The sequence below is a fragment of the Aquarana catesbeiana genome, linkage group LG08 (genome assembly GCF_042186555.1).
Source record: "Aquarana catesbeiana isolate 2022-GZ linkage group LG08, ASM4218655v1, whole genome shotgun sequence".
Taxonomy (NCBI): Eukaryota; Metazoa; Chordata; class Amphibia; order Anura; family Ranidae; genus Aquarana; species Aquarana catesbeiana.
In genome coordinates, this window is record NC_133331.1 from 43,945,502 (window position 1) to 44,089,680 (window position 144,179).

The 144,179-nt window shown below is 44.5% G+C and overlaps 1 protein-coding gene and 1 non-coding gene across 2 annotated transcripts; both read right to left on the reverse strand.

The window, feature by feature from the left end:
* Positions 1-10,485: 10,485 nt before the first annotated feature.
* ALDH18A1 (aldehyde dehydrogenase 18 family member A1) lies at positions 10,486-78,253 on the reverse strand. Its single transcript, XM_073595760.1, is given in 19 exon segments — positions 10,486-11,957; positions 11,960-12,052; positions 15,307-15,402; positions 15,997-16,183; positions 21,083-21,204; positions 23,419-23,614; positions 24,022-24,159; positions 29,046-29,266; positions 37,269-37,368; positions 38,534-38,607; positions 39,412-39,556; positions 42,535-42,659; positions 50,366-50,456; positions 54,144-54,302; positions 63,055-63,159; positions 63,286-63,435; positions 72,981-73,192; positions 75,071-75,171; positions 78,237-78,253. Coding segments are annotated over 18 exon segments (2,397 nt in total). The 5' UTR covers positions 75,168-75,171; positions 78,237-78,253; the 3' UTR covers positions 10,486-11,871.
* Positions 78,254-96,426: 18,173 nt separating this feature from the next.
* On the reverse strand, positions 96,427-96,545 carry LOC141106922 (5S ribosomal RNA). Its single transcript, XR_012235748.1, has one exon. It is a non-coding gene; the product is annotated as a 5S ribosomal RNA (ribosomal RNA).
* Positions 96,546-144,179: the final 47,634 nt, after the last annotated feature.

Sequence of the window (144,179 nt, forward strand, 5' to 3'; positions counted from 1 at the left end):
ATTATGCAGTGTCAGCAAGCAGAGGGAGGGGGGAGGAATCACCCGCAGGAGCTGAGTGGGGATGCTCTCCCTCTTAGACATTGATTTTTTGTAAAAAAAAAATTTTTTTTTTTTATTGGGGGAGCACATGGTGGGGCACAGCATAATGTTGGGGGGGTCAGGGCCCCCTCTGGCCCCCCTAGGGATGCCATTGAGATAGTGTCCTAGTCAGAATCTGAAACAAGGACCCCAGTGCTGCAAGGCTAACCCCTAAGCCTCTGTGCTGCCCATATGCGGCCTCTGTTCTCTAAGGCCCACCCCCACTGAGCGGGGTACATCAGTTATGTCCACTTAAAGCACCTCCAGAAGAAATCCAAACTTATCCTAAACTACAATCTATATAACACTCCAACACACACCCAAAGAATAACGCACACCTCCACAACATATACAAACTTATCCTAATCTACAATATATAACACTCCTATAATAAAACACGCCCAAATAACAATAAAGAGGGGCACAGTGGTCCCCAAATTAGCAACACAATGGAGCTAAATACTCCATTCACACTTAGGTCTCATTCACACAGAGGGTATGAATCCGTACCCCATGAGAGGGCCATGTTTACCGGAATGGGGATGCACAGGTGTTCCCAGCATCCCATGTAGGCAGTCCTATTGCTGTCAACTGGGATGCAGCGGCTGTACCCAATGTGACATCTGTGTAGGTGCCGGTGCATGGCCCAGACCGCACCCAGGATGCGTCTGTGCAACTGCACCCGCATGGATGTCCTTTTTGGGGTTAACACAGCCCCCACACAGGGTACAGATTCATACACCCCGTGTGAATGAGGCCTTGGACTTCTCCATAAAGGACCTCACTGGCGGAATTCTCATTTCTCCAGCCTAAAGAAAGCCGGAAAGACTCCTCCTGCCTCTGAAGAGAAAGAGTTCCAACCTCCCCTCATAGCCGGTCCAAAACACGCCTCAAAAACACACCGCCTTCAACCTTCCCTTATAGCCGGTCCAACACACGCCTCAAAAACATACCGGCCTCCAACCTCCCTCATAGCCGGTCCAACACATGCCTCAAAAACATACCGGTCTCCAACCTCTTCTTATAGCCGGTCCAACATACGCCTCAAAAGCCTACTGGCCTCCAAACCTCACAACATAATCAATTACTTAATGTAGAACGACAATACATCAATCAAACATAATCTCCTGTAAAAAAAAGTGCCTGAGACATTGGTGGTAAACAGCCTGCTATGCCCGGGGGGAACCGAACCAAGTCTTCCAAAAACTGCCTCATATCCAAGAGTTGCCAAATGTACACATTTAGCTTTAAGGTTAATCAAAAATATCACATTCTAAAGGGAAAAGTAGAACAAGATGGAGGGGGAGTATGGAAGAGGGAGAGAGGGAGGAAAGGAGGGGGGAGGAAAGGAGGGGGGAGGGAGGATGGAGGAAAGAAGGGGATGAGGGTTGGGGGAACCCCCACACCCCTTCCTTTCCCCCAACCTCCCCTCTCCTTTCCTCCCTGTCTCCCTCTTCCATACTCCCCTTTGTTCTACTTTTCCCTTTAGAATGTAATATTTTTGATTAACCTTATAGCTTCTGCTGAAGCTGCAGAAAGGGAAATAGAAGGCTGATGGGAAGACCCTCCAGTTACTGAAGTGGCAGCCACCACCAGTGTAGGAACCTGTGTTGGTATAGCCATACCTGGTCCCTGGGAAAGTTTCTAGGACTTTTTGTTGCTTCTTCTTCTATGAACAGCCAATTGTCTTGTTTGTCCAACTATATTGATAGCTGGTGATTCAGAAGCTGCATAAAGGGCTGATGGGAGGACCCTCCGGTTACTAGAGTGGCAGCCGCCACCAGTGCAGGAACCTGTGTTGGTACAGCCGTACCTGATCCCTGGGAGGGTTCATCAGACTTTTTGTTGAGTCTTCTTCTAGGAACAGCCAATTGTCTTGCTTGTCCAAATGTAGATATCAACCTTTAAGGTTAATAAAAAATATAACATTCTAAAGGCAACGGTAGAACAAGGGGGGGGGGGGGGGGGGGGGGGGGGGGGAGTATGGAAGAGGGAGAGAAGGAGGAAAGGAGGTGGGGAAAGGGAGGTTGAAGGAAAGAAGGGGCTGAGGGTTGGGGGGAACCCCCACACCCCTTCCTTTCCCCCAACCCCCCCCTCCCCCCCTCCTTTCCTCCCTCTCCCTCTTCCATACTCCCCCTCCCCTTTATTCTACTTTTCCCTTCAGAATGTGATATTTTTGATTAACCTTAAAGCTTCTGCTGAAGCTGCAGAAAGGGAAATAGTAGGCTGATGGGAAGACCCTCGGGTTGCTGAAGTGGCAGCCGCCACCAGTGTAGGAACCTTTGTTGGTACAGCCATACCTGGTCCCTGGGAAAGTTTCTCAGACTTTTTGTTGCATCTTCTTCTAGGAACAGCCAATTGTCCTGTTTGTCCAACTATATTGATATTGATTCAAAAGCTACAGAAAGGGAAATAGAGGGCTGATGGAGAGACCCTACAGTTACTGGAGTGGCAGCCGCCACCAGTGTAGGAACCTGTGTTGGTACAACCGTACCTGGTCCCTGGGAAGGTTCCTCAGACTTTTTGTTGAGTCTTCTTCTAGGAATAGCCAATTGTCTTGCTTGTCCAAATATAGATATTACCTTTTAAGGTTAATCAAAAATATCACATTCTAAAGGGAAAGGTAGAACAAGGGGGAGGGAGAGTATGGAAGAGGGAGAGAGGGAGGAAAGAAGGGGGGAAGGGAGGTTGGAGGAAAGAAGGGGGTGAGGGTTGGGGGGAACACCCACACCCCTTCGTTTCCCCAAACCTCCCCTCCTCTTTCCTCCCTCTCTCCCTCTTCCATACTCCCCCTCCCCTTTGTTCTACTTTTCCCTTTAGAATGTGATGTTTTTGATGAACCTTCAAACTTAACCTTAAAGCTTCTGCTGAAGCTGCAGAAAGGGAAATAGAAGGCTGATGGGAAGACCCTCCAGTTACTGAAGTGGCAGCTGCCACCAGTGTAGGAACCTGTGTTGGTACAGCCGTACCTGGTCCCTGGGAGGGTTCCTCAAACTTTTTGTTGAGTCTTCTTCTAGGAACAGCCAATTGTATTGTTTGTCCAGCTACATTGATAGTTGATGATTCAGAAGCTCCAAAAACTAAAATGGAGGGCTGATGGGAGGACCCTCCAGTTATTGGAGTGGTGGCCGCCACTAGTGTAGGGACCTGTGTTGGTACAGCCGTACCTGGTCCCTGGGAGGGTTCCTCAGACTTTTTGTTGAGTCTTCTTCTAGGAACAGCCAATTTTCATGTCTGTCCATCTACATTGATAGTTGGTGATTCAGAAGCTCTAAAAACGAAAATGGAGGGCTGTTGGGAAGACTCTCCAGTTACTGGAGTGGCAGCCGCCACCAGTGTAGGGATCTGTGTTGGTACAGCAGTACTTAGTCCCTGGGAGGGTTCCTCAGACTTTTTGTTGAGTCTTTTAGGAACAACCAATTTGCTTTTCTGTCCAGCTACATTAATAGTTGGCGATTCAGAATCTCCAAAAACGAAAATGGAGGGCTGATCGGAAGTACCTCCAGTTACTGGAGTGGCAGCCTCCACCAGTGTAGGAACCTGTGTTGGTACAGCATACCTGGTCCCTGGGAGGGTTCCTCAGACTTTTTGAGTATTCTTCTAGGAACAGCCAATTGTCTTATTTGTCCATCTACATTGATAGTTGGTGATTTAGAAGCTCTAAAAACGAAAATGGAGGGCTGTTGGGAAGACTCTCCAGTTACTGGAGTGGCAGCCGCCACCAGTGTAGGGATCTGTGTTGGTACAGCAGTACTTAGTCCCTGGGAGGGTTCCTCAGACTTTTTGTTGAGTCTTCTAGGAACAACCAATTTTCTTTTCTGTCCAGCTACATTAATAGTTGGCGATTCAGAATCTCCAAAAACGAAAATGGAGGGCTGATCGGAAGTACCTCCAGTTACTGGAGTGGCAGCCTCCACCAGTGTAGGAACCTGTGTTGGTACAGCATACCTGGTCCCTGGGAGGGTTCCTCAGACTTTTTGAGTATTCTTCTAGGAACAGCCAATTGTCTTATTTGTCCAGCTACATTGATAGTTGATGATTCAGACGCTCCAAAAATGAAAATGGAGGGCTGATGGAAAGACCCTCCAGTTGCTAGAGTGGCAGCCCCCACCAGTGTAGGGACCTGTGTTGGTACAGCCATACCTGGTCCCTAGGAGGGTTCCTCAGGCTTTTTGTTGAGTATTCTTCTAGGAAAAAGCCAATTATCTTCTGTGTCCAACTACATTGATAGTTGGAGATTTCGAAGCTCCAAAAACAAAAATGGAGGGCTGATGGGAGGACCCTCTGCTTATTGGAGTGGCAACCGCCACCAGTGAAGGAACCTGTGTTGGTACAGCCGTACCTGTTCCCTGGGAGGGTTTCTCAGACTTTTTGTTGAGTCTTCTTCTAGGAACAGCCAATTGTCTTGTCTGTCCAGCTACATTGATAGTTGGTGATTCAAAAGCTCCAAAAACGAAAATGGAGGGCTGACGGGAAGACCCTCCGGTTACTGGAGTGGCAGCCGCCACCAGTGTAGGGATCTGTGTTGCTACAGCCGTACCTAGTCCCTGGGAGGGTTCCTCAGACTTTTTGTTGAGTCTTCTTCTAGGAACAGCCAATTGTCTTGTTTGTTCAGCTACATTGATGGTGATTCAGAAGCTCCATAAACAAAGATGGATTCCTGGTGGGAAGACCCTCCGGTTACTGGAGTGGCAGCCGCCACCAGTGTAGGGACCTGTGTTGGTACAGCCGTACCTGGTCCCTGGGAGGGTTCCTCAAACTTTTTGTTGAGTCTTCTTCTAGGAACAGCCAATTGTATTGTTTAAAAAATATATAAATGTGTCTGCGCTAAATCACAAACAATTAAAAATGACAATTAGTGCTTTGCACAAATAACTACAAAAAGTGCAACGTGCAAAATTATTTCAGAATCAAAATCAAATGTGTCTGTGCTGAATAATAAACAATCAGAAATGACAATTAATGCTTTACACACATAACTACAAAAGTGCAACGTGCAAAATTAATTCAAAATCAAGGTGCCAAACCAGGAATGAAAATGCAACCATTCCTTGAATAAAATAAAAAAGTCCTTAAAGTTCATAAAAAATTCAAATACAAAGTGCTCAAAAATGTGTCCATAAGCAGTGAAGTCCATCCATCCTGCTCATCCGACAAGTGTATCACCATATAGCATGCCTTAGTGTTCTCCAGTGACCCCCAAAAGCACATGCGCTCACCTTGAAGTGTGTGACACAGTAATTAAACTCTGTCAAAACACGCTTTGGAGCCACTCCTGGGCTCTATGGGATCAACGGTGTAGGTCTCCAATGCTCTCAAATAACGTCATAAATCATATGCAAATGAAAAGAGACTCCATAGCGCAACATTGCAACATAGCAAAGGATTTTTATTTAAAATTTAAAATAAACTCTCCCCTCTTGGGGGTACTCACATGGTGTGGGTGCGTTAGTGCACCATTCTATTCAGGTACTAGCATATAAAAAGCCGATCGCTTGGTATAGCGTGCGGTGCAGTGTATTCATCCAACTCTCTCTCCTTGCTGACAGCTCCGTCCTGGCCAGGTTTAATTACTGTGTCACACACTTCAAGGTGAGCGCATGTGCTTTTGGGGGTCACTGGAGAACACTAAGGCATGCTATATGGTGATACACTTGTCGGATGAGCAGGAAGGATGGACCCCAAACACACCTCCAAGACGACCACTGCCTTGGGGTCTTTATCATGTTGGAATACTGGCCTGCGGCCTAGTCTCCAAAGGGAGGAGATCATGCTCGGCATCAGTATGTCACAGTACATGTTGGCATTCATGGTTCCCTCAATGAACTGTCGCTCCCCAGTGCCGGCAGCACTTATGCAGCCCCAGACCATGACACCTCCACCACCATGGTTGACTGTAGGCAAGACACACTTGTCTTTGTACTGACCTGGTTGCCCCCACACACCCTTGACACCATCTGAACCAAATAAGTTTATCTTGTTCTCATCAGACCACAGGACATGGTTCCAGTAATCCATGCCCTTAGTCTGCTTGTCGTCAGGAAACTGTTTGTGGGCTTTCTTGTGCATCATCTATAGAAGAGGCTTAGCAATGCAGACCAATTTGATGCAGTGTGCGGTGTATGGTCTGAGCACTGACAGGCTGACCCCCCCACTCCTTCAACCTCTGCAGCATTGGGGGGGGGGGGGGATGGGATGGGATGACGTTTGATAAATACAATAGCATGGAATTTTGTGGTTGAACATTTTCAAGGACTGTTTTTTATTTTTTTGGGGGGGGGTTCACATTTTTTTTAATGCACGGTGTTGAACCCCGTGTGTTATCTTCATAGGTCTTTCACAAATGTGGCACACAAATGACAACAAGGTTGTTTACCTTTTTAGCTGACATCTCATGTATAGGCCCCTATGTTCTCTAGAACAAGTTTACATACATGTTGCCAATAGCAACCAGAGGTTGAGTGAAGAAATTAGAGTGTTTGCTATGGGATTATGGGAGAATACAGATACTGAATCTACTCTTTGCCTGGCTGTCAGTCTGATCCATTGCTTGTTGTCCATTCTCCACCAATGATTGGGAAGAAGTTCTAAATGAACATGCAGTGATGCAGAAAAGTATGGAAGCCAGAGCCAGCCAGGAGTATAGCATTTTCAGAAGGCGACCAGCAATGGCAGCCTACATATTTCTCTCAGTATGGGTTCCCTTGTAACCATTTGGGGGAATCCTAGTGGTCCCCAAAAACATTCATCTCTGGTAAGAGACTCTGCAATCCAAGATGGCCGCTGGCTGTGTACAATAGATGCTTATTTATGCTTATTTATTGCTATGGGAGAGATTCTGCTCACTTCCTGCCCATCTCCACTATGGGGACCCCAGACAGTGATAAAGATCTAAACCACTCCCACTCTACTATTGTGACCAGATTCTGGGATTAAACTATGAAAACAAATACATTTATTATGCATTATGATTGTATCCTTTCATTGAAATCCACTTCCCCAAATGTGACATATATCGATCGATTATTCCTACTAAAGCAGATCAATCGAAAAATAAATTGATCATTTATCAAAGTGATTATCGCCACCATTAGGGTTTAAGCTCTTCAGCTCTGGAAGGTTTTACCCCCCTTCATGACCAGGCCATGTTTTGCAATACGGCACTGCGTTACTTTAACTGACAATTGCACGGTCGTGCGACGCTGTACACAAATATATTTGATGTCATTTTTTTTCCCACAAATAAAACTTTCTTTTGGTGGGATTTGATCACCTCTGCGGTTTTTACTTTTTGCGCTTTAAACAAAAATAGGCGATAATTTTTGAAAATTTTCTGCTATAAAACATCTCAAAAAAAAAGTTAAAAAAATTGAATTTCTAAATCAATTTATTGCAATATGTATTTTGCTACATATTTTTGTTAAAAACATTCCTAATAAGTGTACATTGATTGGTTTGGGCAAAAGTTATCCCGTCTACAAACTATGGGATAGACATTGCGGCTGACAAATCAGACACTTTTGATACTTTTTTGGGGACGGGTGACACCAATACAGTGATCAGTGCTAAAAATATGCACTGTCACTATACTAATGACACTGGCTGAGAAGAGGTTAATATCAGGGGTGATCAATTGGTTAAATGTGTGTCTAGGAGGTGCTTGCTAATTGTGGGGGAGGTGCTGTGGGAAGACAGAGATCCGTGTTCCTGCTTAGTAGAAACACAGGATATTTGTCTTCTCTACGAGCAGAATGGCAATCTGTTTACATAGATCGCTGTTCCACCTCTAATAGAAATGATCGGCGGGTCCCGGCGGACATCATGTACGCTGGAAAGCCGGAAGTACAGCATCACATACTTTTTTTTTTTTGGGTAGAGGGGGGCAGGATTAGAACCCTTGTCAGTTTTTTTTTGCAGTCTGTGTCCCCAGTAGGGAGAGTCACCCTCTCTATTTGTCCTGTTTATCATTATAGCAAGTGAAGGTAAAAGAAAATCCCAAATGTATGGTTGTCACCAGAAAAGTAAGAGAGGGGAAATCTTCCAATGGGGACACTAGTTGTGGTGACCTGGGGGCCCCCAGGGGCTTCTCTTCATTTGGAGGGATTTCCTCTCACTTCCTGTTTGGTTATGGGACCGGACGTGAAGGGGGATCTCTGCAATGGGACACAGATGGCTAAAGATAAACTGACAGGTTATGACCCTCCCTCATTTTTACTATTGCACCCACGATGAGCAGATTGTGGGTGCAATGCCGGGCTCCTGCAGACTGTCAGTGTAAGCTGTCTGCTCATAAATCTTACACCCTTATTATGGATGGAACACTATGAAAAGGTGAAGTTCTCCTTTAAGAAGTTTGCAGAGAAAGGATCCTTCTTTGCAGGAGAGATGTAGAGTGTCACATCTGTATAAGCAGTCCAAAGAGTCCCCCTTTAATTCCAAGCTGATGGCTGCAGTAGCAGGTTTTGGTTAGTTGGCGACCGATTTCAAAGTGAAAGTGATGGGTTGGCTCCATATCTGCCAATCATTCGACAGAGCCGGCAGCGTGGTGCCCTCTCCCCCCTCATCCTGTGGTTCCTGGGTTTTCTTGCTCTTACTGGAGCCCAGGAACACAACCGCTGTTTAGCGGAGGGAGATCGCTGTGAGACCAAGGCAAATCCACGCCTTCACCTCACATGCAAACAATGAACCCGGAAGTGATATCACTACTGGGTTCAGATACACCATTTTCTGGTCAGTACAGCCAGCAGACACATCTAACCAAGCCCGTCTGCGATTGGTTAGATGGGGTGAAGGGCAGGAAAGACACTGAGGTCTCCATAAAGAGTTCCCTGTCACCTGCGCTTTATTATCCCCTTATGATAGCAATCATTTAAAAAATAAAATTACATTGATTAAAAAAATAAAAAAACGAAATTGCTGTAACCCCCGCAACTCCTGAGCAAACACAAGCCCAGGGTTCTCGCGCATGTAAACCGCGGTCGCACCACACGCATGTGGCATATCGCCGCATCAGAGTGAGAAGAATTCTAGAACAAAAGCTTCGTGTTATCTCCAGCTGTCACGTGACCCGGCTCTCTCCCATATCCAGCTGTCACGTGACCCGGCTCTCTCCCATATCCAGCTGTCACGTGACCCGGCTCTCTCCCATATCCAGCTGTCACGTGACCCGGCTCTCTCCCATATCCAGCTGTCACGTGACCCGGCTCTCTCCCATATCCAGCTGTCACGTGACCCGGCTCTCTCCCATATCCAGCTGTCACGTGACCCGGCTCTCTCCCATATCATCAGTCCCTCCCACCGGCGCTCATCAGTCCCTCCCACCGGCGCTCATCAGTCCCTCCCACCGGCGCTCATCAGTCCCTCCCACCGGCGCTCATCAGTCCCTCCCACCGGCCCTCATCAGTCCCTCCCACCGGCGCTCATCAGTCCCTCCCACCAGCGCTCAATGCCGCCTGCCTCCTCAGCACGGCTCTGAGCTGAGATTATCTCTCAGTTAAGTGTGAAGCCAACAAGTTCACACTTCCCGCAGAGCACACACAGGAGGAGAGGATGGAGGGGGGAGGGAGGATGGGAGGCAATATTCGATAGAACACTGGCTCTGAGCTGTACGAGAGAGACACTCATCTCAGAGCCGTGCGACTAGCAACCCTGCTGGGGCCCCCCAGACAGTGGCAGAATGCCAGGGCCCGATCACAAGTGCGACTGTTGTGACCCTGGTAGTTACGCCACTGCACACAGTAAAAATCAGTAATACAGTGATGAGTACAGAGCAGTAAAACAAAATTTTTTTTTTACATTTGAGTGCAGTAATATACTCATGTTTACTCGTTTAACGTTTATTCGAGTATAAGTGAGTATATTACAATACTGGCAACGAAGAAGAAAATTTTTTGCTCGCCTATACAAAACATTACTCTGGTCTTTACACACAGTTTTTGGCCTCTATTACACGGACATCACAAGTTTCTGAATAAAAATCAGTAAATGATGAAACCCGTGTGCAAGGGGCCTTAGTATCTACGTCAGTTGTAAATAACTGAATGTAGGCATCAGTAACCAGTCAGTCCAATTTGGATGCCAGATGACACATTTAGGGAACAAGTTTTTCCACTGGCAGTAGAAAAAGCTAAAAATGATGCCCAGGTGTATTTTGCATTACTGGTCTGGCTCCTGTAGTGTGCGCAGTATTTATGAAGGTGTATAAAGCAAACAAAGCACGTGTAGCCTAACCGTGAATCAGGTACCCCATAGCTGCATACAAATGCTTACATTTGAGCAAAGAAAACACAGCAAACAAGATTTAGAAACTCAAAAAATATGAAAATAGTTTAATTGAAAACAATGAAATGGTATTTTCAAGTGTATTAAGAAGACAATTTCATAAAGTAGGATAATAGCCCATCTTCATTTATTTGGACTTTCGACCTATGGATCTAGACCTGGAAATCCATTCTCTAAGCTTCCTGAGAACAGATCGTTCTGTGCTATGCGGCTTAGAACAACTACGTTTGAATCAAACTTGAGCAAAGCAGCTAGTTTGAAGGCTGGGACCTAGGTGTCTCACTATGGGGAAAGGTGAGGATCATGTCAGGCAGCCCTCAAGAGATGAAATCCAATACTCAGAGCCCTTCTCTGTCCTTAACATGGGGTAGGGGCATTTGAAAGTTCATCTCCAGTACTGGAGATGATTTGAATGAAGCGAGGAAAGGTTAGAACAAACAAGGGAAACAGGAAGGTACACATACATTTTTAACCCTTCCCATTCTACAGATCTTACTATTTCAATGTTGATTGCAATTGGATAGATTTTCTGTCACTTTTTGACACTCTCACAAGGAGAGAAAGTGAGCAGAATTCTTTCCCATTATTAAAAAACATAAGCTCTGGGCAGATTGGTCCTTTAAAAATACAAAATCATCTTCCACCTTCAAGGTAAAGGTACCATGTCCTACCATGTCTCCAACCTACCCTATTAATACTTGCCTTACTAGCGCTCACCTGCAGCTTCTTGCTCCATCACAGACGGCACTAAGATCCCTAGTGTCGCTTAATGTCAGATACTAGGGAGAGCAGTGACATCGCTCCCTCTGTTATGGGACAGTACTAAGGTCTAGTGACTAGTAGCTATTAGACTCAGGCACTGACACATAGGAGGTCCTCACATACTTTCCCATACCTTAGAACACTGTGTATTGCTGCCTACTGCAATGGAGGAAGAAGTGGCAGTTGTTGGAAAGGCGAGTATTAGTGGTTAGAAAGGCCCATTTGCAAAGATGCTGTACTTGTCCCTGAATTGGCAAGGTGACAATATTCTACTGCCTACATGGTACTGTATTTCATCTATAGCTGGGGCATTGCTGCTTGCTCACAAGGCTTCAAATGCAGTATAATGGCTGCCTTCTGCCATTTTTCAAAACAAAAAAAGAAAAGGGTTGGAGGCGGCAGAGGAATTTAAAGGATTAAAAAGGAGAGCTGAAATCTCCAGAGGCTTCAGTACTACTGTAAAATTCTGAGTCGAGTTATGCTCGGTCACTCTTGTAATAACCGTATTCTAAGTGCCATTTCATTTATCAAGCCAACATCTTGATTGTGCTGCAATCAAAGCTTAAAATTACGAGCAAAGTCCCTAGCCAGCCACAATCTCCAGTGTGCACAAGTGACAGTTGGTGGGGGCATGCTCTCTTTGCTATATTCTAGGGTGCACAATCTTTATCTCCGTGTAGGAACTGATCAGCGATTCCTGACTCTAGAGGAGGCCTGTACTGGTAGAGCGGAGAGGTAAAAGTCTGGGATTTAGCTGGCGGTTCTCTGTGGCACTGGGATATTTTCATGCAGGTACTTCATGCTGCCGTGTTCAGAAAAGTCGGACACAACGTGATTCTCCCCCGCAGTAACCATTTTGTGGTGAGCAATCCCTCTATACCAACAGGCCCCCGGGCATGGATCCGGGCTGTGCTGATACCGACTTCTGCTCCTAAAAGGAAAATGAGAAGAAAAAAAAAAATATGATTGAAAGAATATGGCAGGACAACAACTAGAGAAAGGTTAAAAGAGCAACACCAGGCAAATACATAAGTTCACAAAATTTTAAATCCAGATACAGGAGTTCCTGCTTTGTGAACGGATGTAAATGGGTTAACAGTGTTCATTGGTAAATGTGAGGCTTTTAACCAGTTGAGCTCCGAAAGGTTTTACCCCCTTCATGACCAGGGCATTTTTTGCTATTTAGCACTGTGCTACTATTACCTGGCAATTGTGCGGTCATGCAACACTTTACACAAATTAAACGTATGTCTCCCCCCCCCCCCCCCCCACACACAAAAAGAGCTTTCTTTTGGTGGTATTTCATCACCACTGTTTTTTTTGTTTTTCCGATATGAGTGGAAAAAAAACCCAGAAAATTAAAAAAAAAAAAGAAACTTCTATTCTCTACTTTCGGTTATAAAACATATCCAATAAAATCAAATTTCTTCATAAATTTGGAGCTGCTACATGTCTTTGGTGTAGTAAAAAAAAAAAAAAAATCAAAATAAGTGATTATTAATTTAAGTTTAAATTAATTATACAGATTTAAAAATTTAATCAATCCTGATGCACTGACGGCCTATCTCATTTCGTGAGGCCCTTAAAATGCCAGGACAGTACAAATACCTGACTAAATGACCTCTTTAAAAAGCAGACAGTCCAAAGAATTTAGTAAGAGGCATGGCGAGTTTTTTTGAAGTTGTAATTTTTGGACATAATTTTTTAGAAAATTAAGAAATTAAATATTTTTCACAATTTTTTTTTCTCTACATACTGTAGAGAAAGGGATATACTAACTGGTGACGGTAAGATAAGTTGTCTTTAAATCATTTTTTAAACTTTCTTTTTTAAATCCTTTCATCGGAGTAATTCAGTGACACTGTACTGCTCTTGGGGGGGGGGCGCTGGTGAAATCAGCGATTTTCTTTTTTTACACTGTGTTTGCCGTTACAGTGATAAAAACTGTAAAAGCAAATCGTTTGCACTGTCATGAATGGGTTTGCATTTATGACAACTTGCTTTCTGTTGACATGCTGTGATTTGCTACAGCTAATCACATGGTACAGGGTGGGTGCTGTGATTGGCCCAGGTACCATGTAATAGCTGTGGGCCAATCACAGCATCACTAAAGAAAGCACAGCTGTTATGAATGAAACTCGATCATAACAGTTGTGTATACATTTTGATCATGTGATCGCTAGTGTCTGGGTACCAGGAATCGTAATCCGCTGTGTCTAGTGAACACAGCAGTACGGGAGCAGTGCGCAAGTGCCAAGCAATGTATATATACACACGTTACTGAGCCTGCCCATGCCGGCCTCCCACAGCAAGTACTTTAGAGTGTCTTAAAGCAGTTAAAACACTATACAACCTTCATCACTGGTAGACCCAAAATCAGCACCTACAGTACCATCGCAGAATTATGTGCATTACTATAGTACACGTCACCTTTAACCACTTGCCAACCAGATCACGTACATTTACTGCGGCAGGTTGGTTCTCCTGCGCAAACCGACCTACCTGTACGTCGGTCCGTGCAAGGAGGACAGAGGGTGCGAGCGTGCCCGCCATCGGAGAGTGCCTGTGGGTCCCGCGATCTCTGTGTACAGAGGCAGAACGAGGAACTGCCTATGTAAACAAGGCGATTCCCGTTCTGCCTAATGACATGTCAGAGATCTTCTATTCCCTGTGATCGGGAAACAGTGATCCCATCCCCCCAACAGTTAGAACACACCCTGGGAACACACTTAACCCCTTGAGGGCCCCCAACCCCTTCCATGCGTTTTTTTTGACAAAAATATGTAAAAGAATATATATCGGCCTAAACTGATGAATACATTTGTATTTATATATATATATATTTTGGGATATGTATTATAGCAGAAAGTAAAAAAAAAAAAAAAAAAAAATGGTTGCTTTTTTTCAAAATTGTCAGTCTTTTCTTGTTTATAGCACAAAAAATAAAAACCGCAGAGGTGATCAAATAGCACCAAAAGAAAGCTATATGTGTGGGAAAAAATTTTGTTTGGGTACAGCGTCGCACGACCGCGCAATTGTCAGTTAAAGCAAAGCAGTGCTGTATCACAAAAAATGGCCTGGTCATTAACCGCTTGCCGACCAACCGCAGTCGTTACATGGTGGCAGGTCGGCTCTCCTGCACAAATCGTCAAAGCTGTACGATGGCTCGCGCAGGCGTGATAGCGAGCATGTTGCGGGAGCATGCCCGCGAGTCGGACGGACTCAATGTCCGCCGGCGACCCGTGATCGCCTATTACAGAGGCAGCTTACCTTTGTAAACTAGGCGATTCCCCGTTATGACAGGTGACATGACAGGGATCTACTGTTCCCAGTGAATGGGAGCAGTGATCTCTGTCATGTTCCAGTCAGTCCCATCCCCCTACAGTTAGAACACACCTAGGGAACACATTTAACCCCTTGATCGCCCCCTAGTGTTAACCCCTTCCCTGCCAGTGACATAAACACAGTAATCAGTGGCTATTTATAGCACTGATTGCTGTATAATTGTCAATGGTCCCAAAAAAGTGTCCGATCTGTCTGCTGCAATGTCGCAGTCCTGCTAAAAATCCCTTTTCTCTGCCATTACTAGTAAAAAAATAAAAAAAATAAAAATGCCATAAATCTATTCCCTATATTGTAGACGTTATAACTTTTGCGCAAACCAATCCAGAAGCTGCGCTTGTTGGATTGGGGACAGGTGAATAAAAAGACTGGGCGAAGGCTAATCAAAGTCTAACTGCACTAAAAGTTGTAGTAACACATATCAGCCTTCTCAATCTTTTTACCACAGAAGAACATTTGAAATAACATTCAGGTCTCAGGGAACCCTGCTACGCCCATTGGGGGTCATTAGGTTATCAGTCGGAAGAATGCCTCCCTTGCCATGGTGGTCATAATGCCACCTTTGCAGCCAGCTAAAAAGATCATTGGCCTCATGCTATTGACTCTGCCAAGTGGTGATGGACCTGGAACCATGAAGACACCATCAAATGGGTGGTCAATTTACCACAGTTCCAGAAACCCCCTTTCCACTGCTAGAGGAACCCTAGGATTCAACAAAATCCTGGTTTGGAATGGCTACTGCATATGTATGCTCAAAACGGGGCTATACATATAAACATTTACTAATATGTGATTATAAATCTCACAAGACAAAAAAGTGTAGCATTAAATAATTCATGTTACCTAGTCCAAATCGATAACCGTCTGAAAATCTAGTGCTGGCGTTCCAGAACACACAAGCGCTGTCTACATGTTGGAGAAAGTATTCCGCTACGGACTCTGCAAAGGAAAATTCAAAATGTTACGAGAGACTGAAGAAACCTTAAATAACAGCATGTCTTAAGAAGAGGCAACCAAACCAAAAACCTTACTACTATTGGATGGGGCAAACCAAAAACCTTACTACTATTGGATGGGGCTCCACCAAGCGGCCCTAAGTTACAAATATTAAGAAACAATATGGCTTCTTCTTGGCTTCATATTTACAAGAGTCTGGAGTTCACTGATCACCGCTGGAATCACTTTTATCTTATAGCCGACTAACCAAGTGTGTCCCCCCCCCCCCCCCCCCCCCGTATTTAACTGTAAAGTAATGATGTACATTTACAGTTAGGCAGTCAGCAAGTGGTTTAATACTGCTTTAAGGTTGACAGCACTGAGCCCTATCTGCAGGAGCTTAGGAAATTGATGTAAAAGCCCTGTAAGTCCTTTCACCCCCCTAGCAGGATGCAGGAAGACTCTAGCTTGCCAGCTGAATGTATCATAAAAAAAAAAAAATTAGATATTATAAATATATAACTATATAACATGAAAAATTCTAGAAGCTTTATATGGAGTAGATGTGGATACAGCACTCGTAGGACAAGAACTCACCATTCTCTGTAACAATGGCATCTGTGTGGGAGCTGCCATATTTGTGGATATGCTCAATTGCATCTTCAACACCATCAACCACCTCAATACAGCATTCCAGATCTCCATATTCTGTCCTCAGGGACTTCACCTCTGAGGGGCTAAAGGTTAAATAAGAGGCAAACTTGGGGCCAGCATGGATCTTTACCTGGGAAGGGAAAGAGAGTTTTGACATTTTCATTAGACAAGCAAATAAGGGAATTATCCGTGTTATTCCTCCATCGTAAACACTATATAAGCTTGTCACAAGTCATTCTTTCAATCCTTTTCCCAAATCATTAAAAATAAAAAACTCGACTGGATATTTTGCACAATCATTTCAGCTTTCTTTGTGCCGGCTTATATAAAATCAGTGCGCACTAGGGATGAGCTTAGAGTTCGAGTCAAACTCATGTTCGACTCGAACATCGGCTGTTCGCCAGTTCGCCGAACAGCGAACAATTTGAGGTGTTCACGGCAAATTCGAATGCCGCGGAACACCCTTTAAAAGTCTATAGGAGAAATCAAAAGTGATGATTTTAAAGGCTTATATGCATGGTATTGTCTATAAAAGTGTTTGGGGACCTGGGTCCTGCCCCATGGGACATGGATCAATGCAAAAAAAAGTTTTAAAAACGGACGTTTTTCGGGAGCAGTGATTTTAATAATGCTTAAAGTGAAACAATAAAAGTGTAATATCCCTTTAAATTTCGTACCTGGGGGGTGTCTATAGTATGCCTGTAAAGGGGCGCATGTTTCCCATGTTTAGAACAGTCTGACAGCAAAATGACATTTCAAAGGAAAAAAAGTCATTTAAAACTACTCGCGGCTATTAATGAATTGCCAGTTCGACAATACACATAAAAGTTACCGTACTTATCGGCGTATAACACGCACCCCAAGTTTAGGAGGGAATTTTAAGGAAAAAAAACTTTTAGGAGGGAGGTTTAAGGAAAAAAAAACTTACATTAAAATGCCCATCAATGCAGCCTTATTTGTCCATCTGCAGCCTTTTCAGTGTCAGTGCAGCCTTGCCCCAGTGCAGCTGTTAGTGCAGGTTTGCCCGTGCAGCTTTGCCCCAGTCCAGCCATGGGTAGATTCAAATATGGCGCCGAGACTGCAGGGCTTCGTCGGAGCCGAGATACACATGCCCGAGTGTTCTCGGCTTTTTTCGGCGCCGCCGTCACGCCCAGTCCCGCCCTTGGACCTGTGTTATGTCCATCATAGGGCAGGACTGGGCGTGACGGCGGCGCTGAAAAAAGCCGAGAACACTCGGGTATGTGTATCCCGGCTCCGAAGTATCCCTGCAGTCTCGGCACCATATTTGAATCTACCCACGGCTGTGTATGTCGGCGGCGACCGTGGCAATTGCCGTGATCGCTCCGATGACACAAAATCGGCGGGGATCGGCCTATAACACGCACCCACGATTTTCCCCTGATTTTCAGGGGAAAAAAGTGCATGTTATATGCCAATAAATACGGTAATTGATAAAAATGGCATGGGATTTCCCCACAGGGGAACCCTGAACCAAAATTAAAAAAAAAAAAAAAAAAAAAAAAAAAAAAAAAAATATGACGTGGGGGGTCCCCCTAAATTCCATACCAGGCCCTTCAGGTCTGGTATGGATTTTAAGGGGAACCCCACGCCAAAATTAAAAAAAAAAAAAAACGGCGTGGGGTCCCCCAAAAATCCATACCAGACCCTTATCCGAGCACGCAACCTGGCAGGCCGCAGGAAAAGAGGGGGGACAAGAGAGTGCCCCCCCCCCTCCTGAACCGTACCAGGCCATGTTGATGGGGACAAGGGCCTCATCCCCACAACCCTTGCCCGGTGGTTATGGGAGTCTGCGGGCGGGGGGCTTATCGGAATCTGGAAGCCCCCCTTTAACAAGGGGACCCCCAGATCCCGGCCCTCCCCCCTGTGTGAAATGGTAAGGGGGTACAAAAGTACCCTACCATTTCACAAAAAAACTGTCGTCAAAAATGTTAAAAATGACAAGAGACAGTTTTTGACAATTCCTTTATTTAAATGCTTTTTCTTTCTTCTATCTCCCTTCGGTTTCTTCCTCCATCTTCTTCTTCTGGGCCGCTCCGCATCCATGATGGCATGGAGGGAGGCTCCCGCTGTGTGACGCTTCTCTCTTCATCTTTGTCTTCATCTTCTTGTCTTCATCTTGTCTTCATCTTCTTGTCTTCATCTTCTTGTCTTCATCTTCTTGTCTTCATCTTCTTGTCTTCATCTTCTTGTCTTCATCTTCTTGTCTTCATCTTCTTGTCTTCATCTTCTTGTCTTCATCTTCTTGTCTTCATCTTCTTTTTTGGGCCGCTCCGCATCCATGATGGCATGGAGGGAGGCTCCCGCTGTGTGACGCTTCTCTTCTGACGGTTCTTAAATAACGGGGGGGGGGGGGCACTCGGTGACCCCGCCCCCATCTGATGCACAGGGACTTGACGGGAACTTCCCAGTGACGTTAGAAGGGGGCGGGGTCAAGTAACGGGTGACCCCGCCCCCTCTGATGTCATGGGGAAAGTCCCCGTCAAGTCCCCGTGCGTCCTTATTTAAGAACCATCAGAAGAGGAGAAGCATCACACAGCGGGAGCCTTCCTCCATGCCATCATGGATGCGGAGCGGCCCGAAAAGAAGATGAAGACAAGAAGATGAAGAAAAAGATGAAGAGAGAAGCGTCAAACAGCGAGAGCCTCCCTCCATGCCATCATGGATGCGGAGCGGCCCGAGGAGAAGAAGATAAGAAGACGCCGGGGAGGAGATGCCTGACGAGAACACCGGAGGAAGAACCAGAAGAAGAAGAAGAAGATGGAGGAAGAAACCGAAGGAAGATAGAAGAAAGAAGAAGCATTTAAATAAAGGAATTGTCAAAAACGGTCTCGTCATTTTTAACAGTTTTTTTTGTGAAATGGTAGGGGTACTTTTGTACCCCCTTACCATTTCACACAGGGGGGAGGGCCGGGATTTGGGGGTCCCCTTGTTAAAGGGGGCTTCCAGATTCTGATAAGCCCCCCGCAGACCCCCACAACCACCGGGCAAGGGTTGTGGGGATGAGGCCCTTGTCCCATCAACATGGGGACAAGGTGTTTTGGGGGGCTACCCCAAAGCACCCTCCCAAAGTTGAGGGCATGTGGGCTGGTACGGTTCAGGAGGGGGGGGGGTGTTCTCTCGTCCCCCCCCCTCTTTTCCTGCGGCCTGCCAGGTTGCGTGCTCAGATAAGGGTCTGGTATGGATTTTTGGGGGGACCCCGCGTCTTTTTTTTTTAATTTTGGCGCGGGGTTCCCCTTAAAATCCATACCAGACCTGAAGGGTCTGGTATAGATTTTAAGGAGGGACCCCACACCATTTTTTTTTTAAATTTTGGTTCGGGGTTCCCCTGTGGGGAATTCCCATGCCGTTTTTATCAATGAACTTTGTGTATTGTCGGACCGGCAATTCATTAATAGCCGTGAGTAGTTTTAAATGACTTTTTTTCGCCCCTTTACAGGCATACTATAGACACCCCCAGGTATGAAATGTAAAGGGATATTACACTTTTATTGTTTCACTTTAAGCATTTTTAAAATCACTGCTCCCGAAAAAACGGACGTTTTTAATACTTTTTTTTTGCATTGATCCATGTCCCCTGGGGCAGGACCCAGGTCCCCAAACACTTTTTATGACAATAACTTGCACATAAGCCTTTAAAATTAGCACTTTTGATTATTCATGTTCGTGTCCCATACACTTTAACGGTGTTCGAACAAATTTTTTTCCTGTTCGCAAGTTCTGGTGCGAATCGAACAGGGGGGTGTTCGGCTCATCCCTAGTGCCCACATAGATAACATACAAATTGACAAAACCTGGAGGAAAAGATGCAAAGATAAAATTTTTATTAAAATAGTAGCGAATAGAATAAAAAGTTTTTGGATTGCCATTTAAAAAAAAAAAAAAGCCTTATATAACAGAACAAACCCCACTATTTAGAGGTATATTAAAAATTGTTTTTTTTTTTTGGTAAAAAAAAATCCCAATAAGTGTATATTGATTGGTTTGCGCAAAAGTTATAGCTTCTGGGATAAATATATGGACTTATCTTTTTAATTGTTTTTACCAGTAATGGCGATGATCAGCGTTTTTTAGCGGGACTGTGACATTGCGGGGGACAAATCTGACACTAAGCGACACTTTTTTGGGACCAGTAACACCAATATAGTGATCAGTGCTAAAAAAAAAAAGCACTGTCACTGTATATATTGGCACTGGCAGGGAAGGGGTTAACATCCGGGGCACTCAAAGGGTTAAGTGTGTGCTCCTAGGGAGTACTTTCTAACTGTGGGGGGAATGCAGTGACTGGAGGAAAACAGAGATCCATGTTCCTGCTTAGCAGAAACACAAGATCTCCATTTTCCTCCCTCACAGAATGGCGGTCTGCCTTGTTTATATAGGCAGACTGCTGTTCTGCCTCTCCTGTGAATGAGTGGTGGGTCCCGCCGGCCATTGTGGGCGCCGGATTGGCTCCCGCTGTGTCCAATCACAGCGGGAACGGGGCTCCGGCGGCACGTGTGCCCCAGACCTGAGGAGAGGAATCACGTACAGGTATGGGATTTTGCTCTTAAGGGCCGTCCTGACGCAGTATATGTACCTATGCTATATATACGGTGATGTATGCAATATTTTTGTAAGCACCCGTCAGTAGTAAATGGATTGTCTCAACCCCCTAACTGCCGCTTTTGCTGGACAGCTTGGTCAGTTAAAAATATTAAATTTTTGTTTTTGGGTTTAATTTCACTTTAAAGCAGATTATTATAGGATTTTTTGAACTTCCCCTGAAATCCTTTTCTTGTCATATTTCCTGGGAAACACAGAAGACCAACGGGGTATAAATAAGTCCTGTCTACAGGAAGTTGAACACTAAAAGGGAAAAAAAAAAAAAAGGATTCATACTGGATCTCCTCTCTATCAGGCTTTCTAGTCTTTTTGGTTTTCTAAGCATCCATTATTTAATGGGAGAAACTTAACAGCATCTCCTCCTCCATACCCCTGAATCTCCATTTTTGTCACAGACGGCACACTTTACCTGCTCCACTCTTAACATGTCAATGATCTGGTCAAACAGTGGAGTCCTCAGGATATCTCTGTGAATCAACAGGGTCTCCATGGCATTGCAAGCAGCTGGGTATTCACACTTTGAATCTCTCACTAGGGCACAATGATAACAAAAGGTAATGACATTACTACTATATATCACAACAATTAAAATCAATGGGGTGTTAATCTTGTTACACCAAGCATGAAATGTACTATGGAACAGCAATAAGACAAACACATTTTTATAAAAGACAGACATGCGTCCTGAAGATTTGAGAGTCTGCAAAGGAATATCTTGTAGAAAAAAAACATGGAATGTAGAACCAACAAGATCAGACAGAGGTTCAAGTGGTTCTAAAGGTTCAAGGTTTTTTTTTACCTTAATGCATTCTATGCATTAAGGTGAAAAAGCTTCTGGGTGCAGCCCCCCCCCCCCCCCCCCCCCTCCAGGCCCCCCTTATACTTATCTGAGCCTGATCTCCATCCAGCGATGGGAATGAGAGCAGCAGCTCTCCCGGGTCTCTCTCCCTCCTCATTGGTTCATACAGCAGCGGGAGCCATTAGCTCCTGCTGCTGACAATCACAGTCAGTGAGCCAATCAGGAGACAGTGAGGGGTGGAGGCGGGCCGAGCTTGCGTGAATGGCTTGCTTTTGGGGGCACATGGCGGGGGGAGGAGCCAGGATCGCCGGCAGTGCAACAGAAGAGAGTCGGTACTGCTCTGTGCAAAACTACTGCACAGAGCAGGCAAGTATAACAGTTTTTTTTTTTTTTTTATTTACGTCCTTTAGAATTACTAAACCTCAATACAATGGTTTCACCATGTTATAAAGATATAATATTAGCAGTAAACATTAAGAAAAAGAATCATGGACCAGCAAAAAGGAGAAGTTGGTTCTATGTTCCTAAAGATGACATCAGAAGATTGGCAGAAAGACTTTAGAAAAAGAAGTAACAGGGCACTTGGTGGCAATGTGGCCCTTAGAGTCCTTTTACATTTTTGATTTTTACACTATTAAGTGCACAATAAATTTATTTTTTTCTTCTCTTTCTCTTCTTTTATCCATTTTTCTCCCACACACACACTATAAAGGGATAAGTAATTATCACAGATTTCATATAAGGTTTATTTTAACGTTTGGAGTTCATGTTCAGGAAGACTCTTGATCAGGGGATTTTTTTTTTTTTTTCGATTTTTATGTTGGGTTTGGTGACTCAAGTTAAGATTCACCAATCACTCACTGGGTGTACTGTCACTTAAGACTCGGTGTGGACTCCCTTATTATTTAATATTATAAAAATCTCACCTTCTCCACTGAAATAAGGGTGTAATGACTGAATGTCGAACTGAGGGATACTAGGAACCTGAATAGTCAGGGAGGCTGGGTTCCTTAACCGGGGATGTGTCGGAGTGAACACAACCTTTTATAATATGTAAATTTGTATGTATATACTATATAAAGTTTGTATGTTAGGTAGGGAAGTGATTTTCTTCTTTTTCTCTTATTTTTAATTTATTTATTTTTGGTTGCGTTTTGTTTATTTTTGTTCTTTTTTTTTCTTAAATAGAATACTTTGAGATGTTTATATAGAATCTTTGATACTATGCAAATGTCATATATGGACATGTTTTGGTCTTTGATTGTTATGCTGAGTCTCAATAAAATAAAAATGTAATAATAAAAAAAAAAAAAAAAAAAAAAAAAAAATAAAAAGTAACAGAACCAGAATGGCAAATGTTGCCAACAATGCCAATATTCCTAAATGGCACAAGGTTAAAGGAGTAGTACAGCCAAAGCTTGTTTGGCTGTACTTCTCCTGTGGATCACAGGAGTGCAGTTCTTCCTGTGACCTGCTGTCAGCAGACATCACAGAGCCAGTCACGACTCAGGAAAGGTTGTGACTATATGGTCGGGATCCGCCCACATGCCTGGACCGGCACCCGGCTCAGCCTCTAAGCTAGTCGCTAAGAGCCTAAGCCGGTTGTTCCCGCCCCCTCCACAGCCCAGTGCTCCAGTGAGCACAGGGGGGCAGAGCAGAGAGCCGGTGACTGACAGCCACCAGCTCTCTGCTCAAGCCCTGCTGATTGCTTGGTTCTCAGCGTTAGAGCCAGCAGGGGACCCATGCTGCACCCACCTAGGCAAGTATGATTCCAAGAAACAAAAAACAAAAAAAAAAAAAACAAGACACTTCTCTTTGAAGAATATAAACAGTACTGTGCACAACACTAGTGTAGTGTGCTGGATACCTGTTGGGTCCTGGAAATGTCAGATTTAGATCTCTAAATTTTACTTCACCCAGAAGAGTAGTTGCAACACTTCACTTACCGATTCTTGTAACCTTCTCCACACTGGCCTCGCTGTCTACATAGACGTGACATATCCCCTCACTGTGCCCCATGACAGGGATTCCTTTAGCTGCTTTCTGGATGTCTCTGACCAGCTGAGAGGAGCCCCGGGGAATGATCAGGTCAATCAGCTTGTTTAATCGGCACAAATCTTCAACCTCTTCTCTGGTGTTCACCTAGAAGTTTAAAGACACATAACTAGCCAATCTTGAGACAGATATACACTGTCTTTATAACATACTGCTAAAGGTTACCAGAAGATGCCCATCAAATTGGGGGCTCCAAATTATTGGCAATCTAGGTCTAAAATAACCAAATCTGTCCATTAATCATGTTGTGTATGGACGCTCTTACCATAACACAAAACCATTACATGTAATATTTTTGTCTGTATACAACAGTACAATCTGTGGTTTGATGGTCATGGTCTACAGGAAGCCTTTATGTTCACATTTTCTAGAATACAAATAGCGCCCAATGTTATTTTATCTACTCTTCAGTCTTCTCTTTCTAGCATTTCTATAAATATACAAACAACCTTTCCCAGTTATCCAGTGGGTACTTATGGGAGCCCAGTACATACCAGTTGGACTGCATCCTTGACTCCATGGAGTGAGAGAGCCTCCTGGGTGAGACGGTACAAAGTCTGGTTGCTGTTAGAAGCCTCTTTTCCTCCTTTTAACAAAAGGCCATTACCACTGGCAATAGCCAATGCTGAAACCTGGCATGGAGAGCAAAACAAAGTGATTATCTACTGACAGCAGGGCATATTAGAAAGAAATATAACATGACACTTTAATCTTTCTAAACTGAGAGCAATAATCTGCCTTGGGATAAAATGGCAGAACTGAGACGATCCCACAGAAGCCAACGCTTCCAGTCTGCATTTTAACATGCTCCCTCCCGTACCTGTCAAGGTGTCACTACAGGAAGAGAGCTCACCTTGATAGCAGTCTTTAAGGCAGTATAGAACAGTGCATGAATATGTACTATGGTGGCACCCCAAGTGGCAATGTTTAACAGAGCGGTGTGGACACCCTCTATGGGCAAGTATGATACAGTAATATAATCTACACCTGAAACTTTAGGGGGATGAAATAGAAAAAGATTTGCCTGCAACTGCATAGATTAGTACAATGGATATAAAAAGTCTACACACCCCTGTTTAAATGTCAGGTCTCTGTGATGTAAAAAAAACTAGACAAAGATAAATATTGTCAGAACTTTTTCCACCTTTAATCTGACCTATAAACTGTACAACTCAATTGAAAAAACAAGCTGAAATATTTTTTTGGGGGGGGGGTGCACACCCTCTTATAACTGGGGATGTAGCGGTGTTCAGCATTAAGCAATCACGTTCAAATTCGTTAAATAGGAGTCAGTACTAGATATGTGCACAGCCAAAAAATTTGTTCATTTTCGTTTCATTAGTTTATTATTTTTTTTGTTTTTCGGGTCATTCGTTATGATCGCGATTCGTAAATTCGTTCATTCGTAAATTCCTAAATTCGAACATTCGTTCATTCGTACATTTGTACATTTATAAATTAGAAAATTCTGAAATTTGTAAATTCAAAGTTTTAAAATCCAAAAACCCGAAAATTCAAAAATCTGAAATAGTAACTATTAAATTATAGGTATTGTAATTTCCTTTCAAATTTGACTGTCAGTGAACGTAACAAATACGAATTTAACCAAAGTTACGAATTATCCAAAACCAATGCTGCATCTAAACAAATGGAACGGAACAAATTAATAATAAATAATAATAATAAAACGTTATTATTTATTATTATTAATTCATTACGTTTCATTACGTTTTTTCGGATCATTCATAACTTCGGATAAATTTGTATGTGTTACGTTCACTAACAGCCAAATTTGAAAGGAAATTACAATATCTATAATTTAAAAGTTACTAGTAATTACTAACAGTTAAGTTATTATTAGTTAACTATTATTTCAGATTTCCGAATTTACAAATTTACGAATTCACTAATTCACTAATGTACGAATGCCCAAATTTACGAATGTCCAATTTTATCAAATTTTCGGAAAAAATTTGTTAAACGGGTTTTTGTTAAATCGGATATTCTCGAATTAACGAATTTGTCGAAATTCGTTAAAAAACGAATTCGGAACGAAACGAATTGCACATGCCTAGTCAGTACACACCAGCCATCATTTAAAGTGCCTCTGATTAACCCCAAATAAAATTCAGCTGTTCTAGTAGGTCTTTCCTGACAATTTCTTAGTCCCATCCTACAGCAAAAGCCATGGTCCACAGAGAGCGTCCAAAGAAGGATCTCATTGTTAAAAGGTATCAGTCAGAAGGGTACAAAAGAATTTCCAAGGCATTAGATATACCATGGAACACAGTGAAGACAGTCATCAAGTGAAGAAAATATGGCACAAGTGTGACATTACCAAGAACTGGACGTCCCTCCAACATTGATGAAAAGACGAGAAGAAAACTGGTCAAAGAGGCTACCAAGTGGCCTACAAAGGAGCTGCAGGAATATCTGGCAAGTACTGGCTGTGTGGTACATGTGACAACAATCTCCCTTATTCTTCATATATCTGGACTATGGGGTAGAGTGGCAAGACAGAAGTCTTTTCTCACTAAGAAAACATGCAAGCCCGGCAAAAACACATCTCAAGTCTCCCAAAAGCATGTGGAAAAATGTGTTATGGTCTGATGAAACCAAGATTGAATTTTCTGGCCATAATTCCAAAAGATATGTTTGGATCAAAGACAAACACTGCACATCACCAAAAGAAAACCATACCCACCGCAAAGCATAGTGGTAGCAAAATCATGCTTTGGGGCTGTTTTTCTTCAGCTGGAACAGGGGCCTTAATCAAGGTAGAGGGAATTATTAACAGTTCCAAATACCAGTCAATATTGGCACAAAACCTTCAGGCTTCTGCTAGAAAGCTGAACAAGGAGAAACTTCATCTTTCAGCATGACAATGGCCCAAAGCATACATCCAAATCAACAAAGGAATGGCTTCACCAGAAGACGACTAAAGTTTTTGGAATGGCCCAGCCAAAACCCAGACTTGAATCTGAATGAAAATCTGTGGGGTGATCTGAAGAGGGCTGTGCACAGGAGATGCCCTCACAATCTGACAGATTTGAAGTGTTTTTGCAAAGAAGAGTGGGCAAATATTGCTAAGTCAAGATGTGCCATGCTGATAGACTCATAACCAAAAAGATTAAGTTCTGTAATAAAATCAAAAGGTGCTTCAACAAAGTATTAGTTTAAGGGTGTGCACACTTATGCAACCATGTTATTTTATTTTTACTTCCCTCCACCTAAAAGATTTCAGTTTGTTGTTCAACTGAGTTGTACAGTTTATAGGTCACATTAAAAGGTGGAAAAAGTTCTGAAATGATTAATCTTTGTCTCAATTTTTTACTTTACAGAAATCTGACATTTTAACAGGGGTGTGTGGACATTTTATATCAACTGTACATGTATCCTGACAAGATCTTGCTCTGGATGATAAACAGCAGGTCAGAGGGTATATCTTAAAAGCATTATAAAACTTCCTATTTCCCCCTTGTGATTTTTTACCACCATAAGATGTGCATTGATAATGTTTTATGATGCCATTTCATGCCCTGTATGTACATCCTATAGTAGAGTAAATCTTCACATTCCTGTGTCAAAAGTTTGTTTGGGTTTAAACATGAGGCATGCCGCATGGCATTGCACAGGTTAATGTGTGGCCTCTAACATGAGAACAGACACTTCATGTGAGGAAACCAAATATCCCACAATCCCTGGGTCTCTCAATCTAGCACTGGTGCAGGTGAGAGATATACAGTATTTAGATCTGACACAGACACAAACAGGCAGAGCAATTACCTGAGAGTTCACCATGCAGGGTTTCATATCATTTGCATTTGTGGTGCAACACAGAGGAAATGGCGAGTCATACATAGGACATTGAGTGATCCTGAATGAGACATTACCTGCCCCACTAACTATGGGCTTTGCTGGGTGAATCTTTGTAGGGAAGGTAATTGCTGGATCAGGAGAATTACAGTTTTTAGAGTAAACAAATGAATGAATGTGGACTCTTATCTTGCACTCCTTCCATGTGTGCTTGTTTTTTTTTTTTTTCTGGTAACCCGCTGGGTACCAATGGGGGGTAGCCCTGTCTGTTGTGAGCATTTGTCTTCTCACTACTTTGTATGAGCATCAAAGTCCCAGAGCCCTTTGGATGATTTTTTTTCTTCACTGGGGCCTAAAGCCAACAAGGACAGGCTAGCTACAGGAATACATGGACATAGGGCAATCGATCAGCCATAGCACTACAAACGGCAGCCACAGCATGAGAGTTCATCATTATAAGGTAAGGCAAACAAACAGCACAGAGAGTATAACTACACTATTACCTAGTTAAAACAACCAAAACTTTTGAAAGTGTACAATACCTTTAAAGCCGTACATAGCTGCTTAAAATGTATTGAAACAGTAAATTAAACCTTTAGATTTGAATACATTGTCAACCTGTTTGGTCTTATAATCCAACATCCCCTCCCATTGTAGTTGGTCAGAAGGAGAATTAGGACCCCACCTTCCAAAATGCAGATAACTTCCAAGTACCCTTAAAGAATGATGCTGAACCTGTATCTACTGATGCCTTTGACTGGGTGTAATATGCATGTATGGAATCTGGTGGTTCTCACAGTTTCAAAAACAGAATGAAGGCGATGCAAGTGTAAAACAGGGAAGCAGCAAAAAGTTTGTGGGAGGTAGATGTAGTAATATTTAAAGCTGAATTACAGGAATTCAGCTCCTTCGGTAGAAAAGAAGGTAAACTATGCGTTAAGGCCAATGAGGTGCATGACATCTCCTGGATGTATCTCTATTATTTACACCTGACAGGTTTATAGTACTCCTGCAAGACAGCCATTGGTGTAGTTGCAGGAGCCCAACGCTGGGCCTTTTGGCCTCTACGCCTTCAACAGTAAAGTCGCTGCAGCTGCAATGCTCGCCCCTCCTCCTGCCCAATCACAGAAGCCTTGGTATTGAACACATTCACAAAATACAAAGGCTTCTGTAAATAGACCGCAGACGGGAGAGGCGGGCATAGCTGTTCTGTGTGGTTGTCTCTTTGGTAGAGCAATAAACTTATTAGATGTAAGTACTAGAGATAAGCCCAGGTGGTGTCCTGCACCACATTGGACTTAAAACATAGGGGTTACAGTGCACTGCAAGTGCACTTGCTCCAGAGCTTAGTAAATGAGGTAAAACTTGGCTTTTCAAAGAATACCCCATCACATGCAAGGAAAATAAAAAAAACAGTATTTTTCATTTGTACATGATTGGATGATCAAAACCAGCAAAGCTTCCCTTCAGATCTAGAGCAAATGCGTTTAAAGTGCACAGTATATTTGCCTTTAGTAAAACAACCTCCCCATGTGGCTTCACTTTTCACAAAGTGGCTGAATTCCTGCAATTCAGCTTTCAAAGTACAGCTGAAACTCAAACCCTTAAAAAGTGATAACGGTGCTCAATGCTAACTAAAGTTTCTGAAGTACTCCATTAGCCCATTTAACCACATTATATTAATTTAATAAACTACAAATACCTGTGGAAGACAGTCTGGTCGAGACTCGAAAATAACCAGCAGGACTCCGATTGGTACCGTCACTTGCTCTAACTCCAGATCGTTGGCGATTCGTGTTCGACGAATGACATGCCCTACACTGTCTTGGGAGGAGGCAGCTATCTGCCGGAGTCCAATGGCAAGACTGTTTAACTTGGCTGTGGACAAGCTCAACCGTTTCAAGAGTGGAGGGGCCAGTCTTCCTGAAAAATATAAAAGAAAAAACACTTAGGCTATAGACCTCAAGGGGAATTTTGTGCCGAGTAAAGAATACCTTTATGACAATCTGACAGCCGATAACCCTAGACTCACTTGTTATAAAAAGAGATGCAAGTTCCTTTTGTACTATAGCTGTGGCCAAAAGTTTTGAGAATGACACAAATATTCATTTTCAAAGTCTGCTGCCTCAGTTTTTATGATGGTAATTTGCACATACTCCAGAATGTTGATCAGATGAATTGCAAAGCCCCTCTTTGCCATGAAAATGAACTTGATCCTCCCAAAAAAATTCCACTGCATTTCAGTCCTGCCACAAATGGACCAGCTGACACGTGTCCGTGATTCTCTTGTTAAACACAGGTGTCAGTGTTAACGAGGACCAGACTGGAAAAAAACGGAGTAAGGCTGCTTTCACACTGAGGCGCTTTAGAGGCGCTATAGTGCTAAAAATAGCACCTGCATAGCGCCTGTAAAGAGCCTCTCCTTTTACTTCAGTGTGAAAGAATAAGTGCTTTCACACTGGAGCAGTGCGCTTGCAGGACGGTAAAAAAATTCCTGCAAGCAGCATCTTTGCAGCACTGTAGGAGCGGTGTACACGCCGCTCCTAAAGCACCCCTGCCCTAAAGCGCTAGCAGGGGTTAAAAGCTTCTATGGAATAGACAGAATAGAGAAAAACTGGAGAAACACCAATATGAAAAGAGAGGTGTCAAGGAATGAAACCCATTGGATATTCAAAATGGACACGATGAGGCCAATGGGGTTGAAGGTGGAACTCGACATCAACTACTACCTGGAAGATTATTAATATCAATTTTTGTATTTTTTAATTTTATTTTTATTTATATTTATTTTCATTTTCATTTTTTCATTTTTTATATTTCATGAATTTTATTTTATTTAATTTTTCTATTTTATTTTTTTCTACATATAATTTAATTTATGGATATAATTGGTTTACATATAAATATTGATCTGGGGATGTTACAAGGATAGATAGGGGTTTATAAACATTTTTTGGGAAAAGTAAAAAAGGTATACTTAAGTAAATGGATATAGCAAACAACAGTCTGGTTTTGCTGTTCCATATTACCTATAAGGCATTCCTTGCCGCGGAACGGGAAAAATGTTTAATATGTTTGAAATGATTAAAATGTATAAAATGTTTAGCAAATTGTAAAAGCCTCTCCAGCAGATATAGATGGGTCAATTTTTTCGGAATATAAATACATTCAAATATATAATTCAAGAAGAATAAAATAAGGAAAAGTAGTGACAAAGTGACAATAAAGAGAAGGGGGTATGTGTATCCAGGAAACATAAAGTGGGCAAGGCCCTTAGTTAAAATGACGATATAAGGAAAGAAGTTACAGAAGAAACGAAAAGGGAAAAACCCTTAGTTAAGATGGCGGAACACCCACTTCCGGCCACACGCAATATAAATAGAACACACACCAATCATACGGCAGCTTCCTGATGACGCATATTATGATGCGAAACGCGTAGAGGCTGCTGGGAGATTTTTTGCATCAGGTGATCGGATATGTCCGTGGCTGGTGAGGACGCGAACGGGAACGAGGGGTGAAGCGCAAGCTGAACGCGGAGGTCGCATATTACACACAGGCGAACCATGCAATAGTTCAACACCCGTCCCTAACTGCTGGATTAGCTTCGTGCCGGCTCGAGGGCACTTTTAAATGTGAGTGTACACTTTTCTTTGGATTTGAAAAATAAATAGTTTTAAACGCATTGCGCAATGATCGTTTTGTCCATATACTTTCATATGAGGAACACTAAAGTCCAAGCATAGCCGGTGAGGAGTGTTACTTAGGTGGAGTGGTTATCCCATGAATGAACCAAAGGCGCATCACTTAAGAAGCATCTGGTGAGTGGCCAATCTAAAAGGTGGTGGTGTGTCACTTAGTCACATATGAATATTGAAGGAACACAGGAGCACGTCAATCACAACAATTGATAGAAGATTTTAAAGCATTTTTTTGGGGACTTTGTGATATATATTGCATATGTTAGCTGATTTATGCTTGGATTTATGAATTTGGTGAATTGTACACATCTATATGATATAATTTATGGGAGATTGTTCAGGTTAAGTTTTTTCACACAATAACAGGAAGGGTATGTGAATACTGTGAGTGGTGTAGATATGGGAGTAGCGCATTCACACACACTAATTAGCATTTCCAGCCCATTCTAATGAAGGTTTTTTTTTTTAATGCAGCAACTCTGAAATTAATCTCTAAGGATATTTGAGGGATAAGTGGTTTTGCGCCGGTGACACACACATACTAAGGGGTTAAAAGCTCCCCGATAGCGGGCAAACAGCGCCGCTAAAACAGTAAAGCGCCGCGGCGCTTTGCCACCGGTGTCCCCACACCCCAGTGTGAAAGCAGCCTTAGACTTAACAGTAATTCTGTTTCCAGGAGTCTTCCAGGACAGCCCTTGAGAGATGGAGCTCCTCCCCCGCACAGGAAACACATTGCCTCCAGCTCTTTAAAAAGCCGTCCCTCAGGCATCTGGTCAGTTTTATCCAAGAACCGATGAACGGAGCTGAAATACAGTTAAACCGTACATACAAATTCATTTAATACATTCAAAGGGTGGGAATGTACTGTCCTGGAAGACTTCTGGAAACAGAGTTACTGGTAAGTCTAACTCCAGTTTTCCCCCCGGTCATCTTCCAGGACAGCCCTTGAGAGGATGAACAAGTACTCACCAATATTTTAGGGGGGGGGGACCACTGCTTGGATGACTTTCCTCCCAAATGCTTGATCTTGATCACCCAAAACGTCCAATCGATAGTGTCGAATGAACATAAAAATAAAAATAAAATATTGATGCCCTCTAATCCACTATTCAATCAATAACGATCTATGAAAAATCATGCTAAGTCATGCTAAAAATAAAATTTGTGAAGATATGTGTGAAAGTACTAAGATGAATATGGAACATATATGTGTGGATACACTGCACACATGCATAAAAATGTGCTGACCACAGTAAAAGTGCTAAAATTGCAGTGTGCTTCAAAAATATAATATAAAACGTGCAAATAAACTACTGACAATGCGCTCAAAATTGCATTAAAAAATTGTGTAAAAAAATTGTGATAAAACTAGGTGGATAAGTGTTTAAATGATGAAATTAAACCCGTGATAATTGCTATAAAACCATAGCAGTGCTGGGAAAAATAATTAATACATTGATGCCGGTATTATTAAATTAAGAGATGTAAAAGTTAATATATATATATATATATATATATATATATATATATATATATATATATATATATATATATATATATATATATATACACATATATATACACACACACACAAGTGCTTTTTGGAGTGCGATTTAAAACATAGATACTAGAATACATAAAATTAAGTGGATGATCCCCACAGCAGTTCGTTTCTCAATGCACTGGGATGATTAATTTCCTGAAATGTTTTCACAATATTGGATGTTTCCATCGTAGTCGTAACCATAAATACTCAGTGCCGATGATTATAAAAGAGAAACAAAAAGACAGGATCATTGCGCAATGTAACAAGATAAGGTCCACAAGCAAAAGACAGCACAGTGTTACACTCACGAGCTCCCCATAGAGTTAAAGCATGTAGATGGGCAGATAAGCAGGTCTCAGTTTAGCCGTTGGACGAAGCTTAGCTGACAATCCGCTGCTGCTTGTTACAATGTAATACAATACAGACAGCGTCCTTGGCTCCTCCCACGCGTTGCGTCACTGACACGTGACTTTCTCAATTGACAGAGCCTGTAGTTCGCTGACTCTGCGAGCAGACGTCATAGTGATAAGAAAAAACGTTTTAAGGGTAATCAGTCTTAAAGATGCCTTTAAAAAAGGTTCAAAAGGCTCCTTAAAGCGGGGTTCCAGCCGCAAAAAAAAAATGTTTAAGTCAGCAGCTACAAACACTGTAGCTGCTGACTTTAAATAAGTAGACTTACCTGTCCTGGGTGCCCGTGATGTCGGCCGCCCGAGGCCGACCCGTCCCTCGGCTCCCGGCACCGCCACCCTAACTAAGGGAAACTAGCAATGGAGCCTTGCGGCTTCACTGCCAGTTTCCTACTGCACACGCGCGAGTGAGCGGCTTGGCGTTCTGTGAATGGCCCCGTGGTTTTCTGGGAACACACACAATTCCCAGAAGGCAACGGGGCCGCTCACCGAGGAGCAGGACACGCCGCGGAATAGGAAGAGGCAGATTAGGAAGACTGCCTAGCAACAAGGGTTTGAGTTAAGTAATTTTTTTTTTTTTTTTTTTTTTTTAGTTTTTGCAGATTTTTGGTGCAATTTTTTTTTTTTAGGGTGGCCCTCCACTTTAATGACTGCTTTTAACATGATAGAGAAGTCCCACTTCAGAATTTTACGACATGGCACTGGTCATAGTCTAGAGACTGCCGTACAAAATCTTTATGAGCGGGTCCTGTTGTAGGGAACGCTGCAAGTAGACTGATAGGGCTGCAATCTATACCTTAACTGTGCTTAAGGATAGGTTTTTATCAATGTCTTCCTGAAGGAACTCTAGAATTATTGGAGAATCATATTCTCTTTTTCCGTTCTCTGTTAGCCAGAGGTTAAATTTCCTCCAGACTTTCAGGTATATGGCTCTTGTAACTGGTTTACGACTTTGTAGCAGAGTTTTTATCACTCGGTTTGATAGACCCTTAAACTTCAGGATCTCTGTTTCAGATACCATGCCGCTAAGTTTAGCATGGCTGGATTGGGATGCAGTACTGGGCCCTGGGATAGCAGGTTCCGACTGAAAGGTAACATCCAAGGTGTTCGATCCGCTAATGATAACAGAAGTGAAAACCATGCCCTCTTTGGCAAAAAAGGGGCTATTAGGATAAGGGATGTCTGTTCTGTCCCGAATTTGGAGAGGACTCTTGGGATCAGATATAGAGGTGGGAAGGCGTAACATAGCCCGAAAGTCCACGCACTCTGGAGGGCATCAACTGCCACTGGCTGATCTCTTGGGATCAGTGAGAAAAAAACCTTGTAGTTTGGCGTTTGCTTTGTTGGCAAATAAGTCGATCTCTGGAAGGGCCCACTTGGAAACTATTTCCACGAACACTGTTGGGTCTAGTCTAGGACTAGGGATGAGCTCCGGCGTGTTCGCATGGCGCACGTGCCGAGCCCGCCAGGAAGTCGGCACGGCGCAGCGCTAATCACAAGCAGTGAGACATTTCCCGATGTGCGGCTGCAGAGATCGGGAAATGTCTCCCTGCCTGTGATTAGCGCTGCGCCGTGCCGACTTCCTGGCGGGCTCGGCACGTGCGCCATGCGAACACGCCGGAGCTCATCCTTATCTAGGACCATTCTTCTTGTGCGATTAACTGTCTGCTCAAAAAAATGGCTAGGTTGTTCTGCACTCCTTCGAGATGGATTGCCGAAAGAGATTCCAGATTTTCCTCTGTCCAGGAGAATATTTCCTGTGCTATACTCATCAAGATGGGACTTATGGTCCCTCCTTGTTTGTTTAGGTACGCTACCGAGGTTGTATTGTCCGATCTGACCTGTATAAGTTGGCCTCTGAGCTGACTTTGGAATGCCGAGATTCCTCTGGCTACAGCTTTGAATTCCTTGTAGGACGAGTGTTTCTCCTCTAGTTGAGTCCAAGTACCCTGCGCCCATTGCCCCTCTAAATGGGCCCCCATCCCTGGCTGCTGGTATCTGTAGTCAATATATGTGCAATCGGGAAGATCCACAGCAGTCCCTCTTGTAGAATGATTTGGTTTCTACACCACCAAAGGGCTTGCTTTGTTTTTTCTGGGAGGTACACCTTGTCCTCTAAGTCTTTTCCCCACAAATGTTGTCGGAGGAAGGACTGGGGTAGTCTTTGGTGAAACCTGGCTGTTGCACAACAGTGGAGGACATGGAGGACCATCATAAGTCCTAAAACCTGACATTATTGCTCTTATTGTAACTGGGAGACTTGTCTGTATTTGTGCTATCCGTTGTCCCATGTGATCAACCTTTTCTAGTGGGAGTATTATTTTTTGTTCTTTTGAACTGATCGTGTAAACTGCGAACAGGATTTCTTGTGAAGGAAAGAGATTTGATTTCTCCCTGTTGATAATCCATCCTAGCTGGGACAACCACTGTTGTGCAACTATTAGATCTTTTAGTAGTTTCTCTTTTGTTGGTGCTATGAACAGCAAGTCGTCTAAGTATGGAATAATTGTTATGGCTTGCAGTCTTAGTGGTGCCAGGGCTTCTGCCAGGATCTTGGTAAAGATCCTCGGAGATGAGGAGAGGCCGAAGGGTAAGGCTCAGGTTTGAAAGTGATATACCTTTTTCCCTATGGGTATTGCTATGCGGAGAAATTTTTGGGAGCTTTCCCAGATGGAAATGTGCAGATAGGAGTCCTTTAGGTCTATTTTTGCCATGAAACAATCTTTTTGGAGCAGATTCCTGACAGAGTAGATTGACTCCATTCGGAATTTTTTGTACCGTATGACTGTGCTCAATGGCTTTAGGTTGAAGATCAGGCGATATTTACCTGAAGGTTTCTGCACCAAAAACGTGTGCGAGTAAAAACCCTTTCCTTATTCCTGTTTGGAGACTGGTATTAGGACTTTTTAGTCTACTAATTCCCCTATGATGTGTGGTAATGCCTGAGCTTTTGCTGAGTCCCCGGATAATTGAGTAATCAATACTCTTGAGGGAAGTCTTTGGTTGAACTCTAATGCCACGTACACACGATCGGACTTTCTGGCATACTTGGTCCGGCACACTTACCGACGGACTTTGTCCGCCAGGTGCGCCAGACTTTAAAACGGACGGACTTGCCCACACACGACCGGACTTTCCGGCGGGCTAAGTCCGCCCGTCTTTCCGACGGACTTTCAGAATGAACGGACTTGCCCACACATGGACAAGTCCGTTCATTTTGAACGTGACTCAGGTGCGATGGGACTAGAAAAGGAAGTGAATCTTGCCGCTTTTATCGGAGAGATTGACACCTTGCGAGCCCCGTCGCGGGTCATACCAGGCCCTTAGGTCTAGTATGGATTATAAAGGGAAGCCCCTACGCCGAAAAAACGGTGTGGGGTGCCCCCCAAAATCCATACCACACCGGGTGATGTTGATCACGCCCCCTAAAACATCACAGTCCCAGCATGCCCAGGGACTGTGACATCATAAGGGGGTGGGGTCTCTGCCTATATAAGTCACAATGGAGCCCTCAGAGAGCAGTCCAGCCGGAGAGTCAACATCTGGAGAAGAGAAGAGGGAAGAAGACAAGAAGCCCTGAAGTCCGGGCCTCCGCTGGCAAGAGAGCGGCCTGAAGACAGCGGTTTAATAAATTATTTTAAAAACCTGTGTAGTGTGTTTTATTATTGACACTTTTTCCCTAGGTGAATGGGTAGGGGTTCCATGTACCCCATACTCATTCACATAGGGTGGGGGGCCGGGATCTGGGAGCCCTCTTATTATAGGGGGCTCCCGGATTCCAATAAGCCCCCCGCCCGACAACTTTGGATGCTCATTTTCCTTTTTTTTTTGGTCACATCTGTTCTTATCAAGTCTTTTCTTTTTTGACCTATGTATGGACATTTTTTACACTGTATCAAAGGTTTACCCGATTAATGTATGAATGTCACTTTTATTTTATTTTCATTTTGTCACATTATTATTATCACTTTTCATATCCTATTGTATTCTCACTACGAGCGCACTTGTTTCTATATTTATGCTTTTTGCCAGACATTTGTTGTTTTTTTGTTGCAGCTGTAGTGCTTAATAGCATTTGCTCTTTAGCGCGGTTTACACCCCTTTTATTATCCATTATTTTGATGTATACAAAGGCAGTACATTGGACTGGGAATGACAGTTGACTTCCCGGGTAAGGTATAAACTCATCCCTAGTTACAAATGCAATCTACCTAGCTAAGAGATATTATTCTATGAATTGGAGGGCAATCATAACTTTATGAGTACTTTACCTTTATCCTCCGCTTCCTCCATGTCCTTCTTATTAGCAGCCAGAATCTCATCTCTGTGATCGGTCAGTAAATCGGCCAGACGATAAATGACTTCTGCTCTCTGTCATGGAAACACAACGTTATATGGAGCTGAAGGATACCTCTGATAAAGGAACATTCACTGATCATCTAATGAATTACAAAGGATTCGCTGACCTGATGCGAGAACATTTTATATCCACATCACACGGACACCAATGATTGGGCACTATTCCTCCCATTGGTATAAATGATGGGGCACTATTCCTCACCTACACTAATGATGGGGCACTAGTCCTCTCACCTACACCAATGATGGGGCACTAGTCCTCTCACCTACACCAATGATGGGGCACTAGTCCTCCCACCTACACCAATGATGGGGCACTAGTCCTCCCACCTACACCAATGATGGGGCACTAGTCCTCCCACCTACACCAATGATGGGGCACTAGTCCTCCCACCTACACCAATGATGGGGCACTAGTCCTCCCACCTACACCAATGATGGGGCACTAGTCCTCCCACCTACACCAAAGATGAGGCACTATTCCTCTCACCTACACCAATGATGGGGCACTATTCCTATCACCTACACCAATGATGGGGCAACTATTCCTCCCACTGACACCTTGGATGGGTCACTATTCCTCCCACTGACCCCAATGATGGGGCACTATTCCTCTCACCTACACCAATGATGGGTCACTATTCCTCCCACTGACCCCAATGATGGGGCACTATTCCTCTCACCTACACCAATGATGGGTCACTATTCCTCCCACTGAACCCAATGATGGAGCACTATTCCTCTCACCTACACCAATGATGGGTCACTATTCCTCCCACTGAACCCAATGATGGGGCACTATTCCTCTCACCTTCACCAATGATCGGGCACTATTGCTCCCACTGATATAAATGATCGGGCACTATTCCTCCCACTGACACCTTGGATGGGTCACTATTCCTCCCACTGACCCCAATGATGGGGCATTATTCCCTCACACTGATATAAATAATGGGGGACTATTCCTCCCACTGACACCAATGATGGGGCCTATATATGCCAAATCGCATGACAATTGGCCCCAATATGAACAGGGCTAAAGGTACAGCTATATTCTGTGCCGAGAGAATAATGCAGACTACTCTTGATACCTCCTTTCAAACCTGGTGGTTGCCTAACAGTTTGAGTAATCTTTGGGTTATGAAAAGGAACAATTATATGAAAGGGTCCCACATACCTGCTCTGGTTGCAGGGTAGCCAAGCTCCTGCCACCAGCCCGAGCCATCTCTGCCTGCTGCTCCACAGTAGGTCCTAGAAAATACAACAGTAAACACTGGTTATAAAATGACCCTCACCTGTGTTTTGCTACTTACTGTTATTTGGATCTGGAATTAAAGTGCCGATGGATTGCTTCTGCGGGAGGGGACGTGATCTCCCTCTGGCGTCAGCCGGGGAGGTCACATGGCCACTCGGCTCCACCCGCAGAAGCTCTGTCTCATAGCTGTAAAGCGGCCGTGAGTCACGTGACCGGCCTGAAGACAGCTGAAAAACGGTATTTACAATGCTCGTTTTTTAAAATGCTTCTCACCGTGTGGTATGCCAGCCTCTAATAGAGGGGCCGGCAGTGACAATTTTCGTTTTTTTTTTTTTTTTTTCCTTCAATAATAGCGGAGAAAGACAGAGAGAAGGAGCTGAGAGGCAGGAAGGAGGGGGTGAGGTTGAGAGAGGAGAACTGAGAGCGTATGACGGGACGGACGTACCCTGACCACGGTGGTCATGGCTCACCAGCCATGATTTTTGTGGTCAGTGCAGAGAGGGCATACAGGAAGTAGCAGATTCAGAGAGTTTTTTTTTACAGTTTAGAGCGGGGCAGATTACACAGCACAAGCACTATGTTGTTTAATATGCTTTAAGGGACCAGGATATTAATTTTTTTGGGGGGGGTTAAACGCTTTAAGAACAAACTTTCAGACTATCTTGTTTGTAACCCGGGGACTGCCTGTAATTCAGCTTGTTGCAGGCTTACAAGTTGAGCTGTTTTTTTTTCTTTTATTTATAGGACTGAAGCCTTGATCTTTTGAGCCCCAATTATAATCATTACGTTTTTCAACTCACCAGCTGGTTTTACTTCGGAAAAGAAAGTGCCAACTTTCTTCCCTTCCACGATGTCTGCGATCACATGACCAGATATTTTAGGATGAGTGCCATTGGCTATCACCACCGAGGTGCCACCTTGAAGAGCCCACAAAGCAGCTTTGACCTAGAGAAAGGTTACAGTTCAACTTGTATATAAAAATGAACAGGTAAGCAGGTGAAATTAAAAAAGTTATTACTTTGATTTGTCTTTTATTCCTTAAAGCGGAGTTCCACCCAAAAGTGGAACTTTTGCCTTAAGGGCTCATGACCCCCTGACATGCCACATTTGGCATGTCATTTTTTTTTTTTGGTGGGGGGGGTACCTAGTTTTGACAGGTACCCAGCTCCCACTTCTGCTCAGTGCGCCGCAGCCCCCCCCCCCCCCCCCCGAGTAGAAGTTGTCCTCTCCCCTTCCCTCCCTGCAATAGTCTGGGACACGTCACAGGTCCCAGAAGATTGCCCGGCTATTCAGAAGACGCAGAACGACTCGCACATACGCAGTGCACACCTGGCTGTAAAGCTGGAAGCTGTCACAGCTGGGTGTTCACACTAGTGATGCCAACACCAGGAAAAAGAGTGGGGAGAGATCCGAGGCTTTGGCGGCCGCATCGCTGGACCGTGGGACAGGCGAGTGTGTGTTCATTAACCACTTACCCACTGGGCACTTAAACCCCTTCCTAACCAGACCAATTTTCAGCTTTTAGTGCTCTCACATTTTGAATGACAATTACTCAGTCATGCAAAACTGTACCTATATGAAATTTTTGTCCTTTTTTCACACAAATAGAGCTTTCTTTTGGTGGTATTTAATCACCGCTGGGTTTTTTATTTTTTGCGCTATAAAAGAAAAAAGAAGACAGAAAATTCTGTAAAAAAATGCATTTTTCTTTGTTTCTGTTATAAAATTTTGCAAATTAGTAATTTTTCTTTATATATTTTGGCCAAAATTTATACCGCTATACATCTTTGGTAAAAATAACCCAAATCGGTGTATATTATTTGGTCTTTGTGAAAGTTAGAGAGTCCACAAGCTATGGTGCCAATCTCGGAAAATTGATCACACCTGAAGTACTGACGGCCCATCTCATTTCTTGAGACCCTAACAAGCCAGGAAAGTAAAAATACCCCCCAAATGACCCCTTTTTGGAAAGTAGACATTCCAAGGTATTTAGTAAGAGGCATGGTGAGTTTTTTGAAGTTGTAATTTTTTTCCCACAATTCTTTGCAAAATCAAAAATAATTTTTTTTTTTTGTTGTTCACAAAATTGTTATATTAGATTATTTCTCACACACAGCATATGCATACCACAAATTACACCCCAAAGCACATTCTACTACATCTACTATATGGCGATACCACGTGTGAGACTTTTACACAGCGTGGCCACATACAGAGGCCCAACATGCAGGGAGCACCATCAGGTGTTCTTGGAGCATAAATTACACATGTAATTTCTTGACCACCTCTTACACTTTTGAAGGCCCTGGAGCACCAGGACAATGGAAACTCCCCAAAAATGACCCCATTTTGGAAAGAAAACAACCCAATGTATAATCTTTGAGGCATATCGAGCCTTTTGAACATGTCATTTTTTTCTACAAGTTTTTGGAAAAAGTGTAAAGAAAATGAACGCATTTTTTTCTTTTACACAACGTTGTCCATTTACACAATTTTCTAACACATAGCATGTACATACCAAAAATTACACCCCAAAATAGATTCTCCTACTCCACCTGAGTACAGCGATACCACATGTGTAAGACTTTTCCACAGCGTGGCCACATAGAGATGACCAACATGCAGGGAGCACCATCAAGTGTTCTAGGAACAAGTTTTAAATCTAAGTTGACTACCTATTACACTTTTGCGAGGCACTGTAGTGGCATGGATAACTGATGTGGCATGGATGAGCATGAATGGGGATGGATGAGCATGAATGAGTATGGCTGAGTATGGCCAGGTACGGATGAGTATTGCTGGTTATAGATGGGATGGCTGGGTACGACTGGGTACGGCTGAGTATGGCTGGGTACGGCTGAGTATTGCTGGGTATAGCTAATTATGGATGGGGTGGATGGGATGGCTGAGCATGGATGGATGAGTATTACCGAGGATGGATGGATGGCTGAGCATGGATGGATGGATGAGTATGCTGAGTATGGATGACTGAGCATGGATGGATGGATGAGTATGCTGAGTATGGATGACTGAGCATGGATGGATGAGTATGAGTATGCTGAGTATGGATGGGTGTGCGCCCCAGGGGGCGCGCAAGAGCAAGATTCTGGGAGGACGTTATAGTACGCCCTCCCAGAGTTATCCGACCGTGCTGCAGCCGTCATTCGGCTATAGCGCGGTCGGCAAGTGGTTAAGGAGTCATCACATACACTTTTTGTAGCTGCTGACTTTTAATAAACACAGAAATGGCTGGAACTCCTTTTTAAGGAGCATGTATTATACATACTGATATACCGTATTAATCGGCATATAACACGCACAGGCGTATAACATGCACCTTCATTTTAGGGGGGAAATTTCATGGAAAAAAGTTAAATTTTAAATAAAGAACTTTGAAGCAAAAGAAGGGTCAGTGCCCATCAATGCAGCCTCACCATTGCCCATCTGCAGCCTGATCAATGTACATCTGCAGCCTCACAATTGCCCATCAATGCAGCCTGATCAATGCCCATCTGCAGCCTCAACTCAGATTACTGCTGCCTCGGAGGGGACAGGGCGGGGGGTGGGACGAGCACCGTCAGATTACATACAGCGAGAATCTCCTGTTTAATCGGCGGCCTCTTTAATACAAAGTCCCGCTTCTATGATAGACAGAACAGTGGTCCAATGCCAGCCCAGGAGACGGGACTTCCTATTACAGAGGCCACTGAGTAAGCAGGAGATGCTCGCTGTATGCAATATGACGTCGCTCGTCCCGCCCCCCTCCCCGTTCCCTCCTAGGCAGCCCAAATTGCAGTATCGGCGTATAACACGCACACACTATTTGCACTCGATTTTCAGGGTGAAAAAGTGCATGTTATACGCCAATACAGTACCTTCTTTTCAATAAAACTGATATAAAGCAACAATTAGATAGGCCATACCTTGGCCTCCATGCCTCCCATACCGACTCTTGATTTAGTCCCAAACGTCACAGACTGTTGATCTCCTGGGTAAAATATGTCGATGAGTTTGGCATCATCTGACCCAGGAGGGCTGTCAAAAAGACCTACAAACAGAAAGTAAAGCCAATCATTTATCATGCAATGTGTTCCACTATAGTTATCCTAAAAGGTAGCTGCCATGTGAGAAAGACTGGGGCTGCCACTGCTAATTCCTAAAAATCTTAGTTGCTTGGCTGATATTTTGACCCTCTGGCATCAATGATTGTTGTCCCAAGTATACAGATCATCCACTTTTCTTGTTGCATGTTTGTTACTAGTCTACAACTCAGAAAGTGCAGTCCTTGAGATGACCAAACAACCAAAATTTTAATAGGAAGTCAGCAGAGTTAGCCTACATATTTCTCTTTTATATAGCACACTTGTACAGTCCAGAGGTAGACACTATCAAAGGTGGGAGGGACACTGATTGAACATTTAAAGCAAAACTCTAGAATTTATTTTTTTTTTGCAAACTTACATTAGAGGAGGATAGAAGGGACAGCATATGTCACAATCTCCACTTTCACAATGTCACAATACCCCCACTTGCTGTCACTAGAGGCAGAGGAGTGGGCGGCGGCTGCAGGAGTGGTAACATGTTACATGTTCCACCACCTAAAAACAGGTGGAACTTGAAACATGTTCCCAAAGGTGAACTTATCCTTTAAACTTTACCTAGCACATGCAGACCACAAGTAGTATGAGTTTTCTGAAATGGAAACCCCAATTGCAGTTATAATTATATTCAGATAAGAAACAAGAAGAATATTCCATCCCTCACCTTTGATTTTTCTCATAGCTACGCTCGTAAATGATCATCCTCATTACCCATTTGACCATTGAACAAACATTTAAAAAATTCCCTAGGGGGCGTAACCTAGCGTGGGATTTGATCAGATGTGTTCCTGTGCAGCTCCGGTCTCTCCTTCTACCATCCTGCCCCATCCTGATCGACCATCTACTGAAAATCTACTAATTTACGTCTACCCGGGTAAGAACGTTTTCTGCATCCTAGGGAGGCGTTTTGGTGGATGGGAAAGTGGCGGGGGAAGAAGCAACCTCCGGCCACGAGCATCACCACCCACTCCTGCCAATATGACCGCCGCAAAACACTCCCCATGGGCCTAGCGCATCACCAGCCTCCACTCCTGATCTCTTTGGGGACAGCCAGGACGCTTTCCCGCCACCTTCTCCAGAGATCCCAGACCCCCCAGCCGTGTCCCTGCAAGCGACCCCGGGTGAGGATATCACAGATGATGGCAAGAGGCCTACACTGTCAGAGGCCCTCGCCATCATTAAGGTAAACCACACAGACCTTATGGGGAAGGTGGACGGCCTAAAGATTGACTTGACGATCCTGCGGCAGGACATGCAAAAAATACGTGGCCGGGTTACTGAGACTAAGCAACGCATTAGTGACCTAGAGGACACCCACCATTAACCCCATCCTGCCCAAACTTAATACCTATGGGGGGAAGATTGCAACCCTAGAAGATAAGGTGGACAACCTTGAGAACCGTCTTCGCAGGAATAACCTGCGTCTGGTTGGTCTCCCGGAGTGGGTGTAGAGATCTAACCCTGTAGCCTTCCTGGAAAGCTGGCTTGAACAAGGATATGGCTGCAATTAACTCTCCCCCTCCTTCGTGATTGAGAGGGCCCACCAAGCCCCTGGGCGTTCCCTCCCTGAGGGACACCCTCCACGTACGATGGTGAATCGTCTCCTTAATTACAGGGATTGTGACTCCATTTTGGGGGCAGCAAGGAAGAAAGGAAGTCTCCGGATCAACAATGCTGTGGTGTCCCCGTTTCCTGACTACTCTGAGACAGTCCGCAGCCGAAGAGCCAGTTAACAATGTGTCAAGCAGAAACTCCGGGAGCAGGATATCCAATACTCCATGCTGTTCTCTGCTACCCTCCGGGTTCAATTCTTCCAATCCCAGCAAGATGCCCTATCTTGGTGGGATCACTACCTCACCCCCCTAAGCCACCTGTCTGATGGATGTCCGCACACTAAGCTGGAAAAGCTGAATTATCTTTCTCCTTACCCTTTTGTTATCCGCTACCGAAGCTCTGTTAAGCAAAAGTTTGGTCGACCATATACATCTCCTGCGGGAGAGTAACTAGCCCTCAGTTAGTAATGTCTACCCTATGTCCATGGTAAATATTCGTTCGCGGAATGTCCGCGGACTGAATTCTAAATTTAAAAAAGAGCATCTGTCTTTGAGGCCCTGTAGCAACATAAACCGCATGTCCTGTGTCTCCAGGAGACTCATCTCATAGGTTCTAAGATTTTGGCTCTGAAAAAACATTGGGTGGCTCATAATTACCACCCTATCTATTCTAACTATACCTGCGGGGTTGCGATTCTAATTCGTAAAGGGTTACCATTTTCATGCCACCAAATTCTGGACCCTAAGGGGCAGTAAATTATCTTACACGTGACTATATATGGAATTCCCTTCCAGTTGGCCACGGTATACCTGCCCCTTCCGGACACGGCTGCAGTGTTCTCTGAACTTAATGTACATTTTGCCTCATTGCCTAGCTGTCCTATGCTCATTCTTTGGGATTTTAACTCTGTGTTGCAGCCTAGATTAGATAGGTTGAAGCCTCTACAAACTGAATCTAAATTGTTTTGTGTGTGGTGCAATACCTATGGATATATAGATCTATGGCGCTGGAAGTATCCCAGAGACAGGGTGTTCTCCTGCCAGTCCAGATCTTATGCTGCCCTCTCCAGAATAGACTATGCACTGGCTATGGGTGACCTTTTTCCTTGTGTCCAGTCCATAGCATATCTGTCCCAGACGGTGTCTGATTACGCCATAATACCGGTGGGTTTGACTTTGGGCCACAGACCCTCGTTTCGGGCTTGGAGACTCAGCCCTCTCTGGATCTCCACGCCAGAAATAGTAGAGTCCATTCCGATTGACATGGCCAATTACTGGTCCTCCAACAGTGACTCTGCAGCCGGGGGCCCTGTCTGGGATGCCTTTAAGGCGGTGGCCAGGGGTTCCTATATCGCACGTATTAAATGTTATAGATCCGTTGGGCAGGCCACGCAAGAGGCTCTCCAAAAAGTACTGAATGAGGCATGCTCCCATCACACGAGTAGCCCTTCCTCTGAGACTTGTGGAATGCTGACAGACGCTCATCGGGCGCTGCAGCTTCATATGGTGGATTTGACTAGGAAACAATTGTACCTCTCTGCTCGTATCCATGAGCATAGGGGGGAAAAAACGGTAGGCAGCTTGCGTATCTCACCCACACGGACATTCAGGACAGTTCGATTGCTGAAATTCAACTTCCAGACGGGTAAACTACCTCTGACGCATTGACTGTCAACCAAATCTTTGCAGAATTCTATAGCAGGCTCTATGAAGATACGACTGTACCTTCAGAGCAAGCCTTTATGAGTTTCTTTGAATCACCTGACTTTCCAGCACTTAGTACCCCCCAGCAACTCCTCTTAGATAAACCTATCACGTTGGAGGAAGCAACTACGGCCATACGCCTATTACCAACCAGTAAAACTCCTGGCCTAGATGGCCTCCCCTTAGAATGGTACCAGGCACACAGAGGACCTGGCTCCCAGGCTCCTTAAGACATTCCAGGACTCTCTTAAGCAGGGGAAACTTCCCGACTATGAATGAAGCATTTTGTTTGCAACCTATCCTTACCAGGTTTGGGTATGACATGTGGGTCCTATCGTCCCATATCTCTCCTAAATAATGATGCAAAAATACTAGCAAAGATTCTCTCTCTTAGAATTATTTTTCTATCTCTCATACCGCCGGACCAATCCGGTTTTATGACTGGCAGGAGCACCTTTGATAACATTCGTAGGCTATTCTTGCATGTCCATAGTGCATCACATGCGAAATGTTGTTGCTTGGCCCTATCCTTAAACGTGTTAAAAGCCTTCGACACTGCGAGTTGGTCCTTCCTATGGGAAGCTATGGCACGGATGGGTTTTGGCTCGCACTTTGTCCAGTGGGTTTGGCTATTATATGCAGACCCGAGGGCCAGAGTCCGCACCAACAAAGATTTTTCCGGGTCATTTTCCCTGCAGAGGGGTACCAGGCAGGGGTGCCCTCTTTCTCCACTTCTGTTCACACTGGCCATTGAGCCCCTGGCGGTGCAGCAGATGTCAGAGATAGGGGGCATCCGCTCTGGTCCAATAGAGGAGATCTCTCACTACGCTGACGATGCCCTTCTATACTTAGACGGTAGAGGGAGCTCATTTACTAAACTGCTGAACATAGTGGAGGAATTGGGTGCGGTTTCAGGGCTTCTGGTGGGTTGGGAAAAATCTCAGGCATTTCCCATAGGCCTGAGATAAAGGAGGTTTCCCTACTGAATATCTACAAAGGTCACGTCTCCAATTAACGTCATCCTTTAAATACCTAGGCATCCAAATACATGGCGATCTCTCTAAATACGAAGAACTCAACATCACTCCTATAGTCAAACAGATGATGGAAAGGTTTCATACCTGGATGTCACTTCCCCTCAATCCAATTGGCCGCATAAATATATTTAAAATTATTTTCTTACCAAAATTTCTGTATTGTTTTCGAGCTGCCCCAGTTTTTCTCCCTAAAAAACTTTTTGCTAAAGTAGATGCCACCCTTTCTTCCTTTGTCTGGAATGGTTGCCAGCCTCGTATAGCCAGGTCCTCACTACAGGCGGCTAAGGCCGCGGGAGGCCTGGCCTGTCCAAATTTTTTTATTGCTTCCCAACTCGCCTACGTCCATACCTGGTTACACTCTAACCCCCAAACTCCCTCCACAGTGCTCTTGTTGACCCTCTTTGGACCCTCTACCTCTCTCAGGGACGAGCTACATAGGTCAAGGAGATCTGGGGGTTCCATGGAGGGAGGGGGGAAAAATTCTGACAGTCCTCTTTGGGTATCTCGCCACAGACCCCATTTGTGGCAGAATCCTAATCTCCCTGAGCTCCTTGGTCACCCAGACTCACCATGGTGGGGTCGATTTGGAATTGCTCATCTCTCCCATATAGTTGAGGAGAATACCTTACTATATCTCTCCCATATAGTTGAGGATAATACCTTACTACCCTTTGACACACTCAGACATAAATACGGTCTTGACAAATTATTTTTTAAACATCTTTTACAATGGCATGCCATTCAGACACAATTTGGGTTGTTGACCATTGAGCTCATGGAATCCTCTATAGAGGACCTCCTATAGTTTCTGGAGATTGCCAAGTTGGTGACGACATTCTATGGTCGCCTCCAGTTGGTGGGGGCAGATCCTTTCCAGAACTCTCATCACAAATGGCTGCTGTCAATGCCTGAGCTTTCTGAAGAGGACTGGGAAGAGGCAACTGAGATATGCTTTCAGGATATAATCAGCACTGCTGACCTATTGATCCAATTTAAGTTCATACATCACCTGCACTACACACCAGCCAGGCTGGTTCAGAAGGGATTGGATCAGGATATTGCATGTTCTAGATGTGATATGATTGCTGCTGATTTTTTTCATGTGTTTTGGATCTGTTCTGGACTCTCGACCTTTTGGAAGGATATATTTGCTTTCTTTGACCACAAGCTTCATTACCGATACCTCATACCCCAGAGGTTGGACTTTTAGGAACTCCTAATGATCATGTTCTTCGAACACACGCCAGGACTTTGTTATGCATACTGTTATTTTATGCACGTAAAACCATCTCATTGCATTGGAAGGACGTGGCCCCTCTTTCGGCCCAGGCCTTCTTCCGTAACGTTCATGGGGTACTCCCCAAATTTAAAATGATATATAAAAAGGTACGGCATGCCTAAGAAATTCACTAAAATGGACACCATGGCTAGATGAGTATTTCTGGGGGGGATGTCCTTTCTTCACAACTCAATCAGCGAGTCTTCCACTAATGTAACTCAGCAACAGTGGTCTGAAGGTTGCCTACTCACTAACCAGGGATTGTTCTGTGTGGAACTTTCTGCTACATAGGGGGACCTTGAAAATCTGCTGTTGATATGGGGTCATGTGTGGTGTGGGTTTGAATGTGTGTCTGTATGAATGTTGTTGGGGTCTTTCTGTTCCTTCACGGACTACCGGCTCGTTGTACATGATTACATAATGATTACATGACTTGGTATAGTCATAAGCACATTACGTGAATGTAATGTAAGTCTGTTTCCGTTGTATTTTTTGCTGTAAAACCAAAAACAAAACACCTTTCGAAAAAAAGAAAATGCCCATTTTTGAATGAAATTCTAACTATATGGTCAGCTTTAGAGCTACTTTCAGCCATGACAGATCAGCTTCTAATTTACTCCCGTCTAAAACCAACAAGTCTCTCACATAAGAGTCCATTTTAAAATCCACATTTAGTCCTCATGCACACAGGGCGTTAGAAAAAACGAGCTGCAAAGCCACTACCAACGCCAGGAAAAACCGGCTGTAAAAACGTGCTTTTAGTAGTTTTTTGCAGTGGCATTAATGCATGTTTAGTCACACTAGCTTTTAGCAGTGTTTCTCTGCCTCTACTCAAAATCAATGGTTCCCTATGAGACCCCAATGATTTGAATAGAAGTCACATCCAAACTGTACCTTTTACTCATTCACATATGGTGGGGCCCGGGATGTGGTGGCCACCTCCTTAAAGGGGGCTTCCAGATTTCGTTAAGCCCCCTTACCCGCAGACCCCCACAACCACCGCCCAGGGTTGTGGGGAAGAGGCCCTTGTCCCCATCAACATGGGAAAAGGTGCTTTGAGGTGGGGGGGGGGGGGGGGGGGGGGTCGCAGTGCCCCCCCGCCCCAAAGCACCCCCCCATGTTGAGGGCGTGTGGCCTGGTATGGTCCAGTGTGTGTGTGTGTGGGGGGGGGGGGGTGCAACCTACCAGGGCTGCATGCTTGGATAAGGGTCTGGTATGGATTTTGGGAGGTTTACACTGCTGCTGGTAAACGGACATTTAGGAGCAGTTGGGCGTATTTTTCAGCTGCCCCTAAACTCTCCTCTATGTTATCTTATCAGTACATGTACACAGGGTAGTTTACAGTCGTTTCTAGGCAGCTGAGTTTAGAGGCATTTTTTGGAACGCAAAAAAAATGCACTCAGAAGCTGAGTTTAGAGGCATTTCAAGCGCCAAAGGCTGCTAAGAGCGGTAACTCGCATTTAGCCACGCTTCGTTTACAGGCGTTTTTCATTTTTGGCTATTTGGAAAAATATATATATTTTTTTAACGCTTCTACACGCAAACGCGGCAAAGCGCCACTAGACGCAGCACATAAACGCAGCAAAACAGACATTTTAAACGTTGGTTACTATCTGTCAAGTTAAACCGTTCAGGTGAGGTTGTAAAAAAGTCCTGTGTACATGAAGCCTTACGCTGGTCTTCAGAAGCCCTGTTTTTTTTTTTACAGCTTGAAAAGCCCCTATGCCACTTACAGCTCTTAAAAGCCTGTGTGTGCATGAGGCCATAGAATAACATGGAGAGGTGTTTTTAAGCTGCAAAAAAAAAACAAAAACATCTGACTCTGCTAAAAGCAGCTGTAAAAAAAAACACCCTGTGCACATGAGGCCTTAATTAAAAAGATAAAAATAATTACATAATTGCATTTATGCGTCATTGCCTGGTTTTTCATCCTTGCCCCAGAAAGTTTATGACCCGATTCTAAGAAAACCTAGAAAGTGTATAATAAGCAAAGCTCTAGGCACACCCAACAACATAGAGAGAAAGCAGTTGAACTAGTTCAGTCCTAATTGCTGGCACAGAGGACGATCATTTATCACTACCTTCCACATCAGAAAGAACGATGATCAAGTCCGCCTTCATCTCAACAGCCAGCCGAGCTGCCAAGCTGTCATTATCCTTTATGCTGATCACCTGTGGAGATAAGTCAGGTCAGGAGAAGAGAATGTCTTACACCATAGTTCTAGATGAAAGAAGAGATCTGGATTCTAATGATTAGTATATAACAAGAAAAATACAGCAGACAAGTAAGCAAGCGAGCGAGCAGCATGCTATGTAGTGCAGGAAGACTCAGTGATGTCACATTGGTTGCAATGTCCAGGTCTAGCTGGTAAAATGACCCCAATATACATACATAAGACCTTGTCACCACACGGAGCCTTGGAAAGCAAAAATATAAATCTTAAGGTTTAATTAATAAAAATTGAAGTGAAACAACTTCTTTATTATATTCAGTTCCCCAGGGGACAAAGTGCATGTAGTACTTTGTTCCATACTCCTATGTGCTGTAGTAGGCTAGTTGCAAGGTTGGACAGATGCCACCACTACCTCCACAGTTGTTCCACTATGCAGCTAACAAGCAGGGGGCTGCTTTGACTCCAGGAACTTGCCTGGATGGCGATGGCTAAAATGTTCGAGGCAAGCGAGCAAGTGTTAGGAAATGGAAAAAAAAAAAAAGTTGTCTCTCAAAGAAGCCGTCTCCTTACTAGCTGTGTGTTCGGTTGGCTGTGGGGGACAGAGGGGTGCCCTGCCCGACATCGCAGTTCGATCTTATAGACAGCACCAAAGAAGGTGGGATTAAATACTACATGTACGTTGTCCAGAGCAGATTATTAATAATAAAATCAAGGAAAAAAAACAACAATTAAAAAGGGAAGTAAATTGGGCATGCACAATTTAAAGGGGTTGAGAAACTATAAAGATCAGCGTGTTTTTTAAATTTTGGGGTTTTCATCAGCTAGAGAGGAACAGAAAGTCTGAATATAATCAAATACAGAAATTACTCTACAGATAAGATAGAGTAATGGATGAAATTATTGAAAGTAGACATACTTTTCTTGAACTGCTTAAAGCCTAACTCCAGGTTTTGGGATATTTTAAAATTATTTGAGCCAAGCTGGTCCAAACAAACTTTTCAATTACTAAGAAATGTCCCCATGTCAGCACTGTATAAACTGTATGGAGCATCAGGCATTCCCTTAGACACTCCTAAACCTTGTGGACGGCCTTCCCAGAAGAGTTGAAGCTGTTATAGCGGTAAAGGGTGGACCAACTCAATATTGAACCCTATGAAATGGGATGCAAATTAAAGTTCGTGTGTGTATAAAGGCAGGCGTCCCAATACCCTTTGGTAATATAGTTTATGTGCAAATTGGATGCGGTTCACACATGTCTGGGGCACCTGCAGTGCGAATTCCAAAAGGGTCCTGTGTGTTTTTTGTGTCTGGTTCAGTTGCGAATTCAGGCAAAAATGCAGACCTGAATCGCACCTGAACCGGTGAACAGGAACCCCAGGCTGGAAACTTCAGCACAAAGTTAGTTCCCATCTGTGTATTGCAGCGTGCTAAAACAGAAATGTGTTGTGCATGCTGCTTAGGTGCATTTCTAAATGAATAGCACTGTGTTTCATACGTTATCATGCATTGCGATTTAACTGCAACACTAGTGTGAACAGGCCCATACACACTGTTACTTTTCCCCCACTGAACGATTAACCCAAGATGATTCCACGCTGGTGAGCTGCTAATGGTGGTGTGCACAGCAAATGGCGTGTCACTTTCATGGAAGAAGCAGCGATTGAGAAGTGGATGATAATAAGGGGTAGGTGGATTTTCTTTAACCCTTTCGTGCCTATTTCTGACATTTGTTGTGTTGCATACAAGTTAAAATCCGTATTTTTTGCTAGAAAATTACTTATTACTCACAAACATTTATATATATATATATATATATATATATATATATATATATATATATATATATATATATATATATATATATATATATATATATATATATATATTTTATTTAGCAGAGACCCTAGAGAATAAAAAAGCGATTTTAGCAATATTTTATGTCACACTGTATTTGCGCAGCGGTCTTTCAAACGCAATTTATTTGGGAAAAAAGACACTTTCGTGAAACGAAAAAAAACAAAAAAAAAAAACTGTAAAGTTAGCCCAATTTTTTTGTCTAATGTAAAAGATGATGTTACGCCGAGTAAATAGATACCCAACATGTCATGCTTTAAAATTGCGCACGTTCGTGGAATGGCGATAAAGTACGATACCTAAAAATCTTCATAGGCGATGCTTTAAAAAAAAAATGTAAAGATTACCAGGTTAGAGTTAGAGGTCTTTTGCTAAAATGATTGCTCTCACTTTGACGATTGTGGCGATACCTCACATGTGCGATTAGAACACCGTTTACATTCGCGGACATGACTTACGTATGCGTTTTCTTTGCTGCGCGAACACGCTGGGACGGGGGCGCTTTAAACATTTTTTCCCCCCTTATTTTTATTATTTTTTTACACTGTCTCTTTAAAAAAAAAAAATTCGGATCACTTTTATTGCTGTTACAAGGAATGTAAACATCCCTTGTGACAGTAATAGGTGGTGACAGGTACTTTTTATGGAGGGACCTGGGGTCTAGATTGTCTAAAAGACCCCAAATCCCTCCTTTACACTTAAAAGTATTCAGATCACCAAAATCGACAATTCTGAATACTGTCATTCTTTTAAAATCTGCTTCATTGGCAGCCGAGTAAACTGGAAGTGACGTCGCTTCCAGGATTTTACATCGGAGACCCAATCAGAGCTGAATACGTCTTCGTTTGGGTCTCAGCCTAGGCGGAGGACACGCCGGCTGGTGGCTCGGTTCTCCCGGTGGGATTGGAGGCCTGGGAAGAGCGGCGGGTCGTCCCCTCCTGCGGTTGCTATGATTAAAAAGCCAACCGCTGGCTCTAAAAAAAAAAAATGGTACCGGGTGATGTCTGCAGCTGCAGGCATTACCCTGGTTTAACCCCTTCAAGCCATGAACGCAAATTTGCATACGATCGGCGCAAAGGGGTTAATTTGGAGTTTATTTCGAATTGCTTTATATTACTCATTTGTATAGTGCAGCGTTAAATCATCATGTGTTAATCGTAAGTGAGGGAGTGTGTGGAACACTGTTAGATTTTGGCAGTAGCATGTTGATATCCCTCTCTCTATATCTATCTATCTATCTATCTCTCTATCTCTCTATCTATCTCTCTATCGATCTAAATAGAGAGAGATCATAGATATAGATATAGATATAGATATAGATATATATATATATTTTTTTTTATTATAGTTTATTTTTCTATATTGATTTTTTTTGTTGTGATCACAAAGGCGTACGTAGGGGTATTTATTATTTGCTTTATTGTTCCCCCAATGATATCTTTGTGTGTTCCCATATTTGTAGGAAAGAATGTCACACCATAGTAGCCATTCTCAACCAAGATTCTGTAGAACCCTAGGGGGTTCCTCAAGCTGTGGCTGGCTGACTGATCTCCCATCTGATGGCGCCTGCATAATTTCGGGGCCAGTACCACTTGACTTTTTTTAGCTGTTTGTAGGGTTTGCTGACCCTAAAAAATTATTTTAAGGGTTCCTCTGGGATAAAAAGGTTGAGAAAGGTTGCACTATAAAATGGAACACATGCCAAACCTTAGCACTGCTCCCTGCAGTAATACATCACCCGTCTTCTCTGGCACCCATGCAGAATCTAGCCATGCACAAATGCTAAAAGAGCTCTGCATGCAGCTTGAGCCCACAGGTATACTTCACCCACATTTACCCCCTGGAGATCACTGTTGGGTTCAGGAGGAGGAACTACAGCGTCATTCGTGTTAATGATCGGCACTATGTTCATTCGCAGCAGCTCATGCAAAGTGCCGTTTAAATTCCGTCTCTTCTGCTCATCATGGAAATCCAAATTTGTGACCAGAATCTAGAAGAGAAAAAAAAAAAAAAAAAAAAGCTTAAACCCAACACAAATTCCACCACTGTAGCAAATAGTACTCACATTCAATTCAATAGTAAATATAAAGTCTGGATTCCATGGGTTACAGAAACTTTTTTTTTGAAGCAGTCACCCATACACCACTTGTATTGTGCCGGGTCTTGTCACCAAGCCTAGTCTGTAAACATTGGCACACAGTCCGATCAATGTCCTCCTGCCGGGTAATGAGGTCTTTTCAGGTGAACCGAACTGGACAGAATGGCAAAATAAATCTCACATATTTCAGATACCATATGACTAATCTGTCTGTGAGCGATAAAGGCAGTAAAAGAAAGATCTGGTTTATGGTGCGGAAACTTGGCTGTTCTCCAGCATTGGTAAGGTCTTCGAATAGCAAATGTGCATACAGAGCACAATAGCTGCAATACAACTGACTGCAATGAGCTCTAAATTATAATGTCACCGTCAAAAGATGACTGTGGGAACAGACTACAAGAGACTGGGAGATTCAGGTGGGCACTCCCAATCTAGGGCAGTCTTCAGTTTTCAGGACAGGGATAGGCAACCGCGATAATGTGAAAGATGTTATGCTGAGTAAATAGATACCTAGCATGTCATGCGTTAAAATTGCACACACTTGTGGAATGGCGCCAAAATTTGGTACTTAATCTCCACAGGCAACATTTTAAAAATGGTTACAGGTTACCAGTTTAGAGTTACAGAGGAGGTCTTGGGCTAGAATTGTTGCTCTTGCTCTAACGCACGCGACGATACCTCAGATGTGTGATTTGAACGCCGTTTAAATATGTAGGCGCGACTTACGTATGCGTTCACTTCTGTGTGCGAGCAAGTGAGGACGGGGACGCGTAAATGTATTTTTTTTTTTATTGTTTATTTTACCTTTATTTTTTTATTTGTACATTTTCTCTTAAAATTTTTTTTTGGATCACTTTTTTTTTCCCAATTACAAGGAATGTATACATCCCTAGTAATGGGAATGGTGCGCGACAGGTCCTCTTTCTGGAGAGATGTGGGGTCTTATAAGACCCCACATCTCTCCTCCAGGCTGAAAAGAGATCAAAAAAAAAAAAAAAAAAAAAAAAGAAGAACTGTCTCGGCCTGATTACCCGGCTAGGCTTTGTTTACACCCGTCGGCCTGGACTTGACTTCATAACGTCGCGCTCTTGCCTCTTTGAGTCGGAGATGAGTGGGGACCATCTGGTCACCAGAAATCTCTATGATCAACGTCCGGCAGAGACCGATTTGTTCTCCGGCAAACTGATCAAACGGGCGAGCCCGGAGAAGCACCGGAGCGGCGGGGGAGATGTCTCCTCCCGTCGTCAGTAAGAACGATCAAGCGGCTGAACTGCCACTATGATTGTTCTTAAGGTGCACAGAATCGCCGGCCGAAAAAAATTATATCTGAACAATGCTTGTAGCGGCAAGCATCATTTAGATATCCCCACTCAAAGTCCAGGACGTCACATGATGTCCTTGGACTGGAAGTGGTTAAGGTTGTGCTTGCAGCTACATAGTGTAACTAGAATGTATCTGAGCACCACAAACCAAAAAAAAACGCAATTTGATTAATTTTTACTAATCAAAGTAAACTACCCCATCCATCCATGTCTCCATGCTTTATTTTGCAGCAAAATTACAAAAAATAAATATATGAATGATTTTAAGAATGATTCTATTTACGGTATCTAAGGCAGAATAAGCTTACTCCATCAATAGCACCTAATGTCATTGCTAACCCTCTTATAACACCTCAGACTAGACCTGAACAGATGAATTTGAACCCAGTTATACATTCTACACCTTACAACTCCTCCTATTATCAAGCCCCTCCACTCCAACAATTTATGGGGGGGGGGGCAGGGGAAGAGGCACACAGGGCGTTAATGGCTTTAGAGGTGGATTTCACCATAGACAACCGCACACCTATAATAGGGGTGCCTACGCATAATAGATTTGACCCCTTAATCCAACAGGGAGAGGGAGGAGGGGCTTTGGCGGATACCGAGGGAACAGATTGTTCAGGAAAGGGCCGTCAGGTCCAGTAGCCCCCCCATCCCCCTACCAGCAGGGATGGTGGAAACCTCAATACGAGGAGAGAACATACCAAAATCCACCAGAACCCCAGGAAGGGAAGGAGAGGGTGTAGGGCAGGTAGGAGGATCCAATTTAAACAAAAAAAGGTGGAGGGAGATAGATTAGAAGGAATATATAATCTCAGTAAAGTGGAATTAACGCATAAGGAGATGAATATTCTGCACTCTGGACTTAAACGTGCTCCTAAAAAAAAAAAGCTTTAAAAAAGTTTGATATATATGGATATACACAAGTATATCCGTAAGATTAATTTAAAGAAATATATTTTTAAACAGTGGGCTTAAAAATACTAATACGGCTAATATGAATTTGATAGGAATATATAGCGGTTTAAAAAATAAATTTGTTCATCCCTTCCAATACTGCAAATCAACATGTGGACGTTTTTAAAAACCTAATTTTGAAAGATCTGCAAGAAGTGGTACCAAAGAAAAATATAAATCCCCGCCATATCCAAGAAGGTATAGAGCAACTTAAGGATAGAAATAACATTATAGTCCGGCCGGCAGATAAAGGCGGAGGTGTGTTCATTTTGGATAAGAGCTTCTATGACACTCAGCTTGGTAAAATGCTATCAGATGAGAGTACATATGTTAAATTGAGTTCTGACCCCACCTTTGCCTATCAGAAGGATCTCCAAAGATTGGTAGACCTTGGATTTGATAAAAAAAGGTTTTGTACAAAAAAGAAAATTAATTCTTAGCACCTCGTTTTTGTAGAATTCCAACAATCTACACATTACCTAAGGTGCATAAAGACCCTAAGAATCCACCAGCACGCTCGATCGTGAATAGCATAGGGTCAATCACACTGAGACTCGGACAGTACCTGGATACCTTTTTACAGGCTAGTGTTCTACAGACGAAAGCTTAAAAGGACACAAAAAACCTTTTACAGTTTATTAGTGAAATAGACTTGTCAGGTAAACCGGATGTTTTTTTGGTCACAGCCGACGTGTCTTCATTATACACCATCAACCAACATGACGATGCCTTGCTATCGTTGAATTGGGCTCTGAGCCAAAAGAGATGATATCCCATTTGAACAGAAGGCATTTTTGAGACTTGCACTAGACTTTTGCCTTTCTCATAACTACTTTTGGTATAACCATCAATTCTACTCACAGAAGAGAAGAGTTGTGATGGGGCAAAGTTTGCCCCCAGTCTAGCAAACCTTTTTATGGGTTGAGTGGGAAGATAAATCGGTATTTGCCAAAAAGAGAGATTGTCTCCTCTTTTACAAGAGGTACATCGACGATCTCTTGTTTATTTGGGAGGGAAACGAAAGTTCATTGCATGATTTTATGCTAGAACTTAACTCTAATAACAACAATATAAAACTGGACTACGAATTTATTAGGGAACAAATCCATTTTTTGGATGTTAACATCTTGAGACAAGGGAATGTGCTGACCACCACAGTTTATTTCAAACCTACGGATATGAATAGTTACCTTCCACTTAGCAGTGGACATCACCCCCATTGGCTAAGGAATATTCCGAAAGGCCAGATAATGCGGGTAAAAAGAAATTGCACCACAGATAACGACTTCCAGCTACAATCTAAAGTAATTAGTGATAGGTTCCTTTAGAAAGGCTATAAAGAGCAGGATCTGAACAAGGATTATATATGAGGTTGGTTGTATTCCACGTGAAACATGCTTAAGAGACAAAGAACGTTTGGGTGACTCAAGGCAGGAGTGGGGATTTATCTCCAATTTCCATATACAATACAGAGAAAATTTTCAAATGTCACTGGCATATTCTGTGCATGGATAAAGTCCTCAATCAAGCTCTTCCATCGAATCCCACTTTCGTCTATAGAAAGGCACCCAATTTTGGGGACAGGGTGGTTAAAACAGTGCTAGATTCACCTGTGAGACCTGTTATGTTTTGGGATCATGTGGGTTTCTTTGCTTGTAGGAGATGTCAAACTTGTTCTAAGGTCAATCACCCTATTAAAAACTTTGAGGATTTCAGAATTTATAATTTGTGGCACCATTCATGTGGTGTACGTTCTACAGTGACCATGTAATTTGATGTATGTGGGCCGTACGAAAAGAACCCTAAAAAAAATGTATTTCGGAACACATGCATAACACAGAGATTGGGTTTAAATATCACAGCGTTTCCATGCATTTTAAGAACCATCATAACCAAGATCTATCTGGTCTAAAGCTTTGGGGGGTTGATAAGGTTCACCCAAATTGGAGAGGTTCTAACCTAATACGGGAAATATCTAAGAGTGAAACGCGCTAGATATTTTTGATGAACACACTTATGCCCAGTGGCTTGAATGTAGAGCTGGACGTTAATTGTTTCATCAGTATTTATTGAGACAGTATATGGGCAAGGCCCTTATTTATATTTTTATCTTAATTTATACTTTATTCTAATATTAATGGTATTTGGTACTACTCGTTTCCCCAATATTCAAAAAGAGAAAAATGAGGCAGCTGGGGAGATAGGTTAGCCGTTGATCTTATTCCATGTCGGCTGGAGCACAATTGCTGATTAATTTATATTTTAATGTGAAATGTCTCCCTTAGTTTTTCTTTGACGATTGACCATTTAACTATGTAGGAGATGCCAACTACCGTATAATGGTGTATGCTAAGGGGGGGGCGGCTATATAATGTGAAGTCAAGTGTGGAGCTCATTGGCTCCTATATATACACATTTTATATGCATTTTTTAGTTTATGTTTAAAATCAGTATGAATTTATTCTATTGCGGTAGTCATTGATTTTGGTCGTTGCCCAATGGGTCACATGTATTTGGTATACAATGTATATGATTGTATTATGCAATCATGTATAATTTCCGTTATAGGTAAAAGAGAATGCATTTTATATGTAGGTATTATATTATCATGAGTTAATACTGTTGGAACGACTGCTATGGTTAAGTTATACAGGTGATCAATCTGCGGGCATTAGTACGTGTGTGGAGCTGCCTTCCCACCATTCTGAGATCTGGGCCCCCAAAAGTCTGTGCTAGCCGATCATGTTACCTCTGCTGCCGGAGCGACACTTCAGCTTAGAGAGGAGACCATATAACGTGAGGGGTTAAATATTCCCATCCAAGCTCTAGTATATAAGGGTACGTTACGCTGTATAGCCACACCCTCAGATGTCGTGAATGACGAAACGCGCCAGGGTGTAGCCATACGACGAATAGTAGTGACATCAACACGTCGTTCAGGTACACGGTAGTGACTGCCGCTGGAGAGACAGGCTTGGTGGGGTCCCCAATCGTTCTTGCTGACTACATGTAAGTGCAAGTCCTAAATGGGGGAGCGTTTGAGTTTTGAATCTAAATAAAGAGGTTTAAATGGGATTACACTATGGTGTTTCCTCCTTTTTTCTTTGAATGACTTCCTGATTGAGAGATCCAGCTGTCTGGTATCAATGGAACTCGGAGAGGAAATATCCCTGGAGAGATTGCTCATATAATACTCCGATATTTATGCGCAGTGTTCAAGAGTTTACTGGTAAGAGTTTTCTATGGGGGGGGGGGGGGGGGGATCTGCACCCCCCACTTCTCTGCACGTGTGGAGGTGTTGGTGACAGCAGCCTTTTTTCACTGAATCGAAGTATTATTGGACTTTCTTACTATTTTCAGTGTGATTTACAAAGCACCCCTCTGCAACACATTATGGACTAAAACTAAAAATAAATGTGTATATGTATGCACTTCTGAGTAGCACACTGAAAATTATAGTGTGTATAGCGCTGTCTGGGTCTGCTGGACTTTGTTTTGTTTTACCTGTTTTATTGCCCTTTGGGCTGGTTATATGGTAGCAGCTGTGGCCTTAATTGGCCCCTTTTTTTATACCCAGATTGGGTGTGTATATTCAAATTTCACCGTCACATGAGCGCTTGTCTACTAGGAACGAGCCGTCTTCTTTTTTGTTTGATATTTACTAATATTATCAGCATAAGGATTCAAAAAAGATAGTGATGATTGAGAGAGTGAAGTCCCACTTTAATACTAATGTAGAACTCATTTTCCAGCTCTAAGACTGGAAGGTTCGGCTTTCATGCCGTGCAGAGATTATGTGTAGCCCACCCCACCAGCTTTGTATTCTGTGCCAAGAACGCACATAATTCTGTGACTGGATGAGGGAAGATCCTAACACTATCCAACCCTCATCTCTTCTTGTCCATTCACAGAACTGTTCACAGAATACAAGGATTTTTTTCTTAAATGAATGAGGGCAAAGGAGGGGTGGCTACGCAGTTTGATCCCTGAACCGAACTATGAATTTAAGGGTTAGTTTTTAAAAGCCCTGCACTAATAAATTTCTGTACCAGGCTCCTAATATATAAATAAAAACGAGAAATATGTAACATGAAAAACATAAAAAGCGCATCAAAAACAGCAATGGTAAAATCAGCACATTGCCTAGACACTGTAGATAATTATTCAAAAGGGACAAGCAGCCAAATAAATTTTACATCACAAATCTGGGCACCATCTAATATGATTAGTGAAATGGTAAAATCCAAAGGATTCATTTGACAAATAAAATATTTTAATAAATTACCATTTGGGAAAATTTAACCTGGCTTTAGGAAGAACATAACATGGCAGATACATAGTATCTGCAAAGAGCCACCTATGTCTATCAAAGCCACTAGTTGGAAACTCCTTCTATGTCCACAGAAATACCACAAACATGGGGTGTCTCTAAAGTGGTTCTAAAGCCTTAAGGTTTTTTTTTTTTATCTTAACGCATTCTCTGCATTAAAGTGTTACTAAACCCACAACAGTATAATCAGTCTGTATATGCAGTAAAGCATGCTTGTTATACTCACTGTGGAACCTAAGGGGTTATTCATTTGCATTGTGTAAAAAGGCTATTTTAACCTGTCTTCTCTGATCCTCCCCTTCTTCCATTGTCTCCAAAAAAATAACCTGATATTTACAGAGCCAGGAGATGGGCTGCACATGCTCAGTTTGGTGCGTATTGCTAGTTTTTTTTTCTTGGGAGTGCATGTGATCAGCACAGGGCCAATCAGCACTGTCCAGGCAGAGGATCAAGGAGAATGAAAACTTCTCCTACATGCTTTACTAGGAACTGATAGAAGTCACAAGACTGCTATACATAATGAGAAAAGGTATTTATCAGTTCATATTTACTAAAAGAATTGCATTTCCATGTTCTGTGTACTGTGGGAGACCAGATATAGGGCCCTTACACACTACTCTGTAGTAAAATCGGGGTAAAAACGCATATATGTGTTTTTATTAGGGTTGTCCTGATACCACTTTAAGACCGAGTACAAGTACCGATAATTTTTTTCAAGTACTCGCCATTACCGATACTTTTTTTTTAAATGTCATGCGACAGTTTGACTAATGGTGGTGGCTGGTACCAATAGGCAGCAACGACAGGTGGCTGGCACCAATAGGCGGCACCGACAAGTGGCTGGCACTAAAATGCAGGAATAAATGACATGAGGAAAGGATTTATTTCGAAATGCTATGCTGCAACGCCCATCTTGGTACACCCTGCACTCGTCCGAAGTAGGCAGCAGCTGACATCTTGTTACACCCAGCCCGAACTTTATGGGCTGGGTGTAACAAGATGTCCGCTGCTGGCTTACTGCAGGGTGTACCAAGATGGGCGTCAGGATGTTCAGCCGCTGACGGAGACCGAATAGGACGGCTCCGATCCCGATGCGGCTGCGCCCTGCACCCCTGCCAGCTTACCTAGCTAGTTCCACTGCAGTTGAGGACTTGCTCTACACTCCACTGAGTCCTCCCGCCCTCTCCGCCCACCGACCAGGTATCGGATAAGGCATTGGGAGCATTCGTGCGAGTACAAGTACTTGCGCTAAAGCTCGGTATCGGGACAACCCCAATTTTTATCACGTTTTTGCTGCGTTTCATATTTCCTGTGCGTTTCTGGTGCATTTTTGGGTTACCTGCAAGTGTGAAAAACAGACAGGTTTTACATCGATTTTGGTGCGGTTTTCAACACCGCACCAAAAAATGCAGCATGCAGTGGTTTGAAAAGTCCCATAGGATTTAAAGGGAAACTTTTTTTGCGTTTTTCTTGCAGAGTAAACACACAGGAAAAACATATCAATGTGAAAGGGGCCATAGTGAATGCAGGTTCTGGGTTTAATAACAATTTAAGGTAAAAAAAACAAAAAAAAAAACCTTCTTTGACTGGGATCCCCCCCTAGCCCCTTCAGTATACACGCCTGAGTCCAATCTCGATCCAGCGATGTGCACAAGAACAGGGTCTCCCCTCTCTCCCACCTCATAGGACAGATTGATATCAGTGGGAGAAATTGGCTCCTGCTCCTGTCAATCAAAATCTGTGATGAGGGTTAAGAGGACGAGGCTGAGCCTCACTGTCTGTCTATGGACACAGGCACAGCAGGCCTCAGGAGCATCTGAAGAGGCTTCCTATGGAGGTGATCACTGAAGAGGAAGAGCGCCAACGGGGGACCCGAGAAGAGGAGGATCAGGGCTGCTCTGTGCAAAACCACATCACAAAGCAGGAAAGGATTACAGGTTGGCTATTTGAATTTAAAAAAAATTAATAAAAAAAAGACAGCGTTCCAATCACATTAATTTTCTGCATTACAATAGAATTTGGCATGTCTTACCTGAGCTGCACAGATGCTGTATTGGGTAAACATAGCTTCATAAAGAGCCATCAGCCCGCTCTGTCCAGCCGCTGCACAAGCTCGTGCCTCCAGTACTGGGACTTGCTAAAAAGGACAGAGGAGATGTCCAGTAAGGTACAACACCCATCAAGTGCATCAACACAGAAAAAGTTCCAGCACTAAAGTTGCAACATATAAATACAAAAGCTCCAACACATCACACAATCTTACCATCTCTTTCAGCTGATTCTGCCCGGAATGCAATGCTTGCCTCACACTCTGGGACAAGAGGATCTCATGGCGAAGACGCTGTTTTCCAAACGCCACAGCTCCGCTGGTGACGATCATCATCTCTCGGCCTTGGTTTTGCAGCACAGACACCTGCAATTATATGGCAATCCTATCAGTGATATCCTTATTTTATAGGATAACTCCACTTTCGGGGGGGGGGGGGAACGCAAATAAAGAAAAAATAATATAACGCATATACCGTATTTTTCGCACCATAACACGCAGTCCCCCCCCCCCCCCCAAAAATGGGGGAAGTGTCCCTGCGTCTTATGGAGCGTATACTGACCAGGCACCGCCCGACCCCCCCGTCGCCGCATCAGAATATCGGCGCTCGGCTTCTCTGTGGAGGAGAGAGGACAGGATGTGAGGCAGGTCCTTGCAGGGGCATACCAAGTAGGAGCGGGAGGAGGCGGTCTGCCCCGGGTGCCAAAACATGGGGGGAGTGTCAGTGGCGTTGCTATGGTGGTGCGCTCTGCACCCAGGTCAGTTGATACCCGCCAGATGTGACACCATCCCACGGCGGCAAGAGCCCTGGCTGTTTTTTTTTTTTCAGCCGGAACACCCCCGGCGCCATGGTCTGGTCCAGTCTCCTGCTCCTTCCACCGGCAGCTGCTCCTGCAAACTACCGTATGTCCCCAGTCCTCCTTCCTAGCTGCTGCCCGGGTGTATCTGAGGCTGAGAGCCAGCCAGAGGGGGTTGTGGATTGTAATGGCAGTGTCCTCCACTGCCTGTGGTGAGCTGGTGATAAGGGGGTGGGAGGTGTGGACTGGCACGGTATCCACTGCCCAGTCACCTGATCCATTGTGATAGAAGAGGCTGAAGGGGTATTTGTGTCTGCCCTGTCACCCTGAGCTAACCTGGGAAGGGGGGAGTTTGCTGTGTCCACCACAACCACGGTATATAGTGTAGCTGAGCTGATTTGATAAGGGGGTGGTATTACTGTGTCTCCACCACCCACCAATGATAGTACAATATTAAATATTTTAGGACACCATTTGGTTCAGAATATTTTTTTTTCTTGTTTTCCTCCTCTAAAACCTTAGGTGCGTCTTATGGTGCAAAATATACAGTAATTACGACACTGATCATATTGTAATTAATTATTCAGGATTTATATAGCGCCAACAGTTTACTCAGCGCTTTATTGAATTGAATAATTGAATGTTATTAAAAATGACCTTTCCTTTTCAATCTGCAGCCACTGTAATTTTCTGATAATGCATTGCAATATGGCTACCTGGAGTTGTTCTGTACACAGAGTGTGTACTGACCACTCCCCAGAAACATTTCCTGCTTGTGTGATTGGCTCACCAATTTTCCCAGAAGTCTGCCTAAGATACAAGTCAGATTTCAGGCATCCCCTGCAACAAAAATATCATTTTTGCAGAGATACTTTCAATAGGAACACGTCTAAAAGGGATGCAGGCCCAGCAGATTTCCTCATTAGTGCCCTGCAGCTCCACACCTGACAGTTAATTATAAAACCACTCCCATTAGACCCCCTCAGTACAGAGGCACAGACAAACAGAATAACAAAAGGTAGGAATCTGCAACAAAGCTTGTTATCCTTGCAATGTACAAAGATCACCCAGAAGGGAATGTGTTTTTCTCAACAAAAGTGGAGTTATGCTTTAATGTTTATATCCAGGCAAACCCCCCTCCCCTTTTTTTTTCTTAGTTTTCGAACCAGTTTTGGATCCTGAGGCTCTGTGGCATCAGTTTCCCCAAAACAGAAGCGAGGGAAAATCTGCAACAGCACTGACAAATAAAAAAGCTGCTCACTTGGCACCTCCACCAATCAGAAAACATATTTTCCTTACAATACAAGGAGTTCTCTGCTTGGATAGCGTGGAGAGGAGGGGCAGGAGATGTCACGATCCCCTCTCCTTCAACACCTTGTATCGGAAAGGATACAAAACATTTTCTGAATTGAGGAGGTGCCAAGTGTACAAGTCCTCAATGCACAAGATGTGAAGTCGCTGAAGCGCCACCCAGAAGATCAAAAATCGCACTGTATGTGGCTGACTACACATGAAAGTTTAAGCATCCCCGTAGCCCACCGGACATTACATATGAATCATTACAGGCCCATTCTAACTTTAAATAATCATTTTCTCAGACGTTCTATTTTACCCGGGGGAGGGGGGGCAAATAAAACAAATTACCTACAGGTATGGCAATTACATTTATTGTATATTCATGTATTTATTAAAGTGGTTGTAAACCTCAGACATCAAATATGACCAAAGCATATCCCTCTACAATGTGTACTTGTCTCAATCCAGAGCACTAAGTGTCATTTCTGTCTGAAGCTTCATTCCTCTGCTATCAGCATAAATAACTTCTGACAAGTTTTCCTGACACCAAGAGAAAAATGGTGACGGGATGGGACCTCCAGCTGATTGACAGCTTCAGCTCTGTTACTGTGTGAAGAGGGGGGGGGGGGGCGTTTCTTCTCTCCAATCAGCTCTCACTGAGCTCTGTGGAGTGTAATTTCATCTCTCCGCCCCTTTTTTTCTAAACTCTCAGACAAGCTTTATAAATTCTGCACTTTTACTTGTAAAACATCTGAATATGAAATGTTCAGATGTTTTCTAAAGAGATGCTCCGTCTGTTTCCAGTGATACACCAAAATTTGGAACGCTGCTCTGTGCCAAAATCTTGCAACGATTTTACCTTTCTTATGGTGAGTTTTTCATAGGTCACGTGACTCAAAAAAATGCATAAAAAAACCTCAACATAAGTGCAATTTTGATGTGTTCTTGCTGCATTTTCAATTCATTTCAATGGGAAGGTGCGTTTTTGGTGTGGTTTGCCAAATATGCACCAAAAATGCAGCAAGCAGGATTTTTAACACCGCTTCAAAAAAAGGTGGAGATAATGGCTGACAATAAGTTCATATTCATGATATTAATTAAAAATTTTGGTTCAGAAATTTTCATTTCGGTGCACCACTAGTAATTACAGTCACACCACAGTTAGATCTATTTATTTCAGGTACTTATATAGCGCCATCAATTTACGCAGCTCTTTTACATATACATTGTACATTCACATCAGTCTCTGCTCTCAAGGAGCTTACAATCTAAGGTCCCTAACTCACATTCACATACTAGGGTCAATTTAGACAGGAGCCAATTAATCTACCAGCATGTCTTTGGAGTGTGGAGGAAACCCACGCAGGCGCAGGGAGAACATGCAAACCCCAGGCAGGTAGTGCCATGGTTGGGATTTGAATACAGATCTGTGGTCCATAGTAAAAGTAGGCACAGTTATCTACAAACTGATATCCCATCTACTTCCAATGTATTCATGGAAGGAGATACTCTGAATATGTGATAAAATATACACACTTGGTTAAGTGGAAACACTGAAGGCACACTCTGGATCTGATCAGCAATTCTCCAACCATTTCACCCAAATCCAGTCATCAGTGTCAGAGGTAACAACCAGCAATTTTAAAACAGTTTAGGGAACTAATAAGTGTGATCCAGATACCATATATACGGAACAAAGGCCACCGGACACAGTTTTTACCACTTTGTTGATGACTTTATGGACATAATAATTGTTCTTGTTATTTCAGCAAGTTGGCAAAAAAAAAAAAAGTTTAAAGTTCACAAATAACTGAATGTGAACTGGAGATGGAATTGCAGACTTGCTTTGCAAAGCTGCAGGTTCGAAGGCTGTCATCCCCTTCTGGCCTTTACTACCAAATGAGTTGCTGACCTGGAACAAGAATGCAGCCAGGGAAGTCAGAAAAGTCTAATGCCGCGTACACACGGCCGGACTTTTCATCTACAAAAGTCAAACGGACGCCGACGGACTAAAGCTGGCTGACAATCCGATCGTGTGTGGGCTTCCCCGGACTTTCAGCGGACTTTTCCAGCCTCAAATCTGACGGACTTTAGATTTGAAACATGCTTCAAATCTTTACGTCGTAACTACGCCGGACCCAGAAATCCGCTCGTCTGTAGGCTAGTCCGACGGACAAAAACCCACGCTAGGGCAGCTATTGGCTACTGGCTATCAACTTCCTTGTTTTAGTCCGGTGTACGTCATCACGTACGAATCCGTTGGACTGTTGTGTGATCGTATGTAGGCAAGTCCGCTCGTGAGAAAGTCTGCCGCAAGTCCGCCAAAAGTCTGTCGGACTTTTGTAGATGAAAAGTCCGACCGTGTGTACGCGGCATAAAACATCCTGTCCTGCGTGCTTCTTACAGCTCAGTCACCCACTATGTCAGGGGCAGGCAGGGTCACTGATTTTGGGGGGGGGGGGGGGGGGAAGACCACCAGTCCTCTTGTAGAGGGCCCGAGCACAAAGGGAGGGGAGTTAGTGATTGATGACAATTGCAGAACTCTTCACCCAGCAGCTGAAAGCTGGTCTCTCCCCTCTCCCTAATGCCAGCTTTTATCTGCTGAGAAAGAAAGTTGTCCCTCACCAATCCTCTCCCTGTGCGGCCCCCCTCCCAGCACTGGCTCTAATGCCAACTCTGCTCGTGAGTTTGTTATTACTGTAACTTTGTTGCTATCCCTCCGTCTCTCCGATCCCGGAGCTCCAACTGCCTTGCTTGTATATTTTTTTATCATCTTCATTTTTATCTTTTAGATTTAGCAGGAATTCTGTGAGTTATGTTGTATTTGTGTCTGATAATAATGATATTATGTATTTTTAGCGAAATATAGCTTTAATAGAGCTTTAGTAGAAGGTTCTTTACTGTAAGAGCGGCAAGGATGTGGAATTCCCTTCCACAGGCGGTGGTCTCAGCGGGGAGCATTGATAGTTTCAAGAAACTATTAGATAAGCACCTGAACGACCGCAACATACAGGGATATACAATGTAATACTGACACATAATCACACACATAGGTTGGACTTGATGGATTTGTGTCTTTTTTCAACCTCCCCTAGTATGTAATATTTTCTTGGGGGGGGGGTCTGTAGTCTGTACTGGTCCCGCTATATCATTGTCCTCCCTGTACAGGCTAAGCTCAGTCATGCTTATTTCCTTCTACCAAGCCGTCTTATTGATCCTGTAATGTGAAGGTAAGGCCGGCCATACACTATACAATTCTCTTGTACAACTTTCCTTTAAAATTTAGCAAAACCATAAAGTATGAGGTCACACCTAAACACTTCAATTTGTATGCAATCAGGTAGGCCCTTGCACTACATAATATGGCCAGCTTTAACCGCTTGCTGACCAGCCGCTGCAGTTATACTGTGGCAGGTTGGCACGGCTGCGCAAATCGCCGTAGCTATACGTTGGCTCTTTAAGACGCTAGAGCAGGCGCACGTCCCCGGAGCCGATGAATGATTCCGGCAGGTGCGATGTCCGCCGGGCACCCGCGATCGCTCCTCACAGAACGAGAACCGGGATCTGTGTGTGTAAACACACAAATCCCGGTTCTGTCAGGGGAGTAGAGACAGATTGTATGTTCCTACTTAGTAGGAACAACGATCTCTCTCCTCCCCCAGTCAGACACGCACCTAGGGAACACAGTTAACTCCTTGATCGCCCCCTAGTGTTAACCCCTTCCCTGCCAGTCACATTTATACAGTAATCAGTGGCTATTTTTAGCAATGATTACTGTATGAATGTCAATGGTCCCAAAAAAAAGTGTCAAAGGTGTCTGATCTGTCTACCGCAATGTCGCAGTCCCGATAAAAAAAAAAAAAAAAAAAATTGCAGATCGCTGCCATTACTAGTAAAAATATAAAATAATAAAAATGCTATAAATCTATCCCCTATTTAGTAGACGCTATAACTTTTGTGCAAACCAATCAATATACGTTTATTGTGATTTTTTTTTTTACCAACAATATGCAGAAGAATACATATTGGCCTAAACTGAGGAAGAGATTTGTTTTTTTTACATTTTTGTTGGATATTATAGCAAAAAGTACAAAATATTGTGTTTTTTTTTCAAAATTGTCAGTTTTTTTGTTGTTTATAGCGCAAAAATTAAAAACCGCAGAGGTGATCAAATACCACCAAAAGAAAGCTCTATTTGTGGGAAAAAAATTCTAATTTTGTTTGGGTACAACGTCGCAAGACCGCGCAATTGTTAGTTAAAAGCGACGCAGTGCAGTATCGCAAAAAAAAAAATTGCCTTGTCAGAAAGGGGGCAAATCCTTCCGGGGCTGAAGTGGTTAATGACCACACAATGAAGGCAGGGCCAAGCTAGACTTTTTCAAGACCACCAAGATCTTAGATCAGATTACCGGACATTATATATATATATATATTGACGTTAAAAGCCAAGTTCATCTTTTAAAGAAAATGGGCAATGCGGAAATGATCCCCAGTAGGTTAAATTACATGTAGGTTTGAAAAATATTGCTTTAAGTGGTTCTAAACCCTTACATATACCCAGTGAAGGGAATATCTCAGGGGATACACAGAGATAAAACAAATTCTCCTGCATAAATTGTACCTGTTTATCTGCAGTCTTCTTTTCTCTACATCCGTTCAGAATTTATAAAGCTTGTCTGAGTGTTCAGAAATCAGGGGGCGGAGAGATGAAATTACACTCTGCAGAACTCAGTGAGGAGAGTTCTGAGAGCTGATAGGATGGAAGGGGCACACCCCCCTCCACACAGCACACAGAAACAGAGCGGAGGAGGTCAATCAGCTGGAAATCCCTCCTGTCACCATTTTTTTTCTTGGTGTCAGGAAAACTTGTCAGAAATGATTCATGCTGATAGCAGAGGAACGAAGCAGCAGGCAGAGAAGACATTTAGGCCTGGTTCACACCTATGCATTTTTTAGTGCGCTTTCAGTTTTGCAGAAAAACTCTACAGTTCACATCTGTGCATTTTTTGGAAAGGGACTTTTTTTCTGGTTCCATAGACTTCAGTGGATCAAAAGCGTGCATTGAAAAACGCAAAATGCACCTGGAATATGCAAACTGCAACCTGCATAGGTGTGAATCAGGTCTAAGTGGTCTTAATTGAGCCAAGTGCACACTATAGAGGGATATGCTTTGATCATATTTCATGTCTGAGGTTTACAACCACTTTAATGTAATGGTCATAGCTGTAGGCCTTTAGCGGCACCCCTGAAATCTGGCTGAAAAACTCCAATATTGTAGGCATTCCCTTCGTCCTGCCTACTTCTCAGGACACTTTGTATATTAAAAGTATAACTAAGAGCAAGTTTTTTTTTATGTTTTGTTTTGGAGGGGAGAGGGATTAGAACACTTGTCAGGTTTTTATTGCTGTGACCCCAATTGGGGAGATTCCCCCTCTCTCTTAGTCTTGTTTACTATTATCATTGAAAGTACAAGAAAATCCCAAATTTTGGGTTGTCCCCAGAAAAGAAATTGAGGGGAAATCTTCCAATGGGGGACACTAGTTCTGGTGACCTGGGGGGTCCCCAAGGAATTCCCTTAATTTGCAGGGATTTCCCCTCTCACTTCCTGTTTGGTTATTGGACAGGAAGTGCAGGGAAATCTCTGCAATGGGACACAAATGGAGAAAAAAAAAAATCTGACAGGGGTTGTAACCCTTCCTTATTCTAAAGTAAAAAAAAAAAAAAAAAAAGTTTTACCTATAGTTCCATTTTAACCTCTTGCCAGCCGCCCGTCGTCGTTTGACGGTGGCAGAATGGTTCCCCTGCGCAAATCGCCGTAGCTGTACGGCGGCCGCTGTAAGGGGTATAGGGGGTGCGCGTCACTGAGGAGTCAATGCGTGTGCCTGGCGGACACAATATCTGCCGGGCACCCGCGATCGCGCCGGACAGAGTCAGTGTGTGAGTGTGTTTGCGCGCGTAAACACACATACATCTCCATTCTGGCAGAGGAGAGGAGACAGATCATGTGTTCCTAGTGTATAGGAACAACGATCAGTCTCCTCCCCCAGGTAGTCGCCCCCCCCCCCAGTTAGAACAAACTGAGGGAACACATTTAACAACTTGATCGCCCGCTAGTGTTAACCCCTTCCCTGCCAGTGACATTTACACAGTAATCAGTGGTTATTTTTAGCTCTTATCGCTGTATAAATGACAATGGTCCCAAAAAAGTGCCAAAAGTGTCCGATCTGTCCGCCGCAATCCCAATTAAAAAAAAAAAAAAATTTATCGCAGATCGCCGCCATTATTAGTTAAATAAATAAAAATGGCAAAAATATATCCCCCATTTTGTAGACACTATAACTTTTGCGCAAACCAATAAATATACACTTATTGCGATTTTTTTTAACCAAAAATATGTAGAATAAATATTGGCCTAAACTGAGGAAGAAATTTGTTTCTGTTTTTTTAATTTTGGGATATATATTATAGGAAATAGTGTTTTTTTTTTTTCAAATATGTCGATATTTCTTTGTTTATAGCGCAAAAAATAAAAAGCACAGAGGTGATCAAACGCCACCAAAAGAAAGCTCTATTTGTGGGAAAAAGAATGCACGACCGCGCAATTGTCAGTTAAAGCAATGCAGTGCCGTATCGCAAAAAATGGCCTGGTCAGGAAGGGGGTAAATCCTTCCGGGGCTGAAGTGGTTAAGCACATGCCCTCAGCAATCACACAAGTGCGCACTCTCTCATGCTCATAAGCCATGCATGCGCAGTGCTCTCACTCTCCCCTGTTGTAGTAAAGCCCCATTCACACTAGGCGTAGTGGAAACGTGCATTCTCGCCCGCATTTATTTTATATGGTTCATGCAACGTGTATAAGGCAGCTTGCCGTACGTGTGCCAAAAAAAGCTCCTGCAACTTTTCGAGCTGCGAGCTTCACGCAGTTATCTTGCAACAAAATCACAAAATGCGCATCTGCTAGCTCAGTTTGGAGTTCCACTAAGAATTGTGCCACAAGCGCAATTTGCATTTTTTTTTCACGCGGATTTGAATGGGTCCTAGTGCTGACCTCAGCTGCTGTGGCTACAGGGGAGGGAGAGCGCTCTGAGCATGTGCAGCTTTCGAAGGGAGAGCGCTCTGAGCATGTGCAGCTTTCGAAGGGAGAGCGCTCTGAGCATGTGCAGCTTTCGAAGGGAGAGCGCTCTGAGCATGTGCAGCTTTCGAAGGGAGAGCGCTCTGAGCATGTGTAGCTGTCTTTTTCAGCAGATAAAAGCTGGCATTAGAGAGAGGGGAGAGACCAGCTTTCAGCTGCTGGGTGAAGAGTTCTGCAAGTGTTGTCAATCACTAACCCCCCCCCCCCCGTGTGGTCCCCCCTTCCTTTCAGTCATGCCAGGGGCATGCACTTGAATTATACTGTGTCCTAGTAAATAGACAGGATAGGGGAATGGTCTCAATAGAGGAGTTTTTCAACCAGGCTTCTGGGGTGCCATAAATGACCTACAGGTATAGCAATTACATAGAGCAGCATTTTTTAATCCTGCACAATGTATTTTAACCTACTTGATTGCATTAGCAATTTTCTTCAAAAAGGTGAACCTAGCCTGTATATGTAAACCCCATAACTAAAATCTCATAACATTTAACATGTAAGAATTTCAAACATTTTATATCTTTTTAAAAATTGCAGCATCCAATAAAATAATATCTGGTGATCCTGCCATGAAGGATCAGGCATTTGTTATACACTGTCACCCTGTATGTACCAATAAGCCTGCACTGTATTGCACCCAAATATACATTCCATGGGTTGCGGCGTTTGGGAAAGGTCCAAGTACTCACCTGCTCTACAATGGATGCCAACCTTCCAAGAGCCAACCCACACTCATCCCCTCGAGTCACCACCGCGCTCCCCAGCTTCACCACAATGCGCTTGGCATGTTTCAGCTCACTGCGGTGCGCAAACGGTTTTCCGTGTGAGCGGATAAGAGGCATGGTCATGTAGGGAACGTTGCTCCAGTGCCGGGAGCTCTGCCGGTGAACAGCTGGAGCAACTAATTTAGAAAGACAAGAAAGGACAAAATTAAGACCAGGGTGGATAAAAATCAATGATTTTTTTTTTTTTTTTTAAGAAATCGCTTTCATTTTAGGATACATTAATAATTTAGTTTATTCAGCTTGAAATGGAGCTTAGTTATGTAGCGTGAGGCTGTATATTCTGCAATATTTACATTTTTTGTAAACTCATTCAATGAATCCAAGCTGAGATAACATGGACTGCATTGATGCATTCACACAATGTCACAGTAACCATGAGATAAACCAAAGTTCAGGAATATTCCTTTATCCCATTGTTTTGCAAATCTATGTACACTACAAACTGTATGATTAAATCGGTACTGATTATTCTGTTTTACTAACCTGACAGCTGATTATTCTAAATAGGAAACCTTCATTTTGTTTCACTTTTATCGCTGAGCTCTCACACAGAAGCGAATGTACGTTGCACCCGCATATGAAAATGATGTTCAAACCCCACGTGAGGTATCACCACGATTGTTAGATGGAGAACAATGATTCTAGCCCTAGACCTCCTCTGTAACTCTAAACAGGTAACCTGTAGAAATGTTTAAATGTCGCCTATGGAGATTAAGGGTAAAAGTTTGTTGCCATTCCACGAGCGGGCACAATTGACCTGGCTAACCCAGCAAAATGTGTCAATCAACTTTATAAAATCAGCCTCCAGGCCAATTTATAAAAACTGCCACAAAAGAGAAGCTGATACCCTTCCTAACTGACCAGAGGTCATCTGTTAGCCACTCGCTGACCAGCCACAGTACATATACCGCGGCAGGTCAGCTCTGTTGTGCAAAACTATGTACCTGTACGTCACTTTGTGCAATAGACGGTGGGGGCGCGCACGCTGATAGACCAGAGGGGGAGTCAATCAGCGGGTCCGGTAAACGCGATATCCGCCAGCCACCCGCGATCGCTCCCCAGAGAGGCAGGACGGCGATCTGCCTATGTAAACAAAGCACATTGCTGTTCTGTCAGGAGAGGACACAGATCTTCCGTTCCTGCTAAGCATGAACACGGATCGGTGTTCCCCCCGGTCAGTCCATCCCCCACACAGTTAGCAAGCACACCCTAGGGCCCTCCCCTTAACCCTTTGATTGCCCCTGGTGTTAACCCCTTCCCTGCCAGTACAGTAAAAGTGCATATTTTTAGCACTGATCACTGTAATAATGTCAATGGTTCCCAAAAAAAAGCGTCAGTTAGGTGTCCAATTTGTCCACCGCAATGTCGCAGACAAAACCGTTGATCGTCGCCATTACTGGTAACAATAAAATAAAAATGCCATAAAAACCATCCCATAGTTTTGTAGACGCGATAACTTTTGCGCAAACCAATCAACCTATGCTTACTGGGATTATTTTTACTAAAAATATGTAGCAGAATACATATTGGTCTAAACTGATGAAGAAATTTGATTTCATATTTTTTTTATTGGATGTGTTTTATAGCAGAAAGTAAAAAAAAGTTTTTTTTATTCAAAATTCTGGGTCTTATTTTTGTTTCTAGTGCAAAAAATAAAAAAACTGCAGAGGTGATCAAATACCACCAAAAGAAAGATCTATTTGTGGGAAAAAAATGGACATCAATTTTATTTGGGAACAACATCGCACGACCGCGCAATTATCAGTTAAAGTAACGCAGTGCCGTATCGCAAAAATGGCCTGGTCACTAAGAGGGTAAAACCTGGTTGCTATGGACAACGGTTTATTATTGTTATAGTTATCACCAAGCAGCCCCAGGTTGTCAGAGTGTGACAACTCAACAAACTGGTTGTCAGGGGCAACCGGGCCCATCATACCTCAACACCAAACAAACCCACAACCCCAGACATATGAATAGTGTATATGGGTACATACATTTTGGATGACATGATGCAGCAGTGATCTGGACCCGGGACAGGAGACATCGGGCATTGGTACCCCGAGGAGCGCTCAGAGCCGCCCGGCACAACATCCTGCTGGAGACAAGAAGAAGACGGGTATGTCAGAATGACTATAAAAAAAAGAGACAAAGCTGCAGATGATGGGGAAAATTTTTAGACACACCCTACAAGGCTGGAATCGGCCTGCCAATCCAACAACAGGAGCTCTAAGTGTAATCAAATCCGGGCACGCCCCATAGACCGACAGTTCTTAAAGACATACTTCCACTTCTCCAAAAAAAACAAAACACCTGTCTATGCAGATATAGAGCGTCTGAAGGTAAAACAAACTGCAGCTTTGACCAATGTTGAAGAATTCCCTTGCTATAGGTGTAGATTATTTAAGTACTTCACGAAGCCTGACTGAAAAACTCCCAGAGATTGCATCTCCCCATCCTGCCTGGTTGCTAGGAGACTCCCCACTGTCAGGCTGGGTTCACACATATGCAAATTGGATGTGGTTTTCCCTGCATCCAATTCGAATGACATGCGAGTGTGACTAGCTCTCAATGGAGCCGGTTCACACATGTCTGGGGCAGCCGCGGTTTGGATTAAAAAAGGGGCCGGTTCAGGTGCGAATTCAGGAAAAAACTCAGACCTGAACCGGTGAACAGACACACACCAGACCCGAGGCATGAACCTGCACACATGTAAACCCGGCCTTATTGTTCCCCTCCACCATCACAGGAGTGAGCTCCTTCTCTGAACCAAACCCCCTCACATACTCTCTCACTCCCCCGATACAGTAGTTCTGAGTTTAGCATTTGAGTGCTGCCATTTGTGATGGTGGAGGTAATCAGTAACAGCTGGAAGTCTCTTAGCAACGTCCTAGCAACAAGGCAGGACAGGGAGATGCATCTATGGGAGTTTTTCAGTCAGTTTTCATGAAGTACATTTAATGACCCACATCTATAGAAAGAAAATTATTCAACTTTGGTCAGACCTGCACAGTTTGTTTTTACCTGCAGATGCCCGGGCAGGTTTTGATAAAAGGTGAACTATGCTTAATTACAGTTAAAGTGGTAGTAAAGTCCACGTTGTGATTTTTACCTACAGGTATAAGGCTTGTGAAGTGGAAGGAAAATTTTTTTTTACAAATAAACTATCTGAAAAGTGTGGAGTGCATTTGTATTCACCCCCCTTTACTCTGATACCCCGAACTAAAATCTAGTGGAACCAGAAGTCACCTAATTAGTAAATAGAGTCCACCTGTGTGTAATGTAATCTCAGTATAAATACAGCTGTTCTGTGAAGGCCTCATAGGTTTGTTAGAGAACCTTAGTGAACAAACAGCATCATGAAGGCCAAGAAACACACCAGACAGGTCAGGGATAAAGTTGTGGAGAAGTTTAAAGCAGGGTTAAGTTATAAAAAAATATCCCAAGCTTTGAACATCTCACAGAGCACTGTTCAATCCATCATCCGAAAATGGAAAGAGTATGGCACAACTACAAACCTACCAAGACATGGCCGTCCACCTAAACTGACAGGCCGGGCAAAGAAAGCATTCATCAGAGAAGCAGCCAAGACACCCATGATAACTCTGGAGGAGCTGCAGAGATCCACAGCTCAGGTGGGAGAATCTGTCCACAGGACAACTATTAGTCGTGCACTCCACAAATCTGACCTGTATGGAAGAGTGGCAAGAAGAAAGTCATTGTTGAAAGAAAGTCATAAGAAGTCCTGTTTGCAGTTTATGAGAAGCCATGTGGAGGACACAGCAAACATGTGGAAGAAGGTGCTCTGGTCAGATGAGACCAAAATTGTACTTTTTGGCCTAAAAGTAAAACGCTATGTGTGGCGGAAAACTAACACTGCACATCACCCTGAACAGACCCCCACTGTGAAACATGGTGGTGGCAGCATCATGTTGTCGGGATGCTTTTCATTACCAGAGACAGGGAAGCTGACAAGAGTTGATGAGAAGATGGATGGAGCCAAATACAGGGCAATCTTAGAAGAAAACCTTTTAGTGTCTGCATAAGACTTGAGACTGGGGTGGAGGTTCACCTTCCAGCAGGACAACGACCCTAAACATACAGGCAGAGCTACAATGGAATGGTTTAGATCAAAGCATATTCATGGGTTAGAATGGCCCAGTCAAAGTCCAGACCTAAATCCAATTGAGAATCTGTGGCAAAACGTAAAAATTGCTGTTCATAGACGCTCTCCATCCAATCTGACAGAGCTTGAGCTATTTTACAAAGAAGAATGGGCAAAAATGTCAGTCTCTAGATGTACAAAGCTGGTAGAGACATCCCCAAAAAGACTTGTAGCTGTAATTGCAGAGAAAGGAGGTTCTACAAAGTATTGACTCAGGGGGGCTGAATACAAATGTACACCACACTTTTCACTTATTTATTTGTATAAAATGTTGAACAATTTATCATTTTCCTTCCACTTCACAATTATGTGACACTTTGTGTTGGTCTGTCAAATAAAATACATTTACATGTTTGGTTGTAACATGACAAAATGTGGAAAATTTCAAGGGGTATGAATACTTTTTCAAGGCACTGTAGTCACATCACTTCTTGTAGAAGTAACATAGGCTCAAACCTTCATCCTCTGCACTAAAAATGAGGACTATATTGCTATTATGGTTTCCTGTATAGAGAGATTTCCACTTACCTTTAGGACTAGTAGTAGGAAAAAATAGAATAAAACCATAAAAAACAAAACAAAAACACAAAAAACTGACAAATCTCCAATAAAACAGCCCAGGAGTCGATCTTTAGCTCCAGTATTATAAAGTTCCTTCTACTGTGCAGAAAGGCAACAATGTTCCAGCGCACCTTCTACTACATCATTCTACATTCACAGCTACAATGTAACAATTGAAGTATGAAGATGGACATCAAAAACAAATAGGAGAAATTATTGAGGATCTGGAGAATACAAATCAAGTCAAATAAAAGCCTAGCTGGAAAAATATTGACATCAAATACAAAAGCAAATCCATTCCTACAACAGGAGGTTTTAAAAAGTTTGCAAACAAAAAAAAGTTTATTTCTCAAAACACAAAAACAAAAATAAATTTCATCCTAATAAGTCAGATTTCTCCATCTGCTGCACTGCCCGATAGAAGACCCACGTCTTACCCTCCTCTGGTGTACAGGATTCCTCTCTGTAGATGGATCATTAATAATCCTCATATAATTCCTCCCTGAGGCACTGACGGGGGCCGGCTGAGGACTGCATGTGTTACTCACAAACCAATCAAATCCTCCGCACCAAACAACACACACAACAGATGATGAAACCTTGTGAGTGATTGCAATAGAATATGCCATATTTTCATAGGAATTATAGTCCTATTATCACAGTTCTCATCATTTTGCAAAGTACATTCAATGACAAATTTGATTATTAAATGATTATTTCACACTCTGCATTTGTCATCCACATTCTATCTTTTTATGGAGGATGATGATGTGGCACTATTCAATCAGGTTTATCTAGTTACTTATAAAGCTTCGAAAAAAAGTAACAATAAGATATGGTAATACGAACAATAGGATATTTAAAACCAGAAAGACTCCCAATGACAGGAATAGGAGTCTAGGACTGCCACGTTGTCCGTGAACAGGGCTGACAGCAGACATACAGAAATACTCAACAGAGAAAAAGCATCAGATTTCAAAGTGTCCCTTCAATGACAGAGGTAGACATGACCTTCCATGTAACACCTAATCATTACTCTAATAAAAGCAAGACAACATAAGGCTACAATGCCCATCAGCGTACCTAATCAATATTGTAATAACAAACCAATACAACATAAGACTACCATGCCCATCAATGTACCTAATCAATATTGTAACAAACCAATACAACATAGGGTACATTGATGGCCATGGTAGCCTTATGTTGTATTGGTTTATTACAATATTGATAAGGTACATTGATGGGCATGGTAGCCTTATCAATATTGTAACAAACCAATACAACATAAGGCTACCATGTCCATCAATGTACCTAATCGATAATGTAATAACAAACCAATACAACATAAGGCTACCTTGCCCATCAATGGACCTTATCAATATTGTAACAAACCAATACAACATAAGGCTACCATGCCCATCAATGTACCTAATCAATATTGTAATAACAAACCAATACAACATAAGGCTACCTTGCCCATCAATGGACCTTATCAATATTGTAACAAACCAATACAACATAAGGCTACCATGCCCATCAATGTACCTAATCAATATTGTAATAACAAACCAATACAACATAAGGCTACCATGCCCATCAATGTACATAATATTGTAATAACAAACCAATATAACGCCCCCGTCAATGTACCTAATCAATATTGTAATAACAAATCAATACAACATAAGGCTACCATGCCCATCAATGGACCTCATCAATATTGTAACAAACCAATACAACATAAGGCTACCATGCCCATCAATGTACCAAATCAATATTGTAATAACAAACCAATATAACTCCCACGTCAATGTACCTAATCAATATTGTAATAACAAATCAATACAACATAAGGCTACCATGCCCATCAATATACCTTATCAATATTGTAACAAACCAATACAACATAAGGCTACCATGCCTATCAATGTACCTAATCAATATTGTAATAACAAACCAATATAATGCCCCTGTCAATGTACAGTACCTAATCAATATTGTAAAAACAAACCAATACAACATAAGGCTACCATGTCCATCAATGTACCTAATCAATATTGTAATAAACCAATACAACGCCCATCAATGTACCTAATCAATATTGTAATAACAAACCAATATAACATAAGGCTACAATGCCCACTGAGGTACAACCTAATCAATACTCCAATAGCAAGGCAATACAAAAAAAAGCTACGATGACCATCAATATACCCAATTATACAGGATTTATATAGCACCTACAGTTTGCTTTACAAAATTATTATTCTAATAAAGCAACATGTAAAGCTATGATGCCCACTTGATATACCCAATTATTATTCTAAATAAAGCAATGATGCCCATTAATGTATTGTTTTGTTATTAGAGTATTGATTGAGCACATCAATGGGCATCATTGCTTTATTAGAAAAATAAACGGGTATATTGATTGGGCATCATAGCTTTACATGTTGTATTGATTAGGTTGTACCTCAGTGGGTATTGTAGCCTTATGTTGTATTGGTTTGTTATTAGAGAAATGATCGGGTACATTGATAATTGTAGATTTGTGTTGTACCCGGCCCGCGTCATTCAGTGTTCTGTGCATATGAAAACTACAAGTACTGTCAGCTTTTGTGGCTGTTGAGCACTCTTGGTAGTTCATTGAGCTTCCTGTCATTCAGTACCTGCCTTCCTGTATCAGAGGAATGAGCGGACATCTGTACAGACAGTCTGCAGGACCGTGGCACTACACCCACAATCTGCTGATCGCTAGTGCAATGCTTTACAGGCTCCAAACTAAATAAATAATAAATGCATATATTTTTTTTTTGTAAAGGTGAACATATCCTTTAAAGTGATTGAAAAGTCTCTTTTTTTCTCTAACAATAACAAACATGTTATACTTACCTGCTCTATGCAGTTGGTTTTGCACAGAGCAGCCCTGGCCCCTCCCTCCTGTCGAGTGTCCCCACAACAAGCAGCTTGCTATGGGGGCACCTGAGCCGAGTCACAGCTCCCTGTGTCCATTCCGACAGGGAGCCACAATTTGGCCCTGTCCCCTCTCTCTCCTGATTGGCCCATTGACTTTGACAGCAGCGGGAGCCAATGGTACAGCTGCTGTGTCTCAGCCAATCATGAAGAGAGTCCTGGATGGCCGAGGAACACGTGGACATCGCTGGAGAGAGATTGGGCTCAGGTAAGTATTAGGGGGGCTGCTACACACAGAAGGTTTTTTTTCATCTTAATGCATAGAATGTATTAAGATAAAAAAACCTTCTGCCTTTACACAACGCCTATAAGTAGATTGCACACAGATTGTCATATTGTAATGTGTGTGCTGATCTTTATAGACATCGAGATTGTACCCAGCACTGTCCCCGTGTAGCAGTCAGTGTACAATTAGTAAAAAGTTGATAACAAGGAAAGGAGGTTCCCAGCAGAGGAGAAATACAGAGGGGGGGGATTTACTAAAACTGGAGAGAGCAAAATCTGGTGCCGCTGTGCATGGAGGCCAATCAGTTCTAACTTCATCTTGTTCAATAAAGCTTTGACAATAAAACCTGGAAGCAGACTGGCTTCTATGCAGAGCTGCACCAGATTTTGCACTCTCCAGTTTTAGTAAATCAACCCCAGTCAGTGTATCTTGTAATAGAACTTTGCCAGTCAACCAACAGTAAGTAGATTGAAAAGAGAAGTGTGCAATCATACTTGCCTAGGTGAATTCTGCATCCGTCACCTGCTGGCTCTAAGACTGAGAACTGAGCGATCAAACACCGCTAATCACTCCGTTCTCAGTGCTCCATGAGCTGAGAGCTGGTGACCGTCAGTCAAACCGTCTGCCTAGAGTTCAGTTTTACCCAAGCTTGGGGGTAACCTGGGTCTATGCTCAAACAGGTTCAAAGAAGACTGATTGAACGCTCGGTCATTTTCTGCCACCGGCCTTCCATCTTTCTCATACATACAGGTATTCTATCCACGCATTTATCATGCTCTTGCATTGGCCTGAATGGATACATAAAAGCAAAGTACAAACTGACTTATCTCTTTGGCTGTGTACATAATCCCTCAACCCGGTGAGCCTGGACACAGGTCACCACACATCACATGAAACTGTCCATCCTACATATCTGGAGACGTAGCTCCAGCCCAATACAACCAACTACCAATAACGATCCAACCCAACCCAAGATCCAACCCCCCCCCCAACCGTGATCCAGCCAACCACACCACTCCCCCTCCTTTCCCTACCATGATCCAAAACCACACCCCCCCTCCAAACTGGGATCCAACCACCACCACCACCCCCCCCCCAACTGTGATCCAACCACCCCCCAAACCCAACTGTGATCCAACCACACCACCCCCCTCCTTTCTCAACCATGATCCAAAACGACCACCCCCTCAACCATGATCCAACCACGCCGCCACCCCCCTCAACTGTGATCCAACCATGATCCAAAACCACCACCACCCCCATCTCTCAACCTTGATCGAACCACACCACTCTCCCCCCTCCAGTATCAACCATGATCCAACCCCCCCCCCCCCCACCACAAACCATGATCCACCCACCCCCCCCAAACCCAACTGTGATCCAACCATATCACCCCCTCCTTTCCCAACCATGATCCAAAATGACCACCCCCTCAACCGTGATCCAACCACGCCGCCACCCCCAAACGTGATCCAAACCCCCCCAAACTGTGACCAACCACCACCACCCCCCCCCCCCAACCAACCATGATCCAAAACCACCACCACCCCCAACCATGATCCAACCGCCCCCCAACCCCAACTGTGATCCAACCACACCACCGCCCCCAACCATGATCCAACCGCCCCCCAACCATGATCCAACCGCCCCCCAACCCCAACTGCGATCCAACCACACCACCGCCCCCAACCATAATCCAACCGCCCCCTAACCCCAACCGCGATCCAACCACACCACCGCCCCCAACCGCGATCCAACCACACCACCGCCCCCAACCGCGATCCAACCACACCACCGCCCCCAACCGCGATCCAACCACACCACCGCCCCCAACCGCGATCCAACCACACCACCGCCCCCAACCGCGATCCAACCACACCACCGCCCCCAACCGTGATCCAACCACACCACCCTCCTCCTTTTCCAACCATGATCCAAAACGACCACCCCCTCAACCGTGATCCAACCACACCGCCACCCCCCTCAATTGTGATCCAAAACCACCCCCCCTTGATTGAACCATACCACCCTCCCCCTCCAGTACCAACCATGATCCAAAACCACCCCCCCAACCCAACTGTGATCCAACCACATCATCCCAGCCATGATCCAAAACAACCACCCCCTCAACCGTGATCCAACTGCGCCGCCACCCCCAAATGTGATCCAAAACTACCACCACCCCCCTCTCAACCTTGATCCAACCACACCGCCCTCCCCCTCCAGTACCAACCAAAACCACCACACCCCCCCAAACTGTGATCAAACTAAGGATGAGCTTCGGCGTGTTTGCATGCTGCACTTGCCGAGCCCGCCAGGAAGTCGGCACGGTGCAGCGCTAATTACAAGCAGCGAGACATTTCCCGATGTGCGGCTGCAGATATCGGGAAATGTCTCACTGCCTGTGATTAGCGCTGCGCCGTGCCGTCTTCCTGGCGGGCTCTGCACGTGCAGCATGCGAACACGCAGAAGCTCATCCTTAGATCAAACCACCCCCCAACCATGATCCAAAACCACCCCCCAAACCCAACTGTGATCCGACCATGATCCAAAACGACCGCCCCCCCCAACCTTGATTGAGCCACACCACCCTCCCCCTCCAGTACCAACATGATCCAACCCCCCCCAAACCATGATCAAAACCACAACCAGGGGCGGACTGACCATGCGGGCATGCCACTAAGGGGCCCCATCAGGGTTGGCAGCCTCAATAAAACCAGGGACAGTATGTAAAAATCTGTGTTTTTTTAAAAATCCCAAGATTATAGCTGCCCCGCCTCTCCGGTACCTTTTCAGTGTGTGTATATGTGTATATTGTGTGTGTATATTGTGTGGCCCCATAACTTATTGCCTGGGGCCCCCATGAGTTGTCAGTCCACCCCTGACCACAACCCCCCTCCATGATCCAACCAGCCCCCCTCTCAATCATCCATCTACTCCCCCAATCATCATCCAACCCCCCCCCCCCCATGGCTCCATCCCAACCATAATCTAATCATCTCCCAAACATGATTCTACCAATCACTAATTATAATCCTAACACCCCCAACAATGATGTGCCCCCCTCCTAACCATCCCCCCACCCCGATCCTCCCCCACATCAGGGTACCACTTGATGGACTTGCACACACTTTGCTGTCCCCTGGAGGAGATCCTGTGATTGGCCCGTGTACTGTACATCGTGTACATGCCATCCTCTGCTGATAGGAGGATATTAACCAATGACAATACATCCGCTCCTCTCCCACCTGTACAGTCCGGGGGGATCCCGCGCCGACCAGATCACACCAAACACTGTCCGGACCGGGGATGATCAGTGCGCGTGCGCAGGGGGTGACACGAGCATGTGCGGAAGAACCGAGCCACGCGTCTCACACGCTGTGCACTGAGCATGCGCGGGTCACCTGGCAGGGGAAAGCGCGCTCCCGTCTGAGTTGTAGAGGATTGAGATCAACGTGCACGGCGCTGATGATTGTATATTGGTGTGTGTACACATTGTACGATCTGTAGACGTTATAATACATGTCAGTACTGGGCTGAGAGATGAAAACCCTCCAAATGATTATATAATGCAGTTCACCAATCCTTATCACTTCAATACTTCACCCCCCTTCATGACCGGGCCTGCGGGCCATGTTCTGCGATACGGCGCTGCGTTACTTTAACTGACAATTGCGCGGTCGTGCGACACTGTACACAAATAAAATTGATGTCATTTTTCCACACAAATAGAGCTTTCTTTTGGATGTATTTTATCACCTCTGCGGTTTTTATTTTTTTGCGCTATAAACAAAAAAGACAACATTTTGAAAAAGGAAAAAAAAAAAAAAAGTACTTTCTGCTATAAAATATCTGATAAAAAATTTAAAAAAAAAATAGAATTTCCTGATAAATTTAGACCAATATGTGGTTCCAATAAGTGTATATTGATTGGTTTGCACAAACGTTATAGCGTCTACAAAGTATGGGATAAATATTAGAGTTTTTATTTGTTTATTTATACAAGTAATGGCAGCAATCAGTGACTTATACTGCGATATTGCGGCGGACAGTCGGAAACTAAGGCGGCATTCACACTTCAGCGTTTCGAATCGCAGGCAGATTTGCCACGAAGCGGCTCGAGATTTGAAAGCGCTGATGTGTAAATGACAAATCGAGGGACTCGCAATTTAGATGCCGTTCATTTGAATGGCACGGTGCGGGTCTGCCGCGATTGTCGCACAATAAATCTCGCTGCAATCGCTGGAAGCATGTCACCCGAAAGTAGCTCCTGAACTTTTTTTGGGCGACATGCAAATCTGCCCCCCATTCAAAAGTGTGAATGCAGCCTAACCAGGGCCGGCCCTACCATGGGACCCGATGGAGCCACGGTTCCCGGCGGCACATTCAGGGGGGCGGCAAATTGCCGCTGTGGACCCCACTGTGAGGATCTGCCCAGAAAGGTCCCCCATCAGATACTGTCCGCCCTGTACTGCGCAGGCGCAGACGCCGAAAGTCTCCGAACATGAACAGCTGTTCATAAACTCTACACGGCGCCTGCGCTTCAGAGTACATTGTGCCACACGCTCCCATTGTTGATGTTCGGAGACTTTCGGCGTCTCCTTTGTCCTCCGTACAGGGCGGACACTATCCGATGGGGGACCTTTTTCAGCAGAACACTGGGCTCCTCACAGTGGGATCAGCAGCAGTGGCACATGACAATCCACAATGTGTGGCAGGTGACGTGGCAAGCGACAATCCGGTACGTGTGGCAGGTGACGTGGCAAGCGACAATCCGGTACGTGTGGCAGGTGACGTGGCAAGCGACAATCCGGTACGTGTGGCAGGTGACGTGGCAAGCGACAATCCGGTACGTGTGGCAGGTGACGTGGCAAGCGACTATCCGGTACATGTGGCAAGTGACAGTCCGCAATGTGTGGCGGGTGGCGTCGTGGCAATCCGCAATTTTTTTTGGGGGGGGGGGGCGGGGCAGCATTTCATTCTTGGTACCAGGCAGCACAATGTCTTGGGCTGGCACTGAGCCTAACTGACAATTTTGACATTTTTTGGGAATCAGTGACACCAATACAGTGATCAGTGCTAAAAATATGCACTGTCACTGTACTGGGAAGGGGGTTAAACATCTAGGGCGGTCAAAGGGTTAACTGTGTGCCTAACCAGTGTTTTATGTGTACACTGTGTTCTGCTTTTACTAAGCAAAGTGATGGATTTTATTCCCTCCTTTGCAGGGAAAGAAAAACCATCCATTCCCCCGTCAGAATGGAGCTCTGCCTTGTTTACATAGTTGGAGCCAGTGTTAATTTCGACGACTAAAATGACTAAAACATTTTATTTGACTAAATGAATACTCTATCTGGGGACCCTGATGTAAGGGGGGGCTCTCTGGGGACCCTGATGTAAGGAAGGGGCTCTCTGGGGACCCTGATGTTATGAGGGGGCTCTGGGGACCCTGGTGTAAAGCAGGAGGATCTTTGGGGACCCTGATGTAAGTAGGGAGACTCTCTGGGGACCCGGATGTAAGGGGGGCTCTCTGGTGACCCTGACGTAAGGGGGGCTCTCTGGGACCCTGATGTAAGGAGGGGCACTCTGGGGACCCTGATGTAAGGGGGGCTCTCTGGGGACCCTATTGTAAGGGGGGCTCTCTGGGGACCCTATTGTAAGGGGGGCTCTCTGGGGACCCTATTGTAAGGGGGGCTCTCTGGGGACCTGATGCAATGAGAGGGGCTCTGGGGACCCTGATATAAGTGGGGGATCTCTGGGGACCCTGATGTAAGTGTGTCTCTCTAGGGACCCTGATGCAATGAGGGGGCCTCTGGGGACCCTGATGTAAGGGGGGATCCGCACTTTGATATGTAAGATTTATATTATATATATATATATATATATATATATATATATATATATATATATATATATATATATATATATATATATATTACATACACACACACACATGTATATTATATACATGTGTATGCCCGCCCAAGCGGTATGACCTTCTTTACTTCACTGCTATGGGCTCTATCCCAAAATCTTTTGCAGACTTAGCAATGCCCCTGGTGGGGGCCCTTCATGGTTTCTTGCACCAGGGCCCTGAAGATTCTAGTTTTGTCTCTGGTCCAAAGTGGCAATATTTTGTGTGTCCACCATTATTTTCCAGCACTGCCTTAACCCTCTTGGGCATGGAGGTCACCAGAGCTTCACAGGTTGCCACTGGAGTCCTCTACCACTCCTCCATGATGACATCACAATGCTGGTTGATGTTAGAGACCTTGCACTCCTCCACCTCCCATTTGAGGATGCCCCACAGATGCTCCATAGGGTTTAGGTCTGGAAACATGCTTGGCCAGTCCATCACCTTTTCCTCAGCTTCTTTAGCAAGGCAGTAGTCATCTTGGAGGTGTGTTTGGGGTCGTTATGTTGGAATACTGCCCTGCGGCCCAGTCTCCAAAGGGAGGGGATCATGCTCTGCTTCAGTATGTCACAGTACATGTTGGCATTCATGGTTCCCACAGTGAACTGTAGCCCCCCAGTGCCGACAGCACTCATGCAGCCCCAGACCACGACACTCCCACCACCATGCTTGACTGTAGGCAAGACACACTTGTCTTTGTACTCCTCACCTGGTTGCCGCCACACACACTTGACACCATCTGAACCAAATAAGTTTATCTTGGTCTCATCAGACCACATGACATGGTTCCAGTAATCCATGTCCTTAGTCTGCTTGTGTTCAGCAAACTGTTTGCAGACTTTCTTGTGCATCATCTTTAGAAGAGGCTTCCTTCTGGGACGACAGCCATTCGGACCATATTGATGCAGTGTGCGGCGTATGGTCTGAGCACTGACAGGCTGACCCCTCTGCAGCAATGCTGGCAGCACTCATACGTCTATTTCCCAAAGACAACCTCTGGATATGACGCTGACCACGTGCACGTAACTTCTTTGGTCGACCATGGCGAGGCCTGTTCTTAATGGAACCTGTCCTGTTAAACTGCTGTATGGTCTTGGCCACCGTGCTGCAGCTCAGTTTCAGGTTCTTGGTACTCTTCTTATATCCTAGGCCATCTTTATGTAGAGTAACAATTCTTTTTTTCAGATCCTCAGAGAGTTCTTTGCCATGAGATGCCATGTTGAACTTCCAGTGACCAGTATGAGAGAGTGAGAGCGATAACACCAAATTTAATACACCTGCTCCCCATTCACTCCTGAGACCTTGTAACACTAACGAGTCACATGACACCGGGGGGGAAAATGGCTAATTGGGCCCAATTTGGACATTTTCACTTAGGGGTGTACTCACTTTTGTTGCCAGCAGATTAGACATTAATGGCTGTGTGTTGAGTTATTTTGAAGGGACAGCAAATTTACACTGTTAAGCAAGGTGTACACTCACTACTTTACATTGTAGCAAAGTGTCATTTCTTCAGTGTCGTCACATGAAAAGATAGAATAGAATATTTACAAAAATGTGAGGGGTGTACTCACTTTTGTGAGATACTGTATGTGATTCTGCACAGGAGGGCCACCCTGTAGCAGTAAATCTTTTTTTAAATGTTTGTTCTTAGTTTCTGTTATAAAATTTCTTTAACAAATTTAGGCCAAAATGTATTCAGCTCCATTTCTTTGGTGAAAATAACCCAAATCAGTGTATATTATTTAGTCTGTAGAAAGTTATAGAGTCCACAAACTATGATTGAGAGATATATATATATATGAAGGATGTACCATTTCTTGAGACTCGAAAACATCAAGACAAAACAAATATCCCCCAAATGTCCCCCTTTTTGGAAAGTAGACAGTTGAAGGTATTTAGTAAGAATCATGGTGAGTTATTTGAAGTTGTAATTGTTTGTCCTCCTGCTCAGCTGTCATTTTAGAACAGGCTGGGCAGGAAATGGTTCAAGTGTTCAAGGGAATCTCTTGTGCCTGCAAGGTCACCAGAACTAGTGTCCCCATTGGAAGATTTCCCTTCTAGTACCTTTCTGGGTACAACCCAAAATGTGGCCTTTTCTTTTAATTAACTTTTAATGATAATGGTAAACAGGACAAATAGGGTGAATCTCCCTATTAAGAGCACAGACTACAATAAGAACTGACTGATGTTCTTATCCACCTCCCCTCTATCTAAAAATAAAAAAAACTGTTTAGTTATACTTTAAAGTATTTTTTTATTATTTTTTTTTTTTTAGTTTTGGATAGACTGGAGATGGATTAGAAGGCTTGTCAGTTTTTATTGCTGTCTGTGCCCCTATTAGGGATATTCACTCTCTCTATTTGTCCTGTTTACCATTATCATAGAACAGTGTTTCTCAACTCCAGTCCCCAAGGCGCCCCAACAGGTCATGTTTTCAGGATTTCCCTCAGATGAAACGGCTATGGTAATTACTAAGGCAGTGAAACTGATCAAATCACTTGTGCAAAATAATGGTAAGCCTGAAAACATGACCTGTTGGAGCTCCTTGAGGACTGGAGTTGAGAAAAACTATCATAGAACATAAAAGAACATCCCAAACTTTGGGTTGTCCCTGGGAAAGTAATAGAGCGGAAATCTTCCAATGCTGACACTAGTTCTAGTGACCTGGGGGTTTCCATGAGATTCCCTTAATTTGCAGGGATTTCCTCTCATTTCCTGTTTGGCTATGGGACAGGAAGTGAAGGTAAATCACCCAAATGAGACAAAGAGGGCAAAAAAAAAAAGAGGTAAGTATACTATCTTTTTTTTTATTTTAATAAAAAATCTAGACTTTATCACTTTAAAGCCTCACTCCAATTTTAAGGAAACACTAAAGATGCCCCCATCAGAGACTTACCATCTGTGCCAAATTACACGTTTTCTGCAGTCCCTAAACAAGGATCAGGTTGACATAACCACCAGGACCCTATTCAAGAATAGGTGTATATGCAGCACTGACTCACGGGGAGGGATTACAAAGTTATACACCCTGATCAATAGCCAAGGTAACATCCCTTTTTATCAAACAGCATGGGAATCGGACCTGGGTGAGACAATTGAAGAGGAGATGTGGATAAAGTGGTTGACCATGGTGCATAAAAGCATACTTAATACTTCCCTTGTGGAAGCAAATTACAAAGTGTTATTGTGCTGGTACATCCCTACAAGGTTGGCAAAACTATATCCTGGTACCTCGCCCCTTTGTTTTCAGGGATGCGGGCAGGAGGGCAATATGTTTCTGGTGGTCTTGTCTGAAGGTCCAATGTTTCTGGATCAGAGTGTTCAGTCTTGTCTATTCAGTGATGGGACTGAATATACCCAGAGGCGCCAAAACAGTGCTGTTCACTGACCTGTTGGAGGAGATCCCCAGACATCTTCGAACGCTCATATTTTTTATTTTCCAGCAGCCAAAATAACTAGAGTGCAAGCATGGAAAACGCCCGTGACCAATGTAACATTGGTGAAACATAAAATATCCTGGATTATGGTTAATGAAAAACTGACCAGTATCCATGAAGATAAACAAGCTAAGTTTGAAAAAGTATGGAACCCTTGGATTGCATACCTCCAAGCCCCCTAGATGCTGGATCACCTTGAGGATGGAGGCCCAGGCTGAGGGGACCAACCCCATCTTTTCTTTTCTTTTCTTTTCTTTTCTTTTCGTTTTTTTCTTTCTTTCTTTCTTTCTTTCCATCTAATGATTCTTTGTAAGTTTGCTGATTGGGGACCATGAAGCCTCCCTAACCCTCATACTTCCTCAGGAGTGAGGTCATGTGATATGAGGCATTGGGTTTACTTCATGACAATGATGTACCCCTAACTCCTCATGTACTTGGCTATAAGTGACCTACAGTTTATTGAAATGTTCTTTCACGATTACAGTGCCTTGAAAAATAATTCATACCCCTTGACATTTTCCACATTTTGTAACGTTACAACCAAAATTGTAAATATTTCTATTGGGATTTTATGTGATAGACCAACACAAAGTGGCACATAATTGTGAAGTGGAAGAAAAATTATAAATGGTTTTCAATTTTATTTACAAATAAATATGTGAAAAGTGTGGCGTGCATTTGTATTCAGCCCTCCTGAGTCAATACTTTGTAGAACCTCCTTTCGTTGCAATTAAAGCTGCAAGTCTTTTTGGGGATGTCTCTACCAGCTTTATACATCTAGAGATTGACATTTTTGCCCATTCTTCTTTGCAAAATAGCTCAAGCTCTGTCAGATTGGATGGAGAGCGTCTGTGAACAGCAATTTTCAAGTCTTGCCACAGATTCGCAATTGGATTTAGGTCTGGACTTCAACTAGGCCATTCTAACACATGAATATACTTTGATCTAAACCATTCCATTGTAGCTCTGGCTGTATGTTTATGGTCGTTGTCCTGCTGGAAGGTGAACCTCCACCCCAGTCTCAAGTCTTTTGCAGACTCTAACGGGTTTTCTTCTAAGATTGCCCTGTATTTGGCTCTGTCCATCTTCCCATCAACTCTGACCAGCTTCCCTGTTCCTGCTGAAGAAAAGCCTCCCCACAATATGATGCTGCCACCACCATGTTTCACGGTGGGGATGGTGTGTTCAGGGTGATGTGCAGTGTTAGTTTTCTGCCTCACATAGCATTTTACTTATAGGTCAAAAAGTTACATTTTGGTCTCATCTGACAAGAGGACCTTCTTCCACATGTTTGCTGTGTCCCCCAGATGGCTTCTCGCAAACTGGACTTCTTATCTTACGAATAGTTGTCCTGTGGACAGATTCTCCCACCTGAGCTGTGGATCTCTGCAGCTCCTCTTTCTTGTGTAGTCCAGAATGGATCTTGAAGGTACCATCAAAGTCGTAAAGTATTCATGCTTACAAGATTCGGTGGACACACGTACCATATAGCACATGGGTCAAACAGGCAGTCTTGAGGCATTGACCTCAAACAGAATCTCATGCCAATGGAACAATGGTAAAAAAAGATTACACCCGATGAGAGATAGATCACATCATATGGTATGCATGAAAAACAGATAATCCGCACATAGTGTGATACTGTATGATGTTTAAAGGTAAGAAGGTGGGGGGGGGTTACACTTACAGCAAATCCAATAAAATAGGACATAGGCTCCTGGAATCGTTGCTTATATCCTATTTAATCTACAAGCTTGTTTTATTGGATTTGCTGTGAGTGTAAACCACCCCTTTTTTACCATTAAACGTCATACAGTATAACACTATGTGCGGATTATCTGTTTTTCATGCATACCATATGATGTGATCCATCGCATGCTTTGGAGCCTAACATACCCTGTCTCTCATCTGATAGAATCCCTTTTACCATTGTTCCATTGGCGTGAAATCTTGTTTGAGGTCATTCCCTCAAGACTGCCTGTTTGACACTTTGGAATCCTTTTATGTTTTGTTTGTGTTTATATTAATTTATTCATCTTTGGATTCACATGCTGTTCACTTGTTCACTTTAGCGCCACACTTTTGTTTCCTTTACAGATATATATATATTGTACATTCTCATCAGTCTCTGCCCTCAAGGATCTTACAATCTAAGGTCCCTAACTCACATTCATACACACACATACTAGGGCCAATTTACCTATCAGCATGTCTTTGGAGCGTGGGAGAAAACCAATACAGGAACAAGGAGAACATGCAAACTCTGTGCAGGCGATGCCGTGGTTGGGATTCAAACCAACAACCCCAGTCCTGTTAGACAGCAGTGCTAACCACTGTATTGTCCCATTTGATAAATGTTTATTTTTATTATGGGGTGAAAGCTGTTCCCATTTCTGTGATACTAAAAACATTCTCTTTGCCTACTATCCAGGTCTCATTCACATAACAAAGAATGCCATAGATTTTGCAAATCACATTGACAGATATTCCTCCTTCTGTTTGTAAAATAACAGATTTACATGCTGCAGTACAAACTGTGGTCCCATTGCTACTCTTGTCTGCTGCAACCCTGGCTAAAAGAAGAACAATAGTGGTTCTGGATGAGCTCTGTTATTTAGGTCTGGGTTCTGCAGACAGGTCCAGTTCTCACAAGTACCACATACAGGCTGAGATACAGTACTCTGTTGAGAATGGAATCGCCTGCTAATTATATTTTTTCCACTAGATGGCAGCATAGTAATAATTTTTTTTAATCATTTTCCACTTTGTTAGAAATTGTTTAGATTGTTAGAAAAAGTTACAATAGGTGTTCATAGACCTGAAGAATCTTTCAGTATATACAACCATCATACATTCATTATTTGGACTAAAAACCATATAAACATACACCAACTAATTGTATACTACATGCAAAAAAATAAACACAAGAGAGTCTATAATGCACTGTAAGAACGTTAATATATTATACAAAATACACAAACAATAACCATGCAAATCATTCCTAATTGCCCCTGAGCCAACTATGCATGCACCCCCGGACTTATATCATAGAGCCTTTTATTCCATATCGCAAAAGTTGTTTTGAAAGCTGTTTAGGGCTTGCTGGTTATCATCAGTGCAGTGGGTGGAAATAATATGGGGATCATTATGAGAAGTGTTTTCTGACCTACCTATTATTTGGGGGTCTGGTGATTCTTGTCCTAGCATTAGGTTGTTATTGTTCCGTAATGTGCTTGTAGGCAGGTACAGTCTATGTTCTTCAAGTGGCGCTCAACCTCAGTGGAAGTGCAGAGGGAGAGGAAGTCAAGCAGAACATAATTCCTCTATGGTTTTCTGGGTCATTGGGGAAGCCCTCCGATGTGACTCTAGTGGCCATCTTGAGTCAGGCGGAGTCTATTTGGGACCCTGGCACACATTTTGCATGTGTGTAGTGTAGGGAAAGGTCACCCAACTGTTAGGGACAGTATTAGTGGTGGGGAAAGGTTCTAGGGAAGTAGGGAAAGAGCAGAGACATGCTTTCCCTCCTAGACGTCTCCTTGTTTAGGCACAGACAGGCCAGACCACATTCCATCCTTCGAGACGGAGCACCTGAGACCTGCTGTTACACTTTACTGCTGCATAATTCTGTGAGTGCGCCCGGTCGGTGTGACTTCCTGCCAGGTAGTTATGTTTTTTTTAACTTCACTTTCAATGCAGTTCTGTTACTGCATCCGGACTCTGAGTGTTTACTGCCGAGCTGCACCCCCCACATGCTGACATCTAGTGGCGGCTTTGGGCCACTCCAACTTCTTTACAATGTGCTTTTGGTATCTTTCTCTGCCCCCCCTCCTGTTTAAGTGCTAGTTAGTTTAGTCCTAGCTAGATCCTCCCCACTTATTCCATGTTCCCTCAGGGTTAGTTATTCTCAGAGACAGGGCTCGGGAAAGTCATTGTCTTCTTACACTTCAAAAGACATGAAAAACATTCTCTGTACTGCAAATAGCTGCAGTAAAATTGTGTTGGATTCGACTTCAGAGTTAACCACCTCCCGTCCGCCATATAGACTAATGACAATGGTGGGTTGGCTGTCTTGTTCTGGGACAAAATTATATGACGTCGTCCCAGCCTCACCGCAGGCGCGCAGCAACAGCATTTCTTAGAGAAGTAGGAGAGACTAGACGTATACAGTGAGCTTCAAATGATGAGAGGGAAAGAGAGGGAGGGGAGTGAATAACCTGGAAGGTGCTTTGGGGGGATAAAAGGAATCCCACTCCACCTCCCTTGCGTCCATTAGGCCTAGGGGAGTAAGTCCAGTGAAGGCCACCCTGGGAGAGGGAAGCAGGAGAAGGGGTGTCAGATTCGTGGAGCCAGGTTTCGGTGAGAGCAAGTAGATTAAAGGAATTAGTGACAAAGAGATCATGAACAGCGGTGAGTTTGTTGCAGACAGAGCGGGCGTTCCGGAGGGCGCAGGAGAGAGGGAGGCTGACGTTGAGAAGAAGAGGAACGGAGACTAAATTGCATAGATTGGGACTATTGTCAGAGGGTGTAGGGTGATGGCGATGGGTGTGTTGGGTACAGTTAAATAAGGGAGGCCCAGGGTTTGGTGAAATATCTCCAGCGGTTAGGAGAAGCAGAAAAGTAAGGGAGGTAATATGAGAATACGATTTGTATGAGGGGACATGCTTCAGTATCTTGGGGTGTGCTTAGTGGGCTTAGAGTTAGAAAGAGGTGATGAGTGCAGAAATAGGGGGAGGGGAGAAGTGAGGGTGATATGTACAGATTGTGGGGTGGAGCAGAGGGGTGAAGAAAAGAGAGTTTGAGGAGAGAGGCTGCAATTGTGAAGAGGAGAAGAGGTAAAGAGAGCATGCTTCTGAGAGGAAGGTGAGATCATTTGGAAATGAGGTCACCCGCAGTCTGTTGTAGTTTGCTTTGTGCAAATCGCTGAAGTGCAAGAGAGGAAGTGCCACTTATTTAAAGAACCCCACTTCTTTGGAAGAACCCCTGTATGTGCAGCCCCCTGTATGTGTTCCCCCGTAAAGAAGGCCTTGTTTTTATACTGCATATAAAAAATAAAAGCTCGCCCATGGGACTTTAAATGAGGTATCCATGATGATCACAAGTAAATGAATATGATAGTATAAAAAATATCAAATTTATTAGGATCATTAACATCCAATACAGGTCATACATATAGATGGCAATTCAAAAGAACAGCAGCATAACATAATAGTCCTAAAAACATAGCCCAAGAAACATACATCAAAGTATTATAAATACAGATACACTTAATACATCTCTAACCCGTTTTATTGGACACTTCTGCACCCCTTGCTCTAGAGTATACTGTATCATACTCTCTGCTACATCTGTTTCTATTGATTCACATATATACATTTTTACTTATATACTCTATTACAGTGAGTACGCTCTGCAAGGATCCTGGGTGACATTTGGGTCCAACTCTCTCTTCCTCCTTTCCATTTTTTTGCTATGCCTGCCCTACGCCTGACCTTGATCTTCCATGCTTTGGCCTTCGTCCCTTCAGCTCCAGTGGGAGAGGCTTTCCGTTCGCCCCTGCCGGAGGTCGGCCCCTGGGGCCAATTACCTGACAAGTAAGTATGGGATCACTAGTTCTGGCTTCAGACTTTTGTCCAATCATAACCCATACTCCAATCTACTTTTTTACTTATTGTTACAGACGTCAGATATACACATCAGCCCCTGATGATGCGAGGAGAGCTCGCGAAACGCGTCGGGTTAGAGATGTATTATGTGTATCTGTATTTATAATACTTTGATGTATGCTTCTTGGGCTATGTTTTTAGGACTATCATGTTATGCTGCTGTTCTTTTGAATTGCCATCTATATGTATGACCTGTATTGGATGTTAATGATCCTGTCATGGTTATGCAATAGAGTTTGTCGATCAGCATACCTGTCTCCATGTGTTCATCTCTAGAGACCAGCTGACCCTCACCTGACTGCTTTTGTAACCTCTCCTCTAAGCATGGCCCCACCCCAGGCCCTATCAGGGAACCCTATATTAACCTGTGCACTGCAAGCCAGCAGTGCTGATCAACCATTGTGTGTTAGCCTACTGCACCTGGTATTCCCAGGTGGTCTCCCATCCAGGTACTAACCAGGCCCGACCCTGCTTAGCCTCCGAGATCAGATGAGATCGGGTGCTTTCAGGGAGAGGTGGCCGTAGGCAGGAGGAGGAACAGGAGGAGGAACAGGAGGAACCCCAAGTCAAGATCTGTCCAGCAGTCCAGTCAACATGTGGAGAATGGAGCCGTAACCAAGGAAGACCTAATATGATAGGAGACGAAGCCTTAGGTAAGACAAGGAAGGATATCCACTCCTGGTGGAGTGTCCCTACCGACATCCTAACAGGGAGGGTCTGGAAGCGGATAGGGCCCCCTGGGAGAACAGTGCCATCAATCACCAAGACCAGAGTTCTGCGCCTAGTGCGTTCTTCGGGAGATAACTTGGTCCGGCCCAGCTGCATAGGTTCCTCAGCAGGCAGGAGGTGCTCCTCGGAATGAAGAGAAGGGACTGGGAACTCAGGCTGCCTAAAGAACGGGGAGTGCTGGCGTCTTTTTTCCAGGGCCCTCTCCTGAAAGCGAATATCGATCTGGTTACACAAGGTGATGACACCATCCAGATCAGCAGGGAGAGAGCTTCCTGCCAATTCATCCTTCACTCTATCAGAGAGGCCATGTAAAAAGGTTGCAACTAGGGCCTCATTATTTCAACTCAGCTCAGCAGTCAAAGTACGAAAATGAAGAGCATACTGTCCCACAGAAGGGGACTCTTGACGGAGACGTAAAAGGGCGCTGGCCGCTGAGGAGACATGACCCGGTTCCTCGAAGATATTCCGAAAAAGTTTCAAGAAATCAGACAGGCTAGAAACCACTGGATCATTTAGATCCCACAGAGGCCCAGCCCAGGCTAACGCCTCGCCGGACAGGAGGGATATAATATAGGCTACCTTTGCCCGATCGGACAGGAAGTTTTGGGGCTGAAGCTCAAAATGAATTGTGCACTGGCTAAGGAACCCCCTGCAGGCCTTGGAGTCCCCAGAGAAACAGGCCAGAGCTGGCAGATGTAATGAATGTGTGGCTGCGACTGGTGCGATAGGTGCAGCAGCAGATAGCGGTTGAGGTTGTTGAACCGGGGATCCTAATGTGGCCTGAACCTGTTCAAAACGGGATGCCAAATCCTGAAGGAATCGCATCACCTGGGTCTGATGCGATTCCTGGGTCTCAAGTCTGCGACTTAAGCCCTGCAACGGATCATCTGCGGATAGCGGCACATCAGCCAGGTCCATGGCTGATCAAACTGTCAGGTCACCTGTATCCACGTGACAGATGCACACCGTTGGGATCAGGAGTGCACCACAAGGTAGTGGACCCTACAGCTGACTGCTGCGGATTGAACCCTGGGAGGTTCAGGAAGCAGGTCTACTGGATCACTGACAAGATCCCACTGGGAGCTAGAGCATAGATTCCCCAGGGCGCGGAGTTTAAGAGCCAGCAGGTGTTCACCAGAGCCTTTAATGGTAAGGATGGACTACGCTGCAGTCTGGCTCCAGGTCGTGGCCCCCAGGGTCTCACTGCTCACGCTCACGGTAGACTACAGGAGAAGAGGAAGGAGGCAGCAGGGAAAGTAAGGGACAAGCCAAGGTCGAGGCCACAAGCAGACAAGGACAACAGAGTACACGCCAAGGTTCAGGGTCACAGGCAAACAGGGATGGTCGGGAACACGCCAAAGGTCAGGGTCACAAGCAGACAGGAATAGTTAAGAACAGGCCAAAGCCGGTAACAGGAATCAGATGTAGAAAACACAGCAAGTACACACAGAGGCTAACACACAATGGTTGATCAGCACTGCTGGCTTGCAGTGCACAGGTTAATATAGGGTTCCCTGATAGGGCCTGGGGTGGGGCCATGCTTAGAGGAGAGGTTACAAAAGCAGTCAGGTGAGGGTCAGCTGGTCTCTAGAGATGAACACATGGAGACAGGTATGCTGATCGACAAACTCTATTGCATAACCATGACAGATCCTAATAAACTTTGATATTTTTTATACTATCATATTCATTTACTTGTGATCATCATGGATACCTCATTTAAAGTCCCATGGGCGAGCTTTTATTTTTTATGTGCAATATAGGGATGGAGGTGTCTCATGTCAAGGAGCAGTTTTCAGCCTTTTTCTTTTTTCTATTGAATATAGGTGGAAGACACCAATTATGCCCTGAGTCTGTTGCTGCTCCTAGATCCTGTTAATATATACATATTTTTGATTTCCAGTACGTCAGGTTAATAGTCACTCTCAGATAAGTCCCTTCTTGCTTGCGGATTTGGCCCCTTTGGGTCCGCCCCTCGGTTGGGGGAGGCAGTTCATTTCCCCGGAAGCTGCGATGCACTAAATGGGGATATCATTCCCCTGCTGTCTCCGCTCCCCTAATTTAGGAGGGGCGGAGCCACTCAGTGCATCGGCGCCATGCTTTGTGCACAGTGATAGACTTCCGCTATCAGCGGTGTCCCCCTTCCTGGCGCACATTGTCATCCCAGGCGATGGGCGGGGATCTCCGCTGCTCTCTGCTGTAATCCGGCGGGCGCGCGGTGGGTCCTCTCCCTCCTTGCCAGTTGCATGACGTTAGGGGCGGAGGCCTTGGCGGATATCCGGGTATTTAGGCGGGGGTTTTGTGGCAAACTTTTTCTTTCCTTCCTGCTGGATCCTTACACATTGACAAGAGAGCACCTTGGTAAGCATTTTTTTCCCCACTATACCTTGTTATATATTATTTTTTCATTGCACCTACCAGTCACGTACAATGTGGAGTGTCAATTACATATACTCTCACTCCCTTATCTACTTACTTCTTTCACTTTTTACCACTTTTTTCTGCTGTTTAATCTTTCCTTGACTATCCTCATTTATCCTTTTTTTTTTTTTTTTCCTCCCTTTCTTCTTTTTTCCTCTTTTTTTTTCTCCTTTTGCACATCACTTTTCACCTCTCTTTCTATCACACTCCTCTTATTCACTCTACACTGTTTTCCCCTATGTCTTGCATGATATTCTTGTATCCTATGTACCTCTGCATAACACCCTGATACTTTTATAACAATTTGATACCAATTATTTAAGCTATATACACATATTGTGGCAGAGCAAGGCTCTGTCACTATGAAAATGGGGTTAAAGTGGACACAGAGTCTGCATATTGTCTGAGTGCAGAGCTACAGAGTGTAGGTTTGAGGTGGAGAGAACTGCTCTGGCAGTTTTCTCCAGGTTTTGCTAGTTCCTTATGGGGCTCTGTAGTTTGGAGATCCTTCAGAGTCTTGGGTGGGACGGGATCTCCAACCCTGTGTCCGGGTCTTGTGGACAGCCAGCAGGGTGTGTGCCCAGGTGCACACAGCCCATATAACGAGGGACTGGTGAGAGCAGAAAGGGTGGAGGAAGGTGAAGTTGGAGCAGTGGCTGCTAGTAAGTGTCTCTGTGTGAGAACAGATGCTGTGTGCGCTGAAGGGCTTCAAAGCTATGTGCGTCCAAGGAGCCAGATGCTGTGTGCGTTGAAGGGCTTCAAAGCTGTGTGCGTCCAGGGAGCCAGAAGCTGTGTGCATTGAAGGGCTTCAAAGCTGTGTGCGTCCAAGGAGCCAGATGCTGTGTGCGTTGAAGGGCTTCAAAGCTGTGTGCGTCCAGGGAGCCAGAAGCTGTGTGCATTGAAGGGCTGTAAAGCTGTGTGCGTCAAAGGAGCCAGAAGCTGTGTGCATTGAAGCTCTTGAAACTGTGTGTGACCAAGGAGCCTAAGACTGTGTGCATCCAAGCAGCTTGTTTGAGGGGCCTGTTCCCTATAGCAGCAATACTGCTGAAGAGTAGCCAGGTGGGCTAGCATTTTCATTTGGATTTTCTATTGTATTTACTTGCTGAAGCTTGGACCCCTGCGTGGGATTCCTGGATGGACTTTTGTTTTGTTTTTTTTCCTTTAATAAACATGGGCTACCAGGCCCTTAACTATAAATGCCTCTCTGATGTGGACTCACTGCACTAAAACGCATCTATCCACTTGAGCTGAACAATCCCCAATGTCACAAGTGGTGCTCGAATGCGGGCATGTAGACGGTTGAATCTAGGTCCTTGCTCCATGGTGAGTCGCATCAGGAACTACTGCTAGCTGTGTGTGGCAGCCAGGCGAACAGCATTGCACAGAAGTTTGATGGACTGTGTTGCATGCAGGTTGTGTACCTGTGAAAGGAGAATCGCATATTTTTTCTCTCTGTGTTGCATGCAGGTTGTGTACCTGTGAAAGGAGAATCACATATTTTTTTTCTCTTTGCTGTGAAGTGTGTTGCAAGTTGCTGTGTGTGTAAGACAGCAAGCATGGGGCGTTCAAAACAGAAAAAGGAAGCAATCCTTGCTGAAGCAAGGGAAAGGGTTCTATGGCTAGAGGGTATTTCACCACATGCCCCAGCCACGCCAGAGAATTTTTCCAAGTGTGAAATTTCTGTGACCTGGGGTAAATTAATCATGTCATCCCCAGTTAAAAAGGAAGTGAAAGAAGTTTCCCCTGGCAACAGGAAGCCAGGTGGACAACAGCGTGTGAAAAAGAGGAATATGGTCATCTGTGGAAGCAATGTCCAGGCCAACAGGGATGTCGGGGATCCAAGGAGTCTGTCTGCTGATGGTCATGACCAGTGGTATCCCTTGGCAACAGAGAGCCAGTCATCAAGGAGATTCCAAGAAAGTAAAGTTCAGCTACCAGTACCGTGCTTGGAATGTGGTCAAGTGGGGCATGGAATTTTTACTTGCCCAAGGTTCTGGAACAACGCTGAAGAGTCTGGAAAGGCTGCAGTGTCGTCCTGTGGCCACCCAGAGGAAGTAGCTGGTATGGATGCAGCTGAGAGACAGCGCACTCAAGTGAAGGGTATGATGCCAGCCACTGAAAATGGTAAGACTGTTTCAGTTTGTGGGACTGAACCTAGTGACATGGGAGTGTGTCCAGCGGGAAGATCCGCAGTGCAAATGGACATAGACTTGCTGCAGTGTGCTAACCGGAGTAGTGGAGAGGCACATGGTGAAGACCAGCTGACAGCAAGGTTAAAGACTCAAATGAACATGGGGACTATGCATGTGCCTGCTATAATCCAGCAGAGTGCTGGAGAGGTTAAACTAGGGGTGACCAAAACTGTTCTTGTGCCATGTTCCCTAGTGACAGGTGCTGCAGAGTTGCCCAGGGAAACTTCAGAGGAGCTTGCAGTGATGGAGCAGAGAGTTTCCCAGGTCAGCTATGGAGCTGCCCAAGGAGGAAAGAGTTCCCCTTTAAAGATAGAGGGTGATGTGAGGAGAGGCTCACAGGCTGTGGTTGGTAATAGACAATCCACAAAAGTAGCAGTTATGTCTATACGTAATGAAAATTATGATGGTTATGCTGACAAATATGTTACTGTTGGGAAATGTGATGGTATTGGTGATAATGACATTGAAAAATGTGTTCCCTTTAATGTCATGTCTGAAAATGTTGGAAATGTGTTCACTGCCAATGATGGGAGTAGGATATCTCCCATGACAACCAGAAGCGCAGGCTTGTCCATGGGAGTCTCGTGGGGTCTCCATGTGTTGGAGCCAGAGGTTTTCCAGGATGGCTGTGGTGCTACTCTGGTGAAACAAAGGAAGACTGAGTCACACAGTGAGAGTGTGCAGGCGCAGCCCCACAACCCTAAGTGTAACCCTGGTGTCAAGGGGTAATTCAGCCAGCAAAAGCTGAAAGTGCAGAGCTGTGTGTGTCAGTAGCGCCCCCAGAGCAGGTAGGGCAAAAGCATGTATTACAGCCTGCCTTGTCAGATGTGTGCACCCAAAGGGATATGTATAGAAATGACACAGGTGATGTTTTGGCTAGTGAATCCCAGGTTCCTGTGGGGCCTTCTAGAGTAGGTGATGGAACCACAATAGACTGGGATAATTGGTATGAGAATGCAATCGCAATATTAAATAATGTGGTGGACATAACACCTGCTATGCCCAATGGAGGGATCGCAGATCGGCTGGTGCTCAAGGACACGTTTGTCCCTGCGAAGGTTAATGCCCTCCAGTCTGAAGGAACTGTTCAGGGTGCTGGCAAAGCAGATGTGTTGTCCACAGCCCCACAGCTCAAGTGTGAAGGTGACAATGTGACTTATAATGACCTGCAGTGGCTCACTGACACTGGTACAGAAGGGAAAAGTGTGAGACATGTGTCTGACAGCGCTCCAGGGGAGCAACAGGCTGTGATGAGGGGTACCTCCAAGGAGTTGGAGGTCTCTTCAAATGTCTCAACCTCACAAGCTGCAGTGGATGAGCCCCTCCATGTCTTGGACAGGGAAAAAGACCTTAGAAAGGTCTGGTATTTAGACATTGGATGTTTAGAGATGACAAAAACCTTACTTGAAATGCTGGAGTTGGTAAAAATGCACTCACTGTACACTTGGGTGTCTCCACCACAGTCGGACCAGGTGGTGCTGTGTAGTACCCATGGGTGGAGCCAGGTGGTACAGGCTGTGCTGGGAAGCCTTGATCGAGAATGGTATTGGTGGGACCAATGCTTATTAACAGTGTGGCAGATAGTCTTGAGGTTCTCTGAGAGGGTGCTCCCAGTTACTGAGTGGTATGGAAGGTGCCCAGGAGAACTGTTGGAGACATCAAAGGTCTCTCCGGCTGGTGTAGTGACTATAAACATCTCTGCTGGTGTGGTCCGAGGTGCGGCTGAGCAGTGGTCAATAGAGGGCGTGGATACTGTTTCACCCGCTAAACCTCATGAGAAGGTAGGGCCCAAAATAGACGCAGCACTAGCAGAGATGCTTTCTATCACTCAGAAAGTGGTACAACTTAAAGTACCCGGAGACACTGTAAAGGAAAGTGCTAATGTTGGTTGCTGCAACAATGTAATGTGTACATCAGAAAGGAGTAGTTTGTGCTTGGATCAGTGTCATTTGTTAGATCAGTTACCCATGGAGTGTTGGACAACAGGTGAGGTGAAGCTGTGCTATGGACCCGTGGGGTGTAATCACTTGCCTGTGTTTTGTCCCTCCTCAGGTCTGGTCCTAACAACAAGTACTGAGATAGATGGCACTGATTGTGTTCGACAGGATGTCATTGAAATGTATGATCTGCTAATGTTTGGTGCTGTTAAAAGTGACGTGGTTGCCGTGGGTAACCAGAGAGAGGTTTTTGAACCTGAAAGACCTGTGGTGAAAGATAAAACTGACGTCTGTAAGCTGAAAGGTAGGATCAGGGAAGGCAGAGTTCCCCCAAGAGAGGAGAGTATGCTCAGGAACCCCAAGAGAAGAGAGGGAAGGCAGAGTATACGGAATTATAGGACCCTGTTAAGATCCAAGGTGGGACGTACCTGGAAGCACACCCGAAAAAAGGGTTGGGCCTACGTGGCTGATGGCCAGCACAGAAGTGTCCCAACTGCTATGGTGGGTGCAGGTGTTTCTCCCTCCGGATCGAAACAAGAGGGGGGGGTATGTGGCAGAGCAAGGCTCTGTCACTATGAAAATGGGGTTAAAGTGGACACAGAGTCTGCATATTGTCTGAGTGCAGAGCTACAGAGTGTAGGTTTGAGGTGGAGAGAACTGCTCTGGCAGTTTTCTCCAGGTTTTGCTAGTTCCTTATGGGGCTCTGTAGTTTGGAGATCCTTCAGAGTCTTGGGTGGGACGGGATCTCCAACCCTGTGTCCGGGTCTTGTGGACAGCCAGCAGGGTGTGTGCCCAGGTGCACACAGCCCATATAACGAGGGACTGGTGAGAGCAGAAAGTGTGGAGGAAGGTGAAGTTGGAGCAGTGGCTGCTAGTAAGTGTCTCTGTGTGAGAACAGATGCTGTGTGCGCTGAAGGGCTTCAAAGCTATGTGCGTCCAAGGAGCCAGATGCTGTGTGCGTTGAAGGGCTTCAAAGCTGTGTGCGTCCAGGGAGCCAGAAGCTGTGTGCATTGAAGGGCTTCAAAGCTGTGTGCGTCCAAGGAGCCAGATGCTGTGTGCGTTGAAGGGCTTCAAAGCTGTGTGCGTCCAGGGAGCCAGAAGCTGTGTGCATTGAAGGGCTGTAAAGCTGTGTGCGTCAAAGGAGCCAGAAGCTGTGTGCATTGAAGCTCTTGAAACTGTGTGTGACCAAGGAGCCTAAGACTGTGTGCATCCAAGCAGCTTGTTTGAGGGGCCTGTTCCCTATAGCAGCAATACTGCTGAAGAGTAGCCAGGTGGGCTAGCATTTTCATTTGGATTTTCTATTGTATTTACTTGCTGAAGCTTGGACCCCTGCGTGGGATTCCTGGATGGACTTTTGTTTTGTTTTTTTTCCTTTAATAAACGTGGGCTACCAGGCCCTTAACTATAAATGCCTCTCTGATGTGGACTCACTGCACTAAAACGCATCTATCCACTTGAGCTGAACAATCCCCAATGTCACAATATATACATCTACAATTCTCTCAAAGTGAGTATACCATATAAAGATTCATGAGTAACTTGGGATACCATAACCATTGCTACATTAACTACTCATATACATATATTCATACATGTTTCCATAGTGAATACACCCTGCATGACCTAGGGGTAACATTTAGGTCTTCCATTTCCTTCTTTTTTCTTTTTCTTCCTTTTTCTTTCTTCTTTCCCTTCTTTTTCTCCTTTTTTTTTTTTTGTCTTTCTTCAGTTTTGTTGGACACTTCTGCACCCCTTGCTCTAGAGTATACTGTATCATACTCTCTGCTACATCTGTTTCTATTGATTCACATATATACATTTTTACTTATATACTCTATTACAGTGAGTACGCTCTGCAAGGATCCTGGGTGACATTTGGGTCCAACTCTCTCTTCCTCCTTTCCATTTTTTTGCCATGCCTGCCCTACGCCTGACCTTGATCTTCCATGCTTTGGCCTTCGTCCCTTCAGCTCCCGTGGGAGAGGCTTTCCGTTCGCCCCTGCCGGAGGTCGGCCCCTGGGGCCAATTACCTGACAAGTAAGTATGGGATCACTAGTTCTGGCTTCAGACTTTTGTCCAATCGTAACCCATACTCCAATCTACTTTTTTACTTATTGTTACAGACATCAGATATACACATCAGCCCCTGATGATGCGAGGCGAGCTCGCGAAACGCGTCGGGTTAGAGATGTATTATGTGTATCTGTATTTATAATACTTTGATGTATGTTTCTTGGGCTATGTTTTTAGGACTATCATGTTATGCTGCTGTTCTTTTGAATTGCCATCTATATGTATGACCTGTATTGGATGTTAATGATCCTAATAAACTTTGATATTTTTTATACTATCATATTCATTTACTTGTGATCATCATGGATACCTCATTTAAAGTCCCATGGGCGAGCTTTTATTTATTTTTTATGTGCAATATAGGGATGGAGGTGTCTCATGTCAAGGAGCAGTTTTCAGCCTTTTTCTTTTTTCTATTGTTTTTATACTGTGTTGGGTGTGGGTTGAATCTGGCAATTAATCAATCAGGAGGTAATATTAGGCACACAGCTAGCAGAGCAAATCTTTTCACATCACATTCAAACTGCAAGTACCCTGCAGTACTTCCTTCCACTCCAGCCATATGCTCCCTCAATGCCATTTACATCTTTGCCTATTCTTCCTCCAGGTTTGGCATCTTTGGGCTAAGTTGCTAGACCAGCCTGGGATGACAAAACTCCTGCTCATGCGCACCGGGTAGGGTTGCCACCCTTTCTTCAAGCCAAACCCGAACACTTTAGCGGCACACAGCAATTTTTTTAATAGTATAAACTATACATATATTTTGCAATTAAATAACATTTCTAATCATATGAAGTTAGTCACAAGAGTCCCCGAATCCACAGAGTTCCCCCTTCACATCTGAATCCACCAAGTTTTGTACTCATTCAGAGGCAGGAGAGAGAAGGGGGGAGACTTCAGTCACAAACAGGGATGGATGGTGAGCTCACTCACCCCTTGGCAGTCAGCACCTCTCATCCAGATGTATCTGAGGCTGCTGGACTTCAAATTTCCGGCCCCCACTTTCCTTTTCTGAGGCACAGCGCCAGGGATTGGAGTGTGGGCAGACACAGAGGGGTAGGGGAGGGAGGAAGAGGAGCATATCGAACCTCTCTCCTCTCCCATCTGTATGTGGGGGGGTAGGGGGTTGTTAGTGCTGGCTTTGGGCAGTGTGAAAGAGAGAGAGTACCAGACACTCTCAGCTTAGACAACTGCAGCCAGCAACCCTGCTGGGAGGCCATAGTCCAGTCTGAATAATGTGTCCGGGTTTCAGACAGTTTGAAACCCGGACACATGATTCCAAACCCGAACTGTCCGGGTGAATCCCGGACAGGTGGCAACCCTAGCACCAGGGCTTGATAAAGTTGCACACTGGGCTGCACATGCGTGGCTTAGTATATAGTGCTAAGAAGATGGCTTGCAGATGAGCATTCTCTCTTGCAGGAAGGATATAGTGAGCCTTTTCTGTAATAAAAAAACTTGCTCACAAGTTTTTTTTTCCAAATAAAATTCAACTTGAACTAGTCATGAAGTGTTCTTGAATCATCGTGGTGATAACTTTGCGCTCTCACACCTCCGTATAGTATTGTAAGGCGACAGTGTTTCTCTTTTCTCTCCGGCTGAACACTTCAAATTCATGTGTAAGGCTGTCAAGCTGCCAGCAAGTTTCCTGGCCTTCTGCTTGTATCTACCCTGCAGACACCCACGGGAGGGAACAGATTAGGTTTATCTCTATCACACCGGGCTCCCCGTCTTCTCTTCCCACATGCTGCACACAGGAGGGGATCCCGTGACGTTTTTTTTTTTTTTTTTTTTGCAGCCACACAGATGGATTCCTTTTCTGGCGCTTTGCCGCACGTCCCCGCCAGAATCAGAACTCCTTTAATGGAGTTGTCGCCGGCTTTTTTTGCATATCATCAGCGAGCAGCATTGCTTTTTACGCATTTGTGAATGAAGTGGAACAGACCGCGCTACTCCTGTTGTGATCTGTGACAAGGCAGCAGCCTGGAGTATTCATGATGATGTCTCATTCCCTCTGACTGCCATCATTCCACATTTGTCTTCTGAAATGTGAGCGTCATCCTCATAGGAGGCCTGCTGTGGGGTCAATTGAGAGATGACGCGGTACTAACATTGCCGACAAATTCATGAACACCTGTCATGAAAGAAATGTGAGCAATGCCTTCTGTGAGCCTCTGCTGTAAATGCCAGTTTTCTGGCTTCAGTACCTTCTGAGTGACAGACCCAGAACAAGCAGGCTGACAGTAAAGTCAGTGAGGTCAGAGAACCTGATTTCATGCCATAAGTCAAAAGGTGCATAGCCAGACAACTAGCATTTTCAGCAGCGGACCTTACCCATGCCCCGCCGCCCTCCCGATCCATGTACCCAGCCCCTTTCAGGACGCCGGGCACATGAATTCCTATGGTGGAGGTGGTGTTTTTTGAAGCACTGATTTGAGCCAGAGGCTCTAATAGGCTTCAAAATAGGGTGGGATCGGGGCCGCAGAGTATTGCTTCTGGAGCCCACCCAGGTGTGTTGCAACAGCGAATGAATATTCGCTGTTGCAACACTGATCCTCCTCTCGGCCAATCGGGAAGCGGGTCTGATACCCGTCACCCGGTTGGATCTGATACCCATCTCCTATTGGACACCTAGGAGGAGGGGAGGAGATGCATGGCGGAAGCGAGAAGGAGAAGAGCTGCTGGCTGATGCATGGATGCTCGATCCCCGCCGCTCCTCGTGACCCCGATCCCCGCCGGTGCTTGGTGCCCCGATCCCCACTGCTGATTGGTGCCCCAATCCCCGCCGTTGCTTGGCACCCTGAGCCCCGCCGCTCCTCGTGAGCCCGATCCCCGCCGCTGCTTGGTGCCCTGATTCCCACTGCTGATTGGTACCCCGATCCCCGCCGCTGCTTGGTGCCCCAATCCTTGCCGCTCCTCGTGAGCCCGTTCCCCGCCGTTGCTTGGTGCCCCGATTCCTGCCGCTACTTGGTGCCCCGATCCCCGCCGCTGCTTGGTGCCCAGATCTCCGCCGCTCCTCGTGAGCGCGATCCCCTCCGTTGCTTGGTGCCCTGATCCCACGCCGCTGATTGGTAACCCGATCCCCACCGCTGATTGGTGCCCCGATCCCTGCCGCTGATTGGTGCCCTTATCCCCGCCGCTTCTCGGATGCCCGATCCCCGCCGCTGCTTGGTGCCCAGATCCCCGCCGCTCCTCGGATGCCTGCCGATGCCCGATTCCGGCCACTGCTTGGTGCCCTGCCGGTGGTTGTTTTGCCGCCCCCTCCCCCCAAACAAAAAACAGCCACCACAGATTTTCAGCTTGGCCATTCAGTTTAAAATAGAACTGAAAAAAAAAAAAATAATGTAAAGGTAAAAATATGTGTATAGATAAAAAAGAAAACAAAAAAAACAAATGTTTTCCCTTTTTTTAAGTGATTACATAGGGGTTGATTTACTAAAGGCTAAAGCCTTATCATTGGAGGAGAGCAGGCTGAGTTCACAGCACAGCTAGAGAACGGACCAGACCGTGCTCTCCTGCCTAGTGTGATTCGTTTTTAATAGGAAAGGAGAGGGACTGGAGGGAACACCAGTGATTTCACACAAAGGAAGCAATACAAAGAGAACAGGATACTCTTTCATACAAGTACATGGTACAGCAGCCACATATCAGGAATTTGAAACGTTGGGTTGACATATTCTTTAACCACTTAAGGACCGCCTAACGCCGATTTACGTCGGCAAGGCGGCACGGGCAGGCAAAATCACGTACATGTACGTGATTTGCCTCTCGCGGGTGGGGGGTCCGATCGGACCCCCCCCCGGTGCCCGAAGCGGTCCCGTTCTGTTCCCCGGCGATCCGAGATGAGGGGGAGGCCATCCGTTCGTGGCCCCCCCCTCGCGATCGCCGCCGGCCAATGGGAACACTCCTTTGCTGCTGTATGCTAAACAGCAGCAAAGGAAATGATGTCATCTCCCCTCGGCTCGGTAGTTTCCGTTCCAGCGCCGAGGGGAGAAGACATCAATGTGAGTGCACAACACACACACACACAGTAGAACATGCCAGGCACACAAAACACCCCGATCCCCCCCCCGATCGCCCCCCAATCACCCCCCCCCCTGTCACAAACTGACACCAGCAGGTTTTTTTTTTTTTTTTTTTTTTTTTTTTCTGATTACTGCATAGTGTCAGTTTGTGACAGTTACAGTGTTGGGACAGTGAGTATTACCCCCCTTTAGGTCTAGGGTACCCCCCTAACCCCCCCTAATAAAGTTTTAACCCCTTGATCACCCCCCGTCACCAGTGTTGCTAAGCGATCATTTTTCTGATCGCTGTATTAGTGTCGCTGGTGACGCTAGTTAGTGAGGTAAATATTTAGGTTCGCCGTCAGCGTTTTATAGCGTCAGGGACCCCCATATACTACCGAATAAATGTTTTAACCCCTTGATTGCCCCCTAGTTAACCCTTTCACCACTGATCACCGTATAACCGTTACGGGTGACGCAGGTTAGTTCGTTTATTTTTTATAGTGTCAGGGCACCCGCCGTTTATTACCTAATAAAGGTTTAGCCCCCTGATCGCCCGGCGGTGATATGCGTCGCCCCAGGCAGCGTCAGATTAGCGCCAGTACCGCTAACACCCACGCACGCAGCATGCGCCTCCCTTAGTGGTATAGTATCTGATCGGATCAATATCTGATCTGATCAGATCTATACTAGCGTCCCCAGCAGTTTAGGGTTCCCAAAAACACAGTGTTAGCGGGATCAGCCCAGATACCCGCTAGCACCTGCGTTTTGCCCCTCCGCCCAGCCCACCCAAGTGCAGTATCGATCGATCACTGTCACTTACAAAACACTAAACGCATAACTGCAGCGTTCGCAGAGTCAGGCCTGATCCCTGCGATCGCTAACAGTTTTTTTGGTAGCATTTTGGTGAACTGGCAAGCAAGCACCAGGCAGCGTCAGGTTAGCGCCAGTACCGCTAACACCCACGCACGCACCGTACACCTCCCTTAGTGGTATAGTATCTGATCGGATCAATATCTGATCCGATCAGATCTATACTAGCGTCCCCAGCAGTTTAGGGTTCCCAAAAACGCAGTGTTAGCGGGATCAGCCCAGATACCTGCTAGCACCTGCGTTGTGCCCCTCCGCCCGGCCCAGCCCACCCAAGTGCAGTATCGATCGATCACTGACACTTACAAGGCACTAAACGCATAACTGCAGCGTTCGCAGAGTCAGGCCTGATCCCTGCGATCGCTAACAGTTTTTTTGGTAGCATTTTGGTGAACTAGCAAGCACCGGCCCCAGGCAGCGTCAGGTTAGCGCCAGTACCACTAACACCCACGCACGCAGCATACGCCTCCTTTAGTGGTATAGTATCTGAACGGATCAATATCTGATCCGATCAGATCAGATCTATACTAGCGTCCCCAGCAGTTTAGGGTTCCCAAAAACGCAGTGTTAGCGGGATCAACCCAGATACCTGCTAGCACCTGCGTTTTGCCCCTCCGCCCGGCCCAGTCCAGCCCACCCAAGTGCAGTATTGATCACTTACAAAACACTAAACGCATAACTGCAGCGTTCGCAGAGTCAGGCCTGATCCCTGCGATCGCTAACAGTTTTTTTGGAAGCTTTTTATTGAACTGGCAAGCACCAGCGGCCTAGTACACCCCGGTCGTAGTCAAACCAGCACTGCAGTAACACTTGGTGACGTGGCGAGTCCCATAAGTGCAGTTCAAGCTGGTGAGGTGGCAAGCACAAGTAGTGTCCCGCTGCCACCAAAAAGACAAACACAGGCCCGTCGTGCCCATAGTGCCCTTCCTGCTGCATTCGCCAATCCTAATTGGGAACCCACCACTTCTGCAGCGCCCGTACTTCCCCCATTCACATCCCCCAACGAAATGCAGTCGGCTGCATGAGAGGCATTTTTATGTGCTCCCGAGTACCCCTACCCAACGAACCCCCCCCAAAAAGATGTTGTGTCTGCAGGAAGCGCGGATATAGGCGTGACACCCGCTATTATTGTCCCTCCTGTCCTGACAATCCTGGTCTTTGCATTGGTGAATGTTTTGAACGCTACCATACACTAGTTGAGTATTAGCGTAGGGTACAGCATTGCACAGACTAGGCACACTTTCACAGGGTCTCCCAAGATGCCATCGCATTTTGAGAGACCCGAACCTGGAACCGGTTACAGTTATAAAAGTTAGTTACAAAAAAAGTGTAAAAAAAAAAAAATATATATATAAAATAAAAAAAAATAGTTGTCGTTTTATTGTTCTCTCTCTCTATTCTCTCTCTCTATTGTTCTGCTCTTTTTTTACTGTATTCTATTCTGCAGTGTTTTATTGTTATTGTTATTGTTATTATGTTTTATCATGTTTGTTTTTCAGGTATGTAATTATTTATACTTTATTGTTTACTGTGCTTTATTGTTAACCATTTTTTTGTCTTCAGGTACGCCATTCACAACTTTGAGTGGTTATACCAGAATGATGCCTGCAGGTTTAGGTATCATCTTGGTATCATTCTTTTCAGCCAGCGGTCGGCTTTCATGTAAAAGCAATCCTAGCGGCTAATTAGCCTCTAGACTGCCTTTACAAGCCGTGGGAGGGAATGCCCCCCCCCCCACCGTCTTCCGTGTTTTTCTCTGGCTCTCCTGTCTCAACAGGGAACCTGAGAATGCAGCCGGTGATTCAGCCAGCTGACCATAGAGCTGATCAGAGACAAGAGTGGCTCCAAACATCTCTATGGCCTAAGAAACCGGAAGCTACGAGCATTTTATGACTTAGATTTCGCCGGATGTAAATAGCGCCATTGGGAAATTGGGGAAGCATTTTATCACACCGATCTTGGTGTCATCAGATGCTTTGAGGGCAGAGGAGAGATCTAGGGTCTAATAGACCCCAATTTTTTCAAAAAAGAGTACCTGTCACTACCTATTGCTATCCTAGGGGATATTTACATTCCCCGAGATAACAATAAAAATGATTTAAAAAAAAAAAAAATGAAAGGAACAGTTTAAAAATAAGATAAAAAAGCAAAAAAATAATAAAGAAAAAAAAAAAAAAAAAAAAAAAGCACCCCTGTCGCCCCCTGCTCTTGCGCTAAGGCGAACGCAAGCGGCGGTCTGTCGTCAAACGTAAACAGCAATTGCACCATGCATGTGAGGTATCGCCGCGAAGGTCAGATCGAGGGCAGTAATTTTTGCAGTAGACCTCCTCTGTAGATCTAAAGTGGTAACCTGTAAAGGCTTTTAAAGGCTTTTAAAAATGTATTTATATTGTTGCCACTGCACGTTTGTGCGCAATTGTAAAGCATGTCATGTTTGGTATCCATGTACTCGGTCTAAGATCATCTTTTTTATTTCATCAAACATTTGGGCAATATAGTGTGTTTTAGTGCATTAAAATTTAAAAAAGTGTGTTTTTTCCCCAAAAAATGCGTCTGAAAAATCGCTGCGCAAATACTGTGTGAAAAAAAAAAATGAAACACCCACCATTTTAATCTGTAGGGCATTTGCTTTAAAAAAATATATAATGTTTGGGGGTTCAAAGTAATTTTCTTGCAAAAAAAAAAAAACTTTTTCATGTAAAAAATAAGTGTCAGAAAGGGCTTTGTCTTCAAGTGGTTAGAAGAGTGGGTGATGTGTGACATAAGCTTCTAAATGTTGTGCATAAAATGCCAGGACAGTTCAAAACCCCCCCAAATGACCCCATTTTGGAAAGTAGACACCCCAAGCTATTTGCTGAGAGGCATGTCGAGTCCATGGAATATTTTATATTGCGACACAAGTTGCGGGAAAGAGACAAATTTTTTTTTTTTTTTTTTTTTTTTTGCACAAAGTTGTCACTAAATGATATATTGCTCAAACATGCCATGGGAATATGTGAAATTACACCCCAAAATACATTCTGCTGCTTCTCCTGAGTACGGGGATACCATATGTGTGAGACTTTTTGGGAGCCTAGCCGTGTACGGGACCCCGAAAACCAAGCACCGCCTTCAGGCTTTCTAAGGGGCGTGAATTTTTGATTTCACTCTTCACTGCCTATCACAGTTTCGGAGGCCATGGAATGCCCAGGTGGCACAAAACCCCCCCAAATGACCCCATTTTGGAAAGTAGACACCCCAAGCTATTTGCTGAGAGGTATAGTGAGTATTTTGCAGACCTCACTTTTTGTCACAAAGTTTTGAAATTTGAAAAAAGAAAAAAAAAAAAAGTTTTTTCTTGTCTTTCTTCATTTTCAAAAACAAATGAGAGCTGCAAAATACTCACCATGCCTCTCAGCAAATAGCTTGGGGTGTCTACTTTCCAAAATGGGGTCATTTGGGGGGGTTTTGTGCCACCTGGGCATTCCATGGCCTCCGAAACGGTGTTAGGCAGTGAAGAGTAAAATCAAAAATTCACGCCCTTAAAAACGCTGAAGGCGGTGATTGGTTTTCGGGGCCCCGTACGCGGCTAGGCTCCCAAAAAGTCCCACACATGTGGTATCCCCATACTCAGGAGAAGCAGCTAAATGTATTTTGGGGTGCAATTCCACATAGGCCCATGGCCTGTGTGAGCAATATATCATTTAGTGACAACTTTGTGCAAAAAAAAAAAAAAAAAAAAAAAAAGTGTCACTTTCCCGCAACTTGTGTCAAAATATAAAATATTCCATGGACTCAATATGCCTCTCAGCAAATAGCTTGGGGTGTCTACTTTCCAAAATGGGGTCATTTGGGGGGGGGGTTGTGCCACCTGGGCATTCCATGGCCTCCGAAACTGTGATAGGCAGTGAAGAGTGAAATCAAAAAGTTACACCCTTAGAAATCCTGAAGGCGGTGATTGGTTTTCGGGGTCCCATACGCGGCTAGGCTCCCAAAAAGTCCCACACATGTGGTATCCCCGTACTCAGGAGAAGTAGCTGAATATATTTTGGGGTGCAATTCCACATAGGCCCATGGCCTGTGTGAGCAATATATCATTTAGTGACAACTTTTTGTAAATATTTTTTTTTTTTTTTTTTTTTGTCATTATTCAATCACTTGGGACAAAAAAAATAAATATTCAATGGGTTCAACATGCCTATCAGCAATTTCCTTGGGGTGTCTACTTTCCAAAATGGGGTCATTTGGGGGGGTTTTGTACTGCCCTGCCATTTTAGCACCTCAAGAAATGACATAGGCAGTCATAAAATAAAAGCTGTGTAAATTCCAGAAAATGTACCCTAGTTTGTAGACGCTATAACTTTTGCGCAAACCAATAAATATACGCTTATTGACATTTTTTTTACCAAAGACATGTGGCCGAATACATTTTGGCCTAAATGTATGACTAAAATTGAGTTTATTGGATTTTTTTTATAACAAAAAGTAGAAAATATCATTTTTTTTCAAAATTTTCGGTCTTTTTCCGTTTATAGCGCAAAAAATAAAAACTGCAGAAGTGATCAAATACCATCAAAAGAAAGCTCTATTTGTGGGAAGAAAAGGACGCAAATTTCGTTTGGGTACAGCATTGCATAACCGCGCAATTAGCAGTTAAAGCGACGCAGTGCCAAATTGGAAAAAGACCTCTGGTCCTTAGGCAGCATAATGGTCCGGGGCTCAAGTGGTTAACCACTTGAGCCCCAGACCATTATGCTGCCTAAGGACCAGAGGACTTTTTCCAATTTGGCACTGCATCGCTTTAACTGCTAATTGCGCGGTCATGCAATGCTGTAACCAAACGAAATTTGCGTCCTTTTCTTCCCACAAATAGAGCTTTCTTTTGATGGTATTTGATCACCTCTGCCGTTTTTATTTTTTGCGCTATAAACGGAAAAAGACCGAAAATCTTGAAAAAAAATGATATTTTCTACTGTTTGTTATAAAAAAAAATCCAATAAACTAAATTTTAGTCATACATATAGGCCAAAAATGTATTCGGCCACATGTCTTTGGTAAAAAAAATGTCAATAAGCGTATATTTATTGGTTTGCGCAAAAGTTATAGCATCTACAAACTAGGGTACATTTTCTGGAATTTACACAGCTTTTATTTTATGACTGCCTATGTCATTTCTTGAGGTGCTAAAATGGCAGGGCAGTACAAACCCCCCCAAATGACCCCATTTTGGAAAGTAGACATCCCAAGGAAATTGCTGAGAGGCATGTTGAACCCATTGAATATTTATTTTTTTGTCCCAAGTGATTGAATAATGACAAAAAAAAGAAAATATTTACAAAAAGTTGTCACTAAATGATATATTGCTCACACAGGCCATGGGCCTATGTGGAATTGCACCCCAAAATACATTCAGCTGCTTCTCCTGAGTACGGGGATACCACATGTGTGGGACTTTTTGGGAGCCTAGCCGCGTACAGGGCCCCGAAAACCAAGCACCGCCTTCAGGATTTCTAAGGGCGTAAATTTTTGCTTTCACTCCTCACTACCTATCACAGTTTTGAAGGCCATAAAATGCCAAGATTGCACAAAACCCCCCCCAAATGACCCCATTTTGGAAAGTAGACACCCCAAGCTATTTGCTGAGAGGCATGTTGAGTCCATGGAATATTTTATATTTTGACACAAGTTGCGGGAAAGTAACACATTTTTTTTTTTGCACAAAGTTGTCACTAAATGATATATTGCTCAAACATTCCATGGGCATATGTGGAATTACACCCCAAAATACATTCTGCTGCTTCTCCTGAGTACGGGGATACCACATGTTTAGGACTTTTTGGGAGCCTAGCTGCGTACGGGGCCCCTCAAACCAATCACCGCCTTCAGGATTTCTAAGGGCATAAAATTTTGATTTCACTCCTCACTACCTATCACAGTTTTGAAGGCCATAAAATGCCAAGATGGCACAAACCCCCCCCCCAAATGACCCCATTTTGGAAAGTAGACACCCCAAGCTATTTGCTGAGAGGCATGTTGAGTCCATGGAATATTTTATTTTTTGACACAAGTTGCGGGAAAGTGACAAATTTTTTTTTTTTTGCACAAAGTTGTCACTAAATTATATATTTCTCACACAGCCCATGGGCATATGTGGAATTGCACCCCAAAATACATTTAGCTGATTCTCCTGAGTATGAGGATACCACATGTGTGGGACTTTTTGGGAGCCTAGCCGCGTACGGGGCCCCGAAAACCAATCACCGCCTTCAGGATTTCTAAGGGCATAAATTTTTGATTTCAATCCTCACTACCTATCAGTTTTGAAGGCCATAAAATGCCCAGATGGCACAACCCCCCCCCCCCAAATGACCCTATTTTGGAAAGTAGACACCCCAAGCTATTTGCTGAGAGGCATGTTGAGTCCATGGAATATTTTATATTTTGACACAAGTTGCGGGAAAGTGACAATTTTTTAATTTTTTTTTTTTTTTTTTGCACAAAGTTGTCACTAAATGATATATTGCTCAAACATGCCATGGGCATATGTGGAATTGCACCCCAAAATATATTCTGCTGCTTCTCCTGAGTACGGGGATACCACATGTGTGGGACTTTTTGGGAGCCTAGCTTCATACGGGGCCCCGACATCCAATCACCGCCTTCAGGATTTCTAAGGGCGTAAATTTTTGATTTCACTCCTCACAACCTATCATAGTTTTGAAGGCCATAAAATGCCAAGATAGCACAAAACCCCCCTAAATGACCCAATTTTGGAAAGTAGACACCCCAAGCTATTTGCTGAGAGGCATGGTGAGTATTTTGCAGCTCTCATTTGTTTTTGAAAATGAAGAAAGACAAGAAAAATGTATTTTTTTTCTTTTTTCAATTTTCAAAAGTTTGTGACAAAAAGTGAGGTCTGCAAAATACTCACTATACCTTTCAGCAAATAGCTTGATGTGTCTATTTTCCAAAATGGGGTCATTTGGGGGGGGGGGTTGTGCCATCTGGGCATTCCATGGCCTCCGAAACTGTGATAGGCAGTGAAGAGTGAAATCAAAAATTTACGCCCTTAGAAAGCCTGAAGGCGGTGCATGGTTTTCGGGGTCCCGTACGCGGCTAGGCTCCCAAAAAGTCTCGCACATGTATCAGGTATCCCCGTACTCAGGAGAAGCAACAGAATTTATTTTGGGGTGTAATTTCACATATTCCCATGGCATGTTTGAGCAATATATCATTTAGTGACAACTTTGTGCATAAAAAAAAAAAAAAATTGTCTTTTTCCCGCAACTTGTGTCACAATATAAAATATTCCATGGATTCAACATGCCTCTCAGCAAATAGCTTGGGGTGTCTACTTTCCAAAATGGGGTCATTTGGGGGGGTTTTGAACTGTGCTGGCATTTTATGCACAACATTTAGAAGCTTATGTCACACATCACCCACTATTCTAACCACTCTTTTTTTTTTTTGCAAGAAAATTACTTTGAACCCCCAAACATTATATATTTTTTTAAAGCAAATGCTCTACAGATTAAAATGGTGGGTGTTTCATTTTTTTTTTTTCACACAGTAATTGCGCAGCGATTTTTCAAACGCATTTTTTGGGGAAAAAACACACTTTTTAAAATTTTAATGCACTAAAACACACTACATTTCCCAAATGTTTGATGAAATAAAAAAGATGATCTTAGGCCGAGTACATGGATACCAAACTTGACATGCTTTAAAATTGCGCACAAACGTGCAGTGGCGACAAACTAAATACATTTTTAAAAGCCTTTAAAAGCCTTTACAGGTTACCACTTTAGATTTACAGAGGAGGTCTACTGCTAAAATTATTGCCCTCGATCTGACCTTCGCGGTGATACCTCACGTGCATGGTGCAATTGCTGTTTACATTTGGCGCCAGACCGACGCTTGCGTTCGCCTTTGCGCGAGAGCAGGGGGGGACAGGGGTGCTTTTTTTTTTTTTTTTTTCTTATTTTTTTGATTTTTTTATCTTATTTTTAAACTCCTTTCATTTTTATGTTTTTTAATCATTTTTATTGTTATCTCAGGGAATGTAAATATCCCCTATGATAGCAATAGGTAGTGACAGGTACTCTTTTTTTAAAAAATTGGGGTCTATTAGACCCTAGATCTCTCCTCTGCCCTCAAAGCATCTGACCACACCAAGATCGGTGTGATAAAATGCTTTCCCAATTTCCCAATGGAGCTGTTTACATCCGGCAAAATCTAAGTCATGAAACGCTCGTAGCTTCCGGTTTCTTAGGCCATAGAGATGTTTGGAGCCATTCTGGTCTCTGATCAGCTCTATGGTCAGCTGGCTGAATCACCAGCTGCATTTTCAGGCTCCCTGTTGGGACAGGAGAGCCAGAGAAAAACATGGAAGAAGGTGGGGAGGGGGGGGCATTCTCTCCCACTGCTTGTAAAAGCAGTCTAGAGGCTAATTAGCCGCTAGGATTGCTTTTACGTGAAAGCCGACCGCTGGCTGAAAAGAATGATACCAAGATGATACCTAAACCTGCAGGCATCATTCTGGTATAACCACTCAAAGTCCAGCAACATACCAGTACGTTGCTGGTCCTTGTTGGGCATATATTGTAAACTTTTTTTTCATGCAGCCTGTGGGCTGAACGAAAAAAAGATATTGATCGGTGGGTATGCCCACCATTAGAATACCTCCCTTCATCCACCCACTTCTAATGATGGGCATACATGCACCGTTTATATATGCCGAAGCAAGGGGGCATCCTCCTGCAAAAGGCAGGAGCAAATCGCTCCTCCACCCACTGCTGCCCCCACGCTTCGGCATATATGCTGAAGTATGTAACTGTGGTGGTGAAATCACCTCCGACAGCGCTGGAGTCACGGCTTTATGTATCGTGGGAGCAAATGCTGTTGCTGTCAAGATAAATAAATCCGCGCTGCAGCTGAATAGTGTACCTGAAAACAAAAAAATGGTTAAAACACAGTAAACTATAAAAAAATTACTTACCTGAAAAGCAAACATGATAAAACATAACAACAACAAAACATTGCAGAAAAGAATACAGTAAAAAAGAGCAGAACAATAGAGAGAGAATAGAGAGAGAGAGAACAATAAAACGACAACTATTTTTGGTTTTTTTATTTTATATTTTTTTTGTGTTTTTTTTTACATTTTTTTTTTATAACTGTAACTTTTAAAACTGTAACGGTTCCAGGTTTGGGTCTCTCAAAATGTAATGGCATCTTGGGAGACCCTGTGAAAGTGTGCCTATTCTGCAATGCTGTGCCCTACGCTAAAACTCAACTAGTGTATGGTAGCGCTCAAAACATTCAACAATGCAAAGACCAGGATTGCCAGGACAGGAGGGACAATAATACCGGGTGTCACGCCTAAATCCGCGCCTGCTGCAGACACGACATCTTCTTTGGGGGGCTCGTTGGGTAGGGGTACTCGGGAGCACATAAGGAAAATGCCTCTCATGCAGCCCGCTTACTGCATTTGGTTGGGGAAGGTGGGGTGGAGCACCGTCTGGATACAGAAGGGCTCTGACGATCTCTTCCTGGAATGTAAGGAAGGATCCAGTCCGTCCTGAAGCTCTGTACAGCACATGAGCGTTCAGCAAAGCCAATTGAAATAAGTATACAGACACTTTTTTATACCAGCGTCTGGCCTTACGGGCAACTAGGTACGGCGCCAACAACTGGTCGTTGAGGTCCACCCCTCCCATATTTTGGTTATATTCGTGGACACAGAGGGGTTTCTCCACAACACCAGTCGCCGTAGTAATTTGGACAGTTGGGTCTGCATGAAGGGAGGTGAGAACGAAAACATTCTTCTTATCCCTCCACTTCATAGCCAGCAAATTATTACACTTCAAGCAGGCTCTCTCCTCCAGCCTAAGACGGGAATCTACAAGCCGCTGGGGAAAGCCCCGGTGATTAGGTCGCACGGTGCCACATGCTCCAATCTGCTGATCAAACAAGTGACTAAAAAGTGGCACGCTCGTGTAATAATTGTCCACATATAAATGGTACCCCTTTCCGAATAAGGGTGACACCAAGTCCCACACTATCTTGCCAGCACTTCCTATGTGGTCGGGGCAGTTTGTCGGCTCTACGTGACTATCTTTGCCCTCGTAAACCATAAAACTACATGTATAGCCTGTGGCCCTGTCACAGAGCTTATACATCTTGACCCCGTATCTGGCACGCTTGCTGGGAAGGTACTATTTGAATGACAAGCGGCCAGAAAACTTAATCAGGGACTCATCAACGCAGACAACTTGATGGGGAGTAAACAAGTCTGCAAAACGCTGGTTGAAGTGGTTTACGAGGGGCCGAATTGTGTAGAGCCGATCATATTCAGGGTCTCCACAAGGACGACAGAGTTCATTGTTGTTGAAGTGCATGAACCGCAAAATCTGCTCGTATCGTGCCCTGGCCATGGAGGCAGAGAACACGGGCGCATGGTAAATTGGGTCAGTGAGCCAATATGACCGCAACTTACTCTTTTTATTCAAGCCCATGTTGAGGGAAAGGCCCAGAAAGAGCTTAAATTCGGAGACCGTAATTGGTCTCCAATCTCTGGCAAGAGAGGACTGGGGATTAGCGGCGATGTGTTGACCAGCGTACAAATTGCTTTGGTCCACAATAGATCTATAGAGATCTTCGGTGAAAAACAGTGAATAAAAATCTAGTGGCGTAAAATCAACTGTTTCCACCTGAATTTCGGGTTGGCCAGTGAATGGGGGAAGTACGGGTGCTGCAGAAGTGGTGGGTACCCAATTCGGATTGGCGAATGCAGCAGGAAGGGCACTATGGGCACGATGGGCCTGTCTTTGTCTTCTTGGTGGCAGCGGGACACTACTTGTGCTTGCCACCTCGCAAGCTTGAACTGCACTTATGGGACTCGCCACGTCACCAAGTGTTACTGCAGTGCTGGATGTACGACCAGGGTGTACTAGGCCGCTGGTGCTTGCCAGTTCACCAGAAGGAATAGCGGCACTAGTACTTCTCTGCTCCATACGAGAGCCCTGCGGTTCTTGCACTTCAAGGACAGAAGAAGATTGGGGTCTGGTACGCCTGACCTTAGCAGGGACCACAACTCCGTCGTCAGAGCTATCTGTCATGGAGCCGCTGTCCTCTACAGGATCGTATTCTGAGCCTGAATCTGACAGATGAGTGACTTCCTCTTCACTATCTGTCATGCTCAGAAACGTGTAGGCCTCTTCACTAGTGTACCTTCGATTTGCCATTTTGGGCTCTAAATTTAGGGGTACACTAGTGAGACTCACAGGCAAAAAAAGCTCCTGACTGTCAGCGACTGTATCAAAATGCTACCAAAAAACTGTTATAGGGCGTACACACGGTCGGACTTTGTTCGGACATTCCGACAACAAAATCCTAGGATTTTTTCAGACGGATGTTGGCTCAAACTTGTTTTGTCTACACACGGTCGCACAAAGTTGTCGGAAAATCCGATCGTTCTAAACGCGGTGACGTAAAACACGTACGTCGGGACTATAAACGGGGCAGTGGGCAAAAGCTTTCATCTCTTTATTTATTCTGAGCATGCGTGGCACTTTGTCCGTCGGATTTGTGTACACACGATCGGAATTTCCGACAACGGATTTTGTTGTCGGAAAATTTGATCTCCTGCTCTCCAACTTTGTGTGTCTGCAAATCCGATGGAAAATGTCCGATGGAGCCCACACACGGTCGGAATTTCCGACAACACGCTCCGATCGGACATTTTCCATCGGAAAATCCGACTGTGTGTACGGGGCATTAGCAATCGCAGGGATGAGGCCTGACTCTGCGAACGCTGCAGTTATGTGTTTAGTGTTTTGTAAGTGTCAGTGATCGATCGATACTGCACTTGGGTGGGCTGGGCTGGGCCGAGGGGCAAAACGCAGGTGCTAGCAGGTATCTGGGCTGATCCCGCTACCACTGCATTTTTGAGGACCCTAAACTGCTGGGGATGCTAGTATAGATCTGATCGGATCAGATATCGATCCGTTCAGATACTATAGCACTAAGGGAGGTGTATGCTGCGTGCGTGGGTTTTAGCGGTACTGGCGCTAACCTGACGCTGCCTGGGGCGACGCAGACCTTATCTGACCCTAAAAACTTAACTTATATCACCGCCGGGCGATCAAGGGGTTAAACCTTTATAAGATAATAAACGGCGGGTGCCCTAAAACTATAATAAACAAACTAACTAACCAGCGTCACCCGTAACACTTATATGGTGATCACTGGTGTAAGGGTTAACTAGGGGGCAATCAGGGGGTTAAAACCTTTAGTAGGTAGTATATGGGGGTCCCTGACGCTATAAAACACTGATGGAGAACCTATATACTTACCTCCCTAACTAGCGTCACCTGTGTCACTAATACAGCGATCAGAAAAACGATCGCTTAGTGACACTGGCGATGGGGGGTGATCACGGGGTTAAAACTTTATTAGGGGGGGTTAGGGGGGTACCCTGGACCTAATGGGGGCTAACCCTAACTGCCCTAACACTTATAACTGTCACAAACTGACACCAATGCAATAATCAGAAAAAAAAAAACTGCTTTTGGTGTCAGTGTGACAGGGGGTACAGGGGGGTGATCAGGGGGTGACTGGGGGGTGACAGGGGGGTGACAAGTGTGCCTGCGTGTTCTACTGTTAGTGTAGTGTTGTGCAAACTTACTTGGATGTCTTCTCTCCTCGGCGCCGGAACGAAAAGACCGGCTTGAGGAGGGATGACATCACTTCCTCTCCCTCTGTTTACATTACAGAGGGAGAGGAAGTCTATCATTCGCCAGGAGCGATCGCGAGGGGGGAGCCACGAATGAGTGGCCTCCCCCTCACCTTTGATCGACCCTGACCTGAATGCGACCGCCGCAGGCACCGGGGGCGGGCAGGCAAGGATGTACAGATAAGCCCTTTTGCCTGCCCGTGCCGCTCTGCCGACGTACATCGTCGTGCAGCGGTCGTCAAGTGGTAATAACGCATGCAGTAAAGGTGTGAAACAGCTATAGCAGGAGTTTCCAAACTTTCTAAACAAAGGGCTAGTTTACTGTCCTTCAGACTTAGGGGTGGTGGTGGTGGGGGGGGGGGCTCTGTGGCCATTGGAAGTAGAAACTGGTACTGATCACTCACTGTGTTCATTCAGGAAAAGAAGGGGCCAGTAAATGACATCCTCCTGTGTGCCCGCAGCAGCTGCCGGTGGAAGAGGAGGGAAGCCAGCAGCGATTCGGGGGAAAGGGGCACACGGGCAGTGGCTGCAGTGGGACACAGAAGAGGATTGGTGTCTGCAATAAGACAGTACTGGCGGGCTGGCTGTACTGCCTTATCAGCGGCCCTGGGTACAAGAGTTTTGGGATGTGACCCGGGATGCAGAAAGATGTGTCCAGGCTCTCACATCCATCCCAAAATACATGTAACTTCTGGTTTTGCAGATACATGTGAACACTGATGGCTCCTCTCAGCCTGTCAGTGCTTTGTATAGACTGAGTTAAGGTGACCAGATTTTTAAAATGAAATCCGGGGACATATTTTTTTTTATTGGCAAATGGTAAACTATTTTATATGCATATCTTCCTCAAATGATATATATAGTCAGTGGTATAGCGTGGGTTGTCATCGCCCAGGACAAGGCAAGACATTTGCACCCCCCTCCAGACTTTTAGCACTCCCTGAGTCCCTTCCACTAGTACAGTAGTACTGACCAACTTGATTCCTACACTGACCTACCTGACCACTGCACTAAGCTACCCGATTCCTACACTGACCACTACACTGACCTACCTGATTCCTACACTGACCACTACGCTGACCTACCCGATTCCTACACTGACCTACCTGATTCCTACACTGACCACTACGCTGACCTACCTGATTCCTACACTGACCTACCTGATTCCTACACTATCCACCACACTAACCTACCTGATTCCTACACTTACCTACCTGATCCCTACACTGACCACTACACTGAGCTACCTGATTCTTATACTGACCACTACACTGACCTACCTAATACCTATACTGACCACTACACTGACCTACCTGATTCCTATACTGACTACTACACTAACCTACCTGATTCCTATACTGACCACTACACTGACCTACCTGATTCCCGCACTACACCCCCCCCCCCCCCCCCACATGAACAGTGTAGATCGGTTGATTTAGCTCATCTCTCCATGGCCTCCATGATAATCTATCGGAGCAGGGCTCTCCCCAGCACCAGGTACTGTTCCCGACACCCAGTCGCTCCTCAGTATTCCCTGCCGAGAGCTTCTCCAAAAGCTTCCGTACGCTCTGCACAGCCCCTCCGCTGTTCTCACACAGGCACGGGCCGCCCGCACCAGAGGGATCATGGGGGACAGGCTGGACTACAGGAATTCCTGGGCGGGGTGGGGGGGCAGCACAGCACACTTGGGGGGGCACAGCAATGATTTTGAGCCCTCCCCACTGCATTTCAGGGACTATGTCCTCAATCCTAGGACTGTCCCTGGAAACCGGGGATGTCTGGTCACCCTAGACTGAGTGGCCACCATTGTTAGTATGCACCTGTCATCCCAGCCCCAAAATTCATCTGATTTTTGCCACTGGAATCCGGTGTGTGCAGGTAATCAGCCATGTGAAGGAAGCCTCCAAACCTGCACACCTTTTGTTTTGATGCGCCTGGAATTTATTTAGCTGAGATCCACCTAGTGATCAGAGGGGGCCCCTTAATATTTATCAGCATTTTACCAGGTAGTTGTATAATAGGATTTAGAATGTCACCGCACCCATAAAAGCTATAATGGATATATCTGACAGTGTGACACCTATGTATCTATTGTCTTGTCAGTGACTTCTGAAAATTTGGATGATAGGAGAGTGATCTCTTCTAGTTTCATTCTGCCCTATAGAATGAGTAACCCAAAGTTATTTTGGATGTTTAAAGAGGGCCTCCAGTCATTTTTGTGTTTATTAAAAGGCAGCAGCTACAAAAACTGTAACTGCTGACTATTAATAAACAGATGCTCGCCTGTCCCAGGATCCAGCCATGTCCTCATTCAAGCCATCCCTTCTCTCCATCTTCTGTCCCCGGAATCTCAACTGTGGGCACCCGGCTGTGAAGACACAAGTGCATGCGTGAGCCATGCTGCACATTGTGAATGGTCGGGCAGTCTTCTGAGACCTGTGACGTGTCCTAAATGACTGCGTTGATATCTGCCAGCACCGGACAATCCTTTGGTACAGAGGGAGAACGGTATGTCTATGTAAACAAGGCAGATCACCGTTCTGTCAGTACAGAAGGCATGGATCCTGTGCTCCTGTAAAGCGGGGGCACCGATTCATGCCTTCCCCTAGTACAAGCACCTCCCCCACAGTAAGAAGACACCAGCTAGGCACACATTTAACCCTTTGATCGCCTCTGATGTTAACCCCTTCCCAGCCAGTGTCATTAATGATGTTGGATGAGAAGACCTGTATCACTATTGGTCTTCCAATTTCTCCCAGAGGTGATCAGTAGGGTTGAGGTCAGGACCACTCGAGTGCCTCCACACCAAACTGGTCACACCATGTCTTTATGGAGCTGGCTTCCCTCTTTGTGAGAAAAAAATCCTCCTCTCCTCAGGGAAGACTTTCCACAAGATTTTGGAGGGTCTGTGGGAATGTGTGCCCCTTTGGTAGGTCAGGTACTGATGTTGGAAGAGAAGACCTGGATCACAGTTGGTGTTCCAATTCATACCAAAAGTGTTCATTTGAGTTGAGGTCAGTTCCTCCACACCTTCTGGTCACACCATTTCTTTATGGAGCTGCCTTCCCCCTTTGTGACTATAACATCGTCCTCTCCTCAGGGAAGATTTTGGAGGGTCTCTGAGAATTTGTGCCACTTTGTTAGGTCAGGTACTAATGTTGGATGAGAAGACCACAGATCACCATCAGCCTTCCAGTTCCTCCCAGAAGTGATCAGTAGGGTTGAAGTCAGGACACTTGCGTTCCTCCACACCAAACTGGTCACACCATGTCTTTATGGAGCTGGCTTTGTACACGGGGGGGGGGGGTTGTGGGCACCATCATACTGGAATAGAAAAGGGTCTTCACCAAACTGTTACCACCAAACTGGAGAGCACAATTGTCTACAATGTCTTTGTATTCTGAAGTACTAAGAGTACCCATCACTAGAAACACCTGATCTCCATCATTTGGAGGGCAGGCCACATACCTTTGTCCAAACCGTGTATAAATCTGGGCTTATAAAGGAATACATGTATTTTTTTTAAAGTTTGAGTCCCACTGGTAAAGTATCAGTGGGAGGAATAGTGCCCCATCATTGGTGTCAGTGAGAGGAATAGTGCCCCATCATTGGTGTCAGTGGGAAGAATAGTGTCTCATCATTGGTATCAGTGGGAGGAAAAGTGCCCTGTCATTGGTGTCAATGGAAGGAATAATGTCCCATCATTGGTATCAGTGAGAGGAATAGTGTCTCATCATTAGTGTCAGTGGGAGGAATAGTGCCCCGTCATTGGTATCAGTGGGAGGAATAGTGTCCCATCATTGGTGTCAGCGGGACGAATAGTTCCCCGTCTTTGGTGTCAGTGGGAGCAATAGTGCCCCATCATTGGTGTCAGTGGGGGAGGAATAATGTCCCATCATTGGTATCTGTGGGAGGAATAGTGCCCCATCATTGGCAAATAGTACACAGCAGGCCTTTCTCCAGCCAAGCTGTGAAGGAGAGCCTAGAAAATATCTGAAAAGGAGCCAAGTGCTCCACCTACTGGTTGAAAAGGGGAAAACAAAACAATCACATCCACCTGCAAGAAATCTGTTATTCAAAAATGTTTAATAAAATCCATACAAACATACAACACATTCACTTTATCAGTTTTGGTTTAAAATGTATTCCATCGTTAATACATTCTCAACACTTAACTTGTATAATACACTTAGAAGGAGAGACAAATATCTTGGAGATTGCGTTGGCCGGGAATCGAACCCGGGTCATCTGCTTAAAAAGAAGATATGCTTACCACTGCACCACCAACGCAAAGTAGCATGTCTTTTATAGTGTGGGAGGAAACCGGAGTCCCGGGAGGAAACCCACGCAAGCACAGCGAGAACATGCAAACTCCATGCAGATAGTGTCCTGGTTAGGATTTGAACCAAGGACCCCAATGCTGCAAGGCTAACCACTAAGCCTCTGTGCTGCCCATATATGGCCTCTGTTCTATAAGGCCCGCCCCCGCTAAGCAGGGTAAGTCAGTGATGTCCAGCTCTACATTATTATGTAGACGGGTTGGTTGATGTTCTCCAACTTATTTCTTGTCTGTGAACATTACAGATGGACCGACGAACACCCCAACTCAGATACCTCCCATGTGCTCTGACTTCCCCCCCTGTTCTCCAGCCCCCCCCCCCCAGTGCTCTCAGCTCCCCCATGTTCTCAGGCCCCCCCAGTGCTCTCTGACCCCCTCCCTGGGCTCTCTGACCCCCTCCCTGGGCTCTCTGACCCCTTCCCTGGGGTCTCAGGTCCCCCCCATGTGCTCTCCACCCCCCCAGTGCTCTCTTACCCCTTCCCTAGGCTCTCAGGCCCCCCCATGTGCTCCCCCCCCAGTGCTCTCTGACCCCTCCCTGGGCTCTCAGGTCCCCCCAATGTGCTCCCCCCCCGGTGTTCTCTGACCCCCTCCCCGGGCTCTCAGGTCCCCCACATGTGCTCTCCACTCCCCTCCAGTGCTCTCTGACCCCCTCCCTGGGCTCTCAGATCCCCCCATGTGCTCTCCACTCCCCCCCTGGGCTCTCAGGTCCCCCACATGTGCTCTCCACTCCCCCCCCAGTGCTCTCTGACCCCCTCCCTGGGCTCTCAGGTCCCCCCCATGTGCTCTCTGACCCCCCCCCCGGGCTCTCAGGTCCCCCCATGTGCTCTCCATCCCCTCAGTGATCGCTGACCCCCCTGGGCTCTCAGGTCCCCCCATGTACTCTCCACCCCCCCCAGTGCTCTCTGACCCCCTCCCTGGGCTCTCCCCCCCCCCCCCAGTGCTCTCTGACCCCCTCCCTGGGCTCTCAGGTCCCCCCATTTACTCTCTATCCCCCCCAGTGCTCTCTGACCCCTTCCCTGGGCTCTCAGGTCCCCATGTTCTCTCCACTCCCCCCCCTCAGTGCTCTCTGACCCCCTCCCTGGGCTCTCACAGGCACACAGGGCTCAAGAGTGCGTATTGTGCAGTTTTGAGGTATTTGTATCACACAGGGCACCAAAAAATATAAGCACAATGAGCAGTACTTAGATATTCCCCCCCATAGTAACCATCTATTGCTTACCTCTGTACCCCCTGTCCAAAGCTTCCCTCTTCTCCCACAGCTCACCTCTTCTCCCACAGTCCACAGCTCCCCTCTTCTCTCACAGTCCACAGCTCCCCTCTTCTCTCACAGTCCACAGCTCCCCTCTTCTCTCACAGTCCACAGCTCCCCTCTTCTCCCACAGTCCACAGCTCCCCTCTTCTCCCACAGTCCACAGCTCCCCTCTTCTCCCACAGTCCACAGCTCCCCTCTTCTCCCACAGTCCACAGCTCCCCTCTTCTCCCACAGTCCACAGCTCCCCTCTTCTCCCACAGTCCACAGCTCCCCTCTTCTCCCACAGTCCACAGCTCCCCTCTTCTCCCACAGTCCACAGCTCCCCTCTTCTCCCACAGTCCACAGCTCCCCTCTTCTCCCACAGTCCACAGCTCCCCTCTTCTCCCACGGTCCACAGCTCCCCTCTTCTCCCACGGTCCACAGCTCCCCTCTTCTCTCACGGTCCACAGCTCCCCTCTTCTCTCACGGTCCACAGCTCCCCTCTTCTCCCACGGTCCACAGCTCCCCTCTTCTCCCACGGTCCACAGCTCCCCTCTTCTCCCACGGTCCACAGCTCCCCTCTTCTCCCACGGTCCACAGCTCCCCTCTTCTCCCACGGTCCACAGCTCCCCTCTTCTCCCACGGTCCACAGCTCCCCTCTTCTCCCACGGTCCACAGCTCCCCTCTTCTCCCACGGTCCACAGCTCCCCTCTTCTCCCACGGTCCACAGCTCCCCTCTTCTCCCACGGTCCACAGCTCCCCTCTTCTCCCACGGTCCACAGCTCCCCTCTTCTCCCACGGTCCACAGCTCCCCTCTTCTCCCACGGTCCACAGCTCCCCTCTTCTCCCACGGTCCACAGCTCCCCTCTTCTCCCACAGTCCACAGCTCCCCTCTTCTCCCACAGTCCACAGCTCCCCTCTTCTACCACAGCCAACAGCTTCCCTCTTCTACCACAGCCCACAGCTCCCCTCTTCTCCCATTAGTCCACAGCTCCCCTCTTCTCCCACAGTCCACAGCTCCCCTCTTCTCCCACAGACCACAGCTCCCCTCTTCTCCCACAGTCCACAGCTCCCCTCTTCTCTCACAGTCCACAGCTCTCCTCTTCTCCCACAGCTCCCCTCTTCTCTCACAGTCCACAGCTCCCCTCTTCTCCCACAGTCCACAGCTCCCCTCTTCTCTCACAGTCCACAGCTCCCCTCTTCTCCCACAGTCCACAGCTCCCCTCTTCTCCCACAGTCCACAGCTCCCCTCTTCTCCCACAGTCCACAGCTCCCCTCTTCTCCCACAGTCCACAGCTCCCCTCTTCTCCCACAGTCCACAGCTCCCCTCTTCTCTCACAGTCCACAGCTCCCCTCTTCTCCCACAGCTCCCCTCTTCTCCCACAGACCACAGCTCCCCTCTTCTCCCACAGTCCACAGCTCCCCTCTTCTCCCACAGTCCACAGCTCCCCTCTTCTCCCACAGTCCACAGCTCCCCTCTTCTCTAACAGTCCACAGCTCTCCTCTTCTCCCACAGCTCTCCTCTTCTCCCACAGCTCCCCTCTTCTCCCACAGTCCACAGCTCCCCTCTTCTCCCACAGTCCACAGCTCCCCTCTTCTCCCACAGTCCACAGCTCCCCTCTTCTCCCACAGTCCACAGCTCCCCTCTTCTCCCACAGTCCACAGCTCCCCTCTTCTCCCACAGTCCACAGCTCCCCTCTTCTCCCACAGTCCACAGCTCCCCTCTTCTCCCACAGTCCACAGCTCCCCTCTTCTCCCACAGTCCACAGCTCCCCTCTTCTCCCATTAGTCCACAGCTCCCCTCTTCTCCCACAGTCCACAGCTCCCCTCTTCTCCCACAGACCACAGCTCCCCTCTTCTCCCACAGACCACAGCTCCCCTCTTCTCTCACAGCCCACAGCTCCCCTCTTCTCCCATTAGTCCACAGCTCCCCTCTTCTCCCACAGTCCACAGCTCCCCTCTTCTCCCACAGTCCACAGCTCCCCTCTTCTCCCACAGTCCACAGCTCCCCTCTTCTCCCACAGACCACAGCTCCCCTCTTCTCCCACAGTCCACAGCTCCCCTCTTCTCCCACAGTCCACAGCTCCCCTCTTCTCCCACAGTCCACAGCTCCCCTCTTCTCTCACAGTCCACAGCTCCCCTCTTCTCTCACAGTCCACAGCTCCCCTCTTCTCTCACAGTCCACAGCTCCCCTCTTCTCTCACAGTCCACAGCTCCCCTCTTCTCACAGTCCACAGCTCCCCTCTTCTCACAATCCACAGCTTCCATGTTTGCCAAGTGAGAGCACAGTTCTATACCACTGTAAACAAATTAACTCCCCCCCCCCCCCGTCATCCAGAGCTTACACCCATAGCTGTGGATGGTGGACAGCTTACACAACCTGCCCCTCCCTACACAGCTCTCAATTTGTCCCCATTTTCCTTCACAGCTCTTACCTGTTTTGGCAAAGCCCCTCACCTCCCCAGCTGGCATGTCTGCATTACAGCTTCAAACCTCTCCACTGTTGCATCTCTGCATAAGCGCCCGCTCTCCCCTAACAGCTCTCTCCCACCTGTTTACAGCTTCACAGGGCAGCAAGCATGTGTGTGCGGGCTTTTTCTTTTCAACACTGTGCAGTCTCTGCCTACTAGACCTGTAGCACACAGCGAGATTGCTTCACTCGGTTCTGTGCTGCTATAGTCTGACAACTGAAGTCAAGCCATCAGACAGTTGCAAATCAGTGGTCATGCTATCAGACGAGTATTTTTTGGTTGGATTTTAAACACACAAAAACTAAATATAACATAATGGATGTGTGACAGCTCTGTATAATCACTATATTATATGTTACATCACTCTCTCTAACATTTACAATACGGTATGATTTTACTGTTGAAATTTAAAGATACAGAGCCCCAAATATCAACCCATTGGCTATATAGTGACATTTTTCCAATACTTCTAAATGGGTTCAAAAAAAATTCTCCCATTGGACCAATACGTTTACAATGCAGATGTGTCATACACACCCCCCTCTATGATATCTTACAATACGGTAAAATTTTACTGTGGAAATTTAAAGATACAGAGCCCCAAATATCAACCCATTGGCTATATAGTGACATTTTTCCAATACTTCTAAATGGGTTCAAAAAAAATTCTCCCATTGGACCAATACGTTTACAATGCAGATGTGTCATACACACCCCCCTCTATGATATCTTACAATTTGGTATGATTTTACTGTGGAAATTTAAAGATACAGAGCCCCAAATACCAACCCATTGGCTATATAGTGACATTTTTCCAATACTTCTAAATGGGTTCAAAAAAAATTCTCCCATTGGACCAATACGTTTACAATGCAGATGTGTCATACACACCCCCCTCTATGATATCTTACAATATGGTTAAATTTTACTGTGGAAATTTAAAGATACAGAGACCCAAATATCAACCCATCGGCTACATAGTGACATTTTTCCAATACTTCTAAATGGGTTCAAAAAAAATTCTCCCATTGGACCAATACGTTTACAATGCAGATGTGTCATACACACCCCCCTCTATGATATCTTACAATACGGTAAAATTTTACTGTGGAAATTTAAAGATACAGAGCCCCAAATACCAACCCATTGGCTATATAGTGACATTTTTCCAATACTTCTAAATGGGTTCAAAAAAAATTCTCCCATTGGACCAATACGTTTACAATGCAGATGTGTCATACACACCCCCCTCTATGATATCTTACAATATGGTTAAATTTTACTGTGGAAATTTAAAGATACAGAGCCCCAAATATCAACCCATCGGCTACATTGTGACATTTTTCCAATACTTCTAAATGGGTTCAAAAAAAATTCTCCCATTGGACCAATACGTTTACAATGCAGATGTGTCATACACACCCCCCTCTATGATATCTTACAATACGGTAAAATTTTACTGTGGAAATTTAAAGATACAGAGCCCCAAATACCAACCCATTGGCTATATAGTGACATTCTTCCAATACTTCTAAATGGGTTCAAAAAAAATTCTCCCATTGGACCAATACGTTTACAATGCAGATGTGTCATACACACCCCCCTCTATGATATCTTACAATTTGGTATGATTTTACTGTGGAAATTTAAAGATACAGAGCCCCAAATACCAACCCATTGGCTACATAGTGACATAATTGCAAATTGGGTTCAAAACCAATTCTCCCATTGGACCAATACGTTTACAATGCAGATGTGTCATACACACCCCCCTCTATGATATCTTACAATACGGTAAGATTTTACTGTGGAAATTTAAAGATACAGAGCCCCAAATACCAACCCATTGGTTACATAGTGACATTTTTGCAATATTGCAAATTGGGTTCAAAAAAATTTCTTCCATTGGACCAATACGTTTACAATGCAGATGTGTCATACACACCCCCCTCTATGATATCTTACAATACGGTAAAATTTTACTGTGGAAATTTAAAGATACAGAGCCCCAAATATCAACCCATTGGCTATATAGTGACATTTTTCCACTACTTCTAAATGGGTTAAAAAAAATTCTCCCATTGGACCAATACGTTTACAATGCAGATGTGTCATACACACCCCCCTCTATGATATCTTACAATACGGTAAAATTTTACTGTGGAAATTTAAAGATACAGAGCCCCAAATATCAACCCATTGGCTATATAGTGACATTTTTCCACTACTTCTAAATGGGTTAAAAAAAATTCTCCCATTGGACCAATACGTTTACAATGCAGATGTGTCATACACACCCCCCCTCTATGATATCTTACAATACGGTTATATTTTACTGTGGAAATTTAAAGATACAGAGCCCCAAATATCAACCCATTGGCTATATAGTGACATTTTTGCAATATTTCAAATTGGGTTCAAAACCAAGTCTCCCATTGGACCAATACGTTTACAATGCAGATATAAACACCCAAATATCTGTACATTGGCTAGTTACAATCAATATATGCCCTAAATAATTAGCCCATTCATCGAAAGAGTCCAAAGGGTTGCTGCACTTAAAAACTTTCGGTTGCTTTATTTCATGTAGTCACATGAAAAAATTACAAAGCAAGTACAATCTTTCCAGACGTAATCATGACATTAAATGCCTATATAATGCAGATATGGATGGATTACGTTTCGGGCTAGTATGCTTGCGCCCTTCCTAAGATCCGTCAGAGCATATCTAACAGGTTTACTGCAATCAATCCTTTAAATACAAATTAGTGGTATACATCACATGTGGAAACAATATGGTTGATTGATTCAATTCATAGTATATTCATCACCTGTGCAGATACGTGTTTTTTACACCATAGACACAAGATCTAACAATTAGCGGCCGATATCCTTATCTCATCATTCTTATTCTCCAAATGTGTTATATGAACCTATGAAAAATACATACATAGATAGATTGAGCATACCCATATACAGACCTCCCTATTTTGAAACACATTTCTATGTTTTTTCATTTTATTATCACTTATAAATCAATACTGTTAAATAAACAAATAAAGATCCCAATCAACATTTAAACCATATGGAGCAATAGTATTTAGAAAATGTATCCAATAAACTTCTCTTTTTCTCAGGGTTATTTCACGGTTACCCCACCCCCTCCTATTTTTCTCTATTCCCTCTAGGACCATATTTAATTGTGATCCATTATGTCCATATTCCACAAAATGTCTGACTAATGGTAGTCGTGTTAGTTTGTCACGTATTGAATATTTGTGTCTTGCTATCCTGTCTTTTACTTTTTGTGTAGTTTCTCCAACATATACTAAACCGCATGGGCACTTAATGGCATATATGACATATGATGATTGGCAAGTGTAATACCCACGTATAGGGATATTGAAGCCCCTATGTGGATGTGCAAAAACTTTTCCTTTTATCATGGAGTTGCATTGTATGCATGACAAACATGGATACAATCCAAGGTTTTTTTGTTCTAAAAAAGTTGGTTTAATAAATGTGGATGTGGGTTGGTCCGATTTTATTAATTAGTCGGTCCCGTATTGTTCTACCTTTCCTATATGAGGACATGGGGGGGATTCCAGAATTCCTGTATCATCAGATAACTAGTTCTTAAAAGGTTCCAATGTTTTTTAATTATCTTAGAGATGTTTTTAGAAAAAGGGTGGTATTGCATAATAAATGGAATTCTCTTTGTTTCTCTATGGGTTGTTACATTATGGTCAGTATTGAGAGATTCCGTATCAACTAAGGTTCGGGGGTATCTTCTATTGATGAGTTTATTTTTCATTTCTTTGAGTCTCTGGTCACCGCACAGGGGATCACTCACGATCCGCTGTACCCTCAGCATTTGACTTTTTGGAATAGACGAGAAAACAAAGTGTAAATAAAGTGTAATAACTGGTTACGATCTGTGGGTTTCACATACAGATCAGTACTAATCTGTGTGTTACTCAACTTCAATGTAGTGTCTAGAAAAGAAATCCTGTCTTTACCAATTTCAATATTAAATTTCAGGCCAGGTATTAAATAGTTAATATATTTATCGAACAGAAATAGGCTCTCCATGTTGTCATCCCATATAGCGAAAATATCGTCCACAAATCATTACCAACAATGGCAATGTTGGAGAAATAGTTAATTCACATAAATAAAAGAGGTTTCTATCATATTCATAAATGCATTCGCATATGGGGGTGCAACATTTGAGCCCATCGCTGCCCCATTTAGTTGCAAAAAATGAGTATCCTTGAAGAGAAAATAGTTTTCCTCAAGGACAATTCTCAACAGTTCAAGAAGGAACAAGATCTGTTCAGTTTTATAGATACCTGATTGGGTTAACAGTCGTTGACATGCCTCTATTCCCAAACTATGAGGGATGATAGTAAACAGACTGGAGACGTCCCATGATATCAGGACGGAATCTGGTGACAACTTAATATCCTGAATTTTAGTCAAGAAATCTGTAGTGTCTTTGATATACGATTTGATATTTAACAATAATGGTGTTAGACATTTGTCCAAATATTGTGCTAAACGGGTTGTCACAGATTCCATACCCGATACAATGGGACGTTTTTTTGGGTCTTTATGGATTTTTGGTAACATATATAATACTGGTGTAACCGGATATTCACACACCAAAAATTCCATAGTTTCGTCATCAATAATTTTATCCTTAACCGCATTTATAAGGATTTTTTTGATTCTTTTTTGTACTCTAAAGACTGGACTAGAATCAAGTTTTCTATATGTAAGGGTGTCACCAAGATGTTTCATCACTTCATTTTCATACATGGGGGTGTCCATTACCACAATAGCTCCCCCCTTGTCAGCCGGTTTGATGGTGATATCGCGCCGGGCTGACAAGGAGCTTAATGCTGTAATCTCATCTTTTTTCAAATTATGGGGTATATGATCTCTTTTATTCCTATCACACAAGAATTTCTTTGTCATTTTCCACTTTGTCTATATACACCTCCACTGCAGCACATGATGTAGGGGGTACTTTAGTGCTTTTCAAATTTAAACCCATATTTTTAATTGATAATGTAAGGCCCCTTTCACACGGGACGGATCCGTGTTGATCCGCCCCGTGTTTATCCGCTGCTCAGCGGGGATCGCTCCGCTTTCCCCAGCTGAGCAGGCAGATGACAGGGCGGGACCCGCACACTGTGCAGGGACCGCCCTGTCAGATCTCCGCTCTCCCCTATGGGGGATCGGAGGAACACGGACCGTCTGTCCGTGTTCCTCCGATCCGCTCTGCAGACGGATAGAAAAATAGGATTTTCTTCCGTCCGCAGAATCGGACGAGAGCGGAGGCGGACAACATCGGGTGTCAGCGGATGTACATCCGCTGACACCCGCTATCCCATAGGGATGCATGTATGTCCGTATTTCATCCAAAAACGGATGGATGAAATACGGACATACGGTCCGCACGTGTGAAAGGGGCCTAAGTGATTCCTTATATGTGGTAATCGACCCACCTGAGAAATGTGCTTTAAATCTTAATTGTCTGTAAAATCTATACAAATCCTGCTTAAGTACAAAATCATCCATTCTTTCTTTAGGGCAAAAGCCCAAACCCTTATTTAATACACTAAGTTCGGCTTCAGACAAAAAAATGGAAGAAATGTTATGTACCAGGTTTTCTTCTAGTGTCTCTGTCGGTTCTGCCGTCTGGTAGTTACACCTCCCGTTGCGTCTTTTCTTGATTCTCCGGCCGCCCCTCCTGGTCCGGGTTCGGTCATGTTTGCTGGTAAAAAAGGAGTAGTGGATGCGTTGTTTGATGATCCAGTAGATGTGATAGATAAGTTGGAGCTAGCAAATTGTTTGCGCTGTATTTTCCTATGTCCTTTTGGGTGATGGTATATGGGATCCATCCAGTTATAGACACAATCACTTTTGTAGTCTTACCGGTCCCGCTCAAGTTTTGTACGTTTGCGAAGCTGGACATTAGTATGAAATTTCTCCAATTTATCTTTGTTAGTTTTCTTAAATTCCATTAGTTCCTCCTAATTTGAACATTGTTGTAGTTGTTCTTCTAATTGGACAATCTCCTGCTGTACAAGAGTTCTTTCTTGTTGCAAAAATTGTACAGTTAATGTCATGATATCAAAGGAACATTTATTTAGAATTTGTGCAAACTTGGTTTTGAAGTCCATATTTTGTGAAAATAAAGTTGGAATTAAACGAACTCTTAATCCTCTGGGGATCATTTGCATCTTATAGTATTCCGCTAGTGTTACCTCGTGTAAATCCATTGTAATAGCTCTCTGTGTAAGCTTCTCCATTTTCTTGATTAGTTGTATTGGGGATGACTGGGTCAGGAAATCTCTGGATCCATAGTGTCTGTGAAGATCCTTGAGGCCTCAGTTTCAGAGAAAGAGTATAAGCCACTCGTTGCCATCCTTGTGATGATTCCACACAAAATAGCTGGTGCTCCTTCTCAAGGGAAGAATATATTCAAATCGTAGAGGAGAGCCGCACCCAGCTTACGATTCACTGCCAGGAATCAGGTCTTCCCACCGACCTTATATAAAGAAAAAGAGTCCAAAGGGTTGCTGCACTTAAAAACAGGAATTCTGGAATCCCCCCCATGTCCTCATATAGGAAAGGTAGAACAATACGGGACCGACTAATAAAATCGGACCAACCCACATCCATATTTATTAAAACACCTTTTTTAGGACAAAAAAACCTTGGATCATATCCATGTTTGTCATGCATACAATGCAACTCCATGATAAAAGGAAAAGTTTTTGCACATCCACATAGGGGCTTCAATATCCCTATACGTGGGTATTACACTTGCCAATCATCATATGTCATATATGCCATTAAGTGCCCATGCGGTTTAGTGTATGTTGGAGAAACTACACAAAAAGTAAAAGACAGGATAGCAAGACACAAATATTCAATACGTGACAAACTAACACGACTACCATTAGCCAGACATTTTGTGGAATATGGACATAATGCATCACAATTAAAGTATATGGTCCTAGAGGGAATAGAGAAAAATAGGAGGGGGGGTAACCGTGAAATAACCCTGAGAAAAAGAGAAGTTTATTGGATACATTTTCTAAATACTATTGCTCCATATGGTTTAAATGTTGATTTGGATCTTTATTTGTTTATTTAACAGTATTGATTTATAAGTGATAATAAAAATGAAAAAAACATAGAAATGTGTTTCGAAATAGGGAGGTCTGTATATGGGTATGCTCATTCTATCTATGTATGTATTTTTCATAGGTTCATATAACACATTTGGAGAATAAGAATGATGAGATAAGGATATCGGCCGCCAGGGCGGATCCTAGGGTCGCCGGCGCCTGGGTGCAGAAATATTTCTGGCGCCCCCACATGGGCGTGGTCATCTTACCAGCTCCACCCCTTTACAAATGATTCTATGGCAACGACTCAAATACAGAGGTGCTTCCCTAAGAAGTCTTTGTTACCCTGAAATCCTCCCATGATCTCTTAACAATAAAGAAAATACAGGAAGAGAGAACACTAATGAGACCTGGAGGGGAGTCTCTCTGATCCACACAGAGAGGGCTTCTGTTAGAAAGAGTCCCCAGACATAATACAGGATACGGTCAAAGACTGCAGACATGATACAAGAGCTGGACAGAGACTGTAGACATGGTACAGGAGTTGGTCAGAGACTGCAGACATAGTACAGGAGATGATCAGAGACTGCAGACATAGTACAGGAGATGATCAGAGACTGCAGACATGGTACAGGAGATGATCAGAGACTGCAGACATAATACAGGAGATGGTCAGAGACTGCAGACATGGTACAGGAGATGATCAGAGACTGCAGACATGGTACAGGAGATGATCAGAGACTGCAGACATAGTACAGGAGATGATCAGAGACTGCAGACATAGTACAGGAGATGATCAGAGACTGCAGACATGGTACAGGAGATGAACAGAGACTGCAGACATGGTACAGGAGATGATCAGAGACTGCAGACATAATACAGGAGATGATCAGAGACTGCAGACATGGTACAGGAGATGATCAGAGACTGCAGACATGGTACAGGAGATGATCAGAGACTGCAGACGTGGTACAGGAGATGATCAGAGACTGCAGACATGGTACAGGAGTTGGTCAGAGACTGCAGACATGATACAGGAGATGATCAGAGACTGCAGACATGGTACAGGAGATGATCAGAGACTGCAGACATGGTACAGGAGATGATCAGAGACTGTAGACATAGTACAGGAGATGATCAGAGACTGTAGACATAGTACAGGAGATAGGGATGAGCTTCGTGTTCGAGTCGAACCCATGTTCGACTCGAACATCGGCTGTTCGATCGTTCGCCGAATTGCGAACGTTATGGGCCGTTCGCGCTAAATTCGTGTGGCGCGTCACGGCCCATAATTCACTGCGGCATCGCAGTGCATTGCTGGCTGATGATTGGCCAAGCATGCACTATGACCCGCATGCTTGGCCAATCACAGCGCCGTCAGTAGAGAGAGCTGTAATTGGCCAAAGCCAGGGTGGCTTTGGCCAATTATGGCTCAGGGGATTTAGTACACACCCCACACTATATAAGGCCGCCTGCACGGCGGCCCTGTGTAGTGTGTGTTCCGGTGTGCTGAGAGATAGAGAGAGAGAGAGACAGTGTCATTTGATTTGAGTTAGATAGATTAGGCAGAACAGTCAGTCAGTTAGCTGCACTTACAGTGTATTGTGTATATATATGCATCCCAGGTGTTGCATATATATATATACACTGTATTCAGTTTAGCTAGATCCGTTCCTGTTATCTTCTATCTAGACTATTTACATTTAATGCAGTGCGTCCTGCTCACAGTGTTCAGCTAGATCCGTTCCTGCTATTTACATTTAGTGCAGTGCGTCCTGCTCACAGTGTTCAGCTAGATCCGTTCCTGTTATCTTCTAGACTATTTACATTTAGTGCAGTGCGTCCTGCTCACAGTGTTCAGCTAGATCCGTTCCTGCAATTTACATTTAGTGCAGTGCGTCCTGCTCACAGTGTTCAGCTAGATCCGTTCCTGCTATTTACATTTAGTGCAGTGCGTCCTGCTCACAGTGTTCAGCTAGATCCGTTCCTGCTATTTACATTTAGTGCAGTGCGTCCTGCTCACAGTGTTCAGCTAGATCCGTTCCTGTTATCTTCTAGACTATTTACATTTAGTGCAGTGCGTCCTGCTCACAGTGTTCAGCTAGATCCGTTCCTGCAATTTACATTTAGTGCAGTGCGTCCTGCTCACAGTGTTCAGCTAGATCCGTTCCTGCTATTTACATTTAGTGCAGTGCGTCCTGCTCACAGTGTTCAGCTAGATCCGTTCCTGCTATTTACATTTAGTGCAGTGCGTCCTGCTCACAGTGTTCAGCTAGATCCGTTCCTGCTATTTACATTTAGTGCAGTGCGTCCTGCTCACAGTGTTCAGCTAGATCCGTTCCTGCTATTTACATTTAGTGCAGTGCGTCCTGCTCACAGTGTTCAGCTAGATCCGTTCCTGTTAAATTCCTACTGACCGGCAGGCTTGTCTGGTTACAGTATATAAAGCTACCTGAAGAAAATTACAGGTGTTCTATTTGATCCTATTAGTACCACGGTCAGGCAGCTAGACTATTTACATTTAGTACAGTGCGTCCTGCTCACAGTGTTCAGCTAGATCCGTTCCTGTTATCTTCCTACTGACAGGCAGGCTTGTCTGGTTACAGTATATAAAGCTACCTGAAGAAAATTACAGGTGTTCTATTTGATCCTATTAGTACCACGGTCAGGCAGCTAGACTATTTACATTTAGTACAGTGCGTCCTGCTCACAGTGTACAGCTAGATCCGTTCCTGTTATCTTCCTACTGACAGGCAGGCTTGTCTGGTTACAGTATATAAAGCTACCTGAAGAAAATTACAGGTGTTCTATTTGATCCTATTAGTACCACGGTCAGGCAGCTAGACTATTTACATTTAGTACAGTGCGTCCTGCTCACAGTGTTCAGCTAGATCCGTTCCTGTTATCTTCCTACTGACAGGCAGGCTTGTCTGGTTACAGTATATAAAGCTACTTGAAGAAAATTACAGGTGTTCTATCCCAGCTTAGTGCAGCTACAGGCCATTAGTATGTCTGGAAGGCCAAGAAGGAGAGGCAGACAGTCACAAGCCAATCTCTGGATCCCATAGTGTCTGTGAAGATCCTTGAGGCCTCAGTTTCAGAGAAAGAGTATAAGCCACTCGTTGCCATCCTTGTGATGATTCCACACAAAATAGCTGGTGCTCCTTCTCAAGGGAAGAATATATTCAAATCGTAGAGGAGAGCCGCACCCAGCTTACGATTCACTGCCAGGAATCAGGTCTTCCCACCGACCTTATATAAAGAAAAAGAGTCCAAAGGGTTGCTGCACTTAAAAACAGGAATTCTGGAATCCCCCCCATGTCCTCATATAGGAAAGGTAGAACAATACGGGACCGACTAATAAAATCGGACCAACCCACATCCATATTTATTAAAACACCTTTTTTAGGACAAAAAAACCTTGGATCATATCCATGTTTGTCATGCATACAATGCAACTCCATGATAAAAGGAAAAGTTTTTGCACATCCACATAGGGGCTTCAATATCCCTATACGTGGGTATTACACTTGCCAATCATCATATGTCATATATGCCATTAAGTGCCCATGCGGTTTAGTGTATGTTGGAGAAACTACACAAAAAGTAAAAGACAGGATAGCAAGACACAAATATTCAATACGTGACAAACTAACACGACTACCATTAGCCAGACATTTTGTGGAATATGGACATAATGCATCACAATTAAAGTATATGGTCCTAGAGGGAATAGAGAAAAATAGGAGGGGGGGTAACCGTGAAATAACCCTGAGAAAAAGAGAAGTTTATTGGATACATTTTCTAAATACTATTGCTCCATATGGTTTAAATGTTGATTTGGATCTTTATTTGTTTATTTAACAGTATTGATTTATAAGTGATAATAAAAATGAAAAAAACATAGAAATGTGTTTCGAAATAGGGAGGTCTGTATATGGGTATGCTCATTCTATCTATGTATGTATTTTTCGACTGCAGACGTGGTACAGGAGATGATCAGAGACTGCAGACATGGTACAGGAGTTGGTCAGAGACTGCAGACATGATACAGGAGATGATCAGAGACTGCAGACATGGTACAGGAGATGATCAGAGACTGCAGACATGGTACAGGAGATGATCAGAGACTGTAGACATAGTACAGGAGATGATCAGAGACTGTAGACATAGTACAGGAGATAGGGATGAGCTTCGTGTTCGAGTCGAACCCATGTTCGACTCGAACATCGGCTGTTTGATCGTTCGCCGAATTGCGAACGTTATGGGCCGTTCGCGCTAAATTCGTGTGGCGCGTCACGGCCCATAATTCACTGCGGCATCGCAGTGCATTGCTGGCTGATGATTGGCCAAGCATGCACTATGACCCGCATGCTTGGCCAATCACAGCGCCGTCAGTAGAGAGAGCTGTAATTGGCCAAAGCCAGGGTGGCTTTGGCCAATTATGGCTCAGGGGATTTAGTACACACCCCACACTATATAAGGCCGCCTGCACGGCGGCCCTGTGTAGTGTGTGTTCCGGTGTGCTGAGAGATAGAGAGAGAGAGAGACAGTGTCATTTGATTTGAGTTAGATAGATTAGGCAGAACAGTCAGTCAGTTAGCTGCACTTACAGTGTATTGTGTATATATATGCATCCCAGGTGTTGCATATATATATATACACTGTATTCAGTTTAGCTAGATCCGTTCCTGTTATCTTCTATCTAGACTATTTACATTTAATGCAGTGCGTCCTGCTCACAGTGTTCAGCTAGATCCGTTCCTGCTATTTACATTTAGTGCAGTGCGTCCTGCTCACAGTGTTCAGCTAGATCCGTTCCTGTTATCTTCTAGACTATTTACATTTAGTGCAGTGCGTCCTGCTCACAGTGTTCAGCTAGATCCGTTCCTGCAATTTACATTTAGTGCAGTGCGTCCTGCTCACAGTGTTCAGCTAGATCCGTTCCTGCTATTTACATTTAGTGCAGTGCGTCCTGCTCACAGTGTTCAGCTAGATCCGTTCCTGCTATTTACATTTAGTGCAGTGCGTCCTGCTCACAGTGTTCAGCTAGATCCGTTCCTGTTATCTTCTAGACTATTTACATTTAGTGCAGTGCGTCCTGCTCACAGTGTTCAGCTAGATCCGTTCCTGCAATTTACATTTAGTGCAGTGCGTCCTGCTCACAGTGTTCAGCTAGATCCGTTCCTGCTATTTACATTTAGTGCAGTGCGTCCTGCTCACAGTGTTCAGCTAGATCCGTTCCTGCTATTTACATTTAGTGCAGTGCGTCCTGCTCACAGTGTTCAGCTAGATCCGTTCCTGCTATTTACATTTAGTGCAGTGCGTCCTGCTCACAGTGTTCAGCTAGATCCGTTCCTGCTATTTACATTTAGTGCAGTGCGTCCTGCTCACAGTGTTCAGCTAGATCCGTTCCTGTTAAATTCCTACTGACCGGCAGGCTTGTCTGGTTACAGTATATAAAGCTACCTGAAGAAAATTACAGGTGTTCTATTTGATCCTATTAGTACCACGGTCAGGCAGCTAGACTATTTACATTTAGTACAGTGCGTCCTGCTCACAGTGTTCAGCTAGATCCGTTCCTGTTATCTTCCTACTGACAGGCAGGCTTGTCTGGTTACAGTATATAAAGCTACCTGAAGAAAATTACAGGTGTTCTATTTGATCCTATTAGTACCACGGTCAGGCAGCTAGACTATTTACATTTAGTACAGTGCGTCCTGCTCACAGTGTACAGCTAGATCCGTTCCTGTTATCTTCCTACTGACAGGCAGGCTTGTCTGGTTACAGTATATAAAGCTACCTGAAGAAAATTACAGGTGTTCTATTTGATCCTATTAGTACCACGGTCAGGCAGCTAGACTATTTACATTTAGTACAGTGCGTCCTGCTCACAGTGTTCAGCTAGATCCGTTCCTGTTATCTTCCTACTGACAGGCAGGCTTGTCTGGTTACAGTATATAAAGCTACTTGAAGAAAATTACAGGTGTTCTATCCCAGCTTAGTGCAGCTACAGGCCATTAGTATGTCT